The following is a 119,059-nucleotide window of genomic DNA, read 5'->3' on the forward strand; positions in this document are numbered from 1 at the left end:
TCCTCATTGAGTCTAGGGTTTTCTTTGAAGTAAATAATTTCATTTTATCCTGAGAGATTGGAGAACCTTTAGTTGAATGGCTCACCTTGCTGTCATTTCCCTTGTATTTACTATTTGGACTGCAATCTGGCAATTGTTCAAGTTGACAGAAAACATTATTTACATCAACTTCATCCTCCTCTTCTTCCTCCTCAATGAGTTCAGTCTCTGATGAGTTAGAATAATCTCCATGATCTTGCTTTCTGATAGGTTCTGCTGCTTCACAGTGATCTTCTGGTAACTCTCTGTGGTGCTGATGAAGGCGAGAAGACAGGAGAAACTCTTCATCATCCTCATTCATGGTTGGTGGGAGAGACTCTGGACCTTGTAGGTCAAGACCTGGACCATGTTCTTCAGGAGCATCTTCTTTAAGCAGCAACATCTGCTGAGCATCTGCAGGAACCAATGAAGCAAATTATGTACATTATAAACCACTGCAGCTTTATATTTACATCAACATTATTAGTGTTACAAACTAATGTACATAAATGTTTGACTTTAGGTTGAACTGCGATGTTGTTCGCTCTGAGGTTCACTATAAGAGCAATGCCTGTTAAAATCTGTATTTTAAGCCTGACTTTTTTATACAACTGTAGCATGTCTCAAATATCTTACATCACATAATAAATAGCAATATTTTCAGCTTTAAACATTTTTTTTCTAAAACTCGATGAGTTGGCGATCAACCATCCTGGGGCCAACTACCACCAAACTTAGTCTATTTTCTGGTGAAAACCCTGAATAAGATCAATTAACTTTTGATTACTCATTAACCGATAAATTGCATCTGTAGCAGAAAGCCGAAGAAATGATAGCTGAGTTATTTAAATGGGGCATTTTTGTTGCTAGTTTTTACTTTTTGTTTACAATCCTGTAGCCAAAACATGTTACTTTGTAGCTTGAATTGATGGATGTTATTGTGTTCATAAATTTAAATGTAAACTTGTCTCTTTTGAAAAATGTGTTTACTTCTGTTTTATGCACATTACACAGACTTAAATAACAAATTAAAACCCAGAACAAAGAAAACAAATCACTTTGGTGTGATGACATGAATATAATGAACTCATCAAGGTGACATTTTTTTGCGCTATCAATGCTCTGAATCAGATGTTTGATCCAACAGGGAATCAGGACAAAGTCACTCTGGCCTAAAGCTGTTTACAGTAATTTGCTTCATTTGGGAACTAGACAGTTTCTTAAGAGCAGAGCTCTTTAAGTTCATGAAGCTGTTGTGATTGAATGCAGACTTCCCAGACCAAAGTGCCTCTATACCCAGTTTCAGAGCTGATCAGAAAGAGAGTCTCACTATAACCATCATTTGAACAGTTTGTTCAAACTGGGTGAAGATCAGAAAGATAACCGACTTCAATCCTAAATGATGAGAGTTATGAAGAAAAAGAAAGCCAAAGACCTGAACATAATCTTCAATAGCTTTAGGAATCAGAGCTCCATTGAACCAAGAGCAGCAGAAAAGTTGAATATTTCAATGATGAATGAGGTTTGATACATTTATTTGCGTTGGGATTCAGTCATTCTTCCATCAGATAGAAAGCTAATCTGCTAACACAGACACAAACCGTTTCTCAACTTTCTGTTAAGAAGATAAACTTCAGGAAGCTGCTCCTAAACCATTACTGATAAGAAAACATACAGACCTAATCTATGCAGCAGGACTTTGGGGTTGAAATCAGCCTCCAGCGTTTTGCCTCGATGCTCCATTTCTTCTAACGGAGACCGCTCCTCTTCACAACCAGAGTGATGGGTGAACTGGTGGTGAGGTCAACTTGTAGACCCAGCTGAGAGACAGGAACCACAAAAAGAACAAAGTTAAAAAGCTACAAATCATTGTAAAATGCAATGTGATTCTATAACTCAACTATTAGGATCTTTAGTTGGTCCCAGTTATCCTCACAGGACAATAGCTGGGCTTCTTAATGTGCAGTATTGTACTTTCTACGTTTGCTCAAAACTAGAATACAGACTTCTGCTAAACTTTGGTAACCAAACTGAAATATTGAAAGTAGGGCTGAAACGATTCCTTGAATGATTCGAGTACCTCGATTACTAAAATTCCTCGAGGAAAATTTATCTGCCTCGAACCTTCATTAATTTATGTTTTATTATTTAGCGCACCATGTTCAGGCAGGGACATTACTTGCGTCACGCGGAGCTCTCACTTCCGCCTCTCAGTTGTTGACAAGGCTAAGTGTTAGCGGCATAACGTCCAATCTTCAAGTTTGGCCCGTGGGGATTCTATTGATTGATCATAGTGTCCAACTTTTTATCATTTTTGGGGAACCAATAAGCATCCTTAAAATGACTGGGGAGATACCTTGAGTACGGCAGCCTTAAATATCCCGTATAGCTCCCCCACCGCGGTAAAGCTAGCCGGCTCTGACTCCAGCCGGCCCAGCACACAATATACGAGTGCGCGGTCGCTCAAGACATTATAGTACACCCATTTACGTGCTGCTTTCACAATAAAAGCGCACATCCGGTCCTTGTTTGAGGTACTCAAATCCGGCCGCAGAATTTGCAAACAGAAAATAATATATGCTGAGAAACTAATACTATATATATATATATATATATATATATATATATATATATATAGTCATTTTTATCTTTTTCCCCTAAGTTGCCGTGCCCATTGCTGAGAAACTCTGTTTCCAAAGACTGCTACCACTTCTGGGTGACAGAGGGACAACCCTAGACCAGAATCAGAAAGTTGCAACTAGATCTGATGTATAATTTCAAAATAAAAGTCTATCAAGAGTCATTTTTTATCTTTTACACCTAAGTTGCCGTGCACATTGCTGAGAAACTCTCTGTTTCCAAAGACTTCTACCACTTCTGGGTGACAGAGGGACACCTCTAGAACAGAACCAGAAAGTTGCAACTAGATCTGATGTATAATTTCAAAATAAAAGCACTTCAAAAAAGTCATTTTTTATCTTTTACACCTAAGTTGCCGTGCACATTTCTGAGAAACTCTCTGTTTCCAAAGACTGCTTCCACTTCTGGATGACAGAGGGACACCTCTAGAACAGAACCAGAAAGTGGCAACCAGATCTGATGTGTAATTTCAAAATAAAAGCCTATCAAAAAAGTCATTTTTTATCTTTTACACCTAAGTTGCCGTGCACATTGCTGAGAAACTCTCTGTTTCCAAAGACTCCTACCACTTCTGGGTGACAGAGGGACACCTCTAGAAGAGATCCAGAAAGTGGCAACCAGATCTGATGTGTAATTTCAAAATAAAAGACCATTAAACTAGTAGTTTAGATTTATTCCACCTAAGTTGCCGTGCCCATTGCTGAGAAACTCTCTGTTCCCAAAGACTCCTACCACTTCTGGATGACAGAGGGACACCTCTAGAACAGAACCAGAAAGTGGCAACTAGATCTGATGTGTAATTTCAAAATAAAAGCATTTCAAAATAGTCATTTGTTATGTTTTTCCCACCAATTTGCCTTGCAGACGTCTCAGACGTCTGGGGACAGAGGAGACGTCACTGCACCTCAAACAGGAATGCCACTTTCAAGGAAACAACAGTATGGGCTCCGGGATTACTTCCAGAAAGCATCACCAGTGAATACAATCCACCGTGCCATCCGCCGCTGCCAGCTGAAACTCTACAGTGCAAAGTGTCTGAGTGTTTTAAGAAGAAGGGGAGATGCCACAGAGTGGTCAAAATGGCTGTGTCCCAACTTTTTGGGGATTTAGACATTGTGAAATTTTGACTCAACATATATCTCCTGTAAAATGTTACATTTACTCAGATTAAACTTTTTATCTGCCATCTATGTTCTATTACGAATAAAATATTATATGTCGCCACCTCCACATCATTGCATTCAGTTTTTATTCACAAATTGTTTAGTGTCACACCTGTTTTGAAATCTGGTTTGTATACAAGTAGTACATGTATAGGAGATTATAGAAAAATCTGTATATAAAAAAGATGATTGAGTGAGGCAGCTCTTTACATTTTCTACTTATTTGTGCATATAAAAATAAAAACGTATTATTTTAAAGGGATTTAATTTTGAAATTATAGATCATATGTGTTTGATATTTTCTGGTTGTCTTGTAGAGGTGTCCATCTGTCACCCAGAAGTGAGAGAAGTCACTGGAAACGCAAAGTTTTTCAGCAATGTGCAAGGCAAATTGGTGGGAAAAACATAACAAATGACTATTTTGAAATGCTTTTATTTTGAAATTACACATCAGATCTAGTTGCCACTTTCTGGTTCTGTTCTAGAGGTGTCCCTGTCACCCAGAAGTGGTAGGAGTCTTTGGAAACAGAGAGTTTCTCAGCAATGGACACGGCAACTTAGGTGTAATAGATCTAAACTACTATTTTAATGGACTTTTATTTTGAAATTACACATCAGATCTGGTTGCCACTTTCTGGTTCTGTTCTAGGGTTGTCCCTCTGTCATCCAGAAGTGGTAGCAGTCTTTGGAAACAGAGAGTTTCTCAGAAATGTGCACGGCAACTTAGGTGTAAAAGATTTTTAAAAAATGACTTTTTTGAAGTGCTTTTATTTTGAAATTACACATCAGATCTGGTTGCCACTTTCTGGTTCTGTTCTAGGGTTGTCCCTCTGTCACCCAGAAGTGGTAGCAGTCTTTGGAAACAGAGTTTCTCAGCAATGGGCACGGCAACTTAGGGGAAAAAGATAGAAATGACTTTTTTGATAGGCTTTTATTTTGAAATTATACATCAGATCTAGTTGCAACTTTCTGGTTTTGTTCTAGAGGTGTCCCTCTGTCACCCATAAGTGGTAGCAGTCTTTGGAAACAGAGTTTCTCAGCAATGGGCACGGCAACTTAGGGGAAAAAGATAGAAATGACTTTTTTGATAGGCTTTTATTTTGAAATTAAACATCAGATCTAGTTGCAACTTTCTGGTTTTGTTCTAGAGGTGTCCCTCTGTCACCCATAAGTGGTAGCAGTCTTTGGAAACAGAGAGTTTCTTAGCAATGGGCACGGCAACTTAGGGGAAAAAGATAGAAATGACTTTTTTGATAGGCTTTTATTTTGAAATTATACATCAGATCTAGTTACAACTTTCTGGGTCTGTTCTAGAGGTGCCCCTCTGTCACCCAGAAGTGGTAGCAGTCTTTGGAAACAGAGAGTTTCTCAGCAATGTGCACGGCAACTTAGATGGAAAAGATAAAAAATGACTTTTTTGATAGGCTTTTATTTTGAAATTACACATCAGATCTGGTTGCCACTTTCTGGTTCTGTTCTAGAGGTGTCCATCTGTCACCCAGAAGTGGTAGCAGTCTTTGGAAACAGAGAGTTTCTCAGCAATGGGCACGGCAACTTAGGTGGAATAGATCTAAACTACTACTTTAATGGTCTTTTATTTTGAAATTACACATCAGATCTAGTTGCAACTTTCTGGTTCTGTTCTAGAGTTGTCCCTTTGTCACCCAGAAGTGGTACCAGTCTTTGGAAACAGAGAGCTTCTCAGCAATGTGCACGGCAACTTAGGGAAAAAAAGATAAAAATGACATATATATATATATATATATATATATATATATATATATATATATATATATATATATATATATATATATACATACAGTGGTCCCCAACCTTTTTATTACCACGGACCGGTCAAGACTTGGAAAATTTTGCTGCGGCCCGGGGGGATGGGGAGGGGGGGGGGGTTAAGGATAAGGCTTCTGCATGTTGGTGTTTCCGCTAAATCCTGAATATACCCAACCTGAATATACAACCTGTTGAATGTGACAAGTAGCCAATCAGAAAGCGCGGTGACATCAGAACAGAAGGGGAATCCCAAACAGCTGACATAACGCGCAGCTGTGAATCCGTGGATATCGGAGATGATATGTGAAATATTTATTATTATATGTAAAGGTCGTTATTATATATGTTTATGTTTAATCAGTTAAAAATGTTAACTATGAAAAAACATAGTCGCCTCCAAAACATAGTGCAGCAAATAGAGCGGCTGCTCTCGCTGTCTTTTATCCACCGCCTTTTCTTTTTGTCTCTTTTATCTCTTAACTTAAAATGAGTCCGCAAACTATCACTCCGTGTTTGGTTATTCTAAATTCCCGCTATATTGGGGGTTTTGTGGCTTTTCTTCTGGAATCGCTATGTTCCTGACTGGAATCGGTTCGTGTTGCTCCTGCCTTGGACACACGAACCGATCGAACCTGTTGTACTTTTATCAGCTCTGTGGTCGCAGAGGTTTGGAGAATCGGCCAACAATTCATAAATCTTGCCGTCTAAACCAGACTTAAGACTCACAAGCTCTACTCATCTCCTCTCGACCACTGCCCAAACGCTCTCTGACTCTGGTCGCTATGGTAACGTTTACATATCCCTTCAAAATAAGATGCAGATACGCCACAAAACCGAGCATTTTACTTTCGTGAAAATTTTAACTCACGATAATGACTAACGGGAGCCCTGAGCTTGTTTCTCTGGAACGAGATGGTCCCATCTGGGAGTGATGGGAGACAATGACAACCAAAGTGTTGCTTATTTCCACAGCCTGCTTGGTCTCTATGTGGTGAAGCAGCTTGAAGCTTCATTCCCTCATTAGCAGCCGGTCGCCGCATGTTACACAGAGCGGCTTAATGTGGTACTCACCTACCGGTCCGGGATAAATCCATCCTCCTGTCTCTTCTCTGGGCCTTTTCCCCTTTGCAAAGAAACTTTCCAAAGACACCTTATCTGTTTCTTACTCATTTTGATGCTTGTGGGCTCATTGTTGGTGCGCAAGTAACTGAAAGAATCCGGTTAAAGAATTTTCAAAATAAAAGATCCTCCAGACTCAAATACATGAAACGGAAATATTTAATTATTTCTTGCGCGGCCCGGTACCAATTGGTCCACGGACCGGGGGTTGGGGACCACTGTATATATATATATACACATATATATATATATAGTATTAGTTTTGTATTAGTTTCTCAGCATATATTATTTTCTGTTTGCAAATGCTGCGGCTGGATTTGAGTAGCTCAAACATAGACCGGATGTGCGCTTTTATTGTGAAAGCAGCACGTAAATGGGTGTACCATAATGTCTTGAGCGACCGCGCACTTGTATATTGTGTGCTGGGCCGGCTGGAGTCAGAGCCGGCTAGCTTTACCGCGGTCCTCCACCTCGTTCTTACGTTCGTCCCCTAGTCTATTTCCTCCCCTTTACCCCCATCTTATATTCGTTCATTTGCCCTCTCCTCCCCCACTCCAGGCGACATTTCCCGTTTTCAAACCCAAAGCCTGACAGGTATGGGGCAAGGTCAGAATTCATCTATGAAACTCACTGAAGATGAATGAAACTAAAAGCTTGATTACAGACATGTTTTATAAGCATATTTGTGAGCCTGCCTCTTTATTATTAAATTCAATAGAATTTCAGATTTTTGTATAACATTTCTTCTGGTTAACTTAGAAAGTGAGCTATTATTGTTACAGATTAGTTTACTAAACTCCAAAGATGCAAATGTTAGGGATGCTCAAATATGAAAAATTGGACTGCAATTGATAGTAACACTAGTATTATGCCAAATGTACCAATATTTCATTTTATAATTTTTTTATCCGACTACTAAAATATTTGTTTACAACATCCCTAGTTGAAAGCTTACAGAATAAGAAAAAACAATAATTAAAACTGAAAAAGGACTAAATAAATTAGATAAAATGACAGAAACATAGCAGAGGCCTCTGACTGTACAAGCAACATCCAAAGAACTAAATTACACAAAAGCAGTTATTTAAAGCGTGTGGAGGAACTTAATGAATTATTTCATCAAAGTTTTAATTCCACAGCAATATTTCAGCTCACCAGGACGCTGGAGTTCACAGACGATCCCACAACTGATCCTCAGCAGGAAATGGCCGCTCTGCGTCGCACTCAGCTCTTCTTCACCATCCGTTTCTGAAACACACCATCCTGTTAAAATACTGCCTGCTCAACACTTTACTGCGAAGGTACAAACATGTTTCAACAAACTATGAGAATATTTACCGTTTTCTTACCAGAAATATCACCAAACCATGAAAAGAGGGACGCGTTGTCCCCGCATGACCTAAGATGGAGAAACAGGAAATCCTATGAAGTTTCTTCTTCCTCTTGCGGTTTTTGCGGGTTGGCAAAAAGAAAAAGAAAAAAAAAACTTTCCGGTGTGCATCGCCGCCACCTACTGGTGAGGAGTGTAGGTATATATGGCAATTTTATTCAATTTGCAGAGAGAAAATTATATACTTTTAATTAGGACTGTCAGTGTTAGATATTGAAACAAATACTGATAACACTCATTTCTCGAGTTGTTTTGTAGAAAGTTTTCTTAATATCAAATCTCACTTTCACCTTTTCAACTTTTTAAGATAAACAGCCAGTAACTTTCATTGTCAAACTGCGGGACTTTGCATAGTATTAGGTTTTCTCACACATACAAGTATTGCATATGTCTATATATTTTATAATATATTATGTCTTTTACATGTCTCACGTTTATGAGGAAAATATATTTTTCATAAATACCATTAAGCTAAAAATTATTCATACTCCTTCCATTCTTATGTTTACATTCTAAATCAGTTTCCACTCATTAGTGTCCTCTAGCTCAACACACACAGCTGAATATTTTTTATTTGTTTTGATTTGTGGTTCGTGATTCGTGAAAACGTGATTAAAGCTTGATTCGTGTGCCTGTCCTATCCCTAAAGTAACACAACTAAAATATTTATCTTTGTCGACTCTCGTGTATCTGTTTAAATTTGATTTCTGGCTACATCTATCCACAGAGATCACAACTGAAAGGTTTCTTCCCTGTGTGGACGTTCATATGTGTGTTTAAATCTCCTTTCTCCCTGAATCATTTCTCACAAACATCACAGCAAAATGTTTTCTGTTCTAGGGTGGTTCTCTTGTGTGAGATTATATTTGATATATAGATAATACGTTTGTTTTACAAAGATCGCAGCAGTACGTTGTGTGGCCTGTGTGGATTCTCATGTGTGTTTGAACTTGATTTCAAGATATATCAGTGTCCACAAAGATCACAACTGAAAGATTTTTCTCTTGTGTTTCATGTATCTGTTTAAACTTGAGTCCATATTTACAGTGGATATGGAAAGTATTCACACTCCTCTACATTTTTCACTCTTTGCTTTATTGCAGCAATTTGTTAAAAATCAAAAAAGTTATTTCTCATGAATGTACACTCAGCATCCCATCTTGACAGAGACAAGACAAACTTAGAAATCTTTGCAAATTTATTAAAAAATAAAAACTGAAATATCACATGGTCATAAGTATTCAGACCCTTTGCTCTGTATTGAGTAGAATCACCCTTTTGAAGAAGTACAGCCATGCGTCTTTTTGGGGTGTGATGCAACAAGCTTTTCGCACGTGGATTTGGGGATTATCTGCCGTTCTTCCTTAAAGATCCACTGCATTTCTGTTTGCAGCTTTGTTTACTGAGAGCTAATGATGCCGTCTTTCCAGAATTTAGGCAAAATAAAAATATGGTCTCATCTTGATGGGGCTCCACAGTGGAGCAGTTGGGAGAGCTGTTGCCTTGCAGCAAGAAGGCTTTGGGGTTCGATACCCAGCCTCAGTCCTTCTGCATGGAGTTTGCATGCTCTCCCTGTGCATGTTTGGGTTTTCTCTGGGTACTCTGGTTTCCTCCCACAGTCCAAAAACAAAAACTATCAGGTTAATTGGCCTCTCCAAATTGCCCCAGGTGTGAGTGTGTGTATGCATGGTTGTTTGTCTCTGTGTTGCCCTGCGACAGACTGGCGACCCGTCCAGGGTGCACCCTGCCTCTCGCCCGGAACATTAGCTGGAGATAGGCACCAGCAACCCTCCCAACCCCACCAAGGGACAAAGGTGCAAAGAAAATGGATGGATGGACGGGCTCTGTTATGGAGTTTGTGCGGCTGATTGCTGAATGTTCAGCTCCAGGGCCTGGACGAGGAAAAGGTGATGTAATGCCATAGCAGGGCTTTTCTGCCAGCCAAGGAGCTGAGGACAATAGAAATGTGTAATACAGCAAGTTTGACATAATGGTGTTTCCGTTAAAATGTTTTGTTAAAAGAAAGGGCAGAATATGGACAAAGTTTATAATTGGCAGTTTTCCTCAGTTGCTTTGGTGCATTTCTCAAATCATTCTAGGCAGGGGTGTCAAACGTACGGCCCGCGGGCCGGAACCGGCCCACCGAACGATTTAGTCCGGCCCGGGGGCTAAATGCATGATCATTATTCATGAAAAAACATATACTTCGTTTAATTGAAAATCTGCAGTTCCTACACTGTCCACGAGGGGCGCTGTGTTTTATTCAGAGCACACAACATGATGCAACACTGCAGCGGAACTAACAGCAGATGGCAGCACTGAGCTTCAGGTTCTGTAAACAAGTTCGATTCTATGCTCTACCAGCTTTTTATTTTGGCCCTGGCAACCTCATATTTCTCGTGCATGCTAACATACATACATGTTATGTATGCAAGTTTTTCTATATGTATGCATTTTATGCATCAACAAATGTACTTAATCAAATGTCTATTTAAAACAGCTGACACTTAAGATTTCAAATGTGTGAAGCCAGATAATTTGTTCAAATTGCTTCCCAGATGTTGAAAATTGATTTTAAATCTTTTCTTAATTTTTGTCTGTTGTATTTTGTGATGCAGGACAGTGTTTTTAAGTTCCAAAAACTGTGAATAAATGTTTTGCAACATTGTACAATCACTGAGATCAGTTCTTATGCATAATGCACTTAAATAAATGCTTAACTGAGTAAAAGTATTGTTGAAATTGCAGATACCTTTCTTAAAAACTGAGATTATTCCTAATATATTTTGTAAAAGTGAAATTCGTTTAATATAAAAATCAACAAGTCCACTTTTATTGGTTCTATTTAATCTTGCAGTGAGTTTACTTGTGTGGCCCCCTGCAGATCAGATTAAGCTGTATGCGGCCCCTAAACCAAAATGAGTTTGACACCCCTGTTCTACACAATCCCAGTAAGTGCTTTTCAGTTCATACAAACAGCATCAACCTGCAAAATCCACTTTCTAAAAATCCTTCGTCCATCTCTCAGTGTATCTGATAATAGATGGATTCATGTCCATGACTGAAACCAAGGAACGTGTGAAAATTGTCAGAGTGAGGACATTATGTTTGGAACGCTGGACATGGCTACCTGTGCATGATGAAATGTCCACCAAGCTCAAATTTAGTGACAACAGTTTCCAATTTGAGTTCATAAAAAAAAGATTTGTGCTAAAATGATCCAATGTGGAGAAGGAAATCAAAAGAAATGCTATCCAAGTGCAGCAAGTGCAACCTCCCATGGTAAACATGTTGTATCAAAGCTTTTAGTTAGTTTGACATCATGAAACTTGTACAAAACAGATGTAAACTTTATTTATATCATACCAACAGCAGAGGGCGCCGTTATCCATGATTTGGTCGCAAGCTTCCGATGTACATTCTTATAAAACATTAAACAAAAAGACATCATGAATTTATCCTCTTGGTAATTTGTTGATTTTGATAATAAAGTGTGACAACATGTTTTATTCTCTGCACCCAAACAACCCTGTTATGTTTATTTTAGTCTTTGCGCATTACAGTGAAAGAACAGCAGGACTGGCGTTGGAGGCATAAAGAAAAGAAAATGAGAAGCATAACCATAAAAAATACATATTACACAACTACTACTTCCACCTTCATATGTTATATATAGAAAAAATAGTTTTACTATCTATCTATCTATTCTAATGTTTTAGTTTCTACAGGGCCGCTCTGCTGCAGAAACACTAGCCGGTGGAGCCCTCCAAGAAGCTCCTGGAGAACATCTGTTCTCGTCACGATGAGTTGATGAAGGTTTTTTGTTGCACCGATCAGCAGTGCATCTGCATCTTGTGCACCATGGATGAACACAAATGATCCGAATATATTTATTGCAACAAAGACTTTTTTATTTCGAAAGTTTTTTTTATTAAGTGAATTATAATTTCTTTGTTTTTTGTATTTTTTTTATTTCATTCCAGTCCTGGGTTGCCTTTTTTAATCATGTTTACATCCGCTCTTGTCAGGAGAGAACATCCAACAGGTTCAAAGCAAGTCAAGTTTGGAAAATAAAGTGCAATTCAGTAACAGTAAATATTGTGCTAGTATCAGTATTGGACCAAATAAAGCAAGGCAAGTTGCAAGCCTTTATAATTGAAAATGACACTTTTTATCAGTCAAATAGACTCAAAAAATTGTTACACAGGGCTTAAAGTTAAAAAAAATCCTGAGCCTGAAACTTATAGAGGTGATAGAAATGAACTATATCGATGCTATTGCCACAGTTTAATAAAGTGTCTTTGAATAGTGCAAACAATTGCTTCTAACAATACAACTAACAAGCTAAACACTCAAACTTAAATAAGACTTCAGTGCATTTCAACTCGAAACAAAATGTAAAATGTCTGTGCCCTAAAGGTTTGCCTTACAGGCAAAAATCCCTCAACATTAAATAAGAGTCCTTTCAGTCAATGTTTTTGCAAGTAATTTAGAATATGCAACATTACCAACTAAATGAATAAGTGACACAAATCTGGCTTAATCAAATCCTAATGAGTTAAATTGAAAGTGTCATGGAGTTATCGGCCTCATGACATTAACGTTGACATGAAAAATAATATTGAAGAAATAAATATATAAAATCTAATTAAAAACATAAATAAGTGATAAGTTCTTTGATATTATGGTCTGTAAGATATATTTATTCTCAATATTAGATATGGTCTCAACAAACCCATGGCACTTCAACAATATTATTTTACCTTTAAGCTGGAAATAGTGTCTGTTTATTCTTGCCATACTGTCCTCTGTATTAATTATTGCTCTAAAGGTCTTGCCATACCAGTTTATTCCTCTGTATTTAATTTAGTTTATTAGTTTATTCTTGTATTATGTTCTTCATTCATTTCCATTTAGTTTCTTTTGACTAGCATTATCCTCTCTTGGTTTATTGTTATGTCCACTTTAGTTTCTTTCCTGTTGCTAGATTTATTTTATCGTTTATTGACCATCATTAATCTTCACTCATCACCTGCTGCGCTGCCTTATCGTCATGTTTCACATCATGTGGTGATTTTCTTCACTGTCCAGCGTCGGATTCTGTTTTTATGCCATAATTCACATCTAGTTCGTCGCTCCGTTTTATGTACCGCTTCTCCTGTTTCAGAGTTTTGCACAATGTGCGCGTCTTTTTTTTTTTTTTTAACCCCTAAGGTGCAGGGCATATCGATGGGGAAAAGGCAGACTGACATAAACCTTTTAAAATAACGGAAACAATTTCGGTATTCTGACTATTGTAATTCAAAAGTGCTGTGGTTCCGTTGTTCTATCACACCCGTTTCATACCGGACCACTTACAGTGCCGGTGTAAGTGGTCCGCTCTCCATCATCCATACCACGCTCTCTATCGTGGTATCACACATTGGAGGGATTTCTTTATTTAAATGGGTTCATTTTTCAGACGGATACAAAGTGAGGGTATCGTGATTTTAGTAATTACATGTTTATAAGAGCGATTTTCTGTTGTCCTTCCATGGAAGCGGGCAGCATCCAAACGGAAATAAAACACTTTTTAATATAAGTTGCTGCTTTAACATGATCACAGAACTGCCAAAACTTATGTACAAAAATCCTCAATAAAACATAAAATATTAGAAAATCAGACAGCAGACAAAGTGAATCACAGCAATGTCATCAGCCGGTGTAACACTGAACTGATGTGGCGAAGCTACTAGTAGCATGAGCGGAGCTACAAGCTACAAACACTGAATAGAAGGAGAGCTGCCATCGATACAGTTGCAGGCAGGCATGATTTAATGTTACACAACACAGTTTTAGGAAGTTGCTCAAAGTCTAAACTGGTATTGTTGTGCATTTAAGGTGTAAAGTTTACCTTCGACCAAACGCCCCCCAAAGGAATCCCAGCGCCCCCCTTTTGTAAAAATTTCCACCAGCTTCCCGTCTTGTCCCCTTTCCTTTGCCCAGCCCCACTTGTTTTTAATTCCTTTCTCAAGTAAACGTGTTTCTTTACCGGGTGAGACAAACTCCATCTTCATTCATATCGCATTTGATTTAACCGAACGCATCCACTTATTTCTACAGACCGTTTTACAATCATTGGTCAAGAACACGGTAGAATTCTGATTGGCAGACATCTTTGTCTATTATCTACAGTTTAGTTGAGGCGGGCCGTTTGGTCTAATGCTCGCTTTGCTTGGAAGTCTGGACCCCAGACGGAGCTCTTTACGCCTAAGTTTCAAACGTCTGACTAAATAAATCTTATTTATTTTAAGATAAGTAGTTCTTTAAATGTCCTGTGAGATGATATACTTACCAATGTATCCATAACAACCAGAACTTTCAATATCCAGCAAGTTATTTTCGCAATATACCGTCTATTAAACGAGTCCCCCCCCCCGCCCGCCGGATTAATTACACTCTGCAGCTGCAGCTGTGAAGTTCCCGTATTAACCCGATATTTGCTGGAAAGTGCAACGTCTCCCATTTCAGAAGCCATTGGAATTTTTCAGATACCGCTACGTGTGGCGGAATTACGGTACTGCAAATTTAGATGCGTCACCGCCGACACGTTCCGGTCTAACCCGGAGACTACAGTTTGGTTGAGGCGGACCGTTTGGTCAAAAGCTGGAAATCCGGCCCCCGGCCGGAGCTCTTTAAGCCCTGGCTGATGCATCATTGTGCCTGCTAAACACATAACGCTGAGTGGAGTGGTGGACCGCTCCAAGATGGCCGCCCCAAATCTCGTCAGCTACAATAGGCAAGAGCGGTTCATGAAGCGTCTATTCTTACGTCTGTGCTCGTTAAGCCCTGAGACTACCGTTTGGTTGAGGCGACCCATAAAGATTGGTTGAGGTGGACCATTTGGTCAAAAGCCGGAAATCCGATCCCCGGGCAGAGCTCTTTAAGCCCTGTGTAGTAAATAATATATATATATATATATATATTTTACTTAAAGAGTTACAACTAACAGCAGTTTAGTCTCAAACAAAAATCCCTAGTGTATTCAATTAAAATATTAAAATCAAACCATAAGTGGAAGAGGAGCATCTGAAAAAAAAAAAAGTCCTTAATAGCACCGACATTCTCCACAATAAACCCTGCAACAATGCCATTTCAAAATCAATTTCCACTCTTTTTATTGTTTCATAGACTTCAACACACAACAGAAGAATATTTTTCTTTAGAGTCTTCCATTTAAAATATGATCCTCATTTCCTGTGCCTAAAATATCACAACTAGAATGTTTATCTTTAGTGGATTCTCATGTGCTTGTTTAAATGTGATTTCTGACTACATTGATAACCACAAAGTTCACAACTGAAAGGTTTTTCTCCAGTGTGGGTTCTCATGTGTTTGTTTAAACTTGATTTTATCCTACATCTGTATTCACAAAGATCACAACTGAAAGGTTTATCCTCTGTGTGGATTCTCATGTGTTCATTTAAATGTGATTTCTGGCTACATCTGTATCCACAAAGGTCACAACTGAAAGGTTTATCCCCTGTGTGGATTCTCATGTGTACATTTAAACTTGATTTTATCCTACATCTGTATTCACAAAGATCACAACTGAAAGGTTTATCCTCTGTGTGGATTCTCATGTGTTCATTTAAATGTGATTTCTGGCTACATCTGTATCCACAAAGGTCACAACTGAAAGGTTTATCCCCTGTGTGGATTCTCATGTGTTTGTTTAAACTTGATTTTAAGCTACATCTGTATTCACAAAGATCACAACTGAAAGGTTTATCCTCTGTGTGGATTCTCATGTGTACATTTAAACTTGATTTCTGGCTACATCTGTATCCACAAAGGTCACAACTGAAAGGTTTATCCCCTGTGTGGATTCTCATGTGTCTATTTAAACTTGATTTTTGGGTACATCTGTGTCCACAAAGATCACAACTGAAAGGTTTCTCACCTGTGTGGGTTATCATGTGTCTATTTAAATTTGATTTTACACTACATCGGTATTTGCAAAGATCACAACTGAAAGGTTTCTCTCTTGTATGGATTTTCACGTGTGTGTCTAAGTAACTTCTTTGTTTAAATGTGTGGCCACACAATTTACAGAGATGTTCATGTCCTGCTAGGGTTCTCGCATGTCTTTTTGATGTTGGATTTTTTTTACATGATATACCATTGGCATCATAGCTAAATTTCATTTCAACATTAACTTTCCTCATTGAATCTAGGGTGTTCTTTGAAGTAAATAATTTCATTTTATCCTGAGAGATTGGAGAACCTTTAGTTGAATGGCTCACCTTGCTGTCATTTCCCTTGTATTTACTATTTGGACTGCAATCTGGCAATTGTTCAAGTTGACAGAAAACATTATTTACATCAACTTCATCCTCCTCTTCTTCCTCCTCAATGAGTTCAGTCTCTGATGAGTTAGAATAATCTCCATGATCTTGCTTTCTGATAGGTTCTGCTGCTTCACAGTGATCTTCTGGTAACTCTCTGTGGTGCTGATGAAGGTGAGAAGACAGGAGAAACTCTTCATCATCCTCATTCATGGTTGGTGGGAGAGACTCTGGACCTTGTAGGTCAAAACCTGGACCATGTTCTTCAGGAGCATCTTCTTTAAGCAGCAACATCTGCTGAGCATCTGCAGGAACCAATGAAGCAAATTACAAACATAATTAACCACTGCAGCTTTATATTCACATCAACATTACTAGTGTTACAAACCAACGTACATAAATGTTTGACTTTAGGTTGAACTGCGATGTTGTTCACTCTGAGGTTCACTATAAGAGCAATGCCTGTTAAAATCTGTATTTTAAGCCTGACTTTTTTATACAACTGTAGCATGTCTCAAATATCTTACATCACATAATAAATAGCAATATTTTCAGCTTTAAACATTTTTTTTTCTAAAACTCGATGAGTTGGCGGTCAGCCATCCTGGGGCCAACTACCACCAGACTTAGTCTATTTTCTGGTGAAAACCCTGAATAAGATCAATTAACCTTTGATTACTCATTAACCGATAAATTGCATCTGTAGCAGAAAGCCAAAGAAATGATAGCTGAGTTATTTAAATGGGGCATTTTTGTTGCTAGTTTTTACTTTTTGTTTATAATCCGGTTGCCAAAACATGTTACTTTGTAGCTTGAATTGATGGATGTTATTGTGTTCATAAATTTAAATATAAACTTGTCTCTTTTGAAAAATGTGTCAAGTTCTGTTTTATGCACATTACACAGACTTAAATAACAAATTAAAACCCAGAACAAAGACAACAAATCACTTTGGTGTGATGACATGAAGATAATGAACTCATCAAGGTGACATTTTTTGCGCTATCAATGCTCTGAATCAGATATTTGATCCAACAGGGAATCAGGACAAAGTCACTCTGGCCTAAAGCTGTTTACAGTAATTTGCTTCGTTTGGGAACTAGACAGTTTCTTAAGAGCAGGGCTCTTTAAGTTCATGAAGCTGTTGTGATTGAATGCAGACTTCCCAGACCAAAGTGCCTCTATACCCAGTTTCAGAGCTGATCAGGAAGAGAGTCTCACTATAACCATCATTTGAACAGTTTGTTCAAATGATGGTTATCAGAAAAGATAACCAACTTCAATCCTAAATGATGAGAGCTATCTAGAAAATGAAAGCCAAAGACCTGAACATCATCTTCAATAGCTTTAGGAATCAGAGCTCCATTGAACCAAGAGCAGCAGAAAAGTTGAATATTTCAATGATGAATCAGGTTTGATACATTTATTTGCGTTGGGATTCAGTCACTCTTCCATCAGATAGAAAGCTAATCTGCTAACACAGAACAGTTTCTCAACTTTCTGTTAAGAAGATAAACTTCAGAAAGTTGCTCCTAAACCATTACTGATAAGAAAACATACAGACCTAATCTATGCAGCAGGACTTTGGGGTTGAAATCAGCCTCCAGCGTTTTGCCTCGATGCTCCATTTCTTCTAATGGAGACCGCTCCTCTTCACAACCAGAGTGATGGGTGAACTGGTGGTGAGGTCAACTTGTAGACCCAGCTGAGAGACAGGAACCACAAAATGAACAAAGTTAAAAAGCTACAAATCATTGTAAAATACAATGTGATTCTATAACTCAACTTTTAGGATGTTTAGTTGGTCCCAGATATCCTCACAGGACAATAGCTGGGCTTCTTAATGTGCAGCATTGTACTTTCTACTTTTATTCAAAAACCAGAATACAGACTTCTGCTAAACATTGGTAACCAAAATTAAATGTTGAAAGCTTAAAGAATAAGAAAAAAACAATAATTAAAACTGAAAAAGCACTAAATAAATGACATAAAATGACAGAAACATAGCAGTGGCCTCTTGACTCTACAACAAAGAGCTAAATTACACAAAAGCAGTTATTTAAAGCGTGTGGAGGAACTTAATGAATTATTTCATCAAAGTTTTAATTCCACAGCAATATTTCAGCTCACCAGGACGCTGGAGTTCACAGACGATCCCACAACTTATCCTCAGCAGGAAATGGCCGCTCTGCGCCGCACTCAGCTCTTCTTCACCATCCGTGTCTGAAACACACCATCCTGTTAAAATACTGCCTGCTCAACACTTTACTGCGAAGGTACAAACATATTTCAACAAACTATGAGAATATTTACTGTTTTCTTACCAGAAATATCACCAAACCATGAAAAGCGGGACGCGTTGTCCCCGAATGACCTAAGATGGAGAAACAGGAAATCCTCTGAAGTTTCTTCTTCCTCTTGCGGTTTTTGCGGGTTGGCAAAAGGAAAAAGAAAAAAAAAACTTTCCGGTGTGCATCGCCGCCACCTACTGGTGAGGAGTGTAGGTATATATGGCAATTTTATTCAATTTGCAGAGAGAAAATTATATACTTTTAATTAGGACTGTCAGTGTTAGATATTGAAACAAATACTGATAACACTCATTTCTCGAGTTGTTTTGTAGAAAGTTTTCTTAGTCAAATCTCACTTTCACCTTTTCAACTTTTTAAGATAAACAACCAGTAACTTTCATTGTCAAACTGCGGGACTTTGCATAGTATTAGGTTTTCTCACACATACAAGTATTGCATATGTCTGTATATTTTATAATATATTATGTCTTTTACATGTCTCACATTTATGAGGAAAATATATTTTTCATAAATACCATTAAGCTAAAAAGTATTCATACTCCTTCCATTCTTATGTTTACATTCTAAATCAGTTTCCACTCATTAGTGTCCTCTAGCTCAACACACACAGCTGAATATTTTTTATTTTTTTTATTCGTGGTTCATGATTCGTAAAAACGTGATTAAAGCTTGATTCGTGTGCCTGTCCTATCCCTAAAGTAACACAACTAAAATATTTATCTTTGTCGACTCTCGTGTATCTGTTTAAATTTGATTTCTGGCTACATCTATCCACAGAGATCACAACTGAAAGGTTTCTTCCCTGTGTGGACCTTAATATGTGTGTTTAAATCTCCTTTCTCCCTGAATCATTTCTCACAAACATCGCAGCAAAATGTTTTCTGTTCTAGGGTGGTTCTCTTGTGTGAGATTATATTTGATATATAGATAAATCTTTTGTTTTACAAAGATCGCAGCAGTACGTTGTGTGGCCTGTGTGGATTCTCATGTGTGTTTGAACTTGATTTCAAGATATATCAGTGTCCACAAAGATCACAACTGAAAGATTTTTCTCTTGTGTTTCATGTATCTGTTTAAACTTGAGTCCATATTTACAGTGGATATGGAAAGTATTCACACTCCTCTACATTTTTCACTCTTTGCTTTATTCCAGCAATTTGTTAAAATATCAAAAAAGTTATTTCTCATGAACATACACTCAGCATCCCATCTTGACAGAGACAAGACAAACTTAGAAATCTTTGCAAATTTATTAAAAAAATAAAAACTGAAATATTACATGGTCATAAGTATTCAGACCCTTTGCTCTGTATTGAGTAGAATCACCCTTTTGAAGAAGTACAGCCATGCGTCTTTTTGGGGTGTGATGCAACAAGCTTTTCGCACGTGGATTTGGGGATTATCTGCCGTTCTTCCTTAAAGATCCACTGCATTTCTGTTTGCAGCTTTGTTTACTGAGAGCTAATGATGCCGTCTTTCCAGAATTTAGGCAAAATAAAAATATGTTCTCATCTTGATGGGGCTGCACAGTGGAGCAGTTGGGAGAGCTGCTGCTCTGCAGCAAGAAGGTTTTGGGTTCAATACCCAGCCTCAGTCCTTCTGCATGGAGTTTGCATGCTCTCCCTGTGCATGTTTGGGTTTTCTCTGGGTACTCTGGTTTCCTCCCACAGTCCAAAAACAAAAACTATCAGGTTAATTGGCCTCTCCAAATTGCCCCTAGGTGTGAGTGTGTGTATGCATGGTTGTTTGTCTCTGTGTTGCCCTGCCTCTCGCCTGGAACGATAGCTGGAGATAGGCATCAGCAACCCTCCCAACCCCACTAAGGGACAAGGGTGTAAAGAAAATGGATGGAAGGACGGGCTCTGTTATGGAGTGTGTGTGGCTGATTGCTGAGTGTTCAGCTCCAGGGCCTGGACAAGGAAAAGGTTATGTAATGCCATAGCAGGGCTTTTCTGCCAGCTGAGGACAAAAGAAATGTGTAAAACAGCAAGTTTGACATATTGGTGTTTCCGTTAAAATGTTTTGTTAAAACAAAGGACAAAATATGGACAAAGTTTATAAGTGGCAGTTTTCCTCAGTTGCTTTGGTGCATTTCTCAAATCATTCTAGACAATCCCAGTAAGTGCTTTTCAGTTCATACAAACAGCATCAAACCTGCAAAATCCACTTTCTAAAAATCCTTCGTCCATCTCTCAGTGTATCTGATAATAGTTGAATTCATGTCCATGACTGAAACCAAGGAACGTGTTAAAATTGTCAGAGTGAGGACATTGTCATGTCGGATTCTAATTTCTTAACCCACATGCAGAAACACAACAGAGAGCACCAGTTTTTATTGTGTGAGGTTTATTGTAAGCCAAAAACAGGATGATGGCAGGTGACATGGGGCATGGATCTCCTCTCACGGCTGACGCCAGAATTCTAAGCACAGGAGGACAGGGAGGGTTAGTTCTGGTTCAGTTTGGAATCTTCAAGAAAAACAAAACGGAGTCGGGGGACCTACTTGAGTTTGGAGCGGGTCCGAGCCGGGAGGGGAAGGAGCGTCTGGGGAGTCCGGGTTTGATGGTGGAAGGTGGATGGCAGAAGAGGCGGCGTCGGAGTGCGGACGGGCAGACAGGGTTTCCACAGCACAGCAGTCTCGGATCTCTGAGGGAGAGACACAAGGGTTCACTGAGAACTTGTCTAGGCTAAATCACAAAGCAGAGGTGAGAACTCTGGGGCCGGTAGTACCAAACATTGGTGACACTCTGGCAGTGAAGAAGCGATGACTCCCTCCTCTTATAGGAGCTGACGAGATTGGCACCAGGTGTGTTGGGACCAGAGCTGAAGGCCAACCCTCCAGGCAAAACCTCCGGACGCCCTCTGGTGGACAAAAGATGAGCAACCCCACCATCCCAAAAAAACCCTGGATCCCCACAGACATTATGTTTGGAACGCTGGACATGGCTACCTGTGCATGATGAAATGTCCACCAAGCCCAAATTTAGTGACAACAGTTTCCAATTTGAGTTCATAAAAAAAAGATTTGTGCTGAAATGATCCAATGTGGAGAAGGAAATCAAACGAAATGCTATCCAAGTGCAGCAAGTGCAACCTCACATGGTAAACATGTTGTATCAAAGCTTTTAGTTTGACATCATGAAACTTGTACAAAACAGATGTAAACTTTATTTATATCATACCAACAGCACAGGGCGCCGTTATCCACGATTTGGTCGCAAGCTTCCGATGTACATTCTTATAAAACATTAAACAAAAAGACATCATGAATTTATCCTCTTGGTAGTTCGTTGATTTTGACCATAAATGGTGACAACATGTTTTAATCTCGGCACCCAAACATTTCAGCCTTCATTAAACATCAAACATTATGCCTTCTGCTTTACGGTAAAAGAACAGCAGGACTTGCGTCCTCGTGACCGGAACTGCTCTGTAGACATACTGACGTCACGTGATTCGTGGAGCAGGGTAACTTCCTACACGGATCTAACGCACCGAAATGGCGCAGAAGGGCGTTCAGCTGGATGTTGAAACTTTTTCCTGTTCAATCTGTCTGAACCTACTGAACAATCCAGTGGCTATTCCGTGTGGCCACAGCTACTGCATGAGCTGCATTCAAAGCTTCTGGGATAAAAAGGGTAAGAAGAAACATCACAGCTGCCCTCAGTGCAGGCAGACTTTTGCACCAAGGCCTGCTCTGGTTAAAAACACAATGTTAGCAGCTTTGGTGGAGCAGCTGAAGCTGACTGGACTCCAGGCTGCTGCTGCTGATCATGCTGGACCTGAAGATGTGGCCTGTGACGTGTGCCCTGGGAGGAAGCAGAAGGCCGTCAGGTCGTGTCTCAACTGTTTGGCTTCCTACTGTGAGAAACACCTCCAGCCTCACTACAGCGCCGCTCCGCTGCAGAAACACAAGCTGGTGGAGCCCTCCAAGAAGCTCCTGGAGAACATCTGTTCTCATCACGATGAGGTGATGAAGGTTTTCTGTCTCACCGATCAGCAGTGCATCTGCATCTTGTGCACCATGGATGAACACAAAGGCCATGAAACGGCTCCAGCTGCAGCTGAGAGGGCAAAGAGGCAGAAGGAGCTGGAGGAGAATCGACAGCAAATCCAGAAGAAAATCGAGGACCAGGAGAAGGAACTGAAGAGGCTCCAGCAGGAGGTGAAGGATGCCTGCGTCTCTGCTGATGAAGCAGTGAAGAGTACAGAGAAGATCTTCACTGAGCTGATTACTCTCCTCCAGAAAAGACGCTCTGAGGTGAAGCAGCAGATCAGATCGCAGCAGGAAGCTCAGGTGCTTCGGGTTAAGGAGGTTCAGGAGAAGCTGGAGCAGGAGCTCAATGATCTGAAGAGGAGAGACGCTGAGCTGGAGAAGCTTTCACACATGGAAGATCACAACCAGTTCCTGCAAAGCTACGCCTCGCTGTTAACCCCCAGTGACCTCGCAGACTCATCCGACATCAACGCCGATCCTCTAAGGCACTTCGAGGACGTGACAGCAGCTGCGTCCGAGCTCCGAGACAAACTGCAAGACATCCTGAGAGACGCTGAGACACACGCCCTCCAGACAGTGTCCAGTTCCCGACCGGAGTCAAAGAGCAGAGCTGAATTCCTGAAATACGCCTGTGAAATCAGTCTGGATCCAAACACAGCTTTCAGAACGCTGAAACTGAGCAACGAGAACAGAGCAGCAATAGTGTGGTACGAGGACGAGTCCTTCACTCCTAGCCCGGAGAGATTCAGCTCTTGCAGACAGGTGCTGAGCAGGCAAAGCCTGACCGGACGATGCTACTTTGAATTTAAATGGGCTGGAATAGGAATTTTTGTAGCAGTTGCATACAAGAGCACCAAGAGAGGAGGGAGAGCAAATGAATCGCTGTTTGGGTTTAATGATCAGTCGTGGGCGCTACGCTGTGACATTGAGCGGATAAGTTGGAAAGGAGCTGGTTACACTTTCAGTCACAACAAAGCAGAGACTCCAGTGTCAGGTCCTCAGTCATACAAACTGGGAGTGTACCTGGATCACAGTGCAGGTGTTCTGGCTTTCTATGATGTCTCTGAAACCATGACTCTGCTCCACAGAGTCCAGACCACCTTCACTCAGCCGCTCTACGCTGGACTTGGCTTTTTTTTCTGTGATGGAGGCAATGCAGAGTTCTGCAACCTCAAAGAAACAGAATAAACTGATTGTGCATTATAAAATATATCACTATGTTGACACAGTATGGTAGAGACAGATTAAATATGAAAAAACTGAGCTTGTGTGCTTTGTCCCACTAGAAACAACCAGTCAGAGCCAGGAGGCGGGTCTTAGTGCTGTCAGTCACAATCTTGTGTAGTGCTGTTCATCCCTCTCACATTGGTCAAGTCTGTATTTCACTGTTCTTACCCAAATTTAGACAAATGATTGTGTTTTTTTATCATGTACCCTAATGTACTTATTACAACAAAGACTTTAAAGGTTTTTTTTTTTATTTAAAGTGAATTTCTGCTTTTATTAATTTCATCTCTGAGTTGCCTTTTTAATCATATTTTGATCATCCAACAGGTTCAAAACAAGTCAAGTTTGAAACATAAAGTGTAAAGTACCCACTGTGGCATTAATAAAGCCTCCATTAATTAAGTGAAATGGCTTTATAAGTAAGAGCAAAGAAAACTGTGTTCTGGTTGTTTACAGGAGTAAAATGTCTTACATACTTTCTGCACTACTTCAGTTTTAGTCAAATAAATAGTGGCAAGATTTGTTTTGCCACAGGATGTCTAACTCTAAATATTTTTTCAGCAACAATTTGTCTGTTTTCTGTCACTGTGCAAAATTTTACTCCTAAATTGAGAGCCAGAAATACCTAGAGTAGCGAGTGGATCTTCCACAATGGCTCTTAGTAACTTTATAACTTAGTATTACAATTGAAAAGAACCAATTGATGTCCTCAAATATAAAATGCAGTTTTTTCTATTTTCATATTCGCTCTGAATTTTTTTTTTCCTTATAACTAGATTTTAATCTATGTACTTATTTTTGCATCATTTTCCATCCCACAAAAAATGAATATCATCCTTTACATTTACTGTAATTTTAAATCCTAAAAACAGATATAAAGTTGTTTTTTTTTAAATGATGGCAACACATTCCCCAAAGTAGATATTTATATAAATGTATAAATTGTCTTTTGCAGCTCTAAACGAGTTTTGTTTTGGCTAGCTTGAGAGAAAAAATGGCTCTTTGGGTTGTAAAGGTTGCAGACTCCTAGAACAAAGTATTTTCATATTTTTGAATGGTCTAGTCAAAGTCCAGACCTAAATTAAATTAAGAATCTTTGGAAAGAATTAAACACTGCTGTTCACAGATCCATCCAATCTGCCTGAGCTTGAACTATTTAACGGAAGAATAGGCAAACGTTTTGTTTTGGAAAAATTTATAACTGTAAAAATGAATCTACAAAGTATTCATTCAGTTGGCAGAAATACAAATGGATGGCACACTTTCTGTTTTTTATTTGTAAAAATTTTGAAAACCGTTCTTGCATAATTTTCCCACTTGAGATTTATTCAATTTTTTAAAATTATTCTACACCATAAAACCCTGAAAATAACATGAAATATAGACTGCATGCCTGCAAACTGTGGGGGTGAAAAATTCAAAGGGGGTGAAAACTTTTGTTTAGAATTGTAGCTCTAGTAATAAATACAACTTCTTCAATATTTACTCAAATAGTCAGAGTACAGGCTGGGACTCCATACCTCAAATAGTAGCAATTAGTAGTTTGTCAAGTTTTTGTATCCAGGAATTACTATTCTTAAAATTACATTAAAGTCAGTGCAATGTAGAAAACACAAGCTTCATACAAGTCCCAAATAATCATGATCATCATAAGATGCACATGGAGAAAGGAGTCAGGAAGTCCAGGCTGATTGTGTTAATTCCCTTCATGGTCCATCGCTGCTCAGTATGGTTTATTCTGTTCAGAACACACAAAGATAAAACACACACACACTCATCAGGTTTTTCCTACATTTTACACTGAAATTGGTAACTGACTCAAAAATAATTCAGATTCAGTGCAACTTTACCTGCTTAGACTTTTTCCTTGCTGTGGAGAAAATAAAATACAAGTCTCATTTAGATAACAAAATGCACGAGTCTTATATTCTTATCATTTTAAAGTGATCAGTCACCTGTGTGCAGGGCAGACAGCATCACAGCCAGAACAACGAGCAGGAAGGCCAAGATGAAGAAAACCATGAGGTAAAAGGTCCAGCTGGTCGGCTCTGAACAGAGAGAACAAACCAGACATGACCCTCTGCTGCCATCTGGTGGTGGACCGTAGTTCTGTAGCACAGCTACTCAGGACTACTCTCACCTTCAACTTGCAGGATGAAGCTTTTCTTGACGGGCATTCTTAGCGACTTATGGGAGACGCTGCATGTGAACTGCCTCCCTGAATCCTTGAGCGAAGCCTTGAGGTAGAAGAAGCCCGACACGGAGTAGGTCTTGTCCTGGTTGTGCTTGTGGCTGGACAGCAGGATGTTCTGCAGCATCTTGGGAAGCGGGGCCCCGACCCGCTGACCCAACGCCGCCGGGTCCTGTTCGTACCAATTTATCTCCACGTCCAGAGGGTAGTAGTTGTCTGCCTCGCAGACAACCTTGCGTTCATCGCCGTCCAGCAAAGATAGAACAGGGCCCACGTTCAGGGAGACACGGGGAGGCTCTAAAAGGATGAAATTATCAACTTTGAATGGAAAAACTGATGCAATACTAGATAAATATACAATAATTCTTTAAAAAATAGATTTCTAGAGTTCAGGAACTGGCGCAAATAAATTCTCAATCAGTAATGAGAAACAATTAAAGGGTTCTTGAAGCAGCCTCTCAAATCCTTTCTTCCTTAAAATGTGTTCACAAACACGTATGACAGTAAAAAATTGCAGCATGTATGCAGTGTGACATGCATTCAAATCTCTAACTAATGTAAACCAAATGTCTAAAATTGATGCAATAAAGGACACCAAAACTGCCCACATTTTAAGTACATGGGCTGGTTTTAGAAACAGTTCGAGTTAGAACAGTTCGAATGGAAGCATAAAAACATGCAAAATATGAATTTTGCATAATTTTGCTCATTCATACCAGCCCTGTTTAGTTTCCTTTAATCAAACTGATTCATTTGCCTACAAACTCAAAGGAGCTTCAATACCTAAACAGTGATGGTAGAGTGGAGCGAGAGATGGAAAGACAGACTCCAGTTTGCCATGGTAGGAAAAAAAGCTGAGCAAAAATGCAAAGCTTTTAATTTTCCAGGCCGACTAGACTCCGACATTTGCCTTCAGTCATGAGATATGGCTGAAATAATGAGATTCTGGACGTGAGTGGATGAAATGACCCTCGTCATTCAGGGGGTAACTAGGGACAGAGCTGCTCCTCCTCTGCATCAGATGGAGACAGTTTAGGTGGTTCTGGCACCTGGTCAGGATTCCTCCAAAGTGATTCACTTTGCAGGCTTTCTGGGAACATCCCACAGCAAGGACAGCCTGGATTATGCAGGGAGGATTATTTATAACTCCTGAGTTGGAGCGTATCGCCCGGGGGAGAAATGTTTAGGTTTCCCTACTGGATGTAATGAATTGCCTGGTTAAACCCCTTAAACCTCACCCCCGGAAAATTCAATGGAAACACGGTACGTGGGCGTTCCGTCGCAGGTTAAGGGGTTTTAATAACTGTGAATAAAAATCATTATTTTTAATATTCAAACCCCTTTTTTTCTTGAAATTTATTATTAAGATATTTTTATTTTCATTCCCACCCAAACCAGGCGACATTATTTACTGACCCGACTGACAAACTCTCTCTCTCACCTTCGATATGCAGCACTACGTCCTGATTCCCAAACAGTGGATTTACAAACACAGAGCAAATGTATGTCCCTTCACTGCTCATCTTGGTGAAGGGCAGTGTGTAGGTGGCATCTCCTCCAGCGAGGGCCTTTTTCCCCACTCCAGAGCCCTGTATCTGCCCCGTCCGGCTGCTGTGGCTGAAGAGTTTGGTCCTCTCTCCACGCTGCTGCCAGTGCCACTCCACCGTGGTGTTTGCTCCCCGGTGGTCGATGCCGAACTGGCAGTGGAGCCTCTGCTGAGAACCAAGGGTGGCTTTCACAGAGGGAGTCTGGGTTTTGGTAACCATGGCAACTGCGGGAAAAGTTAACCATACATCAATATATGAAGGATGACTAGGGTGGAGAACACTTTCATTCAGATTTTGAAGTATGAGATGCTCATAACTTCAAAGGTTTTCACATCCCTTCGAATTTTTGACACATTTTAATGTAGTTTATTGGAATCGTGTGCAATATGCCGGCATATAGTGTAGTGTCATATTGCTGTGAAATGGGAGGAGAAGGCAACAGAAAAAAACTGATAATCTGGGTAAGATGACCGTTAATCTGAGCAGCACCCAGTGGGTAACTCTGGAGGAGCTGCAGAGATCTACAGCTCAGGTGAGAGAATCCACCTACAGAAAAATCACTATACTGTAAAAACACAAAATCTTACCAAGTATTTTTGTCTTGTTTTGAGTGCAGATATCTTCGTAGTACACATAAAAGTAACTAGCAAATTACTTTTCAGGAACTTGTAGGAGCTTATTTTATTTGTTCATTAAAAAGTGTCTTGCAATAAGTGAAATAATCTCCCAGTTAGTTTTCTGACAATTAATTGAATAATCAGGTAAAACAATTTGGCATATTCTGCTGATTTTTGTTTAACCACTTAAGCTTATTTTATTCAATGTTAGTAATACTTCATAACATACAAATAGGCCAATATTTCAAATCCTATTTTAAATAATAAAATATTTGACTGCCGAGAATGTAATAACGCAGCATTCCTTTAGTGTGCATTTGATCATTTGTCGTGAAGAATGTATCCGTAGCTAAAAAATACTTCTAACGTCAACATGTAAAAAACTCAGGCCTTTCTGTTTGACTTGATAACATCAACACAGCATAGGGATGATGTGTTGATTATTTTTTGGATTAAACAATTAATAGTTGCAATAATAATAGCAAAATGGGCCTAATAGAATATATGTATATATATATTTTTTTTACAGAAGTTGAACAATGACACTTTAAGAGTTCTGGGTTGAACATCGTTACAGAAAAATAAGCTTTTTTCATCGTAAATCCAAAACATATATATTTTTATGCTGTTTTGGCTTAATTAGTGCTCTGAGGTTGTTGTTCTTTCAGCAAATGCCCATTTTAACGTCTGTTTGTATACTCCAGTTAGTAATTAATCGATTACAAAATTTGTTCGTTTATCACGATTAATCCGATTAATTGTGTCAGCCCTAATTACACTTAAGGTTTGCGATTGTCATTTCAAAACATTCAAGAGGTGTGAATACTATATTGTTAAACACTGTATTTCTCATCTGTTGAGGTTTACCAGATGTAGTCAGGATCTCAGTGTCAGCGATAGCGGGCCAGCTGCGGTAGTCCTGCTGCCCCGGTGGAGGTTCGTTAGACGGATGTCTGAGGAAGCCGGTGACCGTGAACAGGCCCTTGTCTTGCTTCAGGGTGCAGGTGAACCACCGGTTGTAATCCTTTGCTTCCTGGCTTGGCCAGTGGATGTGCATGCCCTCTGTGCTGTACCTTCGCAGCTCACATTCCAGCTGCTCTGCTTCCACCCCGTCCAGATACCGCCGCAGGTCCAGCTTGGATCCTACACCAGAAAGGATAAAACCTGAAATGCAGCAGTTTCCAGCTCAATTTTCTTGACTTACAGGCCGCAGGGAGTGACTTACCAGTGATCAGGAAAGTGATGGCATCTGGATTAACAGGAGTGTCTCCTTTTTGACCAAACTGCAGCATGGCCTGTCTGTGGATGAGCTGAGTCTCAACATGACCCTCATTATTGAGGCTCACATGCTCATCTGTGAACTGACAGGGCAGCCATTGGATCTGATGAACACAGTGCACACCTGTGGAGGGTTATATGACGAATTAGTATAACACAATGTTATACTCCACACAAAATGACTCAATGTTTACCAAAATACACAAACACCTTTAAACGACATACCTGTTGCTATAAAATAGCATAGAAAAAACTCCAGCAGCAGACCCATGGTGATTATTCATTGGTGATTTCCACTTTGGTTCTCCGTGTAGAACTGTGTGAGTATCAACACGCTTTCGCTTTCATTTTCTAAGAAAAAAAACTTCACGCAGCTTACCTTGCATCACGTGACAATCATATGAAAACTGCATGACAAAAAAATTACAAAATACTTTAGAAAATGCTTAAGAGAATAAAAAATAATGTATTTTTATAGTAGAGAATTTAAAAAAAAAATTACTTTATATATCGATGTGACTGTGGGAGCCGCAATACCGGCGTTGTCCAGAGGCGTCGCTGTGGCTACTGCTGACCGCTGCCATACGTTAAAAAAGCGGAAGCGCTGGACTCTTGAAATGTTGACATGCTGTTAAAAAAATGAGGACAACTGCAGCACGCCGATACCAGTAAACTGGGTTGAACCGAGACATAGAACCGCTGGTCTGGTTTGTAAAGCTGCCTTTACTGACTGGGCTTCTTTTCTCCTCATTCAGCCGCAATGGCGCTCATTATGAACAAAGGTAATGCATATTTTCATTGTTTTCATACCCTATGAAGTCCGCTTATCGTCGTCTGCTGTATTGAAATATTACCTTTATACTTCATAAATAAAATATTATCTACCAGACGATTTTTTCTTTATGGTTAAACAGTATAAAATAAAACCAAAATAAACGAGTAAACGATAAACCAAAAACAACATAATTAATAGACGCAAAATGATTCCTAAGTAAATGAATACAAGTAGGTAAGTATCAAAGCTTAATATAGCATAATAAGTAAACAAAAGGTAATAATGCAATGAGTAAATGTATAATTCGAAAAAGGATAACTAACATTTTGGCAACACTGGTGAATCAAAGTAATAAATGTTATCAATAACATTCTAGAAACTGTGACAATCAACTTAGTTTTATTTTTATTTCAAAGCCAATTAGTTGTTCTTGAAACGTTTTTTATTCGTTACACCTTTGTTAATTTTGGCAAGCTGTGGGACTGCTTGTGGGATCCTAACCACCAGTGGCACATCTCAGGAAAATTAAAATGTCCTGTCTTTATCTGTAGTAATCACATATATTTAATAAATTTTTTGTTAAACTAATTGTAGGATGTAAACAGAATAAACTGTAAAGATGAGCTTTGGATGGTGTCTTGTTGTTGTTGTCATTATGAGCTCACATTTTTTGAACCGCACTCTCAGATGGAGTTATGTAGCGGGTCACCGGCAGTGATTGACAGCTTTCCATCATTCTCATTAGCATGAAAAGGAGGCCAGACAAATGCAATCAAAAAAAGATGAATGACTCCAGACATGTTTATTCAAATTTTAGCACAGTTTTTAGAAACACTGTTGTAATTACTGTTGGATAGAGGATTGTGGATTTCCTTGTATTATAGATTTTTATCAGTTTAACTCGTATCATGATTTATAATTTCAACCACTTGTAAAATGTAGTAGCAAACTACCTAAAGGGTTAAGAATCTCTTCTCCCAGAAAGCTAGAAATGGCCTTGGTTATAAACCTGACCGGTGCTTAATGAACTAAATCATGAAGTGTTGCTGTGACTTTCTGGTTCTTTCAGATTCAGCCATTCTTCAGGGGGCTTTCCTGCAGGCGGAGAAACTATGTCTCCCCTCGTCTCTGTCCTCGCTTCCCAAAGCCGACTGGAGCCGTGTCGGGCGCCCGATCTTACTAGCACTCCAAGAAATCTGTGGACCAAACAAACCTGACAGTCAACCCAACCTTCAAGCTTTAACTTGGAAGAAGAGGATTGTTTGTGTTGTGTGGTTGAAGCTGTTGAGCAGAGAAGCTAAGGAGGATGTAGAAAAGGCGTGGAGGGAGAATCCGTTCTTCTCCCTCCAGAACAGCTTCCCTGAGGTGAACCACGCCGTCCTACTGGAGTTGGTGAAGTCGACTGCCGCTGCACCTCTTTTTGCCCGTTTCCTCCTTCTCCTTCCTCCGGATCGGATCGCCATGGAGCTGGGAAGGCTAACGGAACATGTCAGGAGCGATCCCGCTGGGGAAGAAGATGTCAGATTTTTTCTGGAAGTTTGGTGGGAGCTGTGGAAAGTCAGAGAGGAACTTAAATCAGAGACAGAAGAAACCATAGAGGCGATGTTTGCCAACCAGTTTGCCTGTCTGTCCTCAGATTCTCCCCATGCTGCAAAGAGGTTGAAGCTGGACTCTGCAGAAATGACAGCATCGTCTGTAAACACTGACATCCTGCACGTTCTCTTTAATGCGCTGAAAGACATGATGGATATGGTGGCTTCTACAGATGTGTGTTTTCAGTCTTTATCTGTTTCTCTTGATGCTCTCTACACGTCCTTCCTGATAACACAGGAAGTCGTTCTTCCTATAACAGAAAAGTTGGACATTTTGTGTAAAACGATCGGCTGCAGAGGAGAGATTGAGACCCTCAGTGCTGAACTTATTCGAGACGCTCAGAAAGACTTGAGTGCCTCTCTGTCACCGTCTCGGTTTCAGCCCAGCACGATGAAGCTGTCTGAAGCCTTGAAGATCATCACAGGTCTCGCACAGTTTTGGAAAGATAAAGGCCTTCTGGTGGTCAGCGACCCTTCGACTCCATGTTTCTCTGCCGTCCGGCTACAACGGAGCATCCAGAGAGTCCTGACGGCTCTCGATGAAGCTCCTGAAGCTGCGGCGGAGACGGACGCGCTCAGAGATCTGCTCAAATCCCTGGACCTTCCTGCTGATGAGAACACTCCTGACATTCAGGCTCAGGTAACCACGGTGATCATCGCTCACCGCCTGCAGGACTACCACAGCTTTGCAGAGCTCTTTGCAGGCAAGGCATCCTGGACTCATTCTGAGCTCTGGGTTCACTGCCTGGACGAAAATCAAGCTGCTTTCCGGCAGCATCGTACCCTCCTCCGCCTCTCTTCTACCCTCATGAGTCTCCTACACGCTGAGAACTCCGATATTAGTCGCTGCAGGAAGTTGATGAAGATCGCCGCAGATATTTTTTCTGCACTTTCTTTAGAAGACAAGAACCAGACGCTTGCTGCCATGTTGGGTTTATCCAGCAAGGGCTTCTTCAAACAGCCCGTCCCCTCCGCTGTAACGGAGGGCTTCCAACAGGAGCTCAACATGGCCTTCAACTGCATCATCCAAGGAGGTGGCGGAGCCTCAGCAGCAGTGTCGCAAGGCAACCTGACCACCGCCGTCTCCTTGGTGGCCAGAGTGGCGTTTCAGAACCCAGAGGCAGCGATAAAGTCCTGCTGCCACTCAGCCGTTTTCAACAAGGGAGCCTTCTCCCTGATGGCCAAGATCCTGCAGCAGCTGCCTGGACTCAAAGCTCAGCTGGGAGAAAAAAATGAAGGGGAACCTAAAGATGATAAAGTAAATGCTGCGAGTGGTAGGAATCTGCTATGCAGGTGTTTGCAGGACACAATCAGGAGCAAATCCATGTCAGCCAATGAGAAGCAGCAACTCCTCAAGTTCCTGGGTCTTCTGATGACGTCAGACGTGATGAATGAGGAGAAGAAGGAAAGTTTCCTGTTGCCTCAGGAGGTCGTCAACACCTTTGTCCTGCCCAACCTCTCAGCTGTTGGTGAGGATGCCCTTGTTATCGTTTTAACCCACTAAGAGTTGATGGGTTTTTAAAAAAAATCTGGAAAACTTATTGAGCCTTGTGAAAGAATTCAGCCTTGTATTTATTCACAGTTTGTCCTGATGCAACCATAAACTTTAAAGGAAACCTATTATCCAAAATTGACTTTTCATGCGTCTTTTACTTCCATTTGGTTCTCAACTACTAAAATCAGTCAAACTGTTTAAAAGAAAAGAAACAACCAGGCGTTTTCTGGAAATGCGTTAATGTTTTTTCGTCTGGGAAGGCAAGTGGTTGAACTTTATGTTTGTAATCTGACAAAGTGACACACAATCTGCTATGAATCATTTTATTTCCCAGGCTTTATAAATATTTGACTTTTATTAACTTATAACTTCAATTCTTATGTCTTCTAGTATTTGTAGCCAGGCCTTTCATGTACTTGGGTGGATGATGTGTTGAAACATTTGCTGAAGGATTCGCTCTGTGATTTTCTCCATGTATCTACAGGTGATGATAAGATAGACACAGAGTTCAGTCTGCAGCTTCTCCATGCTGCTCTGTCAGTGGAACCAGCTCCCTCCCCTCACTGGGTGTTGAGCTGCTCTCCTTTCCCCCTCCTCTTTGTCTTGGCTCAACTCTACAACCAGGCTTACAGGTGTGTGTGTGTGTGTGTGTGTAGTTTCTAATGTTTTATATTTTCTACTTTTCATCTTTTAACTTCATTATGAATCATCTGATAGATGTTGGGAGGAGCCAGCAGAGCGTGCCGTCCACCTACGCTCCATGGACACCAAAGAGCTGCTGGTGTCAGTTTTGACCACTCTGGGGCAGCTGGTGGGGGCGGAGATCGAGGCAGCCCCCAGCAGCTGGTCCAGAGCTCTGTTCTGGCTCTACAACAAGACCGAGGAGTTGGATTGGACCGTTCGGTTCCATCTGAGGCCCGTGTGGGGAGAGCACTTTAAAAACGAGGTGCCCTCCTCTCTGCTGGAAGTCTGTGACCTTCCTGAACAGGTAGGAATATCATGTCCACACTGCAAAAACACTTATTAGTAATAAGTATTTTTGGTCTAGTTTCTAATGCAAAATAAGATGAATTTAACTTTTCAACAAGACATAGAAGCTTGTTTTAAGTCGATAACATCTGAAATCTGGGTGCAGTGTTTCTGAACCTTCAGAGCCACATAAAGACGGTTACAAAGTTGGCCTTCTATCACTTGAACAACATTTCCTGGATTGAAGGACTAATGTCCCAGCAAGTTCTAGAGAATCTCATCCATGTGTTTATCTTTAGTCGCAACGATTAATGCAACAGCGCCTTCACATGTCTGCCTGAGAAATCAATCGTCCAGCTGGAGCTGATCCAGAACGCTGCTGCTCGCATTCTCACTAAAACCAGGAAGTGAGAGCACATCACACCAGTTCTAAAGTCCTTCCACTGGCTCCCTGTAGCTCGGAGAATAGACTTTAAGATATTGTTGGTTTATAAATCACTGATCGGTTTTGCACCACAATACTTTAAAGATCTGCTGGTGTTGTATCAACCTTCTAAGCCTCTCTGTTCCTTCTGGTTCTGTTATGCATCCACAGAACCAAACATGGAGAAGCAGCATTCAGCCTCTATGCTAATCTATAAACTGAAACAAACTTCCAGAAAAACTGCAAAACAGCTGATCAACATTGATCAATGTAGTTGATGTGCTTTGATGATTTTGATGATTTGACAAAATGTAATATTTATTGATCGTTTCCCAGTTGGTGACTGTGTGATGTTTTTAAGGTGTAAAGCACTTTGAACTGCCATGTTGCTGTAATGTGCTATAAAAAAAACTAGACTTCATTAAGTATATGAAACAGGCTGAGATGATCAAAGGGTTTGGATGTTTGGACCAGGCTGCATCAACGTTCCTGTCCTTGTTCCCCCTGTAGGACTGGTCCGGCCTGGACCTCCCTGAGTACGGCCAGGGGACGGGTCTTTTAGCCTGGATGGAGTGCTGCTCCCTGTCTGACTCCCTGCGGTCCACCATGCTGTCTTGTCTTTCTCTGGACCGGCACCGGCCCGACCACGTCAGCATGTTCAGCAAGGGCCTGCTGGTGGCGCTGACGCAGAGCCTCCCCTGGTGCTCCGTCTCCCAGTGGGAGCGGCTGCTGGGCGTCCTCAGAGAGCTGATCACATCGGCTTGCCTCAGCGTCCCGTTCTCTCTGGAGTACGTGGACTTCTTGCCCCTCCTGGACCTGAGGCAGTTCTCATGTGAGCTGCGCCTGTCGGTTCTCCTGCTGCGAGTCCTGCAGCTGCTCTGCGGCTCCAGCTGCGCTGACTGGCTGTCCTCTGATGGCTGGGCCCACATCTGCAGGCTGTATGCCCATGCTGTGAGGGACATGATGAACTGTGTGAAAGCCAAGCTGCCTCTTCATTCTTCTTCTTTAGAGTGTCCTAAAGCTCCTGATTCCCCAGAGTTAAATCCATCTGTTAAACCTGCAAAAAGAGATCATAATCCTGTGGAACATGCAGAAGACTCTCCTCAGGAATCAGAAGATGCTCACATGAAGGACGAGCCAGCAGCAGCTCCGAGCCAGGAGGTCCTCTTCGTTCTCAGCCAGCTTTTCTGCCACATTCAGCACATCCAGGTAGGAATCAAATGATTATATCTGGATTTTACCAGCAACATAGCTGCAGCAAAGGTTTGGTGTGGAAAATCTGCTTTTAATGACTATGAAGTTACACACATGGCTGCAGATATCTGTACCCTGATAAAGCCTGGAAATGGGTTGATCACAAAGCAGATCTTACTGCTCAATTCCATTTTTTTCTTTACTGATTTACATTGTTTTTCTCTCTCGTGGTTGTCGTTCAGACTGCGAATTAAATGTGACCGCAGTGACACTTTTGTGTGAATGGTTTATGTTCCCAAAGCAACCCGCATGCACAGGAAAATAACGTTGATGTCACACAGCTGTGCAAGATTCACAGAAGTATAAATGATAATGGAAAGAGCAATTTATGGATGATCTTTAAAGTTTATTCAGCAATGGGAGTTGGTGGTATTGTTACTAGATCATAACAAGATGAAGATAATTAATGTGTGCGCCCTGAAATGTCTTATCCAAGTAGTTCCTTATGATCGTGCCATTGCGAGCACTGATATTGATATTTGATATGCATTTGTTTATTCCAGGTGATGATGCCAGGAGGCCAGTCTGAGCCTCTGTTCCTGTGCAGCCTGGAGATCCTCAGCCACTACGAGGCCGTCATGGCGGCTTTCCCAGACAGCTGCAGCCACGCGGAGAGCGACGACGCGCGCCACTTCTTCTCCACCATCACAGACAACCTGAGCAACCAGCACATGAAGGCAGTGCTCCACCAGAAGATCACTCAGCTTGTGTCGTCTGCAGCTTGAACAGACACTGTGCGCGTTTCCTACTAGAGACGACCTGCTGAAGATTCTTACTAAACAATGAGGCGCTTTGAATTTCAGAATCCACACTTTACTCAAGTGTAAAAACTGAACTCTAGTAAATAAATGTTATTTTCTAGTGCAAAGATGTGATCGGTTCATTATTTTTATTAGGAGATATGAAGTAAGGTTACTGTAGCTGAGAGATATCCTTGTTATATTCAGCATGGTTGGCTCTTTTGAAACGTAACGTTAAATAACATCCACCAGTGTTAAGTAGACCACTAAGGCTAAAAGCATCTAAAGTTAGTCTAGATTTTTTTGATGGATTTCTGGACCTTAGAAAACATTTTCATAAAGCTCCATTTGATGGCAAAAACGTGGAAAAAATTGTTGGTGGCCCTCTGTTAATGAATAAAAATCCCACAATGGCCCCTGAAATAACTTTGAAACAGATAAAAGTAATAGTTAAGAAGAATTTACTGAAAATTAACAAATGAAAATGTGACATTGCTTTTGGATTATGTTTCAACTGAATCATTTAAAAAAATAGAAACTTTTCACAGGCAAAAATGGTGGTAGTTGTAGAAAAGATTGAAAATAATTTGAACATGGGGACATGTTAAACTAAGGTGTGCCCTCTAGTTGGCATTAGCATGACTTCAAGTTTGTAATCAGTCTACCTGAAAAATAACTAAAATAAAATTACAAGAATAAAGTCATGTTTCCCCCCCAAAAAAGTCGGACTATAATGAGAACACTGACATGAAAAAGTAGTCTTTCAACTGTAGTAAAACAAATTATTGTGAATTATAATTTGGTACTGGGTGTACAGATAAAGAAATAATCTGTTTACACGTCAAAAGACTGATTAATAATCTGATGGTTGTGTGTTTACTACAACTTTATTCAGATGTCAAAATCTGACTTTATCCTCATTATTTGACTTTATTCTCATTTTTAGTTTAAACTGGCCTTAATACTCATAAAAGTTTCAGTCCAAATAAATCTTTAGTAAAACCAGGCACAGAAGCCATGTCTTCTGGTCTCAGTGTCGTAAATTAACAGACCAAAGAGCTCGTCAGTCTGCCTTCTTCACATCTTCGTCTACCTGCGGCCTCCTCTGCCTCAGGTAGAGTCGCTGAGCTTTCCTCAGCAGCAGGATGAACCAGTAGACCTGTGGAGCCAGCAGCACCAGGTTCCCCACGTTACAGTGCAGAGGCAGGTGGAAGGCCACTCGGTGCAGAGGAATGCCGAACTGCCGGCCGTACATCCAGTACATGAAAGGGAAGAGGAGGATGCGACACGCGAAGAAGGTCAGGAGCACGATGAGGCCGTTGATTGTATGCAGCTTGGTGCCATCGAGGCGCAGCTGTGTGTAAACAAACAGATGACCAGAAACGTGCGAGTTAAAAAACTGGAGCAATCCACCAAGATGGGATGCAAAGAATGAGAAAGAGATCATGTGACTTCATTGTTCACCTGAATGAGGATCTTCCCGATGGAGACGAAGGGAGTGCTAAGCTCCGTGATGAACATGCAGCCAATAAAGAAATCCCCCAAACCTCTCCTGAAAAACTAAAAACGGGCACAATGCGTCCAATAATCAACTTAATGTTTCGTTTCAGTCACAGATATCTGCTCCCTTCATCACTTTACATCAGGACTTAATCTAGCCTATAAAGACTTTGTTACAAAGAATATTTCACCTAAATGAACAACTATTTCATAATCTAGAAATATTTCCAAACTGTGAATATCTGCGTCAAAACATTAGAAGAATCTCACTCAAAGTTACTGATTTTAGATCTGTGACAAACTTTCCAAATGAATGAAAATCTGCGACGGCAGAGGTTCGACTGAATGAATATGACCGTTTCCTCACTGATCTCACCAGTGTGATGGGTGTGAAAATAAAAACCAGGGCCGTGTGATGGAGAACCAGCATCCAGTCCTTGCGAAGGAAAGCCCTGACCGTCTGCAGCGAGTGTCCACTGGGCGCTTCGGACCCAGCTCTGCTCCTCTCAGTGTGGAAGTGGCTCAGATACATGGCGTAGATGTCAAAGACCATGTAGGGAACTCCAAACAGGACAAAACTGTTCACCAGCCAGTGACTGTGCATCGTGAGACATGAATCATTTTAACTGGATTGTTTTTCCTATAGTACAATGAAAATGTACCAGTAGATTATAGAGAGTTCTTCACCTATCAGTCATCACATCCCTGCAAGATGAAACAACTGTGAGTCCAGCTGCAGTGGCCAGCGACCCATGGACAGCAGAAAGCAGTCTGCAGAAACACATCAGACCAGATGAAATTGGAAACTTTACTGTAAAACTGAATCCTAATGCTGATTTTTTTATTTTTTTTTTACCCTGGAAGCTAAAATATCCCTGGATCCTTTTGAAAAACTTAACTGGAACAGCCTCTGCACATTCAACTAAAGGTTGAAAAATGTATTCTTCTTTATAAATTTTGACTTTAAAATCCTTTGAGTCCTGTCGAACTTATGATTGTTTGATTACTGAATAATAATTTGGGGAATCAAAGAAAAGCTTAACAATTTTCCATTTATTTTAAGAGTAAGTCAAGGAAATTAACAGCATAGAGTAAGAACAAATTTGATGCATGTTTTTTTTTGTGGATTTTTTTCCAAATTAATTTAGGCCACTTTATTAGTTACCCTTTGCGAGTACCGAGCTGGACACACATTAGTCTTGGAAAACTGCCCTTCTTTTTGCCCCCTATTAGTAAATACTGACATCATAGTTACATTCATGATGTAAATTTCCTGTTTTACTATACCAACTACATTTCAGGTTTGTGATAAGGTGTGTTATTCTGCTGGAAGTGCCCATGAGAAGACAGGTACACCTGTATGGAGGACCAATCCTACCATAATTAAGAATGAATACAAAAATACCTTTATTAAAATAATTAATGGGCCAAAAAGCAGCTTTTTGGTCAAACGCTCTCTGCCCCCACACAAACGGTTATCAAACACTCTTGAGAAACATATATTTATAGATTTCTTGTGTATGTGACATACATACACAAGAAAATTATATTATTCAACTAAACTGTACTTTTATACAGTTTGTATTTCCACTTGATCTTTACCGCTTCTAGAAATAGACAAAGCAAGAGAAAGATTTTATGCAACAAATGTAATGTACACGTTTTGTATCCCAATCTCTTCAAGGAAGAATAATAGGTCACCTTTAAAGAAAAAATATGGATTTACTTTCCGATAGCTTTCCGATTATGTGACCAAAAGTCTCCAAATCAAACCAGCTATGCTACTATACTGGACAAATGAAACACAACAGCTTTAATCAAATTCATCATTTTAATCGGTGCTGAAACAACCCAGCTTGTACTAAGGGGGAACATCAGGATAAATCCATGCTTTCATGTTATTTACACCTAATTTCGACCCTTACCATCTTAATACTGCAGCTGCTCCAGACTCATCAGGCATTTTGTGCATTGTTGGAGAGCCTTTTTACAGTGAAATCCTCAATTCCAGTTCTTAGGAACAGAAGGGTCATCTGGTAAGGTCATCAGCTGCTGTAGCCTATCTGCTTCAAGGTTTAAAGTGCTGAGAGTTCAGTAGTTATACTCTACACACCGTAAGCTGCTGAAACAGTCTTCCCATTCGCTTTTGAAGTAGTGGGTAAAGATCCCAGTGGGTCAGCAGTTTCTGAAATACTAACACCAGCATGTCTGAAGGCCATTTTTAAAACAGTTATTTATATCCACTCTCCTCTCCTTTTTCATTCATGGTTTGAACTTAAAGAAGTTCTCTTTCGTCTTCATACCACAGTTGTTGGGCTGTAGACATTAGCTGATTTACAGGTGTACCTAATAAAGTGGCCAGACTGTTTCAGTATAACTAGGCTCTTCATTTGAAAAACAAGCTAAATGTCCCGACTTTAACAGCTCTTCTATCCTTGTAATATTAGCAGTTCAGTCCCCACGACCTTAGCAGCAGCTCGCTAACGTTAGCTTGTTACTCGGGAGGAAGCTGACCTCTCACTGACTACGGTGACGTCGGCTTCGCTCCACTGTGTCCTGGTGTGTTTTAAGATCTTCCTGATGCTGAAGAAAAGCCCTGGAAACACCGCAGCTCCACACACCAAGGCAGCCAGCATGTTATCAGCAGCCTCGGCAAATCCTTGTCCCTGCAAAACAAAACTCTGCGTGCTACATATTACCACAACATCTCGGTGCTACAGCGCTAACTATCCGGAGTTGTTGTTCTTGTTGTTATTATCATTCTGCTTTCCTTATTCTTCTGCTTCTTCTTCTAAAGAATAATAACTGTTTATATTAAATAAATAAATAAATCATTGATTTTTTTAAAGTTATTCTTTTCTTGAGTTATTGGCGGTTAGAAAACAACTAAATGACTCTCTACCGCCACCAACTGGTGAGAACTTCTTTTTCAATCCTTGATTTTTATTGGCGGTTGGCAAAAACCGTGAAGTAGCATTAACGCCACCTACTGGTATGGAGTGTGTTAAAGGTGACAAGTTGGTGGTGGTAATTTTCCTTTATTGGAAGATGTGTAAACAACAAGGCACGGCAGCAATACAAAAAGTATTCAAATACAAATCAGCGCTTGAAAGCATAACTGCAGAACGAACAATAAACTAAAAAGAAAAAGGAAATTAATAAATTTATTAATTATATTATTTTTTATTTGTTTAGTTATGTATTTATAAATATGTACACAAATAAATAAAATACTGACAACACAGGATGATTCCTGACTACAAAAACAGAAGATGTTTGAGACAATGCAAAACTTAGGCGACATTGTCTTACATTTGGATTTGTGTATGTAACCCTGTTCGTGCGAGATGAGTCCTCGCTGTTCCCTGGACTCTGCGTTGTGTGTTCTTAAGGGTTTTTGTCAGAAGGAAACGAGACGGGAATCTGACACACACGACGGTTAAAATCGTGGTTGGGACCGTTTATTCGGACCTCCCGACAGCGCAGCGGCTTCGCCTTTAGAATTCAGAGCAAATACTCTATGTCAACATGTTTCATTAACGCAGTTATTTTTTATTGATTGATTGATTTACAGATACAGCATGTATACAAAAAAGAAGAAAAAGACAAAATGATACAAAACTAACTACTTGAACATTAAAAGTAACATTTGGCTACGTTGAGGAGCTGGCGGTCAGTATTGCCTACCTTTAGAATTCAGAGCAAATACTGACCGTTATACTGCCAGCACACAGTTACGAACGCCAAGTACGGCGTCCTTCAAAGGACACACTTTACAAAGTTCCACAACCCAAAGAGCAGATCCAACACCTTGGTAACATGTGCCGACACATTCAAGCACTGTCCTACATGTACATGTGGGACTTTTTCAAGAATTAGATCAATGTTCATTAAAGGGGAGTTTGTTTGCATATTTACAATCCAAGATAAGAACACAAACAATGTCTTTCTGACAGAATATTTCCAGTTGAGAAATACTTGGCTATCCATTTTAAAACATCCTTCCAAAAATAATATGAGATCTTTCAATGACAGAATCTTGATATCTTAATTATGATTATTTCAATATCATTATTGCAGAAAGAACTCACGTTTCTTCTTATCCTCCTTGAGATGGTTCTACACAGTGTTGTGGTACTCGAGATCGGTCTTGGTCTCGAGTCCGGTCTTAAGACCGTTTTCTGATGGTCTCGGTCTCGTCTCGGACTCGACCGCATTTGGTCTCGGTCTTGTCTCGGTCTCGGGTGCTGGTGACTCGGCATTTTATTTCAAGACCAGTCGAGACCGCAACTGTGAAAATATCACTAAACGTGCAGCATACTATCCAGTTTATTTGTTAACATCTTTGTTTTCAGCTGATGCAAAACGCACTGATTAAAATCCAAGCAACTACGTGTTTCTCCCCCTCCCCCTCCCCTCCCCACCTTTCACTCGCACGCGGCGCTCCAGGACATGCGCAGTGGTTTTCTCTCAGCGGCAGAAAATGTTTGTCTAATGGTCAGTAATATAATAGCGCTGCATAAATAGTAAGAAATCCGATGGCCACAGCTAACTCAGCAGCGCTTCGCTTTCACAGACGGTGGGGACAACGTCTAACTATTTTCGTCACTTAGAAAAGTAGCTCAAAGAAGGTAAGCTCCGTTAACGTGATGTTAGCAAAGCTAGCTGCAGAGACACATAAGCATTGTAATGAAAAAAAGTCACTCACTGTCTGAGTTATTGTGCGGAGATGTTGACTGTCTTGTCGCATATATGGGACAACGCTATGTCCAAAAGTCTGCAATATAGTGATGTGACATTCAGAAACAGTCGATTCTTCTCCATGGCTCTTTACTTATAGATAGGACTGGAGTGTCACTCACTGAGAGCCGTTGTTCTATCAGATTACCATACACTGTCAGAATAGCATACATGCAGTGAGTACCATGCCTGCGCATGCGCATTAAGAAGTCCGACCGTCAGAGGAGTTGTCAGTTCACCACATGCAACAAGTTATGACGAAAATAAGTCATTAAATTGTTTTCAATGATAACTATATAGATATACATGTGTTGTCATGGTTTCAAAGTGTATTTAAAGCAGGTCTGGCTGCAGCTGAAGTAAGCTACAACACACGCCTGTGTAAAACTCACTTAACCGCTAAATCAGGACGCCATACAACTGTTAATAACAAAGTGTATGACGATATACGTCATGATTCTATGTTGCTAGCATACATGCAGTGAGTACCATGCCAATGCATGCGCCTTAAGAAGTTCGACCGTCAGTGGAGTTGTCAGTTGCTGACAACTGTCAGCACAAGTTATGACGAAAATAAGTCATTAAATTGTTTATAATATGACATAATATGATAACTAGATAGATATACATGCGTTGTCATGGTTTCAAAGTGTATTTAAAGCAGGTCTGGCTGCAGCTGGATGCCATACAACTGTTAATAACTGTTAATAATGATCTACATCATGATTCTATGTTGCTGATTAAATAAAATCATATGGTAATGACAGCGTATGCATGTCTGAGCTAAACGTACGACTATCTGACAACGTATGCTGATCTGACAGAACACCGTGAGTTTGTGCTAAGCATATGACGATCTGACCTGACAGAACACCCGTTCTTTGTTCTTGTAATGCTCTGTGTGCACTGCATCATTATTTTATTTAATTATGTACGTTGATATTTAAATTAACAAATAACTAAAACACAAGAAAGAAAGGGCATGCACTCTTTGATTGTTTTTGTTCAAAGTGGCAGCTGTAATGTCTGCCATGGTGTCAGACTACCTGGCTTCATGTACTGGGATAGAGAGTGAAAACAGTCACGATGAGCGCCTTCTGTTTGGTTACTTCTTGCTTGTTGCTCCTTGGTCAGTGTTGGTAGTTGAGCGTTATTTACCGTCAGGGCATTGCCTCAATTGCTATGTTTAATGGTGCAGACAGTGGTGGTTTCTTACATGAGCAATATGGGCAAATGCCCAGGGTGTTATGTTTTTAGGGATGGCACGAGACCATCACACATTTTAGCACAGAAATGGAATATTTAATATTGGTAAAATGTATTAAGTATTTAATATCTAGGTGTTTTTTATGGGAATATGGATCTTTCAGATTATTTTGAGAAGCAATTTCGATCATATTTTACATTTTATTGTATCATGTAGCGTGGACCGCTGGTCTTGGTCTTGACTCGGTCTCGACTTTCATCGGTCTTGGTCTTGACTTGGTCTCGGACCCTAAAAGTCTTGGTCTTGTCTCGGTCTCGATACACTCTGGTCTTGGTCTTGTCTTGGTCTCGGGTTAGGTGGTCTTGAACACAACACTGGTTCTACACCTTCATTGGAGTCCAGCTGTGTTCAACTGAACTGATGGGACTTGATTAGGAAAGGCACTCAACAGAAAAAAGACCTTACAGCTCACAGTTTATGTCAGAGAATGAGAATCATGAGGTTGAAGGAACTGCTCAAAGAGCACAGAGGCTGGATGACTGGTTGCAGAACAATGACCCTAAGCACACATCTAAAATAACAAAGGAGTGGCTTCGGAACAACTCTGAGACCATTCTTGACTGGCAAAGCCAGAGACCTGACCTAAACCCAATAGAGCATTTCTGGAGAGACCTGAGAATGGATCCACCAACTTTCACCATCCAATGGAACTGCAGAGGATCTCTAAGGAAGAATGGCAGACTATCCCCAAATCCACGTGTGCAAAGCTTGTTGCATCACTCCCAGGAAGACTCATGGCTGTACTTCTTCAAAATGGTGATTCAGAGCAAAGGGTCTGAATACTTATGACTATGTGATATTTCAGTTTTTATCTTTTAATAAATTTGCAAAGATTTCTACGTTTGTTTTGTCTCTGTCAAGATGGGATGCTGAGTGTACATTCATGAGAAATAACTTTTTAGATTTTTTTTACCAAATGGCTGCAGTGAAGCAAAGAGTGAAAAATGTAAAGGAGTGTGAATACTTTTCATATCCACTGTAAATGTGAATCAAGTTTAAACAGATACATGAAACACAAGAGAAAAACCTTTCAGTTGTGATCTTTGTGGGTATAGATGTAGCCAGAAATCAAATTTAAACAGATACACGAGAATCCACAAAGATAAATATTTTGTGTTACTTTAGGGATAGGACAGGCACACGAATCAAGCTTTAATCACGTTTTTACGAATCACGAACCACAAATCAAAACAAATAAAAAATATTCAGCTGTGTGTGTTGAGCTAGAGGACACTAATGAGTGGAAACTGATTTAGAATGTAAACATAAGAATGGAAGGAGTATGAATAATTTTTAGCTTAATGGTATTTATGAAAAATATATTTTCCTCATAAAACGTGAGACATGTAAAAGACATAATATATTATAAAATATATAGACATATGTAATACTTGTATGTGTGAGAAAACCTAATACTATGCAAAGTCCCGCAGTTTGACAATGAAAGTTACTGGTTGTTTATCTTAAAAAGTTGAAAAGGTGAAAGCGAGATTTGACTAAGAAAACTTTCTACAAAACAACTCGAGAAATGAGTGTTATCAGTATTTGTTTCAATATCTAACACTGACAGTCCTAATTAAAAGTATATAATTGTCTCTCTACAAATTGAATAACATTGCCATATATACCTACACTCCTCACCAGTAGGTGGCGGCGATGCACACCGGAAAGATTTTTTTTCTTTATCTTTTTGCCAACCCGCAAAAACCGCAAGAGGAAGAAGAAACTTCAGATGATTTCCTGTTTCTCCATCTTAGGTCATGCGGGGACAACACGTCCCGCTTTTCATGGTTTGGTGATATTTCTGGTAAGAAAACGGTAAATATTCTCATAGTTTGTTGAAATATGTTTGTACCTTCGCAGTAAAGTGTTGAGCAGGCAGTATTTTAACAGGATGGTGTGTTTCAGAAACGGATGGTGAAGAAGAGCTGAGTGCGGCGCAGAGCGGCCATTTCCTGCTGAGGATAAGTTGTGGGATCGTCTGTGAACTCCAGCGTCCTGGTGAGCTGAAATATTGCTGTGGAATTAAAACTTTGATGAAATAATTCATTAAGTTCCTCCACACGCTTTAAATAACTGCTTTTGTGTAATTTAGCTCTTTGTTGTAGAGTCAAGAGGCCAATGCTATGTTTCTGTCATTTTATGTCATTTATTTAGTGCTTTTCAGTTTTAATTATTGTTTTTTCTTATTCTGTAAGCTTTCAACATTTCATCTTTGGTTACTAAACTTTAGCCGATGTCTCTATTCTGTTTGTTGAATAAAAGTAGAAAGTACAATACTGCACATTAAGAAGCCCAGCTATTGTCCTGTGAGGATATCTGGGACCAACTAAAGATCCTAATAGTTGAGTTATAGAATCACATTGCATTTTACAATGATTTGTAGCTTTTTAACTTTGTTCATTTTGTGGTTCCTGTCTCTCAGCTGGATCTACAAGTTGACCTCACCAGTTCACCCATCACTCTGGTTGTGAAGAGGAGCGGTCTCCATTAGAAGAAATGGAGTATTGAGGCAAAACGCTGGAGGCTGATTTCAACCCCAAAGTCCTGCTGCATAGATTAGGTCTGTATGTTTTCTTATCAGTAATGGTTTAGGAGCAGAAAGTTGAGAAACGGTTTGTGTCTGTGTTAGCAGATTAGCTTTCTATCTGATGGAAGATTCATTGAATCCTAACGCAAATGGACGTGTCCAATTTGATTCATCATTGAAATATTCAACTTTTCTGCTGCTCTTGGTTCAATGGAGCTCTGATTCCTAAAGCTATTGAAGATTATGTTCAGGTCTTTGGCTTTCATTATCTGGTTGGCTCTCCTCATTTAGAGTTGAAGTCGGTTATCTTTCTGATCTTCACCCAGTTTAAAGAACGTGTTTAAATAATTGTTGGAGTGAGACTCTCTTCCTGATCAGCTCTGAAACTTGTCTTCTTATTGCACAGTGTAGTGCAATGTGTGTGGAGGGGAGGGGATACTGTCAATGTCTTATTTATATGTTTATAAGTTTAGTTCAACTGCACATTGGAGACTGGTGAAACGAAATTTCAAACTTCTGTGTTAACCCTGTTACATAGATCTTTGACAATAAAGTACACTTGACTTGAAACTGGGTATAGAGGCACTTTGGTCTGGGAAGTTGCATTCAATCACAACAACTTCATGAACTTAAACAGCGCTGCTCTTAAGAAACTCTCTAGGTCCTAAATGAAGCAAATTACTGTAAACAGCAGAAGGCTTTGTCCTGATCCTGAAATGCTATAAATTATTTAAAAAGGACAAACATTTTATAAAGGACCTTAATGTATTCATTATCTTCATGTCATCAGACCAAAGTGATTTTTTTCTGGGATTAAATTTGTTATGTCTGTGTAATGTCCGTAAAACAGAAGTAGATGCATTTTTCAAAAGAGACCAAGTTTATTTTTTCATTCATGAACACAATGATAACATCCATCAATTCAAGATACAAAGTAACATGTTTTGGCAACAGTATTGTAAACAAAAAGTGCAAACTAGCAACAAAAATACCCCATTTAAATAACTCAGCTATCATTTCTTTGGCTTTCTGCTACAGAACCCATCAAGTTTTAGTAAAAAAATATTTAAAGTTGAAAATATTGCTATTTATTATTTGATATAAAGATATTTGCGACATACTACAGTCGTATAAAAAAGGCAAGCTTAAGATACAGACATCGCTCTTATAGCGAATCTAAGAGCGATGTTAGGTTGTTGCCTAGCGAACAACAACGCAGTTCAACCTAAAGTCAAATATTCATGTATGTTAGCTTTTAATTCAAGTAATATTTATATGAATATAAAGCTGCATTAGTTTATAATGTGTAGGGATGTAACGATACAATAGTCTCATGATATGATATTCTGATCATGATACGATATGTATCATGATATTTGGCATACGATTCTATGCACTTTTACAATTTTTTTTTAATTTATTTATTTTTTTAGAAGGACAGAGTGATTTTAGTGACATTTTGTGTTCATAGACTTGGATTTAATTAGCCTAAAACTGATGAAAAGCACCAACTATACAATACCTGATTCTGATTGGACAGGGACTTGGAGTCTGTTAGAGAATTTTCGGTATTATCATTTTGTTATTACTTTAGTTCACATTCAGTCTATAGATCGTTCTGTTTAAAGTGTTCTCTTCTTTATGTGTGTATGAACTGACCTGGAGGTCAGGACTGTCTATCTTCATGTGAAACCGTTAATTCTATGTTTCTCAGACCCTAAATTCTTATCAACCAGAATACCTCCTAACTGCCTGTGTGTAGTCGTATTTTGTCTTGTTAACAGCTTGACCGAGATTTGAACCGGGCTCAGACCGTAGATCAGTTATCACACCTGGAACTGGGTTGCTGGTTGTTTAGGTTACATGTTTTACGACCTCTGTTGTTTTTACTGACTGCCCCCTTGGCTGTTTTTCTTTGACAATAAAACGGGCTCGCGTGGAAGGAGATCAGAACGCTCTGTGAACAGCTTGGAGGAGCTGTTGACGGAGACTTCTCCTTTTGCAAAAGCTTGGCCATAAAATTCATAAACGTTGTCTGTGGTTCTTTTATATAGGTTTGAGAAAAAGTACCTATCAGAGTCTACAGCCGGACAAAATGAATCAAAGATGTGGTGAGTTTCTGTCATTTAATTCATGTGGATTTGACATAAAACTCTCAACAGTGATCTGGGAGCTGAGTGGAGAGATTGTCAACCTCTGTAGAGTCTAACTATGCAAATGATTGCACTCATGTTTTTCTTTTGGACATACTGTGGCTGCATTTTGGAGTTAAAAAGTCTTTTGGACTTTTCTACCTTGGCTCCCGGAGTTAGCCGTGACTGAAGGCTGTTACTACTAACTGCTGGGGGAGTGGCTCTGCCTCAACCTGTAGTGATCAACTCCTGGCAGCTGCACAGCGCTGCCATTCCCCTGCTTGCATCTCTGAGTAGCTGCCTCTCAGACTGCCAGGATCTCATTGTACTCTCTGTCTTTAAAAACAAATTACGAAGTCAATGCCACAAGTCGAACTTTGCATTAATTTTGGAATCTCTCTGCTTTTGCAGCTACTCCGATCCGCTTCTCTTTCACAGTTACTTGTGCAACTTTACTTTGTTTCTTAGCAACAACATACAGCCCATCATTATTTATTGAAGAGTCGAGATTTCCAAAAACAAAGGAATCTAATGTTGTGTTTTGTTTTTACGTTCGGAAGCTCATTCCCTTTCACATAACCAGAAAAGTTGTTTTTTGACGTTTCCATGACATTCGGAAAAATATAGTTTTACTTGGCCTATTAACACAACTTAAAAACTGGTGTGTAGTTTATAATGTGCACTTTAAGCCTCTCCTGATCTCAGTCAAACAAGTTGACTGAGATCAGGAGAGGCAGAGTCTTGCTGCTTCGCTGTCAATAACCAGACATGTTAAAAGGATGGTATAAACCTTAAGACCCCTATGGTTTAACGTATCGATACTCGCGAATGAAAATGTATATCTTCGGAGGGTGGGGGAAAAAAAATAAATATTGTAGAATCGATATAATAATACAGCCATAATAATGCACATAATTTGCTTCATTGGTTCCTGCAGATGCTCAGCAGATGTTGCTGCTTAAAGAAGATGCTCCTGAAGAACATGGTCCAGGTCTTGACCTACAACGTCCAGAGTCTCTCCCACCAACCATGAATGAGGATGATGAAGAGCTTATCTGGTCCTCACACCTTCATCAGCACCACAGAGAGTTACCAGAAGATCACTGTGAAGCAGCAGAACCTATCAGAAAGCAAGATCATGGAGATTATTTCAACTCATCAGAGACTGAACTCATTGAGGAGGATGAAGTTGATGTAAATAATGTTTTCTGTCAACTTGAACAATTTCCAAATTACAGGCCAAACAGTAAATACAGTGGAAATGACAGCAAGGTGAGCCATTCAACTAAAGGTTCTCCAAACTTTGAGGATGAAATGAAATCCTTTACTTCAAAGAAAACCCTAGACTCAATGAGGAAAGTTCAGGTTGAAATGAAGTTTAGCTGTGATGACAATGGTGAAATATGTAAAAAAAATTCAACATCAAAAAGACATGCGAGAACCCTAGCAGGACGTAAACATCTCTGTAAATTGTGTGGCCACACATTTAAAAAAAGAAGTTACTTAGACATACACATGAGAATCCACACAGGAGAGAAACCTTTCAGTTGTGATCTTTGTGCATACAAGTGTAGCGTAAAATCAAGTTTAAAAGTACACATGAGAATCCACACAGGAGAGAAGCCTTTTAGATGTGATATTTGTGGATACAAGGGTCGCGTAAAATCAAGTTTAAACAAACACATGAGAATCCACACAGGAGAGAAACCTTTCAGTTGTGATCTTTGTGGATACAAGTGTAGCGTAAAATCAAATTTAAAAGTACACATGAGAATCCACACAGGAGAGAAGCCTTTCAGTTGTGATCTTTGTGGATACAGATGTAGCGTAAAAGAAAGTTTAAATGTACACATGAGAATCCACATGGAGGATAAACCTTTCAGTTGTAATGTTTGTGGATACAGATGCAGAGATCAATCAAGTTTAAACAAACACATGAGAATCCACACAGAAGAGAAACCTTTCAGTTGTGATCTTTGTGGATACAAGTGTAGCGTAAAATCAAATTTAAAAGTACACATGAGAATCCACACAGGAGAGAAGCCTTTCAGTTGTGATCTTTGTGAATACAGATGTAGCTTAAAATCAAGTTTAAACAAACACATGAGAATCCACACAGGAGAGAAGCCTTTCAGTTGTGATCTTTGTGAATACAGATGTAGCGTAAAATCAAGTTTAAAAGTACACATGAGAATCCATACAGAAGAGAAACCTTTCAGTTGTGATCTTTGTGGATACAAGTGTAGCGTAAAATCAAATTTAAAAGTACACATGAGAATCCACACAGGAGAGAAGCCTTTCAGTTGTGATCTTTGTGGATACAGATGTAGAGTAAAAGAAAGTTTAAATGTACACATGAGAATCCACACAGGAGAGAAGCCTTTCAGTTGTGATCTTTGTGGATACAGATGTAGCGTAAAAGAAAGTTTAAATGTACACATGAGAATCCACATGGAGGATAAACCTTTCAGTTGTAATGTTTGTGGATACAGATGCAGAGATCAATCAAGTTTAAACAAACACATGAGAATCCACACAGAAGAGAAACCTTTCAGTTGTGATCTTTGTGGATACAAGTGTAGCGTAAAATCAAATTTAAAAGTACACATGAGAATCCACACAGGAGAGAAGCCTTTCAGTTGTGATCTTTGTTAATACAGATGTAGCGTAAAAGCTAGTTTAAACAAACACAAAAATCCACACAGGGGACAAACCATTTAGTTGTGATCTTTGCTCACAAAGATTTAATCAGAAAGGTCACTTGAACCGGCACATGAAAATCCACACTGTATAAAAACCTTTCATTTAAGATCTTTGTGGATTATTGTTTACACGGAAATTACATTTAAACAGACACATGAGAATCCACATGAAATAAAAACCTGTTATGAACTTTCTGAATGCGGATATAGAAAGAAATCAAGCTTAAACACACCCCTCAGAATCCACGCTGGAAAATTTCTCCTGTAATGCTTGAGGAAAGTGGATGAACTGAAAATCTTATTTGAAATATATGAGGAAGGTAGAAATAATAATAAAAGACTCTTAGAGAAAGTGTTCAGCTGCACTATAACACAGTGGTATTAAAAGTGCTCCTGCAGATTTTTCTGTTGAATATGTTTGTGTTAATAAAAGACTGATTTATTTGTACAGTTTTCTTTAACTCATGGCGGCGGTGTCCAAAGTTAGTCTTCAAGAGCCGGTGTCCTACATGTTTTAATTCACTTCCTGGTGGTAGTTACTCCCTCCTCAGCAAGTCAGTATTCTGCAGAGACTTGCCATCATTTGGTTCACATATGTTGAACCAAGGAAAGAACTAAAGTATGCAGGAATACTGGACACTTGAGGACAGTTTAACTTTGGGTTTCCTTTTCATTTTTTACTTGCAAGTATTTCATAGAATACAATATAGCAAGTGTATTGAACTCAATTCCTCAAGTGCAACTTTTAGATGGTTTCTATGTCAAAGCAGAGAGTCAAATAAGTTTGCTTTCAGGACTTGGGAGAACTTGACTGCACCGAGGAGGCATTAGATCCATTGGATTTAAGTATGTTGGACACATCTAAAAGTTGCAGAACACTCCCTTGAAGATTTGAGTTGAAAATCATTGCACTATATGTATTTTTATTTGAATATCTAACATTTTAATGTTTTCTAGTTAAGTGAATGTTTAGAATTTAGGAGTGTGGATTAAAATGATGGATTTTCTGTGTTAGAAATGTCTTCTCAGGGCCTACATTTTCCAATTCTGAGTAATACTTTTACCAAGGAGTCTTGGCTTAAGTGGTTTAGTCGGCTGCTGAGAGAGAAACTCTGAGGATTCAACAGCGTATTTGATCCCTTTGTTTGTGTAATGCTGTTTTCTAGGGATTATTGGTGGTTCTTCTACTTCTTGTTTAGTGATGTAAACACTCCTTTCCTCCCTGACTGATAAGGAATGTGAACCATATGTTCGCAAATCTAAACTTATATTCCATCTGTCGAGTAAAGTCGAGCTCATCCCACTTCCCCATGCTGGAGATTTTAGTTTAATAGTAACGATGAATAAAGTTACCTTTAAAATTGAGTACACAGATGACATCAAGACCCAACAGTAGAGTCAGACTGTAGTAAAATTAATCTGGTTGTGTGTGTTATTGTGTCCTGCAAACTTTGAATACTTACACTTACACTTGTGGAAGTACTTAGGTGAAAGAAGTAACTGTAACTTTGGTAGCAAATAATTAGAATAATGGATTATTCTTGGTTTCTTTTCAGAAATGTCTGTAATAACGCGCATCATGATTATAATAAGAGTAACTAAGTAATGGTTACTATAAAATTATAAATGAATGCTAAATCAGAGAAACTAAAAGGTTATAAATGTGATTTTAACATTGAACTTGAAATGGTGTAAAATGTGTAACTGTAATTAAAGGTCACTGATGTTATGTTGGAGGTAGATGGTAGGTAAAAGGTCAGGGGAAAGGAGGAACTGATGGGAGAGCAGAGATGACCAAGACCTTATTGTTGAACTTTAACTTTCCTAAGAAAAGGTTGGGTAGGCAACAGATGTAAGAGGACTGTTGAGCAACTCGAGGTTATTAGAACAGAGATCAGGCCATAAGGTCTCAAGACGGTGACGGATATGAGATCATCGGTCCAAGCAGTCGGCCAATGAAACGGGCACAGCAACAAAGCTAGCCAATGCAAATGCACCAAAAAGGTGGATGAAAAAGAGGAATCTTTGGTTGGATCCTTCAGGCAGCTTCGAGCCAAGATCGAGATGGACAAAGAACTCCCCAGCTGAAGAGCCGGGGCCACAGAGCCAAAGACTGCTCTGCACATGGAGACCAACCCGTTAGCCCTGCAACATGTGGCTTCAAATTGCACTTCTGTCATCAGCTGGGTTCAGACCCCAAAGACCAAGGCAAAGATGAAGAACTGGTGTGTTCCTTCCATGAGACCAGCTGGTCTACTTCACGATGGACCAGAAAGATTGTGAGACGAGGAGACAGCTACATGCATGAGGAAGTCACCCTGAGGCCTGAGACCTGCCGCTCTAAGTCAGTACTCTTCCTGTACTGGGAGCCTCCTGCTGCTGCAACACCCTCTTCATCATCAGGCCAGTTCTGGGGTTCAAAATGCCAAACTCCATCCATCTCTCAAAGTTTCCCTTTTTTAGTTGACAGTGTCAGCATTAGGGAAAGATAGGCTAGATTATTGATGTTACTTATTTGATTTTTTTCTGCTACAGAATTAAGCTGTACTGACCTTGCAAAATTACCTTACTAATAAAATAATTAGCATTAAGAAAATCTAAAATATGTTGTGGACATTCAATTAATGAGTCACCTTAAAGTTCGTTGATGCTTGTAAAATAGCTATGAAGTTTGATTCTGGGAGGAAAAAGTGGAAAATGTTCTTGTGCATTGTTGGAGATCCTTTTTACAATGAATCCTCAAATTACTGTTCTTGAGAGCAAAAGGATCATCTGGTAAGGTCATCAGCTGCTTTACCCCGTCTGCTTCAAGGTTTAAAGTGCTGTGAGTTCAGAGATGGCACTCAACACACTTTAAACTGCTGAAACAGGATTCCTGTTCTCCTCTGATAGTTGTGGGTAAAAATCCCAGTGGGTCAGCAGTTTGTAAGTACTGACACCAACCAGTATGCGTGTTGGCCATTTTAAAGGTTATTTAGATTCACTTTCCTCTCCTTTTTCCTTCATGGTTTGAACTTAAAAAAGGGTGATCCACACAGGAGAAAGACATTTCTGTTGTGATCTTTGTAGGTGTCGATGTAGCCAGAAATCAAATTAAAAAAATTCACAAGAATCCACAAAAGATAAATATTCTAGTTGTGATATTTTAGGGACAGGACTGGCAGAAAAAAAAAATCATATTTTAAACAGAAGAATCAAAACAAAGTATTCAGCTGTGAGTGTTGAAGCCTATAAAACACCAATGAGAGTGAAAACATTTAAAACAGTATTGTTGCAAAGTTTGTGGAGAATTTCTCTGCCATCAAAGAAAATGCTTGTTTTCGGATGTGCCTCTTCCAGTTCTGGTTTGATTTTATTTTTATATGCATTTTATTGAATGCACTCGGCATTTTCTGTTATATTGCTGGTAAATTAGTGATTTCTCTTTGAGTTATTACTAATAAATCAGATTTATTTTCTGTGCTGGACTTTCTTTATTGCTGCAGATACAGCTGTTCTCTGATCATGTTAATTGTTTTATTAGATGACAAGTCTGAATGGTGTGTTCAATAAAGTAAAATGAGTAAATACAAGTTTACTTTTATGGGTTTATTATTCTTCAGAATATAATCTAGTCTGCAGATTTTGAAGGATCTAAACCTGGATTAGACCAAACAAGACCAGCACTAAACAAGTACAGGTCTCTATTTGCCTATTAAATTTATCTTAATGGAAAAATTCCCTACATATTAAATCCCTAGAGGCTAATTCAGCTGCATTTGTCTTTAAGATAAAATATATTTAGCTAGCTGTGCTATTGAGAAATTTGTTAGGATCCATTTCAAACTGCATTTAGTTACATCTCTTAAGAAGTATAAATTAAAATACAGAAAACGCTCGTTATTTACTTCATAAAGTACAAATGTACTGTTATTTTCAGCTTTCTAGAGGTATTGCAAAAATCATTTTTGGATACTTGTTGATGTTAACTTTGGTAATATTGAGTCTAAAAAATTATAATCTTTCTGTAAATATATAATAGTAAGTCAAGCCAAAACCTTTATTTTCCTACGAAAATGCTCATTTTAAGTATTCTGTTACTTAAAAATAAAATAAACACACTGGGGGGAAATCCTGATCTACATTTAAGGTGGAGGTGTTATTTATTTTTATTCAAGAATTCTATTATGAGCGGTCTTCTCAAAGTTTTCCCATATGTCAGAGATTTTACTTTTGCTGTCTCCATTTCAGTCAGTCAAGTTTATTTACACATTTCAGCAACAATGCAGCTCAATGTTCTTTACATCATAAAAACACAAAAATATGATCAGCAATGGAGAAAACTAGAAACAAACATTATATTTTGATGAGTACCATCATCAAAATATAATGTTGACCAACATTGACCAACACTTCAAATATGTTGGTCAATGTTACTTTTATTTCACACACTACTGACTATACAAAAACTCTCCTCCGATGCGCGACCAAATTACCTATAACAACCCATGATGCAGCGCGGCTCATCACGCTTTTATTTTGAAAACACACTCAAAGTAAAGCAGTCGCGTGTCCCTGTCAGTCACGTGGTTCTCAGCAAAATGACACAAACATCGGAGCGGGGCTTCAACTGACACGCCCCCGTCTGACACTGTACACGCCTCGAAGCTTGGCTCCAGATGACCCATCTCTATATTTCAGAAGCGGATGGTGAAGAAGAGCTGAGTGCGGCGCAGAGAGGCCATGTCCTGCTGGGGATCAGTTGTGGGATCATCTGTGAAGTCAGGCGTCCTGGTGAGCTGAAATATTGCTGTGGAATTAAAACATTGTAGTTCTTCCACACGCTTTAGATGACTGCTTTTGTGTAATTTAGCTTTTTGTATTTTGCTCGTACAGTCAGAGGCCACTGCCATGTTTCTGTTGTTTTATCTAATTTATTTAGTACTTTTTCACCGACATTAAAATACTGCACATTAAGAAGCCCAGCTATTGTCCTGTGAGGATAACTGGGACCAACTAAACATCCTAATAGATGAGTTATAGAATCACATTGTATTTTACAATGATTTGTAGCTTTTTAACATTGTTTATTTTGTGGTTCCTGCCTCTTTTAGCAGGGCCCACAAGTTGACCTCACCACCAGTTCACCCATCACTCTGGTTGTGAAGAGGAGCGGTCTCCATTAGAAGAAATGGAGCATCGAGGCAAAACGCTGGAGGCTGATTTCAACCCCAAAGTCCTGCTGCATAGATTAGGTTTGTATGTTTTCTTATCAGTAATGGTTTAGGAGCAGCTTTCTGAAGTTTATCTTCTTAACAGAAAGTTGAGAAACGGTTTGTGTCTGTGTTAGCAGATTAGCTTTCTATCTGATGGAAGAGTGACTGAATCCCAACGCAAATAAACGTATCAAACCTGATTCATCATTGAAATATTCAACTTTTCTGCTGCTCTTGGTTCTATGGAGCTCTGATTCCTAAAGCTATTGAAGATTATGTTCAGGTCTTTGGCTTTCTTTTTCTTCATAGCTCTCATCATAGGGTTAAGTCGGTTATCATTCTGATCTTCACCCAGTTTGAACAAACTGATCAAAGGATGGTTATAGTGAGACTCTCTTCCTGATCAGCTCTGAAACTGAGTATAGAGGCACTTTGGTCTGGGAAGTCTGCATTCAATCACAACAACGTAATGACAGAGCGATGCTCCTAGGAAACTCGCTCTAGTTCCTAAATGAAGAAAATTACTGTAAACAGCTTTAGGGCAGAGTGGCTTTGTCTTGATTCTCTGTTGGATCACACATCTAATTCAGAGCATTGAGGGTACAAAAAAGAAATACTAAAAACTAGGGATGCTCTGATCAGGTTTTTTGCTGCCGATTCCAATACCGATTATCTATGAGGCCGATCTTTGCCGATCACTGATCTCTGGCGATCACCTGGACTGGCTGTTAATTTTTCGCTTTAAGTATAAATACTACTATATGATCTGACACAATGGGAAAATGATCTGGCAATAAATTCACCCAATTTAGACATAAACATGGAAAATATTTGCAGGCACACTGCAGCAAATACTCAGTCAAAAAGACAACCGAAAACCCTGCAATCAGTAAAACAATATTTAACAGTAAGACTCTCAGTACCATAAATTATACATGAGTCAAATAAATCTCAACATTGCCTATCTTAAATAATGTAAAAAAAAAAAAAGAAAGAAAAAAGAGAAGAAATATTCATTCAAAGTGAAATGCATGTTGCATCAAAATAAACAATCCCAAGTTACTGAATCAAAACTTCCTGAGAGAACAGCTTGCTGGTTAAAGCTGGTTCTGATTGGTTCTGACTGAGCGAAGTAATTCTGCAGAATACCAGGAGGAGGAGGCAGATCGATTTTTTTCCCCCAGAGATTATCTATCTTATGTTATTACATAACGAAACTTTTAATAAATAGGTAAAATCTTACCTGCTGCAGCGTTAAGTAGAGGTTCGGTGTGAGAGTTCACTGTCTGGTGGAACAGAAACGGAGTTTCGTCTGTGAAATATAACTACCAGTAGCGCTTAGAAGCTGTTCAACAGCGAGAGCAGAACCAGCGTCTAACACTGCTAGCTCGTTGACTTAAAATTATTTTTCGGTTTATTTTGTTTAGCTTTCAGACCACGAAAGTCTTCCGGGGGAAGTGTTGGTAGTTGTGCGCTGCTTTACATGCTATTTGATCGCTCCGTAACGCTACAGTGAGCCTCGATGTAACCAAACTTGGTGAAGTGTTTGTTTTTTTAAAAACGTCATGCTAGATTCGTCGTGTTGATGCATTTTAACATGCTTCAACCCGATGTTTTTCTTCGGCAGAACAAGCACACTTTCCCATTCGCTCTCTGCGCGTTACAGTTCCACGAGACAGGATTTGTAGCTACGCACTTCCGCAGTGTGAAAGAAAGAGGAGATCAGCTGTACATGTAGGCTGCGAAGTGAGATCGGCGACAAGAGACAGTGATCGGCGATCACCAATCATAAATTTTTTCATGGAAATCGGCCGATTATGATCGGCACACCTCTACGTGAAAACTATTTAAAAAGGACAAACATGTTTTAAGAGGAATATCAACTTAATGAGTTCATTATCTTCATGTCATCACACCAAAGTGATTTGTTTTCTTTGTTCTGGGATTCAATTTGTTTTTTTATGTGTAAAGTGCATAAAACAGAAATAGACACATTTTTCAAAAGAGATAAGTTTATTTTTAAATTTATGAACACAATGAGATCATCCATCAATTCAAGATGAAAAGTGACATGTTTTGGCTACAGGGTTGCAAGGAAAACGTGCAAACTAGCAACAAAACACCCCATTTAAATAACTCAGCTATCATTTCTTGGGCTTTCTGCTACAGATACAAGTTATGGATTAGTGAGTAATCAAAAGTTAATTGATCTTATTAAGGGTTTCCCCCAGAAAAGAGACTAAGTCTGGTGGTAGATGGCCCCAGGGCAGCCAATCGCCAACCCATTGAATTTTAGTAAAAAATGTCTAAAGATGAAAATATTGCTATTTATTATGTGATATTGTGAGACATTTGCAACATACTACAGTTGTATAAAAAAGCCAGGTTTAAAATACAGATTTTAACAGGCATCGCTCTTATAGCAAACCTCAGAGCGAACAACATCGCAGTTCAAACTAAAGTCAAACATTTATGTACGTTAGTTTGTAACACTAGTAATGTTGATGTGAATATAAAGCTGCAGTGGTTTATAATGTACATAATTTGCTTCATTGGTTCCTGCAGATGCTCAGCAGATGTTGCTGCTTAAAGAAGATGCTCCTGAAGAACATGGTCCAGGTCTTGACCTACAAGGTCCACAGTCTCTCCCACCAACCATGAATGAGGATGATGAAGAGTTTCTCCTGTCTTCTCATCTTCATCAGCACCACAAAGAGTTACCAGAAGATCACTGTGAAGCAGCAGAACCTATCAGAAAGCAAGATCATGGACATTATTCTTACTCATCAGAGACTGAACTCATTGAGGAGGATGAAGAGGAGGATGAAACTGATGTAAATAATGTTTTCTGTCAACTTGAACAATTGCCAGATTGCAGTCCAAATAGTAAATACAAGGGAAATGACAGCAAGGTGAGCCATTCAACTAAAGGTTCTCCAATCTCTGAGGATAAAATGAAATCCTTTACTTCAAAGAAAACCCTAGACTCAATGAGGAAAGTTGATGTTGAAATGAAGTTTAGCTGTGATGACGATGGTAAAACGTAAAAAAAATCCAACATCAAAAAGACATGCGAGAACCCTAGCGGGACATGAACATCTCTGTAAATTGTGTGGCCACACATTTAAAAAGAGAAGTTACTTAGACACACACATGAGAATCCATACAGAAGAGAAACCTTTCAATTGTGATCTTTGTGGATACAGAAGTAGCCAAAAATCATATTTAAATGTACACATGAGAATCCACACAGAGGATAAACCTTTCAGTTGTGATCTTTGTGGATACAGATGTAGCATAAAATCAAGTTTAAACAAACACATGAGAATCCACACAGGGGAGAAACCTTTCAGTTGTGATCTTTGTGGATACAGATGTACCCAAATATCAAGTTTAAAAGTACACATGAGAACCCACACAGGAGAGAAACCTTTCAGTTGTGATCTTTGTGGATACAGATGTAGTGTAAAATCAAGTTTAAATGTACACATGAAAATCCACACAGGAGAGAAACCTTTCAGTTGTGATCTTTGTGGATACAGATGTAGTGTAAAAGCAAGTTTAAATGTACACATGAAAATTCACGCTGGAGAAAAACCTTTCAGTTGTGATCTTTGTGGATACAGATGTACCCAAATATCAAGTTTAAAAGTACACATGAGAACCCACACAGGAGAGAAACCTTTCAGTTGTGATCTTTGTGGATACAGATGTAGTGTAAAATCAAGTTTAAATGTACACATGAAAATCCACACAGGAGAGAAACCTTTCAGTTGTGATCTTTGTGGATACAGATGTAGTGTAAAATCAAGTTTAAATGTACACATGAAAATCCACGCTGGAGAGAAACCTTTCAGTTGTGATGTTTGTTTGCAAAGAATTTGTCGGAAAGCTAATTTAAATGAGCACATGAGAATCCACACAGGGGATAAACCTTTCAGTTGTGATCTTTGTGGATACAGATGTAGCAGAAAACAAAGTTTAATTCGACACATGAGAACCCACACACGATAAACATTTCACTTGTGATCTTTGTGGACATGGATGTATCCAGAAGCCAATTTTAAACACACACATGAGAATCCACTAAAGATGGACATTCTAGTTGTGATATTTTAGGGACAGGAAATGAGGACAAATCCTAGTATAAATGGAAGTGTGAGGATTTGAGTTTCTCTGTGTTTATTTTAGGTTCTGTTCCTAGCGAGTTTGCTGTCCTGACTTCCCTTTGATTGTTCCCAGGCGTATCTCGTTCCTGATTACCCTCCGTGTATTTAAAGTCACCTGTGTTCTTTCCTTGTCGGGTCCTGGTCGTATGTCTCATTGAGTGTAAAGTTATCGTGTAGTCTGGCTGTAGTTTTTGTCTATTGGTGTTTCCTGTTGCTACCAGTTGTCAAGTCTTAGCCTTCCACTTTCTCTCTCTGCTGCCAGGATTTTGCACTTTGCATTTTTTCTGGTGGATTATTACCATTAAAATCACCTTTTCTTCACTTCTACCTCGGTCGCAGCGTCTGCCTCACCACTTCCAAAACACATTTCATGACGGGAAGACTAAGGAAAAACAGTTATTCAGCTGTGAGTGTTGAAATCTATGAAACACTTATGACAATGGAAACTGATTTAAAATGGTATTGCTGTAAAGCTTATTGTGGAGAATTTCTGTGCTTTTAAAGATAACTTTTGTGTTTAGGTACGTTTCTCTTCCACAAATGGTTTCATTTGATGTTATAGAATACACTAGACATTTTCTCTTGTATTGCTTTAAATGTGATTTCTCACTTAGTTAATACTATTAAATCAGATTTCTTTACTGCATTTTTGTTATTACTGTAGATACAACTATGCCACAAATGTTCTCTGATCTTGTTAACTGATGTTTCTGCCTGGTGTATATGTTCAATAATGTAAAATTACTTCATGCGAGTTTATTTTCAAAGGTTTGTTGTGCTTCAGAATATAGTAATCTAGTCTGCAGATTAAGGATCTAAACTTGGATTAGACCAAACAAGTACTAAATAAGTACAAGCCATTATTTACCAATTGAATTTATCTTAATGGAAAAATTCCTCTGTATATTAAATCCCTGGAGGCTAATTCAGCTGCATTTTATCTTTAAGATAAAATATGTGTAGCTAGCTGTCTATGAGATATTGAGAGATTTGGTTTGATCCTTTTCAAGCTGCAGTTAGTTACGACTCTTAAGTAAATAGAAAATCCTCCTATTTTCAGCTTTTTAGATGTATTGCAAAAATCTATTGGGATTCTTTTAATGTAAACTTTTCTAATATTTAATGTAATAAAAAAATCCTAATCTCCCTGTAAATATATAATTAAGTCAAAAAGAGAGATTTTCCTATGAAAACATTCATTTCAAGTATTCTGGGACTTATACATATCCTTCATCTACGACGCTCCATTGCGTACTTAGGATGCAGTCGTCTGTCCCTGAATAGGCGTTCCAGTTCAGCAACAGCTTCATGCAGGAGGTGGGAGACATTGTCTATCAGTCATGTCAGAGTCCTGCTCTGGGTCGACGGGGCATCGTTTCACAGAGCTGGGTTTCCTGATTAGCTTAGCCAGCCGCTTCCTCTCAACTGCAGATAAGCTGATGCCACAACAGAGTCAAAGGTCTTCAGGAGAGTCTCCTGCTTCCCAAAATACCTCGGCCTCCTCAGCGGGTAGAGTCTGCTCTGATCCTTCCTGAGAAGATCATAACTTTGTCACAAATATCTCAAAATTTCACCTTATCCATTGTGGCTGGTCCTGTCATTGAGTCATACATTTAGAAGAGCTGAAAGGTTTCTTAAAACCTTGTTTCTGCTCCAAATTTAGTCTTTGTTGGTAATGTAGTCCAACAGTGCATCGAAAGTAATTCTGGTGTTTGAAAATTCATTGAAATAAACAATCCAAACAAAGGATAAATTGTGTTTTTATTACACCATCCTATGGCTAAAGAAACATTTCTAAAATAATTACGGCTCAAAATTATTCACACTTCTGATTAATACTAGATTTAAATTGGTCTTTTATTGTTACCACATATTTTTCTGATAGGAATATAAAATGTTGCTTTTACAACATTTGAAATGTATTATTGAAATGCTGTTGAAAACAGAAAATATTGATTGGATTTTTATTAAGGAATTCCTTTTGTCATTTGAAACAAACTGCTTTTTGAATGAAAATAAGTATGCAAGGGGTATGAATACTTTTACTTAAAATTATTTATGAAAAAAATATTTTTCTCAAAAACTTAAGATATTCAACATATAGACATTTGTAATACTTATGTGTCAGAGAAAGCCTAGTAATATATGAAGTCCAGTGGTCTGAGGGAAAATAAAGTTATTGTTTGATAATATGAAAAAGTGAAAGCTAAATTTGACTGATTAGACATTTTACAAAACATGAATGAATGTTATCAGTATTTGTTTCAATATCTAACACTGACAGTCCTAACTAAAATTATGTAGTTTTGTCTCTGACAATTGAATAAAATTGCCAATTTTACCTACACTCCTCACCAGCAGGTGGCGGCGATGCACACCAGAAGCTTTTTTTTTTCTTCTTTTCGCCAACCCGCAAAAACCGCAAGAGGAAGAAGAAACTGAATAGTAGGATTTCCTGTTTCTCCATCTTAGGTCATGCGGGGACAACGCGTCCCGCTTTTCATGGTTTGGTGATATTTCTGGTAAAAAAACGGTAAATATTCTCATAGTTTGTTGAAACATGTTTGTACCTTCGCAATAAAGTGTTGAGCAGGCAGTATTTTAACAGGATGGTGTGTTTCAGAAACGGATGGTGAAGAGCTGAGTGCGGCGCAGAGCGGCCATTTCCTGCTGAGGATCAGTTGTGGGATCGTCTGTGAACTCCAGCGTCCTGGTGAGCTGAAATATTGCTGTGGAATTAAAACTTTGATGAAATAATGCATAAAGTTCTTCCACACGCTTTAAATAACTGCTTTTGTCTTAATCAGCTCTTTGGATGTTGCTTGTACAGGTCAGAGGCCACTGCTATGTTTCTGTTATTTTATGTAATTTATTTAGTGCTTTTTCAGTTTTAATTATTAGTTTTTCTTATTCTGTAAGCTTTCAACATTTTGTCTCTGGTTACCAAACTTTAGCCGATGTCTCTATTCTGTTTGTTGAACAAAAGTAGAAAGTACAATACTGCACAGTAAGAAGCCCAGCTATTGTCCTGAGAGGATATCTGGGACCAACTAAACATCCTAATAGATGAGTTATAGAATCACATTGTATTTTACAATGATTTGTAACTGTTTAACTTTGTTCATTTTGTGGTTGCTGTCTCTTTTAGCAGGGCCCACAAGTTGACCTCACCACCAGTTCACCCATCACTCTGGTTGTGAAGAGGAGCGGTCTCCATTAGAAGAAATGGAGCATCGAGGCAAAATGCTGGAGGCTGATTTCAACCCCAAAGTCCTGCTGCATAGATTAGGTCTGTATGTTTTCTTATCAGTAATGGTTTAGGAGCAGCTTTCTGAGGTTTATCTTCTTAACAGAAAGTTGAGAAACGGTTTGTCTCTGTGTTAGCAGATTCGCTTTCTATCTGATGGAAGAGTGACTGAATCCCAATGCAAATAAACGTATCAAACCTGATTCATCATTGAAATATTCAACTTTTCTGTTGCTCTTGGTTCTATGGAGCTCTGATTCCTCAAGGAATTCCTTGAGGAATCATGAAGATTATGTTCAGGTCTTTGGCTTTCATTTTCTGGTTGGCTCTCCTCATTTAGGGTTGAAGTCGGTTAACTTTCTGATCGTCACCCAGTTTAAACAACGTGTTTAAATAATCGTTGGAGTGAGACTCTCTACCCCATCAGCTCTGAAACTGGGTATAGAGACACTTTGGTCTGGGAAGTCTGCATTCAATCACAACAACGTAATGACAGAGCGATGCTCCTAAGAAACTCGCTCTAGTTCCTAAATGAAGCAAATTACTGTAAACAGCTTTAGGGCAGAGTGGCTTTGTCTTGATTCTCTGTTGGATCACACATCTGATTCAGAGCATTGAGGGTACAAAAAAGAAATACTAAAAACTAGGGATGCTCTGATCAGGTTTTTTGCTGCCGATTCCAGTACCGATCATCTATGAGGCCGATCTTTGCCGATCACTGATCTCTGCCGATGACCTGGACTGGCTGTTAATTTTTCGCTTTAAGTATAAATACTACTATATGATCTGACACAATGGGAAAATGATCTGGCAATAAATTCACCTAATTTAGACATAAACATGGAAAATATTTGCAGGCACACTGCAGCAGATACTCAGTCAAAAAGACAAGCGAAAAACTTCCTGAGAGAACAGCTTGCTGGTTAATGCTGGTTCTGATTGGTTCTTCCGCAGTGTGAAAGAAAGAGGAGATCAGCTGTACATGTAGGCTGCGAAGTGAGATCGGCGACAAGAGACAGTGATCGGCGATCACCGATCATACATTTTTTCATGGAAGTCGGCCGATTATGATCGGCACACCTCTACATGAAAACTATTTAAAAAGGACAAACATGTTTTAAGTGGAATATCAACTTAATGAGTTCATCATCTTCATGTCATCACACCAAAGTGATTTGTTTTCTTTGTTCTGGGATTCAATTTGTTATTTATGTGTAAAGTGCATAAAACAGAAGTAGACACATTTTTCAAAAGAGACAAGTTTATTTTTAAATTTATGAACACAATGAGATCATCCATCAATTCAAGATGAAAAGTGACATGTTTTGGCTACAGGGTTGTAAGGAAAAAGTGCAAACTACCAACAAAACACCCCATTTAAGTAACTCAGCTATCATTTCTTTGGCTTTCTGCTACAGATGCAAGTTATGGATTAATGAGTAATCAAAAGTTAATTGATCTTATTAAGGGTTTCCCCCAGAAAAGAGACTAAGTCTGGTGGTAGATGGCCCCAGGGCGGTTGATTGCCAACCCATTGAGTTTTAGTAAAAAATGTCTAAAGATGAAAATATTGCTATGTGATGTTGTTCGCTCTGAGGGTGTTGCCTAAGAGCGAACATCGAAGTTCAACCTAAAGTCAAACATTTATGTAGGTTAGTTTGTAACACTAATAATGTTGATGTGAATATAAAGCTGGAGTGGTTTATAATGTACATAATTTGCTTCATTGGTTCCTGCAGATGCTCAGCAGATGTTGCTGCTTAAAGAAGATGCTCCTGAAGAACATGGTCCAGGTTTTGACCTACAAGGTCCAGAGTCTCTCCCACCAACCATGAATGAGGATGATGAAGAGCTTATCTGGTCCTCACACCTTCATCAGCACCACAGAGAGTTACCAAAACATCACTGTGAAGCAGTAGAACCTATCAGAAAGCAAGATCATGGAGATTATTCTTACTCATCAGAGACTGAACTCATTGAGGAGGAGGAAGAGGAGGATGAAGTTGATGTAAATAAAGTTTTCTGTCAACTTGAACAATTGCCAGATTACAAGCCAAAATGTAAATACAGGGGAAATGACAGCAAGTTGAGCCATTCAACTAAAGGTTCTCCAATCTCTGGGGGTAAAATGAAACCCTTTACTTCAAAGAAAACCCTAGATTCAATGAGGAAAGTTCAGGTTGAAATGAAGTTTAGCTGTGATGACAATGGTGAAATATGTAAAAAAAATCCAACATCGAAAAGACATGCGAGAACCCTAGCAGAACATGAACATCTCTGTAAATTGTGTGGACACACATTTAGCAACAGAAAAAAATTAGACACACATGAGAATCCACACAGGAGAGAAACCTTTCAGTTGTGATCTTTGTGAATACAGATGTAGTGAAAAATCAAGTTTAAATGTACACATGAGGATCCACACAGGAGAGAAACCTTTCAGTTGTGATCTTTGTGGACACAGATGTACGCAAAAATCAAATTTAAATGAGCACATGAGAATCCACACAGGGGATAAACCTTTCAGTTGTGATCTTTGTGGATACAGATGTAGTAGAAAATCACATTTAAATGTACACATGAAAATCCACACAGGAGAGAAATCTTTCAGTTGTGATCTTTGTGGATACAGATGTAGCCGGAAATCACATTTAAATGTACACATGAGAATCCACACAGAGGATAAACCTTTCAGTTGTGGTCTTTGTGGATTCAAATGTAGTCAGAAATCACATTTAAATGTACACATGAGAATCCACACAGGAGAGAAACCTTTCAGTTGTGGTCTTTGTGGATACAAATGTAGTCAGACATCAAGTTTAAACAAACACATGAGAATCCACACAGGAGAGAAATCATTCAGTTGTGATCTTTGTGGATACAGATGTAGCGAAAAATCAAGTTTAAACAAACACATGAGAATCCACACTGGAGAGAAACCTTTCAGTTGTGATCTTTGTGGATACAAATGTAGCAGAAAACAATGTTTAATTCGACACATGAGAACCCACACACGATAAACATTTCAGTTGTGATCTTTGTGGACATGGATGTATCCAGAAGCCAATTTTAAACACACACATGAGAATCCACTAAATATGGACATTCTAGTTGTGATATTTTAGGGACAGGAAATGAGGACAAATCCTAGTGTAAATGGAAGTGTGAGGATTTGAGTTTCTCTGTGTGTTTATTTTAGGTTCTGTTCCTAGCGAGTCTGCTGTCCTGACTTCCCTTTTATTGTTCCCAGGCGTATATCGTTCCTGATTACCCTCCGTGTATTTAAAGTCACCTGTGTTCTTTCCTTGTCGGGTTCTGGTCATATGTCTCATTGAGTGTAAAGTTATTGTGTAGTCTGGCTGTAGTTTTTGTCTATTGGTGTTTCCTGTTGCTACCAGTTGTCAAGTCTTAGCCTTCCACTTTCTCTCTCTGCTGCCAGGATTTTGCACTTTGCATTTTTTCTGGTGGATTATTACCATTAAAATCACCTTTTCTTCACTTCTACCTGAGTCTCAACGTCTGCCTCACCACTTCCAAAACACATTTCATGACAGGAAGACTAAGGAAAAACAGTTATTCAGCTGTGAGGGTTGAAATCTATGAAACACTTATGACAATGGAAACTGATTTAAAATGGTATTGCTGTAAAGCTTATTGTGGGGAATTTCTGTGCTTTTAAAGATAACTTTTGTGTTTAGGTATGTTTCTCTTCCACTAATGGTTTGATTTGATTTTATAGAATACACTAGACATTTTCTCTTGTATTGCTGGAAATGTGATTTCTCACTGAGTTAATACTAATAAATCAGATTTCTATAAGCACTTTCCTGCATTTTTGTCATTGCTATAGATACAGCTGTGCCACAAATGTTCTCTGATCTTGTTAACTGATGTATATGTTCAATAATGTAAAATGACTTCATGCACATTTACTTTCAAAGGTTTGTTGTGCTTCAGAATATAGTAATCTAGTGTGCAGATTAAGGATCTAAACTTGGATTAGACCAAACAAGACCAGTACTAAACAAATACAGGTCACTATTTGCCAATTAAATTTATCTTGATGGAAAAATTTCTCTGCATATTAAATCCCCGGAGGCTACTTAAGCTGCATTTTATCTTTAAGATAAAATATGTGTAGCTAGCTGTCTATGAGATATTGAGAGATTTGGTTTGATCCTTTTCAAGCTGACTCTTACGTAACTAGAAAATCCTCCTGTTTTCAGCTTTTTAGATGTATTGCAAAAATCTATTTGGATTCTTTTTAATGTCAACTTTTGTAATATTTAATGTAAAAAATTCCTAATCTTTCTGTAAATATATAATTAAGTCAAAAACAGTGATTTTCCTATGAAAACATTCATTTTAAGTATTCTGGGACTTAAAAATGTTCATATACGACACTCCATTAGGATGCAGCCATCTGTCGCTGAACAGGCGTTCCAGTTCAGCAACAGCTTCATGCAGGAGGTGGGAGACATTGTCTGTCAGTCATGTTCTTTTAGTCAGAGTCCTGCTCTGGGTCGACGGGGCATCGTCTCACAGAACTGGGTTTCCTGATTAGCTTAGCCAGCCGCATCCTCTCAACTGCAGATAAGCTGATGCCACAACAGAGTCAAAGGTCGTCAGGAGAGTCTCCTGCTCCCCAAAATACCTCAGCCTCCTCAGCGAGTAGAGTCTGCTCTGATCCTTCCTGAAAAGATCATAACTTTGTCACAAATATCTCAAAATTTCACCTTATCCATTGTGGCTGGTCCTGTCATTGAGTCATACATTTAGAAGAGCTGAAAGGTTTCTTAAAACCTTGTTTCTGCTCCAAATTTAGTCTTTGTTGGTAATGTAGTCCAACAGTGCATCGAAAAGAATTCTGGTGTTTGAAAATTCATTGAAATAAACAATCCAAACAAAGGATAAATTGTGTTTTTATTACACCATTTTATGGCTAAAGAAACATTTCTAAAATAATTACGGCTCAAAATTATTCACACTTCTGATTAATACTAGATTTAAATTGGTCTTTTATTGTTACCACATATTTTTCTGATAGGAATATAAAATGTTGCTTTTACAACATTTGAAATGTATTATTGAAATGCTGTTGAAAACAGAAAATGTAGATTAGATTTTTATTAAGGAATTCCTTTTGTCATTTGAAACAAACTGCTTTTTGAATGAAAATAAGTATGCAAGGGTTATGAATACTTTTACGTCAAATTATTTATGAAAAAAATATTTTTCTCAAAAACTTCAGATATACAACATATAGACATTTGTAATACTTATGTGTCAGAGAAAGCCTAGTAATATATGAAGTCCAGTGGTCTGAGGGAAAATAAAGTTATTGTTTGATAATATGAAAAAGTGAAAGCTAAATTTGACTGATTAGACTTTTTACTAAACATGAATGAATGTTATCAGTATTTGTTTCAATATCTAACACTGACAGTCCTAACTAAAATTATATAGTTTTGTCTCTGACAATTGAATAAAATTGTCAATTTTACTTACACTCCTCACCAGTAGGTGGCGGCGATGCACACCAGAAGCTTTTTTTTTTCTTCTTTTCGCCAACCCGCAAAAACCGCGCGAGCAAGAAGAAACTGAATAGTAGGATTTCCTGTTTCTCCCTCTTAGGTCATTCGGGGACAACGCGTCCCGCTTTTCATGGTTTGGTGATATTTCTGGTAAGAAAACGGTAAATATTCTCATAGTTTGTTGAAATATGTTTGTACCTTCGCAGTAAAGTGTTGAGCAGGCAGTATTTTAACAGGATTGTGTGTTTCAGAAACGGATGGTGAAGAAGAGCTGAGTGCGGCGCAGAGCGGCCATTTCCTGCTGAGGATCAGTTGTGGGATCATCTGTGAACTCCAGCGTCCTGGTGAGCTGAAATATTGCTGTGGAATTAAAACTTTGATTAAATGATGCATAAAGTTCTTCCACACGCTTTAAATAACTGCTTTTGTCTAAATCAGCTCTTTGGATGTTACTTGTACAGGTCAGAGGCCTCTGCTATGTTTCTGTTATTTTATGTCATTTATTTAGTGCTTTTTCAGTTTTAATTATTAGTTTTTCTTATTCTGTAAGCTTTCAACATTTCATCTTTGGTTACTAAAGTTTAGCCGACCTCAATACAATACAATACTGCACATTAAGAAGCCCAGCTATTGTCCTGAGAGGATATCTGGGACCAACTAAAGATGCTAATAGATGAGTTCTAGAATCACATTGTATTTTACAATGATTTGTAGCTTTTTAACTTTGTTCATTTTGTGGTTGCTTAACTTTGTTCATTTTGTGGTTGCTGTCTCTTTTAGCAGGGCCCACAAGTTGACCTCACCACCAGTTCACCCATCACTCTGGTTGTGAAGAGGAGCGGTCTCCATTAGAAGAAATGGAGCATCGAGGCAAAACGCTGGAGGCTGATTTCAACTCCAAAGTCCTGCTGCATAGATTAGGTCTGTATGTTTTCTTATCAGAATTGGTTTAGGAGCAGCTTTATGAGGTTTATCTTCTTAACAGAAAGTTGAGAAACGGTTTGTCTGTGTTAGCAGATTAGCTTTCTATGTGATGGAAGAGTGACTGAATCCCAACTCAAATAAACGTATCAAACCTGATTCATCATTGAAATATTCAACTTTTCTGCTGCTCTTGGTTCGATGGAGCTCTGATTCCTAAAGCTCTTGAAGATTATGTTCAGGTCTTTGGCTTTCATTTTCTGGTTGGCTCTCCTCATTTAGGGTTGAAGTCGGTTATCTTGCTGATCTTCACCCAGTTTGAACAAAGTGTTTACATGATGGTTGGAGTGAGACTCTCTACCCCATCAGCTCTGAAACTGGGTATAGAGGCACTTTGGTCTGGGAAGTCTGCATTCAATCACAACAACGTAATGACAGAGCGATGCTCCTAAGAAACTCGCTCTAGTTCCTAAATGAAGCAAATTACTGTAAACAGCTTTAGGGCAGAGTGGCTTTGTCTTGATTCTCTGTTGGATCACACATCTAATTCAGAGCATTGAGGGTACAAAAAAGAAATACTAAAAACTAGGGATGCTCTGATCAGGTTTTTTCCTGCCGATTCCAGTACCGATCATCTATGAGGCCGATCTTTGCCGATCACTGATCTCTGCCGATCACCTGGACTGGCTGTTAGTTTTTCGCTTTAAGTATAAATACTGCTATATGATCTGACACAATGGGAAAATGATCTGGCAATAAATTCACCTAATCTAGAAATAAACATGGAAAATATTTGCAGGCACACTGCAGCAGATACTCAGTCAAAAAGACAACTGAAAACCCTGCAGTCAGTAAAACAATATTTAACAGTAAGACTCTCAGTACCATAAATTATAGATGAGTCAAATAAATCTCTTAACACTGCCTATCTCAAATAATGTAAAAAAAAAAAAAAGAAGAAGAAATATTCATTCAAAGTCAAATGCAGGTTGCATCAAAATAAACAATCCCAAGTTACTGAATCAAAACTTCCTGAGAGAACAGCTTGCTGGTTAATGCTGGTTCTGATTGGTTCTTCTGCAGTGTGAAAGAAAGAGGAGATCAGCTGTACATGTAGGCTGCGAAGTGAGATCGGCGACAAGAGACAGTGATCGGCGATCACCGATCATACATTTTTTCATGGAAATCGGCCGATTATGATCAGCACACCTCTACGTGAAAACTATTTAAAAAGGACAAACATGTTTTAAGGGGAATATCAACTTAATGAGTTCATTATCTTCATGTCATCACACCAAAGTGATTTGTTTTCTTTGTTCTGGGATTCAATTTGTTATTTATGTGTAAAGAGCATAAAACAGAAGTAGACACATTTTTCAAAAGAGACAAGTTTATTTTTAAATTTATGAACACAATGAGATCATCCATCAATTCAAGATGTAAAGTGACATGTTTTGGCTACAGGGTTGTAAGGAAAACGTGCAAACTAGCAACAAAACACCCCATTTAAATAACTCAGCTATCATTTCTTTGGCTTTCTGCTACAGATACAAGTTATGGATTAATGAGTAATCAAAAGTTAATTGATCTTATTAAGGGTTTCCCCCAGAAAAGAGACTAAGTCTGGTGGTAGATGGGCCCCAGGGCGGTTGATTGCCAACCCATTTAGTTTTAGTAAAAAACGTCTAAAGATTAAAATATTGCTGTGTGATGTTGTTTGGTCTGAGGGTGTTGCCTAAGAGCGAACATCGAAGTTCAACCTAAAGTCAAACATTTATGTAGGTTTGTTTGTAACACTAATGATGTTGATGTGAATATAAAGCTGCAGTGGTTTATAATGTACATAATTTGCTTCATTGGTTCCTGCAGATGCTCAGCAGATGTTGCTGCTTAAAGAAGATGCTCCTGAAGAACATGGTCCAGGTCTTGACCTACAAGGTCCAGAGTCTCTCCCACCAACCATGAATGAGGATGATGAAGAGCTTATCTGTTCCTCACACCTTCATCAGCACCACAGAGAGTTACCAGAAGATCACTGTGAAGCAGTAGAACCTATCAGAAAGCAAGATCATGGAGATTATTCTTACTCATCAGAGACTGAACTCATTGAGGAGGAGGAAGAGAAGGATGAAGCTGATGTAAATAATGTTTTCTGTCAACTTGAACAATTGCCAGATTACGAACCAAAATGTAAATACAGGGGAAATTACAGCAAGTTGAGCCATTCAACTAGAGGTTCTCCAATCTCTGGGGATAAAATGAAACCCTTTACTTCAAAGAAAACCCTAGATTCAATGAGGAAAGTTCAGGTTGAAATGAAGTTTAGCTGTGATGACAATGGTGAAATATGTAAAAAAAATCCAACATCGAAAAGACATGCGAGAACCCTAGCAGAACATGAACATCTCTGTAAATTGTGTGGACACACATTTAGCAACAGAAAAAACTTAGACACACACATGAGAATCCACACAGGAGAGAAGCCTTTCAGTTGTGATGTTTGTGAATACAGATGTACCCAAAAATCAAATTTAAATGTACACATGAGAATCCACACAGGAGAGAAACCTTTCAGTTGTGATCTTTGTGGATACAGATGTAGTAGAAAATCACATTTAAATGTACACATGAAAATCCACACAGGAGAGAAATCTTTCAGTTGTGATCTTTGTGGATGCAGATGTAGTCAGAAATCAAGTTTAAATGTACACATGAGAATCCACACTGGAGAGAAGCCTTTCAGTTGTGGTCTTTGTGGATACAAATGTAGTCAGAAATCAAGTTTAAATGTACACATGAGAATCCACACAGGGGAGAAACCTTTCTTTTGTGATCTTTGTGGATACAGATGTAGCGAAAAATCAAGTTTAAACAAACACATGAGAATCCACACTGGACAGAAACCTTTCAGTTGTGGTCTTTGTGGATACAAATGTAGTGTAAAACCAAGTTTAAATATACACATGAGAATCCACACTGGAGAAAAACCTTTCAGTTGTGATGTTTGTGAATACAGATGTACCCAAAAATCAAATTTAAATGTACACATGAGAATCCACACAGGAGAGAAACCTTTCAGTTGTGATCTTTGTGGATACAGATGTAGTAGAAAATCACATTTAAATGTACACATGAAAATCCACACAGGAGAGAAACCTTTCAGTTGTGATCTTTGTGGATACAGATGTAGTGTAAAACCAAGTTTAAATATACACATGAGAATCCACACTGGAGAAAAACCTTTCAGTTGTGGTCTTTGTGGATACAAATGTAGCGAAAAATCAAGTTTAAACAAACACATGAGAATCCACACTGGAGAGAAGCCTTTCAGTTGTGGTCTTTGTAGATACAAATGTAGTCAGAAATCAAGTTTAAATGTACACATGAGAATCCACACAGGAGAGAAACCTTTCAGTTGTGATCTTTGTGGATACAGATGTAGTGTAAAACCAAGTTTAAATGAACACATGAGAATCCACACAGGAGAGAAATCTTTCAGTTGTGGTCTTTGTGGATACAAATGTAGTGTAAAACCAAGTTTAAATATACACATGAGAATCCACACTGGAGAAAAACCTTTCAGTTGTGATGTTTGTGAATACAGATGTACCCAAAAATCAAATTTAAATGTACACATGAGAATCCACACAGGAGAGAAACCTTTCAGTTGTGATCTTTGTGGATACAGATGTAGTAGAAAATCACATTTAAATGAACACATGAGAATCCACACAGGAGAGAAACCTTTCAGTTGTGATCTTTGTGGATACAGATGTAGTGTAAAACCAAGTTTAAATATACACATGAGAATCCACACTGGAGAAAAACCTTTCAGTTGTGATGTTTGTGAATACAGATGTACCCAGAAATCACATTTAAACAAACACCAGAGAATCCACACACGATAAACATTTCAGTTGTGAACATTGTGGACATGGATGTATCCAGAAGCCAATTTTAAACACATGAGAATCCACTAAAGATGGACATTCTAGTTGTGATGTTTTAGGGACAGGAAATGAGGACAAATCCTATTACAAATGGAAGTGTGAGGATTTGAGTTTCTCTGTGTTTATTTTAGGTTCTGTTCCTAGCGAGTCTGCTGTCCTGACTTCCCTTTGATTGTTCCCAGGCGTATCCTCCGTGTATTTAAAGTCACCTGTGTTCTTTCCTTGTCGGGTCCTGGTCATATGTCTCATTGAGTGTAAAGTTATTGTGTAGTCTGGCTGTAGTTTTTGTCTATTGGTTTTTCCTGTTGCTACCAGTTGTCAAGTCTTAGCCTTCCACTTTCTCTCTCTGCTGCCAGTATTTTGGACTTTGGAGTTTTTCTTGTGGATTATTACCATTAAAATCACCTTTTCTTCACTTCTACCACGGTTTCAACGTCTGCCTCACCACTTCCAAAACACATTTAATGACAGGAAGACTCTAAGGAAAAACAGTTATTCAGCTGTGAGCGTTGAAATCTATGAAACACTTATGACAATGGAAACTGCTTTAAAATGGTATTGCTGTAAAGCTTATTGTGGAGAATTTCTGTGCTTTTAAGGATAACTTTTGTGTTTAGGTATGTTTCTCTTCCACTAATGTTTTGATTTGATTTTATAGAATATACTAGACATTTTCTCTTGTATTGCTGGAAATGTGATTTCTCACTGAGTTAATACTAATAAATCAGATTTCTATAAGCACTTTACTGCATTTTTGTCATTACTGTAGATACAACTGTGCCACAAATGTTCTCTGATCTTGTTAACTGATGTTTCTGCCTGGTGTATATGTTCAATAATGTAAAATGACTTCTTGCGAGTTTACTTTCATAGGTTTGTTGTGCTTCAGAATATAGTAATCTAGTCTGCAGATTAAGGATCTAAACTTGGATTAGACCAAACAAGTACTAAATAAGTACAAGCCATTATTTACCAATTAAATTATGTTAATGGAAAAATTCCTCTGTATATTAAATCCCTGGAGGCTACTTAAGCTGCATTTTATCTTTAAGATAAAATATGTGTAGCTAGCTGTCTGAGATATTGAGAGATTTGGTTTGATCCTTTTCAAGCTGCAGTTAGTTACGACTCTTAAGTAAATAGAAAATCCTCCTGTTTTCAGCTTTTTAGATGTATTGCAAAAATCTATTTGGATTCTTTTCAATGTCAACTTTTCTAATATTTAATATAATAAAAAATCCTAATCTCCCTGTAAATATATAATTAAGTCAAAAAGAGTGATTTCCCTATGAAAACATTCATTTCAGGTATTCTGGGACTTATACATATCCTTCATCTACGATGCTCCATTGCGTAGTTAGGATGCAGGCGTCTGTCCCTGAATAGGCGTTCCAGTTCAGCAACAGCTTCATGCAGGAGGTGGGAGACATTGTCTATCAGTCATGTCAGAGTCCTGCTCTGGGTCGACGGGGCATCGTCTCACAGAGCTGGGTTTCCTGATTAGTTTAGCCAGCCGCTTCCTCTCAACTGCAGATAAGCTGATGCCACAACAGAGTCAAAGGTCTTCAGGAGAGTCTCCTGCTTCCCAAAATACCTCAGCCTCCTCTGCGGGTAGAGTCTGCTCTGATCCTTCCTGAAAAGATCATAACTTTGTCACAAATATCTCAAAATTTCACCATATCCATTGTGGCTGTTCCTGTCATTGAGTCATACATTTAGAAGAGCTGAAAGGTTTCTTAAAACCTTGTTTCTGCTCCAAATTTAGTCTTTGTTGGTAATGTAGTCCAACAGTGCATCGAAAGGAATTCTGGTGTTTGAAAATTCATTGAAATAAACAATCCAAACAAAGGTTAAATTGTGTTTTTATTACACCATTTTATGGCTAAAGAAACATTTCTAAAATAATTACGGCTCAAAATTATTCACACTTCTGATTAATACTAGATTTAAATTGGTCTTTTATTGTTACCACATATTTTTGTGATAGGAATATAAAATGTTGCTTTTACAACATTTGAAATGTATTATTGAAATGCTGTTGAAAACAGAAAATGTTATTAAGGAATTCCTTTTGTCATTTGAAACAAACTGCTTTTTGAATGAAAATAAGTATGCAAGGGGTATGAATACTTTTACGTCAAATTTATGAAAAAAATATTTTTCTCAAAAACGTAAGATATACAACATATAGACATTTGTAATACTTATGTGTCAGAGAAAGCCTAGTAATATATGAAGTCCAGTGGTCTGAGGGAAAATAAAGTTATTGTTTGATAATATGAAAAAGTGAAAGCTAAATTTGACTGATTAGACTTTTTACTAAACATGAATGAATGCTATCAGTATTTGTTTCAATATCTAACACTGACAGTCCTAACTAAAATTATATAGTTTTGTCTCTGACAATTGAATAAAATTGCCAATTTTACCTACACTCCTCACCAGTAGGTGGCGGCGATGCACACCAGAAGCATTTTTTTTCTTTCTTTCTTTTCGCAAACCCGCAAAAACCGCAAGAGCAAGAAGAAACTGAATAGTAGGATTTCCTGTTTCTCCATCTTAGGTCATGCGGGGACAACGCGTCCCGCTTTTCATGGTTTGGTGATATTTCTGGTAAGAAAACAGTAAATATTCTCATAGTTTGTTGAAATATGTTTGTATCTTCGCTATAAAGTGTTGAGCAGGCAGTATTTTAACAGGATGGTGTGTTTCAGAAACGGATGGTGAAGAAGAGCTGAGTGCGGCGCAGAGCGGCCATTTCCTGCTGAGGATCAGTTGTGGGATCGTCTGTGAACTCCAGCGTCCTGGTGAGCTGAAATATTGCTGTGGAATTAAAACTTTGATGAAATAATGCATAAAGTTCTTCCACACGCTTTAAATAACTGCTTTTGTCTAAATCAGCTCTTTGGATGTTGCTTGTACAGGTCAGAGGCCACTGCTATGTTTCTGTTATTTTATGTCATTTATTTAGTGCTTTTTCAGTTTTAATTATTAGTTTTTCTTATTCTGTAAGCTTTCAACATTTTGTCTCTGGTTACCAAACTTTAGCCGATGTCTCTATTCTGTTTGTTGAATAAAAGTAGAAAGTACAATACTGCACAGTAAGAAGCCCAGCTATTGTCCTGTGAGGATATCTGGGACCAACAAAGATCCTAATAGATGAGTTATAGAATCACATTGTATTTTACAATGATTTGTAGCTTTTTAACTTTGTTCATTTTGTGGTTCCTGTCTCTCAGCTGGATCTACAAGTTGGCCTCACCACCAGTTCACCCATCAGTCTGGTTGTGAAGAGGAGCGGTCTCCATTAGAAGAAATGGAACATCGAGGCAAAACGCTGGAGGCTGATTTCAACCCCAAAGTCCTGCTGCATAGATTAGGTCTGTATGTTTTCTTATCAGTAATGGTTTAGGAGCAGCTTTCTGAGGTTTATCTTAACAGAAAGTTGAAAAACGGTTTGTGTCTGTGTTAGCAGATTCGCTTTCTATCTGATGGAAGAGTGACTGAATCCTAACGCAAATAAACGTATCAAACCTGATTCATCATTGAAATATTCAACTTTTCTGCTGCTCTTGGTTCAATGGAGCTCTGATTCCTAAAGCTATTGAAGATTATGTTCAGGTCTTTGGCCTTCATTTTCTGGTTGGCTCTCCTCATTTAGGGTTGAAGTCGGTTAACTTTCTGATCTTCTCCCAGTTTAAATAACGTGTTTATATAATCGTTGGAGTGAGACTCTCTACCCCATCAGCTCTGAAACTGGGTATAGAGGCACTTTGGTCTGGGAAGTCTGCATTCAATCACAACAACGTAATGACAGAGCGATGCTCCTAAGAAACTCGCTCTAGTTCCTAAATGAAGCAAATTACTGTAAACATCTATAGGGCAGAGTGGCTTTGTCTTGATTCTCTGTTGGATCACACATCTGATTCAGAGCATTGAGGGTACAAAAAAGAAATACTAAAAACTAGGGATGCTCTGATCAGGTTTTTTGCTGCCGATTCCAGTACCGATTATCTATGAGGCCGATCTTTGCCGATCACTGATCTCTGCCGATCACCTGGACTGGCTGTTCATTTTTCGCTTTAAGTATAAATACTGCTATATGATCTGACACAATGGGAAAATGATCTGGCAATAAATTCACCTAATCTATACATAAACATGGAAAATATTTGCAGGCACACTGCAGCAGATACTCAGTCAAAAAGACAACCGAAAACCTGCAATCAGTAAAACAATATTTAACAGTAAGACTCTCAGTACCATAAATTATAGATGAGTCGAATAAATCTCTTAACACTGCCTATCTCAAATAATGTAAAAATAAAAAAGAGAAGAAATATTCATTCAAAGTGAAATGCATTTTGCATCAAAATAAACAATCCCAAGTTACTGAATCAAAACTTCCTGAGAGAACAGCTTGCTGGTTAATGCTGGTTCTGATTGGTTCTTCTGCAGTGTGAAAGAAAGAGGAGATCAGCTGTACATGTAGGCTGCGAAGTGAGATCGGCGACAAGAGACAGTGATCGGCGATCACCGATCATACATTTTTTCATGGAAATCGGCCGATTATGATCGGCACACCTCTACGTGAAAACTATTTAAAAAGGACAAACATGTTTTAAGGGGAATATCAACTTAATGAGTTCATTATCTTCATGTAATCACACCAAAGTGATTTGTTTTCTTTGTTCTGGGATTTAATTTGTTATTTATGTGTAAAGTGCATAAAACAGAAGTAGACACATTTTTCAAAAGAGACAAGTTTATTTTTAAATTTATGAACACAATGAGATCATCCATCAATTCAAGATGTAAAGTGACATGTTTTGGCTACAGGGTTGTAAGGAAAACGTGCAAACTAGCAACAAAACACCCCATTTAAATAACTCAGCTATCATTTCTTTGGCTTTCTGCTACAGATGCAAGTTATGGATTAATGAGTAATCAAAAGTTAATTGATCTTATTAAGGGTTTCCCCCAGAAAAGAGACTAAGTCTGGTGGTATATGGGCCCCAGGGCGGCTGATTGCCAACCCATTTAGTTTTAGTAAAAAATGTCTAAAGATGAAAATATTGCTGTGTGATGTTGTTCGCTCTGAGGGTGTTGCCTAAGAGCGAACATCGAAGTTCAACCTAAAGTCAAACATTTATGTAGGTTAGTTTGTAACACTAGTAATGTTGATGTGAATATAAAGCTGCAGTGGTTTATAATGTACATAATTTGCTTCACTGGTTCCTGCAGATGCTCAGCAGATGTTGCTGCTTAAAGAAGATGCTCCTGAAGAACATGGTCCAGGTCTTGACCTACAAGGTCCAGAGTCTCTCCCACCAACCATGAATGAGGATGATGAAGAGCTTATCTGGTCCTCACACCTTCATCAGCACCACAGAGAGTTACCAGAAGATCACTGTGAAGCAGCAGAACCTATCAGAAAGCAAGATCATGGAGATTATTCTTACTCATCAGAGACTGAACTCATTGAGGAGGAGGAAGAGGAGGATGAAGCTGATGTAAATAATGTTTTCTGTCAACTTGAACAATTGCCAGATTACAAGCCAAAATCTAAATACAGGGGAAATGACAGCAAGTTGAGCCATTCAACTAAAGGTTCTCCAATCTCTGGGGGTAAAAGGAAACCCTTTACTTCAAAGAAAACCCTAGATTCAATGAGGAAAGTTCAGGTTGAAATGAAGTTTAGCTGTGATGACAATGGTGAAATATGTAAAAAAAATCCAACATCGAAAAGACATGCGAGAACCCTAGCAGGACATGAACATCTCTGTAAATTGTGTGGACACACATTTAGCAACAGAAAAATCTTAGACACACACATGAGAATCCACACAGGAGAGAAACCTTTCAGTTGTGATCTTTGTGGATACAGATGTAGCAGAAAATCAAGTTTAAATGTACACATGAGAATCCACACAGGAGAGAAACCTTTCAGTTGTGATCTTTGTGGACACAGATGTACCCAAAAATCAAGTTTAAATGTACACATGAGAATCCACACAAGAGAGAAATCTTTCAGTTGTGGTCTTTGTGGATTCAAATGTAGTCTTAAATCAAATTTAAATGTACACATGAGAATCCACACAGGAGAGAAACCTTTCAGTTGTGGTCTTTGTGGATACAGATGTAGTAGAAAATCAAGTTTAAATGTACACATGAGAATCCACACAGGAGAGAAACCTTTCAGTTGTGGTCTTTGTGTATACAAATGTAGTGTAAAACCAAGTTTAAATGTACACATGAGAATCCACACTGGAGAGAAACCTTTCAGTTGTGATCTTTGTGGATACAGATGTAGTAGAAAATCACATTTAAATGTACACATGAAAATCCACACTGGAGAAAAACCTTTCAGTTGTGATGTTTGTGGATACATATGTAGCAGAAAACAATGTTTAATTCGACACATGAGAACCCACACACGATAAACATTTCACTTGTGATCTTTGTGGACATGGATGTATCCAGAAGCCAATTTTAAACACACACATGAGAATCCACTAAAGATGGACATTCTAGTTGTGATATTTTAGGGACAGGAAATGAGGACAAATACTAGTATAAATGGAAGTGTGAAGATTTGAGTTTCTCTGTGTGTTTATTTTAGGTTCTGTTCGTAGAGAGTCTGCTGTCCTGACTTCCCTTTTATTGTTCCCAGGTGTATATCGTTCCTGATTACCCTCCGTGTATTTAAAGTCACCTGTGTTCTTTCCTTGTCGGGTCCTGGTCATATTTCTCATTGAGTGTAAAGTTATCGTGTAGTCTGGCTGTAGTTTTTGTCTATTGGTGTTTCCTGTTGTTACCAGTTGTCAAGTCTTAGCCTTCCACTTTCTCTCTCTGCTGCCAGGATTTTGCACTTTGCATTTTTTCTGGTGGATTATTACCATTAAAATCACCTTTTCTTCACTTCTACCATGGTCTCAACGTCTGCCTCACCACTTCCAAAACACAATTCATGACAGGAAGACTCTAAGGAAAAACAGTTATTCAGCTGTGAGTGTTGAAATCTATGAAACACTTATGACAATGGAAACTGATTTAAAATGGTATTGCTGTAAAGCTTATTGTGGAGAATTTCTGTGCTTTTAAAGATAACTTTTGTGTTTAGGTATGTTATGTTTCTCTTCCACTAATGGTTTGATTTGATTTTATAGAATACACTAGACATTTTTTCTTGTATTGCTGGAAATGTGATTTCTCACTGAGTTAATACTAATAAATCAGATTTCTATAAGCACTTTACTGCATTTTTGTCATTGCTATAGATACAGCTGTGCCACAAATGTTCTCTGATCTTGTTAACTGATGTACATGTTCAATAATGTAAAATGACTTCATGCTAATTTACTTTCAAAGGTTTGTTGTACTTCAGAATATAGTAATCTAGTGTGCAGATTAAGGATCTAAACTTGGATTAGACCAAACAAGACCAGTACTAAACAAATACAGGTCACTATTTGCCAATTAAATTTATCTTGATGGAAAAATTTCTCTGCATATTAAATCCCCGTAGGCTACTTGAGCTGCATTTTATCTTTAAGATAAAATATGTGTAGCTAGCTGTCTATGAAATATTGAGAGATTTGGTTTGATCCATTTCAAGCTGCAGTTACGACTCTTACGTAAATAGAAAATCCTCCTGTTTTCAGCTTTTTAGATGTATTGCCAAAATCTATTGGGATTCTTTTTAATGTCAACTTTTCTAATATTTAATGTAATAAAAAAAATCCTAATCTCCCTGTAAATATATAATTAAGTCAAAAAGAGTGATTTTCCTATGAAAACGTTCATTTCAAGTATTCTGGGACTTAGACATATCCTTCATATACGACACTCCATTGGGATGCAGCCGTCTGTCGCTGAACAGGCGTTCCAGTTCAGCAACAGCTTCATGCAGGAGGTGGGAGACATTGTCTATCAGTCATGTTCTTTTAGTCAGAGTCCTGCTCTGGGTCGACGGGGCATCGTCTCACAGAGCTGGGCTTCCTGATTAGCTTAGCCAGCCGCTTCCTCTCAACTGCAGATAAGCTGATGCCACAACAGAGTCAAAGGTTTTCAGGAGAGTCTCCTGCTTCCCAAAATACCTCAGTCTCCTCTGCGGGTAGAGTCTGCTCTGATCCTTCCTGAAAAGATCATAACTTTGTCACAAATATCTCAAAATTTCACCTTATCCATTGTGGCTGGTCCTGTCATTGAGTCATACATTTAGAAGAGCTGAATGGTTTCATAAAACCTTGTTTCTGCTCCAAATTTAGTCTTTGTTGGTAATGTAGTCCAACAGTGCATCGAAAGGAATTCTGGTGTTTGAATATTCATTAAAATCAACAATCCAAACAAAGGTTAAATTGTGTTTTTATTACACCATTTTATGGCTAAAGAAACATTTCTAAAATAATTACGGCTCAAAATTATTCACACTTCTGATTAATACTAGATTTAAATTGGTTTTTTATTGTTACCACATATTTTTCTGATAGGAATATAAAATGTTGCTTTTACAACATTTGAAATGTATTATTGAAATGCTGTAAAAAACAGAAACTGTAGATTGGATTTTTATTCTTAAGGAATTCCTTTTGTCATTTGAATTAACTGCTTTTTGAATGAAAATAAGTATGCAAGGGTTATGAATACTTTTACGTCAAATTATTTATGAAAAAAATATTTTTCTCAAAAACTTAATATATACAACATATAGACATTTGTAATACTTAAGTGTCAGAGGAAGCCTAGTAATATATGAAGTCCAGTGGTCTGAGGGAAAATAAAGTTATTGTTTGATAATATGAAAAAGTGAAAGCTAAATTTGACTGATTAGACTTTTTACTAAACATGAATGAATGCTATCAGTATTTGTTTCAATATCTAACACTGACAGTCCTAACTAAAATTATATAGTTTTGTCTCTGACAATTGAATAAAATTGCCAATTTTACTTACACTCCTCACCAGTAGGTGGCGGCGATGCACACCAGAAGCTTTTTTTTTCTTCTTTTCGCCAACCCGCAAAAACCGCGCGAGCAAGAAGAAACTTCAGAGGATTTCCTGTTTCTCCATCTTAGGTCATGCGGGGACAACGCGTCCCGCTTTTCATGGTTTGGTGATATTTCTGGTAAGAAAACGGTAAATATTCTCATAGTTTGTTGAAATATGTTTGTACCTTCGCAGTAAAGTGTTGAGCAGGCAGTATTTTAACAGGATGGTGTGTTTCAGAAACGGATGGTGAAGAAGAGCTGAGTGCGGCGCAGAGCGGCCATTTCCTGCTGAGGATCAGTTGTGGGATCGTCTGTGAACTCCAGCGTCCTGGTGAGCTGAAATATTGCTGTGGAATTAAAACTTTGATGAAATAATTCATTAAGTTCCTCCACATGCTTTAAATGACTGCTTTTGTCTAAATCAGCTATTTGGATGTTGGTTGTACAGGTCAGAGGCCACTGCTATGTTTCTGTTATTTTATGTCATTTATTTAGTGCTTTTTCAGTTTTAATTATTAGTTTTTCTTATTCTGTAAGCTTTCAACATTTCATCTTTGGTTACTAAAGTTTACTAAGTTTACTATTCTGTTTGTTGAATAAAAGTAGAAAGTACAATACTGCACATTAAGAAGCCCAGCTATTGTCCTGAGAGGATATCTGGGACCAACTAAACATCCTAAAAGATGAGTTATAGAATCACATTGTATTTTACAATAGGTACTGGCAGCCAATTTTTTTTCTTTAGATTTTTGGTACTCTAAATGCATTTTTCTACTAAGTGTATTACCAGAAAAGAGCAGAAAAAATTTCAGCCCATTATCTCTAACGGTTTTTGAGATTTTGGGGGTTAGGTGTACCTTCCCACAAACGCACCTTGGAGTAGAAAAAGATGTGGTTTTTGAAAGTCGATTACTCAAAAAATAAATCAATTTAACACTTATTTGTAATTACATTCTTTAAATAGATATAAATTATATTGTAAAACATGAAAATGTGCAGTATAATTAGCTTACTTTAAAAATGAAGGTTCTTTAAAAAATTGAATTTTTAAAATAACAGAAATTTCAATATTTACCCTGACAGCAGAGATGGCATGTTTGGGATATGATATTAAAAAATATATATTGAAACTAAGGCCCAAAAGCCATTTTTCCCAGGCTGCTATGTGATTTTAACAAGCCCAATTTTTTGTAGGGGTCTGGGACAGTCAAACAAAAAATTATTTGGCTGCAAAAATGCTTCCTAAGCTAATTTGACCGACGGAACAAAATTTCAAAAATAGACAAAATTGAGTATTTTTTGACCACTCCTCAAATTTGTATCTTTCATTGGATTTCAATGAAACTTCTTTAGTACAAGTAAATTAGGTTGCTGAACATTATAAAGACATCCACTTTTGGCTACCTTCAATAGTTTCCTTAATATTGCAGGTAGGAAAGATGGATTTTGAGGCGTTTTTTTGAAAAATTCGTATTTTAGACAATTTTTGACTTGCTCCAAAATGTTTGTTGTTTTATGCGTTTCATAGAAACTTCCTTCCTAGATGTCAATTAGGCTGCTGCATCAGATAAAGACATTTACTTAGGGCTATCTTCAGTAGTTTTCTTAATAAAGCTGGCACAGAAAATATAGATTTTTCCTTTTTTTTAATGGAAAATTCACTATTAGCGACCATCTGAAAAAGTGCCAAAGAAGGTGCCATTTTTCATAAAAATTGTCTAGAGTTTATTCTTTTTGGACACATCCAGTCACTTCACCAGACAAAGCACTCATTTTTACATATATGAGTTGAACCACTGGCAACTCCAATGGTATCAAGCCTCTCACTGACAGATGTAAAGTTCAGAACAATCTTTGACAAAAATGCTTCATCATAATCATGTTCTTTAGTTATTGTCTTCCATGCATCTGCCAAACATTTTTTACGCAAAGCACAAAACTTGTTTTTGTTTCCTGGAAAAACACTGTTGAAGAGGTTAGACCAGACATGGGCAAACTACGGCCCCCGGGCCACATACGGCCCGTTATGCTTTTTAATCCGGCCCGCCGAACTTTTCCAAATTATCATAAAAATTCATGATTGTGTAAAAACCGCATTCATTTCCCTTTCCCCTGCAATACCCCAGTTTCCCCGATAGATGGCACACTAGTCTAGACACATTTATCTTTGTTGGAGTAACTTTCCAACTGCCATCCCCCCCACCCCCTCGATAAAAATGAGCAGACCAAAGAAAAGAAAAGTGGACACTGAGTGCCGAGTGTTTAAAAAAGAGTGGACAGTAAAATATTTTTTTGCTGAAGTCCGATCAACGGCGGTATGTCTTATATGCCAAGAAACGGTTGCAGTTTTCAAGGAGTACAATATCAGCCGTCACTTTGCCACAAAGCATGCTAACTACGCTAGCAAGCAATCAACACAAGAACGGGCGGCTACTGCTCAGAGGTTGGTAGCTAATTTAAAGACTCAGCAGAACTTTTTCTACCGACAAACTGCGATTCAAGAGTCAAGTACCAAGGCAAGTTTTTTGCTGGCATTCAAGTTAGCAAAGGCTAGCAAGCCTTTCTCCGAAGGTGAGTTTTTGAAAGAATGCATGTTAGAGACAGCAGATCTATTGTGTCCGGAAAGCAAAGGAAAGTTTGAAAAAATCAGCCTATCACGCAGGACAGTGACTCGCCGTGTGGAGCTGATTGATGAAGATTTAGTCAGCGAGTTAAACAAAAAGTCGGAGTCCTTTAATTCATATTCACTAGCACTGGATGAAAGCAACGACATAAAAGACACTGCTCAGCTCCTAATTTTTATCCGAGGCATAAATGACAGTTTTGAGATTACGGAAGAACTTTTGAGCATGGAATCGCTGAAGGGGAAAACGCGTGGAGAGGACTTATATGAACAGGTGTCTGCTGTTATCGAGAGAATGAAGTTGACTTGGAGTAAACTTGTCGGTGTCACCACGGATGGATCACCAAATTTAACTGGAAAAAACGTCGGGCTGCTGAAAAGAATTCAAGATAAAGTGAAAGAAGAAAACCCTCACCAGGATGTTATTTTTCTTCACTGCATCATCCATCAAGAATCTCTGTGTAAGTCTGTATTACAGCTTAATCATGTCGTCGATCCAATTGTAAAACTTGTTAACTTCATACGAGCAAGGGGGCTTAATCACCGTCAGTTCATAACGTTTCTAGAGGAAACCGATGCGGATCACCAGGACTTACTTTACCACTCTCGTGTCCGGTGGTTAAGTTTGGGAAAAGTGTGTAAACGAGTTTGGGAGCTCAAAGAGGAGATTCTTTCATTTTTGGAGCTCATGGGGAAATCCGACCAATTCCCTGAGCTGAGAGATGAGGACTGGCTTTGTGACTTTGCATTTACTGTGGACATATTGTCACACATGAATGAGCTGAATGTTAAGCTGCAGGGAAAAGATCAGTTTGTGCACGACATGTACACAAATGTGAGAGCCTTCAAATCCAAGCTGGCTTTATTCTCCAGGCAAATGTCAAACAAATCTTTCACTCATTTTCCCACACTTGCCATGCAGAAGCCCACCCAAAACGTGAAGAAATATTGCAAATCACTGGAAGACTTGCACAGAGAATTCTGCCGTCGGTTCACTGATTTTGAAAAAATTGACAACTCACTTCAACTGGTGTCCTGTCCCCTGTTACAAGACCCTGAAACAGCAGCTCATGAGCTCCAATTGGAGCTAATCGATCTTCAGTCTGACTCCATCTCAAAAGAAAATTTCAAGTCTCTTAAACTGAATGACTTTTATGCTTCAATTAATGAAGCCACGTTTCCAAACCTCCGGAGGATTGCCCAGAAGATGCTGGCATTGTTTGGTTCAACCTATGTCTGTGAGCAGACTTTCAGTGTCATGAACATCAACAAAGCCCGTCACAGATCCCAGTTAACTGACCAACACCTCAGATCTATTTTGAGAATTGCCACAACAAAAATAACCCCAGACTTTGATGCGCTGGCAAAAAAAGGAGAACAACAACATTGTTCCCACTGAAATGTGTGTTTCTCTACCGTGTTATGAAAAAATATCAATTCGCGCATTTATGTACAGCAGCAGTACAGTAGCTTAATTAACATACTGCACATCGCTCTCAATTCATAGACCCTTTTCTTGCTGGGCAAGTGATTCCATTGATCTTTTTTCCACTAAATGTTGATTTCATTAAATTTGCATCTTTATTTGTGTCTGTTTTTGTAAATTTTAACACCCAGGTTTGATAAATTACATTGCGTGTCCAAATGGTCCTGGTCTGGCCCCTCTGTCAAATTTTAGAACCTATTCTGGCCCTCAAGTCAAAAAGTTTGCCCACCCCTGGGTTAGACACAGCTTCCCAAGATGCCTCAGATTAATTTTTGAGGAGAACAAACTGCATAATTGTTTGGAATGTGCAGGCCAAGGACGGTGGTCTTGGTCGACGCCCTTTTCCAGTGAACAGCAGGATGTATTTTAACGAGTAGTAGTCATCATTCACTGAAAAACAAGAAAGCAGCAATCAATATTCTCAATATCAAATTTTTTTAAGCTTTACATGTATTTGAGCTTCTACTGAAATTAGATACCCTGATTTTCTTTATTGCTCACATTGATTTTGATTATAAAAATGAACACATCTTATTGTTAAAAAAAAAACACAAAATAAAACTATTAAACATGAAAAAACACCATGTTCATTTGTTTATTTTTTTCATCCATGAACTGTCATGTCGGATGTTTTTCTGTACACAGACATTGGGAAATCGATCGATTTCACAGACTCTCGTCTGTGAAACCTCGCACGTTTGTGCTGCGATGTCACCAGACAAGTAAAATTAAATAGAGTCTATAAAAAGAGTCCGATATGAGAAATGAAGTAACAACGTATCTTTAATAACTAGCATGTATAATGAGCATTGATATTTTTGTTTCTTAACCGCTGGTTGTAGCGTAAGCGGCACACTAATGAAAAAAAAATATAAAAAATCCGCTCCAAGACCGAACCCATTTCTCTGAGAATATACAATCAATATTATTTATTTTATTGACCAGGTATCTAAATTCACACATATACGCTCCATCTTCTACCACTCCGTTTTGTATTTTAAGCGTAAGCTATATAGAAACCCAGCTAAAAACAAGCAGCTTGCTAACAGGACGGCGAAGTTAGAAAAAGCCCGACCAGATCGGCAGAAACCACCTTCCGACACCGGATTAAATAGCTACAATCACATATCAAAATAACGCTATTATCTTTACATTACTTTAAAGATATCTGATGTAAGAAGGTGTGTCTAACTTACCCAAGTATGGAATTAGTACGTCCGGAATAGAGCAGTGATCCGAACAGTCAGCAGCCATTCTTTTATGCTAGAGGGGCGACGTGCCTTTCGTTGATGATATGCTCGGCGCGTCACGCACATTGATTCTACAAGTGTGATTCCTGTATTATATTAAAGCTAACAAATTAATCTTTATTTTGATACCCAGTTTGTCTGGTTTATTTTTTATAATTCGTTCGCTATTTGACGAAGTTTTGATACTTTTATGATTTACAAAAAAACTAAAAAAATAATCCTTGACAAACCGGGTATGTAGAGAAAGCCTATAGTTTAAGGTTTAATATGATATCACTGTTGACTCATTTGGTCATATGTTCAGGACGCGCCAACTGATTTTCTTGAACTATGTGTCAGGAGGGGCGTTCGAATTAGCATAAATAATGCGGCTTTTCGAAAAAATTATGAAAATTACTGGGAAATTTAAAGTGTTTAATTTGCTTCAACATACATAAAACTGGTATCATTGGAAAGGAAAATCAATGAACTTTAACACAGTAGTGTTGCTTTTGGGAAAAAAAAATATTCTAAAAAGGACTTTTGATGGTGGGAAGTTAGGGCATTTTCTATGATCAGCGCGCGTTCTCTCCCATTCCTGAGTGCAAAGAGCGTCGCTGCCGGTACCTATTTACAATGATTTGTAACTTTTTAACTTTGTTCATTTTGTGGTTCCTGTCTCTCAGCTGGATCTACAAGTTGACCTCACCACCAGTTCACCCATCACTCTGGTTGTGAAGAGGAGCGGTCTCCATTAGAAGAAATGGAGCATCGAGGCAAAACGCTGGAGGCTGATTTCAACCCCAAAGTCCTGCTGCATAGATTAGGTCTGTATGTTTTCTTATCAGTAATGGTTTAGGAGCAGCTTTCTGAGGTTTATCTTCTTAACAGAAAGTTGAGAAACTGTTTGTGTCTGTGTTAGCAGATTCGCTTTCTATCTGATGGAAGAGTGACTGAATCCCAATGCAAATAAACGTATCAAACCTGATTCATCATTGAAATATTCAACTTTTCTGCTGCTCTTGGTTCAATGGAGCTCTGATTCCTAAAGCTATTGAAGATTATGTTCAGGTCTTTGGCTTTCATTTTCTGGTTGGCTCTCCTCATTTAGGGTTGAAGTCGGTTAATTTCTGATCTTCACCCAGTTTAAATAACGTGTTTAAATAATCGTTGGAATGAGACTCTCTACCCCATCAGCTCTGAAACTGGGTATAGAGGCACTTTGGTCTGGGAAGTCTGCATTCAATCACAACAACGTAATGACAGAGTGATGCTCCTAAGAAACTCGCTCTAGTTCCTAAATGAAGCAAATTACTGTAAACAGCTTTAGGGCAGAGTGGCTTTGTCTTGATTCTCTGTTGGATCACACATCTGATTCAGAGCATTGAGGGTACAAAAAAGAAATACTAAAAACTAGGGATGCTCTGATCAGGTTTTTTGCTGCCGATTCCAATACCGATCATCTATGAGGCCGATCTTTGCCGATCACTGATCTCTGCCGATCACCTGGACTGGCTGTTCATTTTTCGCTTTAAGTATAAATACTGCTATATGATCTGACACAATGGGAAAATGATCTGGTAATAAATTCACCTAATCTAGACATAAACATGGAAAATATTTGCAGGCACACTGCAGCAGATACTCGGTCAAAAAGACAACCGAAAACCCTGTAATCAGTAAAACAATATTTAATAGTAAGACTCTCAGTACCATAAATTATAGATGAGTCGAATAAATCTCTTAATACTGCCTATCTCAAATAATGTAAAAAAAAAAAAAAAGAAGAAATATTCATTCAATGTCAAATGCAGGTTGCATCAAAATAAACAATCCCAAGTTACTGAATCAAAACTTCCTGAGAGAACAGCTTGCTGGTTAATGCTGGTTCTGATTGGTTCTTCTGCAGTGTGAAAGAAAGAGGAGATCAGCTGTACATGTAGGCTGCGAAGTGAGATCGGCGACAAGAGACAGTGATCAGCGATCACCGATCATACATTTTTTCATGGAAATTGGCCGATTATAATCGGCACACCTCTACGTGAACACTATTTAAAAAGGACAAACATGTTTTAAGGGGAATATCAACTTAATGAGTTCATTATCTTCATGTCATCACACCAAAGTGATTTGGGATTCAATTTATTTATCTGTAAAGTGCATAAAACGGAAGTAGACACATTTTTCAAAAGAGACAAGTTTATTTTTAAATTTATGAACACAATGAGATCATCCATCAATTCAAGATGTAAAGTGACATGTTTTGGCTACAGAGTTGTAAGGAAAACGTGCAAACTAGCAACAAAACACCCCATTTAAATAACTCAGCTATCATTTCTTTGGCTTTCTGCTACAGATGCAAGTTATGGATTAATGAGTAATCAAAAGTTAATTGATCTTATTAAGGGTTTCCCCCAGAAAAGAGACTAAGTCTGATGGTAGATGGCCCCAGGGCAGCCAATCGCCAACCCATTTAGTTTTAGTAAAAAATGTCTAAAGATGAAAATATTGCTGTGTGATGTTGTTCGCTCTGAGGGTGTTGCCTAAGAGCGAACATCGAAGTATAAAGTCAAACATTTATGTAGGTTAGTTTGTAACACTAGTAATGTTGATGTGAATATAAAGCTGCAGTGGTTTATAATGTACATAATTTGCTTCATTGGTTCCTGCAGATGCTCAGCAGATGTTGCTGCTTAAAGAAGATGCTCCTGAAGAACATGGTCCAGGTCTTGACCTACAAGGTCCAGAGTCTCTCCCACCAACCATGAATGAGGATGATGAAGAGCTTATCTGGTCCTCACACCTTCATCAGCACCACAGAGAGTTACCAGAAGATCGCTGTGAAGCAGCAGAACCTATCAGAAAGCAAGATCATGGAGATTATTCTTACTCATCAGAGACTGAACTCATTGAGGAGGAGGAAGAGGAGGATGAAGCTGATGTAAATAATGTTTTCTGTCAACTTGAGCAATTGCCAGATTACAAGCCAAAATGTAAATACAGGGGAAATGACAGCAAATTGAGCCATTCAACTAAAGGTTCTCCAATCTCTGGGGGTAAAATGAAACCCTTTACTTCAAAGAAAACCCTAGATTCAATGAGGAAAGTTCAGGTTGAAATGAAGTTTAGCTGTGATGACAATGGTGAAATATGTAAAAAAAATCCAACATCGAAAAGACAAGCGAGAACCCTAGCAGGACATGAACATCTCTGTAAATTGTGTGGACACACATTTAGCAACAGAAAAAACTTAGACAGACACATGAGAATCCACACAGGAGAGAAACCTTTCAGTTGTGATCTTTGTGGATACAGATGTAGCAGAAAATCTCATTTAAATGTACACATGAGGATCCACACAGGAGAGAAACCTTTCAGTTGTGATCTTTGTGGACACAGATGTAGCGAAAAATCAAATTTGAATGTACACATGAGGATCCACACAGGAGAGAAACCTTTCAGTTGTGATCTTTGTGATTACAGATGTAGTAGAAAATCACATTTAAATGTACACATGAGAATCCACACAGGAGAGAAATCTTTCAGTTGTGATCTTTGTGGATACAGATGTAGCAAAAAATCAAGTCTAACTGTACACATGAGAATCCACACAGGAGAGAAACCTTTCAGTTGTGATCCTTGTGGATACAGTTGTAGTAGAAAATCACATTTAAATGTACACATGAGAATCCACACAGGAGAGAAACCTTTCAGTTGTGGTCTTTGTGGATACCAATGTAGTCAGAAATCAAGTTTAAATGTACACATGAGAATCCACACAGGAGAGAAACCTTTCAGTTGTGAACTTTGCAGATACAGATGTAACCAAAAATCACGTTTAAATGTACACATGAGAATCCACACAGGAGAGAAACCTTTCAGTTGTGGTCTTTGTGGATTCAAATGTAGTCAGAAATCAAGTTTAAATGTACACACGAGAATCCACACAGGAGAGAAACCTTTCAGTTGTGATCTTTGTGGACACAGATGTAGCGATAAATCAAGTTTAAATGTACACATGAGAATCCACACAGGGCAGAAACCTTTCAGTTGTGATCTTTGTGGACACAGATGTAGCGAAAAATCAAGTTTAAATGTACACATGAGAATCCACACAGGAGACAAACCTTTCAGTTGTGATCTTTGTGGATACAGATGTAGTAGAAAATCACATTTAAATGAACACATGAGAATCCACACAGGAGAGAAACCTTTCAGTTGTGGTCTTTGTGGATACAAATGTAGTCAGAAATCAAGTTTAAATGTACACATGAGAATCCACACAGGAGAGAAACCTTTCAGTTGTGGTCTTTGTGGATTCAAATGTAGGGTAAAACCAAGTTTAAATGTACACATGAGAATCCACACAGGAGAGAAACCTTTCAGTTGTGATCTTTGTGGATACAGATGTAATAGAAAATCACATTTAAATGTACACATGAGAATCCACACAGGAGAGAAATCATTCAGTTGTGATCTTTGTGGATATAGATGTAGTGAAAAATCAAGTTTAAACAAACACATGAGAATCCACACACGATAAACATTTCAGTTGTGATCTTTGTGGACATGGATGTATCCAGAAGCCAATTTTAAACACACACGTGAGAATCCACTAAAGATGGACATTCTAGTTGTGATATTTTAGGGACAGGAAATGAGGACAAATCCTAGTATAAATGGAAGTGTGAGGATTTGAGTTTCTCTGTGTGTTTATTTTAGGTTCTGTTCCTAGCGAGTCTGCTGTCCTGACTTCCCTTTTATTGTTCCCAGACGTATATCGTTCCTGATTACCCTCCGTGTATTTAAAGTCACCTGTGTTCTTTCCTTGTCGGGTCCTGGTCATATGTCTCATTGAGTGTAAAGTTATCGTGTAGTCTGGCTGTAGTTTTTGTCTATTGGTGTTTCCTGTTGTTACTAGTTGTCAAGTCTTAGCCTTCCACTAAGGCTAAGGGGTTAGGGTAAATGCAAAGTGCCAGGATTTTGCACTTTGCATTTTTTCTGGTGGATTATTACCATTAAAATCACCTTTTCTTCACTTCTACCTGAGTCTCAACGTCTGCCTCACCACTTCCAAAACACATTTCATGACAGGAAGACTAAGGAAAAACAGTTATTCAGCTGTGAGTGTTGAAATCTATGAAACACTTATGACAATGGAAACTGATTTAAAATGGTATTGCTGCAAAGCTTATTGTGGAGAATTTCTGTGCTTTTAAAGATAACTTTTGTGTTTAGGTATGTTATGTTTCTCTTCCACTAATGGTTTGATTTGATTTTATAGAATACACTAGACATTTTCTCTTGTATTGCTGGAAATGTGATTTCTCACTGAGTTAATACTAATAAATCAGATTTCTATAAGCACTTTACTGCATTTTTGTCATTGCTATAGATACAGCTGTGCCACAAATGTTCTCTGATCTTGTTAACTGATGTATATGTTCAATAATGTAAAATGACTTCATGCGAATTTACTTTCAAAGTTTTGTTGTGCTTCAGAATATAGTAATCTAGTCTGCAGATTAAGGATCTAAACTTGGATTAGACCAAACAAGACCAGTACTAAACAAATACAGGTCACTATTTGCCAATTAAATTTATCTTGATGGAAAAATTTCTCTGCATATTAAATCCCCGGAGGCTACTTAAGCTGCATTTTATCTTTAAGATAAAATATGTGTAGCTGTCTATGAGATATTGAGAGATTTGGTTTGATCCTTTTCAAGCTGACTCTTACGTAACTAGAAAATCCTCCTGTTTTCAGCTTTTTAGATGTATTGCAAAAATCTATTTGGATTCTTTTTAATGTCAACTTTTGTAATATTTAATGTAAAAAATTCCTAATCTTTCTGTAAATATATAATTAAGTCAAAAAGAGTGATTTTCCTATGAAAACGTTCATTTCAAGTATTCTGGGACTTAGACATATCCTTCATATACGACACTCCATTGGGATGCAGCCGTCTGTCGCTGAACAGGCGTTCCAGTTCAGCAACAGCTTCATGCAGGAGGTGGGAGACATTGTCTTTCAGTCATGTTCTTTTAGTCAGAGTCCTGCTCTGGGTCGACGGGGCATCGTCTCAAGGAGCTGGGCTTCCTGATTAGCTTAGCCAGCCGCTTCCTCTCAACTGCAGATAAGCTGATGCCACAACAGTCAAAGGTTTTCAGGAGAGTCTCCTGCTTCCCAAAATACCTCAGCCTCCTCAGCGGGTAGAGTCTGCTCTGATCCTTCCTGAAAAGATCATAACTTTGTCACAAATATCTCAAAATTTCACCTTATCCATTGTGGCTGGTCCTGTCATTGAGTCATACATTTAGAAGAGCTGAAAGGTTTCTTAAAACCTTGTTTCTGCTCCAAATTTAGTCTTTGTTGGTAATGTAGTCCAACAGTGCATCGAAAGGAATTCTGGTGTTTGAAAATTCATTGAAATAAACAATCCAAAGAAAGGAGAAATTGTGTTTTTATTACACCATCCTATGGCTAAAGAAACATTTCTAAAATAATTACGGCTCAAAATTATTCACACTTCTGATTAATACTAGATTTAAATTGGTCTTCTATTGTTACCACATATTTTTCTGATAGGAATATAAAATGTTGCTTTTACAACATTTGAAATGTATTATTGAAATGCTGTAAAAAACAGAAACTGTAGATTGGATTTTTATTCTTAAGGAATTCCTTTTGTCATTTGAATTAACTGCTTTTTGAATGAAAATAAGTATGCAAGGGGTATGAATACTTTTACGTCAAATTATTTATGAAAAAAATATTTTTCTCAAAAACTTAATATATACAACATATAGACATTTGTAATACTTATGTGTCAGAGGAAGCCTAGTAATATATGAAGTCCAGTGGTCTGAGGGAAAATAAAGTTATTGTTTGATAATATGAAAAAGTGAAAGCTAAATTTGACTGATTAGACTTTTTACTAAACATGAATGAATGCTATCAGTATTTGTTTCAATATCTAACACTGACAGTCCTAACTAAAATTATATAGTTTTGTCTCTGACAATTGAATAAAATTGCCAATTTTACTTACACTCCTCACCAGTAGGTGGCGGCGATGCACACCAGAAGCTTTTTTTTTTTTCTTCTTTTTGCCAACCCGCAAAAACCGCGCGAGCAAGAAGAAACTGAATAGTAGATGTGTCAGGTAGTGATTTTGTGGAAATGGAAGAGGGTGCTGATGATGTGGAAAATGAAGGACCTTGGCATATTCAAAAAGCTAAGCATAAACGGAAAAAATCAAGACTACAAATAGAATCATCTGTTTCTGAGGCTGAAGGAGAAACTGTTAAGATGTCAGAATTTAAAATAGTTCTGAAGTTTGTCAAAGAGGGTGTGTCCTTTGGTAAGTGGAATCCAATAAAGCTGACAAAAGAAATCAATTCACTGGTTGGAAAGGTGAAATTTGTTAAAATATTAAGAGATGGATCGTTATTGATTATCTGTAATGATATTAAACAAAAAGAAAGGGCGATGAATATAAAAAGAATCCTTGGTGAGAATGTGAGAGGAAGACTTTTGGACGACAAGAAGTATGTATGCGGAGTCATTTCGGGGATTCCACCTGATGTGCCAGTTGATGAGATCAAGTCTAATGTTTCAGGAGGGAAAGTGGTGGAAGCCAAACGATTGAAAAGAAATAAAAATGGAGAGAGGAGTGATAGTTTTTCTATCATGTTAAAATTTGAAGAGAACAGTCTGCCAGATAAAGTGTTTGTGGGATATATGAGCTATGATGTCCGACCATTTATTCCTCCGCCGCTGCGGTGCTTTAAATGCCAGAAATTTGGACATGTCGCGGCAGTGTGTAAGGGGAAACAGAAATGTGGGAGATGCGCTGGGGATCATGAGTATGGGAAATGTGAGGAAGGGGCTCCGCTGAAATGTTGTAATTGTGGAGGTGGGCACAGTTCAGGATTTAGGGGATGCATAGTTAGTAAAAGAGCAGAGGAAGTTCAGAAAATCAAAGTCACTACTGGCATTACTTATGCGGAAGCAATGAAAAAAGTTCCTGTTCAACCAATATTATACCCAAAGAAAGTGTCTGGAGGAGGAAAAGAAGGATCTAACTGTTCAGAATGCTCTAAGATTAAAGGTGACACTTTACTCATGACAAAGGAGGATTTTGTATTGTTCATGGTAGAAGTTGTTAACTGCACTGCTCAAACACAAAGGAAAACGGAAAAAATTCAAATAATAGTGAAGGCAGCTCAAAAGTATCTTGATTGTAAAAATGTTAATTGGGAATCAATAAAGGAAAAATTAAATGAGACGCAATCTTCTCAACCTCAATCATGCAGTGGTGGCCCCTCTTCGTTATGTTAATTATTTTCCAGTGGAATGCAAGAAGTCTTATTAGAAATGGTCTAGAGTTTAAGAAATATATTTCAGATTTGACAGTTAAACCTCACCTGATTTGCATTCAAGAAACCTGGCTTAAGCCTCATCTGGATTTCAAAATCTCTGGGTATACATCAATTAGGAATGATAGAAAAGAAAGACAAGGAGGGGGAGTAGCAACTTTTGTACTAGACAGTATAAGATATAAAGTGGAATCAATAGGGAAAAATTATGAATCAATAGTTAAGATTTGGATAGAAAATGACCAAATGTCGGTGATAAATTTTTATAATGCTAACAAGAAGTTGTCCATTCAGAATCTCAATGAAGTAAATGATCAAAATGTAGGTAAGACTGTATGGTGTGGTGATTTCAATTCTCATAATATTTTATGGGGGAGTCTTAATACAGATGCAAATGGATTGACTGTTGAAGAATTTCTTGAGTTACATTCTCTGGTTTGCCTTAATGATGGCAGCACTACTAGATATGATTGTTGTAGGAATTTAAAGAGTGTTTTAGATCTAACATTGGTTTCAAATACATTAGCTGGAATTACTTCTTGGGAGGTGATGAGTGAATCTCCAATGGGCAGTGATCATTTTCCTATTCTAGTTTCAGTTGGTTCTGAAGTGATAAAAGAAGAGGAAGGACAGATTCCAAGATGGAAGTTAAGTAACGCTAATTGGGAGTTATTTAAAAATTTAGTTGATAGTCAATTTAATAAACTGGATGAGAATTTGTTTTGTGATGTGGAGATGTGTTATTCAAAGATTAAGTCTGTTATTATTAATGCAGCTGAAAGTTCAATTCCTAAATCAAAGGGAAGAGGAAATAAAAAGTCTACTCCATGGTGGAATGAGCAATGTAGTATTGCTATAAGGGGAAGAAATAAAGCTTTTAAATTGGTAAGAAGATGTCATACCTTTGAGGCATTAATTCAATATAAGAAAGCACAAGCTATAGTTAGGAAGACTATTAGAGAAGCTAAGAAGGCTTGTTGGAGGCAATACTGTAATTCCATTGGAAGAGAGACCAAACTGTCAGAGGTATGGAGAGTTATTAAGAAAATGAATGGTGTTAAAAAGAGGTTTTCCTTACCTGTTTTAGAATTAAATGGGAAAATAGCGGTTAGTAATAAAGAAAAAGCTGACTTATTAGCAGTAACGTTAATTAAGGTGAATAGTTCAGAAAATTTATCTGAAGAAATGAAAAGTAATAAATTAGATTTATTGGATGGAAATCCAGGAGTTACTACTAGGAGAGAAGTCTCAAACCAGGATTTAGATATGCCTTTTTCTATGTACGAGTTAGAAAAAGCTATTAATAATGCTAAGCAATCAACACCGGGGAAGGATGGAGTGTGTTATGTAATGCTCAAACATTTTAAATATTCATCTCTTACTGTTATATTAAAATTGTTTAATCTGATTTGGATGACTGGGAGTATTCCTGCAGAATGGAAACAGTCAGTCAAATTATAGACCTATAGCTCTTACATCTCAATTAGGGAAAATAATGGAGAGGATTGTTACAGATAGGCTTTATTATTTTATTGAGAGTAAAAATAAATTTTGTCCATTCCAGAGTGGTTTTCGTAAAGGGAGAAATACGATGGATGCAGTTCTGTGTCTAGAGTCAGAAGTAAGAAAAGCTCAAGCGAATAGAGAGTTAGTGATAGCTGTGCTCTTTGACATTGAGAAGGCATATGATATGTTATGGAAAGAAGGATTATTGATTAAATTAGGGAAAATTGGTATAGGAGGTAAGATTTATAATTGGATTTTGGATTTTTTGTTTGGTAGAGAAATAGAAGTTCGGGTAGGGGCGAATTTCTCTTCTAGATATGCTGTTGAGAATGGTACCCCCCAAGGTAGTGTGTGTAGCCCAATTCTCTTTAATATTATGATTAATGACATTTTTGATGAGATAGATAGTAGTATAGGTAAATCTTTATTTGCAGATGATGGTGCTCTATGGATTCGGGGACATAATCTGGTTTATTTACAGAAAAAGATGCAGGCTGCCATTTTGAAAGTGGAAGGTTGGGCTAATAAATGGGGTTTTAGGATGTCAATCGCAAAGACTCAAGTAATTTGCTTTTATAGAAGACATAAGGAAGTTACGTTGAATCTTTATAAACATAAACTTGAACAAGTGAAAACAGTGAAGTTTTTAGGTGTCATCTTTGATGAAAGCTTAACTTGGAAACATCAAATAGAATCAGTTCAAAATAAATGTAAAAAAGTGAATAATTTGTTAAGATGTCTCTCAGGACAGGAATGGGGAGCTTCAAGAAGTGCACTGTTGGGAGTTTATCAGGCGCTCATGAGATCTATTATGGATTATGGGTGTATAGCATATATGGCAGCTGCTGACAGTCATTTGAGAAAACTTGATAGTGAGCAAACACAAGCATTGAGGATTTGTTGTGGAGCTTTCAGAACATCATCTTTAGCTGCTTTACAAGTAGAAACTGGTGAGCTTCCTTTAAGATTAAGAAGGTTGAAATTAATGTACATGTACTGGGTGAACCTACAAGGACATAAGGGTGATCATCCAACTAAGATGGTGCTGAAGGAATGTTGGGAACATCATAAATTAAATTGTAATAGTTTTGGATGGATTGGGGAAATAAAAGCAAAACAGCTTGGTTTAACTATGCTCCAGTATAGTGCTACAGTTCCTCAATCTGAAATTCCTCCATGGTTATTTTTAACTCCAGAAGTTGATCTTCAATTAAATGAAATTCTTAAAAAGGGAAAGACTCCAGAATGGGTTGTAGTTAATAGATATTTTCAAAGATATAAAGACAACATAATTATATATACAGATGGATCTAAAGATCCAAATAGTGGTAGAACTGGAGCAGCAGTGAATATCCCACACCATAAAGTCTTGATTAAGAGGAGAACAGCTGACCATTTAGCTGTTTTTACAGTTGAATTATCAGCCATCATATTGGCCTTAGAATGGTTGCTTGATAATGATACTAGGGAAGTAAGTACATTTATCATAGCATCAGACAGTCAAGCAGCATTATTAAGTATTAAATCTGGTAAATCTAGCAGATTAGATTTGATATTAAGAATATATCAATTATTAGTTTATCTTCATAACAATAAATGCTTGGTTCAATTTGTCTGGATTCCTGCTCATGTAGGTATAGAAGGAAATGAGGAAGTAGATATTTTAGCTAAGCAGGCCTTGAAATCAGATATTGTTCATCTGAATATCCCTTTGAGTAAAAATGAGGGTAAATCTATTATTCAAAAAGAAATTATTAAGATTTGGCAGGAGATATGGGATAACCATGATAATGGGAGACAACTATATACAATTCAAAAGAGTGTGGGAGATAGTAATTATCTGAGTGGAAGGCGGAAAGAGGAAGTAGTTATGTCTCGACTTAGAATTGGACATTCTGGACTTAATAGTTCGCTCTTTAAAATAGGAAAGCATGAAAATGGGGCTTGTAATTATTGCAATCAGGTGGAAACAGTGGAGCATGTCTTGTTAGAATGTGATAAATACTCAGAGGAACGTCAGATTTTAAAGTCGTTACTAAGCAGAAAGAATATAGGACTGTCTATGATTAGTCTATTAGATAATAAATCAAGTTATGTTAGAAATCTCTTATTTAGGTTCTTAAATAACACTGGGTTAATGAGTCGTATTTAGGATATGAACAAGTATTTGTGTGTATGCCAGTGCATGTTCATGCATTAATTCAGGTATTAATGAGTGTGTTAGGATGTGAATTTGCACATCCTACACATCATTGAGGTGGATGTAATTCCCTCTGAGATCTCTGATGACCACACTCCAGTCTGGTAGGTGGCGGTAAATGCACCTTAAGTTGGATGCCAGCCGCCAATAAAAAACAAAAGAAGAAGAAGAAGAACTGAATAGTAGGATTTCCTGTTTCTCCATCTTAGGTCATGCGGGGACAACGCGTCCCGCTTTTCATGGTTTGGTGATATTTCTGGTAAGAAAACGGTAAATATTCTCATAGTTTGTTGAAATATGTTTGTACCTTCGCAGTAAAGTGTTGAGCAGGCAGTATTTTAACAGGATGGTGTGTTTCAGAAACGGATGGTGAAGAAGAGCTGAGTGCGGCGCAGAGCGGCCATTTCCTGCTGAGGATCAGTTGTGGGATCGTCTTGAACTCCAGCGTCCTGGTGAGCTGAAATATTGCTGTGGAATTAAAACTTTGATTAAATGATGCATAAAGTTCTTCCACACGCTTTAAATAACTGCTTTTGTCTAAATCAGCTATTTGGATGTTGCTTGTACAGGTCAGAGGCCACTGCTATGTTTCTGTAATTTTATGTCATTTATTTAGTGCTTTTTCAGTTTTAATCATTAGATTTTCTTATTCTGTAAGCTTTCAACATTTTGTCTCTGGTTACCAAACTTTAGCCGATGTCTCTATTCTGTTTGTTGAACAAAAGTAGAAAGTACAATACTGCACAGTAAGAAGCCCAGCTATTGTCCTGTGAGGATATCTGGGACCAACTAAACATCCTAATAGATGAGTTATAGAATCACATTGTATTTTACAATGATTTGTAGCTTTTTAACTTTGTTCATTCTGTGGTTCCTGTTGCTTTTAGCTGGGCCCACAAGTTGACCTCACCAGTTCACCCATCACTCTGGTTGTGAAGAGGAGCGGTCTCCATTAGAAGAAATGGAGCATCGAGGCAAAACGCTGGAGGCTGATTTCAACCCCAAAGTCCTGCAGCATAGATTAGGTCTGTATGTTTTCTTATCAGTAATGGTTTAGGAGCAGCTTTATGAGGTTTATCTTCTTAACAGAAAGTTGAGAAACGGTTTGTGTCTGTGTTAGCAGATTAGCTTTCTATCTGATGGAAGAGTGACTGAATCCCAACGCAAATAAACGTATCAAACCTGATTCATCATTGAAATATTCAACTTTTCTGCTGCTCTTGGTTCAATGGAGCTCTGATTCCTAAAGCTATTGAAGATGATGTTCAGGTCTTTGGCTTTCATTATCTGGTTGGCTCTCCTCATTTAGGGTTAAGTCGGTTATCTTTCTGATCTTCACCCAGTTTGAACAAACTGATCAAAGGATGGTTATAGTGAGACTCTCTTCCTGATCAGCTCTGAAACTGAGTATAGAGGCACTTTGGTCTGGGAAGTCTGCATTTAATCACAACAACGTAATGACAGAGTGATGCTCCTAAGAAACTCGCTCTAGTTCCTAAATGAAGCAAATTACTGTAAACAGCTTTAGGGCAGAGTGGCTTTGTCTTGATTCTCTGTTGGATCACACATCTGATTCAGAGCATTGAGGGTACAAAAAAGAAATACTAAAAACTAGGGATGCTCTGATCAGGTTTTTTGCTGCCGATTCCAATACCGATCATCTATGAGGCCGATCTTTGCCGATCACTGATCTCTGCCGATCACCTGGACTGGCTGTTAATTTTTCGCTTTAAGTATAAATACTGCTATATGATCTGACACAATGGGAAAATAATCTGGCAATAAATTCACCTAATTTAGACATAAACATGGAAAATATTTGCAGGCACACTGCAACAGATACTCAGTCAAAAAGACAACTGAAAACCCTGCAATCAGTAAAACAATATTTAACAGTAAGACTCTCAGTACCATAAATTATAGATGAGTCAAATAAATCTCTTAACACTGCCTATCTCAAATAATGTAAAAAAAAAAAAAAAGAAATATTCATTCAATGTCAAATGCATGTTGCATCAAAATAAACAATCCCAAGTTACTGAATCAAAACTTCCTGAGAGAACAGCTTGCTGGTTAATGCTGGTTCTGATTGGTTCTTCCGCAGTGTGAAAGAAAGAGGAGATCAGCTGTACATGTAGGCTGCGAAGTGAGATCGGCGACAAGAGACAGTGATCGGCGATCACCGATCATACATTTTTTCATGGAAATTGGCCGATTATAATCGGCACACCTCTATGAAAACTATTTAAAAAGGGCAAACATGTTTTAAGGGGAATATCAACTTAATGAGTTCATTATCTTCTTGTCATCAAACCAAAGTGATTTGTTTTCTTTGTTCTGGGATTCAATTTATTTATCTGTAAAGTGCATAAAACAGAAGTAGACACATTTTTCAAAAGAGAAGTTTATTTTTAAATTCATGAACACAATGAGATCATCCATCAATTCAAGATGTAAAGTGACATGTTTTGGCTACAGGGTTGTAAGGAAAACTTGCAAACTAGCAACAAAACACCCCATTTAAATAACTCAGCTATCATTTCTTTGGCTTTCTGCTACAGATGCAAGTTATGGATTAATGAGTAATCAAAAGTTAATTGATCTTATTAAGGGTTTCCCCCAGAAAAGAGACTAAGTCTGATGGTAGATGGCCCCAGGGCAGCCAATCGCCAACCCATTTAGTTTTAGTAAAAAATGTCTAAAGATGAAAATATTGCTGTGTGATGTTGTTCGCTCTGAGGGTGTTGCCTAAGAACGAACATCGAAGTATAAAGTCAAACATTTATGTAGGTTAGTTTGTAACACTAGTAATGTTGATGTGAATATAAAGCTGCAGTGGTTTATAATGTACATAATTTGCTTCATTGGTTCCTGCAGATGCTCAGCAGATGTTGCTGCTTAAAGAAGATGCTCCTGAAGAACATGGTCCAGGTTTTGACCTACAAGGTCCAACGTCTCTCCCACCAACCATGAATGAGGATGATGAAGAGCTTATCTGGTCCTCACACCTTCATCAGCACCACAGAGAGTTACCAGAAGATCACTGTGAAGCAGCAGAACCTATCAGAAAGCAAGATCATGGAGATTATTCTTACTCATCAGAGACTGAACTCATTGAGGAGGAGGAAGAGGAGGATGAAGTTGATGTAAATAATGTTTTCTGTCAACTTGAGCAATTGCCAGATTACAAGCCAAAATGTAAATACAGGGGAAATGACAGCAAGTTGAGCCATTCAACTAAAGGTTCTCCAATCTCTGGGGGTAAAATGAAACCCTTTACTTCAAAGAAAACCCTAGATTCAATGAGGAAAGTTCAGGTTGAAATAAAGTTTAGCTGTGATGACAATGGTGAAATATGTAAAAAAACATCGAAAAGACAAGCGAGAACCCTAGCAGGACATGAACATCTCTGTAAATTGTGTGGACACACATTTAAAAACAGAAGAAACTTAGACACACACATGAGAATCCACACAGGAGAGAAACCTTTCAGTTGTGATCTTTGTGGATACAGATGTAGCAGAAAATCAAGTTTAAATGAACACATGAGAATCCATTCAGAAGAGAAGCCTTTCAGTTGTGATCTTTTTGGATACAGATGTAGCAGAAAATCAAGTTTAAATGAACACATGAGAACCCACAGGAGAGAAACCTTTCAGTTGTGATCTTTGTGGATACAAATGTAGCGAAAAATCAAGTTTAAACAAACACATGAGAATCCACACTGGAGAGAAACCTTTCAGTTGTGGTCTTTGTGGATTCAAATGTAGTCGGAAATCACATTTAAATCTACACATGAGAATCCACACGGGAGAGAAACCTTTCAGTTGTGGTCTTTGTGGATTCAAATGTAGTCATAAATCACGTTTAAATGTACACATGAGAATCCACACAGGAGAGAAACCTTTCAGTTGTGGTCTTTGTGGATACAGATGTAGTGAGAAATCAAGTTTAAATGTACACATGAGAATCCACACAGGGGAGAAACCTTTCAGTTGTGGTCTTTGTGGATACAAATGTTGTCAGAAATCACATTTAAATGTACACATGAGAATCCACACAGGAGAGAAACCTTTCAGTTGTGGTCTTTGTGGATACAGATGTAGTGAGAAATCAAGTTTAAATGTACACATGAGAATCCACACAGGAGAGAAACCTTTCAGTTGTGATCTTTGTGGAAACAGATGTAGCAGAAAACAATGTTTAATTCGACACATGGGAACCCACACACGATAAACATTTCGTTGTGATCTTTGTGGACATGGATGTATCCAGAAGCCAATTTTAAACACACACATGAGAATCCATTATAGATGGACATTCTAGTTGTGATATTTTAGGGACAGGAAATGAGGACAAATCCTAGTATAAATGGAAGTGTGAGGATTTGAGTTTCTCTGTTTATTTTAGGTTCTGTTCCTAGCGAGTTTGCTGTCCTTACTTCCCTTTTATTGTTCCCAGGCATATATCGTTCCTGATTACCCTCCGTGTATTTAAAATCACCTGTGTTCTTTCCTTGTCGGGTCCTGGTCGTATGTCTCATTGAGTGTAAAGTTATCGTGTAGTCTGGCTGTAGTTTTTGTCTATTGGTGTTTCCTGTTGCTACCAGTTGTCAAGCCTTAGCCTTCCACTTTCTCTCTCTGCTGCCAGGATTTTGCACTTTGCATTTTTTCTGGTGGATTATTACCATTAAAATCACCTTTTCTTCACTTCTACCTGAGTCTCAACGTCTGCCTCACCACTTCCAAAACACATTTCATGACAGGAAGACTCTAAGGAAAAACAGTTATTCAGCTGTGAGTGTTGAAATCTATGAAACACTTATGACAATGGAAACTGATTTAAAATGGTATTGCTGTAAAGCTTATTGTGTTTAGGTATGTTTCTCTTCCACTAATGGTTTGATTGGATTTTATAGAATACACTAGACATTTTCTCTTGTATTGCTGGAAATGTGATTTCTCACTTAGTTAATACTAATAAATCAGATTTCTTTACTGCATTTTTGTTATTACTGTAGATACAACCGTGCCACAAATGTTCTCTGATCTTGTTAACTGATGTTTCTGCCTGGTGTATATGTTCAATAATGTAAAATGACTTCATGTGAGTTTACTTTCATAGGTTTGTTGTGCTTCAGAATATAGTAATCTAGTCTGCAGATTAAGGATCTAAACTTGGATTAGACCAAACAAGTACTAAATAAGTACAAGCCATTATTTACCAATTAAATTTATGTTAATGGAAAAATTCCTCTGTATATTAAATCCCTGGAGGCTAATTCAGCTGCACTTTATCTTTAAGATAAAATATGTGTAGCTAGCTGTCTATGAGATATTAAGAGATTTGGTTTGATCCTTTTCATGCTGCAGTTAGTTACGACTCTTAAGTAAATAGAAAATCCTCCTGTTTTCAGCTTTTTAGATGTATTGCAAAAATCTATTTGGATTCTTTTCAATGTCAACTTTTCTAATATTTAATATAATAAAAAATCCTAATCTCCCTGTAAATATATAATTAAGTCAAAAAGAGTGATTTTCCTATGAAAACGTTCATTTCAAGTATTCTGGGACTTAGACATATCCTTCATCTACGACACTCCATTAGGATGCAGCCGTCTGTCGCTGAACAGGCGTTCCAGTTCAGCAACAGCTTCATGCAGGAGGTGGGAGACATTGTCTATCAGTCATGTTCTTTTAGTCAGAGTCCTGCTCTGGGTCGACGGGGCATCGTCTCAAGGAGCTGGGCTTCCTGATTAGCTTAGCCAGCCGCTTCCTCTCAACTGCAGATAAGCTGATGCCACAACAGTCAAAGGTCTTCAGGAGAATCTCCTGCTTCCCAAAATACCTCAGCCTCCTCAGCGGGTAGAGTCTGCTCTGATCCTTCCTGAAAAGATCATAACTTTGTCACAAATATCTCAAAATTTCACCTTATCCATTGTGGCTGGTCCTGTCATTGAGTCATACATTTAGAAGAGCTGAAAGGTTTCTTAAAACCTTGTTTCTGCTCCAAATTTAGTCTTTGTTGGTAATGTAGTCCAACAGTGCCTCGAAAGGAATTCTGGTGTTTGAAAATTCATTGAAATAAACAATCCAAAGAAAGGAGAAATTGTGTTTTTATTACACCATCCTATGGCTAAAGAAACATTTCTAAAATAATTACGGCTCAAAATTATTCACACTTCTGATTAATACTAGATTTAAATTGGTCTTCTATTGTTACCACATATTTTTCTGATAGGAATATAAAATGTTGCTTTTACAACATTTGAAATGTATTATTGAAATGCTGTAAAAAACAGAAAATGTTGATTGGATTTTTATTCTTAAGGAATTCCTTTTGTCATTTGAAATGAACTGCTTTTTGAATGAAAATAAGTATGCAAGGGGTATGAATACTTTTACTTCAAATTATTTATGAAAAAAATATTTTTCTCAAAAACTTAAGATATACAACATATAGACATTTGTAATACTTATGTGTCAGAGAAAGCATAGTAATATATGAAGTCCAGTGGTCTGAGGGAAAATAGTTATTGTTTGATAATATGAAAAAGTTGAAAAAGTGAAAGCTAAATTTGACTGATTAGACTTTTTACAAAACATGAATGAATGCTATCAGTATTCATTTCAATATCTAACACTGACAGTCCTAACTAAAATTATATACTGCTCAAAAAAATAAAGGGAACACTTAAATAACACATCCTAGATCTGAATGAATGAAATATTCTCATTGAATACTTTGTTCTGTACAAAGTTGAATGTGCTGACAACAAAATCACACAAAAATCATCAATGGAAATCAAATTTATTAACCAATGGAGGCCTGGATTTGGAGCCACACACAAAATTAAAGTGAAATGTTTCCTTTATTTTTTTGAGCAGTATAGTTTTGTCTCTGACAATTGAATAAAATTGCCAATTTTACCTACACTCCTCACCAGTAGGTGGCGGCGATGCACACCAGAAGCTTTTTTTTTTCTTTTCCGCCAACCCGCAAAAACCGCAAGAGCAAGAAGAAACTGAATAGTTGCATTTCCTGTTTCTCCATCTTAGGTCATGCGGGGACAACGCGTCCCGCTTTTCATGTTTTGGTGATATTTCTGGTAAGAAAACGGTAAATATTCTCATAGTTTGTTGAAACATGTTTGTAACTTTGCAGTAAAGTGTTGAGCAGACAGTATTTTAACAGGATGGTGTGTTTCAGAAACGGATGGTGAAGAAGAGCTGAGTGCGGCGCAGAGCGGCCATTTCCTGCTGAGGATAAGTTGTGGGATCATCTGTGAACTCCAGCGTCCTGGTGAGCTGAAATATTGCTGTGGAATTAAAACTTTGATGAAATAATTCATTGAGTTCCTCCACACGCTTTAAATGACTGCTTTTGTCTAAATCAGCTCTTTGGATGTTGCTTGTACAGGTCAGAGGCCTCTGCTATGTTTCTGTTATTTTATGTCATTTATTTAGTGCTTTTTCAGTTTTAATTATTAGTTTTTCTTATTCTGTAAGCTTTCAACATTTTGTCTCTGGTTACCAAACTTTAGCCGATGTCTCTATTCTGTTTGTTGAACAAAAGTAGAAAGTACAATACTGCACAGTAAGAAGCCCAGCTATTGTCCTGTGAGGATAACTGGGACCAACTAAAGATGCTAATAGATGAGTTATGGAATCACATTGTATTTTACAATGATTTGTAGCTTTTTAACTTTGTTCATTTTGTGGTTCCTGTTGCTTTTAGCTGGGCCCACAAGTTGACCTCACCAGTTCACCCATCACTCTGGTTGTGAAGAGGAGCGGTCTCCATTAGAAGAAATGGAGCATCGAGGCAAAACGCTGGAGGCTGATTTCAACCCCAAAGTCCTGCTGCATAGATTAGGTCTGTATGTTTTCTTATCAGTAATGGTTTAGGAGCAGCTTTCTGAGGTTTATCTTCTTAACAGAAAGTTGAGAAACGGTTTGTGTCTGTGTTAGCAGATTTGCTTTCTATCTGATGGAAGAGTGACTGAATCCCAATGCAAATAAACGTATCAAACCTGATTCATCATTGAAATATTCAACTTTGCTGCTCTTGGTTCAATGGAGCTCTGATTCCTAAAGCTATTGGAAGATTATGTTCAGGTCTTTGGCTTTCATTTTCTGGTTGGCTCTCCTCATTTAGGGTTGAAGTCGGTTATCTTGCTGATCTACACCCAGTTTGAACAAAGTGTTTAAATGATGGTTATAGTGAGACTTTCTTCCCCATCAGTTCTGAAACTGGGTATAGAGGCACTTTGGTCAGGAAAGTCTGCATTCAATCACAACAACGTAAAGAACTGAGCTCTGCTCTTAAAACATTACAAAGAATTCCCATAAGATGAATCTGGGAAATTCTTTTGACAAGCAGTTTCAAGTGTTTTTGAAAGTTATCATCTCCATTGCTTGTGGGTTGAGAATGTTGAATCTAGCAAGGATGTTCATCTCTGGGAATCTCCTCTGAAGGTGGTAATGGTCCAAGTTTGGATCCATTACCTTGTGAAAATAATGTATTTTTTTAAAGTTGGATAAAACACAGGCTATTTGTTTAATTTTATAGTATTTTCCAAGTTTGTGACTGGAAACACAGATTCCTCTGAAAAGTTGAGATGGCCATCTTGTATCATTCACCTCCTTAAATGCAAAGGACAGAGATTCAGAGAGTGACAATTTAGAAAATTATACTGCAAATAACTTTTGATATGATCTTAAAACATGGATAAATGCAAGGCAGGTAATCTGTGTAGCCCATTTTGCAATAGTTTGTCTTGAACAGCAGAACAATGCTTTCAGTACGGCTGTGTGATTTCTACCGTTTCTAAAATAAATGTGCATGTCTTGAATGTTCCTTTGAAAGGGCTTCATGAATGGCACACTGTCTGCATCATCTTTGCATGCAAGAGCAAGGCGGTGTGCTGCACAGAAAGTAGCTGTGGTCAGGAGTCTGTCAGCTGTTTGACAACATCCTGGTGCCCTTAATAGATTTTACAGTTACTTAGATATAAATGGCGACTATACCTCCAATTATACTTGGCTTTAGTTTTTGCCTGTCATCACAGCAGCACCATCTGTCCCCAAATCAAAAATCCAAATTGTTGGTATGACTTCGACTGTGATCACCTCGCGGTTGACTTCTTCTGCAATTTTATCTGCTTTCCCATCATTTAGTGGCACCATGTCACGAAACTGACAGATTATTATTTTTTTTTTATCAAGCATAAAGTTTCATTTATATTCCCAGCAATATAAATACGTGTCTAATAATATTTATATTCTGCCTGATCAAGAACACATCTGTAATTCGTCCCCCTGCAGACCAATGGCAGTAGAGAGTTGGATGACCTCTAGAATCGGTTTTTCCACATCTCTAGCTGGTGTCTCCAGCATCTCATCCTCAGTTTTGTGGGATCTATAATTGGCCCTCATGTCAATCTAATTCATATTAATTACTGGCTCAAAGGCTTCCTTGCAAGCCTAGAACATGAAAAACATTAGATATGTTACATTGAATTATTCTGTGATTATTCATTTTAGTCAGTATAATATATTTGTATTATTTAGTCTTTACTTTTGCTTTTGTGTGCTGCCATCTCAATGCTTGATCGATGATGGAGAGAGCTAATATGTGCATTCAGCACATCTTGCCTGTATGTCGTAAAAGGAGCTTCAATGAAGGCCCCAAATGAAGCTACTTGTATTTGTCGCTGACAGTGATTGTGACACGCACTATAAAACATGCCTGATATTAAGCTGCATAAAAATGAAATGCAACCAATAGCTTAAATAGCCTATATCAATATCATTTCCAAATTGATGGGATTGGTAAAAATGGAATATAATGGAATTTTTTTTAAGGCATCAGTCAAAATGATGGAAAGCCAAACAGACTTGAGTGACCCCTGACCTCTGGCAATATTGCCTGTTTTCCCTGTGATGAATATATTTTGAAAGACAGGTTTGTTTGCAGAAATTTCACAATCCATTTTATTTTTATGTTTTGTTTTATGAATTTTTTTTTTTTTTTAAATCCAGTGTCAGTGTTAATTTTTATGCAATTCAAAAAACTTTATGCTTTTCAAAAAAAAGGTTATCATTTATTGTACATGTCAAATAAAAGGCCCGTGGGCCACATCTGGCCCGCCATAAAGTTTTATGTTGGCCAGAAGGACACATACATAGAACCTTGAATAAAAACCGTTGTATGCTTTAATAATATTTTATCAATCAATAGAAAGCAGTTTTCAACAGAAAAGGATTAGGGCCACAGTAAAGAAATTCTCAAAAAAAATATTTTTTCAGAATTTGTAAGAATTATTCTGACTTTAATATTCTAATATCAAAAGTCAAAAATTGTGACTATTTTTCTCAAAATTTTGACTTTTGATCTCAGAAGATTAAAGCCAGAATACTTTTTTGTTTTTCCACTGGCCACAAAACTGCTAAACTACATCAATGTGAAATGATGTTCAGGTTTATTTAACTGTTAAACAGGTATCCATCCAATAGAGGCAACTATTTATTCAAATTTTAGAGGTTTATTAATGGATTTTATCAACATGTTTTACCACATCCAGCTCTTTGAGGACATTCATAAATTTGATATGGCCCAAAATAGAAATGATTTTGATGCCCCTAGTTTATTTTAATAATTTCTGGGACAATTAGTTACCCAGCAAAATGTATTATAGTGACAGATCCGTTTGGGTTTTACATTAAGCTTGCATAAGCCAAACAAGTGGTGTGACTTTTATACCTAACAAATACCGTGGTGCAGTTTTGTCCAAAAATGAGCCACATAGATAGTTTATATAAATACTGCTAGAGGTGAAGCTGCTGCAAGGACTGTGTGATTGTTCGGCGCTCCCAGCCCAGTTCATTGCTTCAAATTTAAACTGGTCTTTGTTATCACTGTTGCTGGTGAAGAGATGCTATGAAAAACAGGCTTAAAATGCGGATTTGGGGTGGGGGTGTTGCCTAACAGCGAACAAAATCGCAGTTCAATCTGAAATTAAAAATTTATGTAGGATGGTTTTTAACTCAAAAAATAATGTGAATATAAAGCTGCAGTGGTTAATTATGTTTGTAATTTGCTTCATTGGTTCCTGCAGATGCTCAGCAGATTTTGCTGCTTAAAGAAGATGCTCCTGAAGAACATGGTCCAGGTTTCTCTCCCAGGTTTCAAGGTCCAGAGTCTCTCCCACCAACCATGAATGAGGATGAAGAGTTTCTCCTGTCTTCTCACCTTCATCAGCACCACAGAGAGTTACCAGAAGTTCACTGTGAAGCAGCAGAACCTATCAGAAAGCAAGATCATGGAGATTATTCTTACTCATCAGAGACTGAACTCGTTGAGGAGGAGGAAGAGGAGGATGAAGCTGATGTAAATAATGTTTTCTGTCAACTTGAACAATTGCCAGATTACAAGCCAAAATGTAAATACAGGGGAAATGACAGCAAGGTGAGCCATTCAACTAAAGGTTCTCCAATCACTGGGGGTAAAATGAAACCCTTTACTTCAAAGAAAACCCTAGATTCAATGAGGAAAGTTCAGGTTGAAATGAAGTTTAGCTGTGATGACAATGGTGAAATATGTAAAAAAAATCCAACATCGAAAAGACATGCGAGAACCCTAGCAGGACATGAACATCTCTGTAAATTGTGTGGACACACATTTAAAAACAGAAGAAACTTAGACACACACATGAGAATCCACACAGGAGAGAAGCCTTTCAGTTGTGATCTTTGTGAATACAGATGTACCCAAAAATCAAATTTAAATGTGCACATGAGAATCCACACAGGAGAGAAACCTTTCAGTTGTGATCTTTGTGGACACAGATGTAGCGAAAAATCAAGTTTGAATGTACACATGAGAATCCACACAGCAGAGAAACCTTTCAGTTGTGATCTTTGTGGATACAGATGTAGTAGAAAATCAAATTTAAATGTACACATGAAAATCCACACTGGAGAAAAACCTTTCAGTTGTGGTCTTTGTGAATACAGATGTAGCATAAAATCAAATTTAAATGTACACATGAGAATCCACACAGGAGAGAAACCTTTTAGTTGCGATCTTTGTGGATATAGATTTAGCAGAAAATCTCATTTAAATGTACACATGAGAATCCATTCAGAAGAGAAGCCTTTCAGTTGTGATCGTTGTGGATACAGATGTAACATAAAATCAAATTTAAATGTACACATGAGAATCCACACAGGAGAGAAACCTTTCAGTTGCGATCTTTGTGGATATAGATTTAGCAGAAAATCTCATTTAAATGTACACATGAGAATCCATTCAGAAGAGAAGCCTTTCAGTTGTGATCGTTGTGGATACAGATGTAACATAAAATCAAATTTAAATGTACACATGAGAATCCACACAGGAGAGAAACCTTTCAGTTGTGATCTTTGTGGATATAGATTTAGCAGAAAATCTCATTTAAATGTACACATGAGAATCCACACAGGAGAGAAACCTTTCAGTTGTGATCTTTGTGGACACAGATGTAGCGAAAAATCAAGTTTGAATGTACACATGAGAATCCACACAGGAGAGAAACCTTTCAGTTGTGATCTTTGTGGATATAGATTTAGCAGAAAATCTAATTTAAATGTACACATGAGAATCCATTCAGAAGAGAAGCCTTTCAGTTGTGATCGTTGTGGATACAGATGTAGCATAAAATCAAGTTTAAATGTACACATGAGAATCCACACAAAGGATCAGCCTTTCAGTTGTGATATTTGTTTGCAAAGATTTAGTCAGTTAGGTCACTTAAACAAGCACATGAAAATCCACACAGGAGAAAACCCCTTCAGTTGTGAACTTTGTGCATACAGATGTAGCAGAAAATCTAGTTTAAATGCACACATGACCATCCACACAGGGAACAAACCTTTCAGTCGTGATGTTTTCTCTTAAAGGTTTAGTCAGAAATTTTAGTTAAATTGTTGAACCAGCACACGAAAATGCACACAAGAGAAAAACCTTTCAATTGTGATCTTTCTGCATACAAAGATCACAATACAAAGACAAGTATCTTTGTGGATACTTGTTAAATGTCTGAACATTTAAACGGACGCATAAGAATCCACATGGGATATTAAGCTTTGTGTTGTGATCTTATTGAATGCAGATATAAAAAGAAATCGAGTTTAACCCACTTACGACCAACCTGTTGATGCCAACAGGATTCGGCTTGTGTACTTCCCATTACCGTAATTTCTGAACAGTTCAACATATCAAAAAATTTCCACAAGTGCAGAAAAGCTGAGACATTGCGCTTTCAGGGCATATGTGATACATTACGGTAGCCACCAATCACAAGAAAGATTCTCCGTTGTGTCATATTTGTCACCTAACCTTCTCTGTATCAAAACTCCTGAACGGTTAGCCGCATTTTAAAAATGCCATACTGTCCAGTATGTCCCCTGCCTCTTGCTCTTGACCACTTGAGACAGGTACCAGCATCCTCTCAACCTGAAGAGGCTAAATAATGCAGAGTCAAAATAAAATCTCTCAACATTTCCAACAAATTCAAGTATAAAACTTAACATTCTAAGGCAAATACAGGATGCATACACTTTTTCACGGAAAGCGGCTGATTATGTTTTCTAGCTAAGTGAATGTTTAGAATTTAGGAGTGTGAATTAAAATGATGGATTTTCTGTGTTAGAAATGTCTTTTCAGGGTCTTCATTTTCCAATTCTGAGCAGCTGAAGCGCTGTTTAAACGTTCAGCAGATGTTAATTTTTACCTTCACCAATTAACATAACTTGAATGAATGACAGATTATAAAGGCAACAATTATACAATATTAGTTGTTATTGAAACATTGATCAACATATTTTATTTTTGTTTGCAAAATGGCTTTAATGACATTTGAGAAAATGTTTAATTGATGGCTGTGATGTAAACCAGTCTGAACTGCCTTGTCGCTGCCAAAGGATGCATAAACGGTCCGAAGTCTACACTAAGTTCACCACAAGGTGGCGCATAAGCGCCTCCTATCTGATGGATCCTGAGGATGTTTTTTTGGAAGAACATTTCCTGAGTAAATGTCTACATTTTTCAAAAATTGCTGTATATTCAAAAAAGAAAAAATGCTGTAACTAATACTATTCATTGTTCCAAATACAAGGAACAGAAAAACCTTAAATTAGAAATCTACGCACAGCCTGCCAGCCACTAATATCAGCAATGAAATAAGCACACAATATTGATGCAAATTTTCCCACAGTGTTAGTGATGACCATCAATAATCCTCTGTGTTTCATCTTAAGAACACTGTGCTTGCCATAGGCCTTGTTGACTCATTTAAAATGTGCCTTTGATAGTTGTAGGACGAAGTTTTGAAAATGGTGTGTGTGCTGTTAAGTGAATGGAATAGGAGAAATAAGAGTTTTGCCTGGTTTAACTTCATACAGTGAGACAACAAGATGTATGACTTTAAATTCAATCTAATAGTATTTCATGGGAGAAGACAGAGAAGATAACTATAACGTGTTTTCAGAAGCAGTGAGCTGGTGAACGGTCTGCAGATGCAGGTGCTGTGGCCCTGGCGGAGGCCATTGTTCTCTCACAGTCGATGGCGGTTGAGAAGCACCCAAGGATGGCCGGATATCCCCCGGGGATTTGTTTCAGCACCATATGCTGTTCTGCTGCTAAACCCCTCCCCGCCACCACGCCAACTGTTGCACTGGGCTGACCTTCAACCTCACACTTCAGATGCTCGCTCACAAGCTCGCAGCTGATGGCCTGGATTCAGAAGTCCTCCCCACATCTCTGATTTTCATCCGTCCCTTGCAGTCAGCAGATTGTAGTGATGTGCAATGGTTGTCTGATGGAGCAAAGTTTCCTGCAAAGTTTCCAGGGTGACTTGTGCAATTTTTAGATTATTTTTATGGACAGTAATAAAATAGAACTTTTTGGTTTTATAAATTTATAAATTTCCTGATTATAAGAAGTTGTGTTACACTTTTGGTGTAATTAAGAGACTGTAAGTTCAATTTTAGCTGAAGCAGACATTTGTCAACATTCCTGCACTTTTGAGATTCTGTTGGACTAATTTCATACTCAGGCATAACACTGGGTTACAAAAAATATTTTTTGGAAGTTGTCCATGTTTTTTCAACCGAATTAGGAATATTTTGCAACACTGAATAAAAACAATGACATCCATTTTTTAAAATCAAGTCAGGTTTTTATTCTAATTTGATTTAGTGAAATCTGATCTTCTGACTATATTGTTGTGACATTATCAGTTCATTTCCGTTTGTATTTCTCATCCAAAAAATGCCTTACGAGACAAATTGTTTTCTAACAGTCTAACTGTTAAAAACTTAAATTTTTATAAATTAATAAACACTGATAAGGGTAAATACATGTGAATTGAACATTACGTCTTCATTGTGTAAAATTCTCCATGTCTGATGAAATCTCTCCTCCTGCTCATCACTCATTGATCCCAGATTCTCAGGAAACTGATCCATATGTGAGAACAAGTCATGCATTCTGATGCTCATGTTGCATCCAGAGTTCAGAAAGTTGATCTGATTGAGCAAAACCAATGTGGTTTTTGAATTCACCACATCAAAATGATCCTAAAACAATTGAAATTTTGTTGGCTGTTGCCAGTGCAATAGGCTGAGCAAAGAAATTAAACAGTTTGTCTATTTATAATGGGTCTGCAGGTGAACTGAATCAGCAGTTTGGACAAAGGTGAGACAGGAATATTAATATATACATATATATAATATTTATTTAGTGGATTTTACATTTATGTCTTGATTGAGGAAGATTTATGCCACTCTATGACCTGAACACGATTCTGGTGCGTGCATGTGTGAGGTGATAGGGGAGATTAGGGTCTGTGGGGTGGCCAACATTTTTCAAGACATTTTAACCCCCTTTTGAGGATGCCACTGTTTGACCAAAAAGCATATTTTGACCTGGCCCGTCGGCCTAAAAGCCCAGAACTTGTGTTTTCAAGACAATTGCAACTTTTTTGTGAAAATGAACTGTAGTAGAAACTTACCTCTACCTCCCCAGTCTTTCTTGATATATGCTTTTATGTTTTTGCCAGAGCTGCACAGTGGTGCAGTTGGTAGCACTGTTGCTTTGTCTGGGTCCTGGGTTTGATTCCTGGTCTTTGCATGTTCTCTCTGAGTTCTCTGCCCTCCTCCCACAGTCCAAAAACATGACTGTCAGATAAATTGGTTTCTCTAGAGTGTGTGTGTACGTGGTTGGTTGTTCTGTCTGTCTCTGTGTTGCCCTGCAACAGACTGGCGACCTGTCCAGGGTGAACCCCGCCTCTCACCCAAAACGTTCGCTGGAGATAGGCACCAGCACCACTAGGGACAAGGGTGTTAGAAAATGGAGTTTTTTGCTAGCCTATTATTTCTGGGATAAAGGTCAAAAGGAAGGTGTGTGTGTGTGAAGGCATGAGAAAGAAAGGAAGAGAACTTGATCCCTTTAAATAGGAACTGTAACGTTTTACTGTCCTTCTCTGACTTTGAAGCTATTCTGTCACACATAACCCACTGACTTTGATCCCAATCATGAGCGTTTCCTTCCACTTTCACACCCAGACCCTCCACCCTCCACCCATTTCACTGTTAGCTAATTATCCTGTTCCCTTCACAAGGCCAGCAGATATTAAACAAAATGCTTTATATGCAATGCTAACTGAATAATGCTCACGAGTACGTTGTGAAAAAGATGGCTCGTAAAGGTTTTTAAGAGGTGAAATCCGGCTGGTTATTTAGTAAATTACTGATCTGGAGTCAGAGTAAGGGGCCGCAGTGCTGTGAGGACCACCACTGGTCCAGACAGGATGTGACAGGAATTTGTTAACGTTCATTGTAGCAGGGGTGAGACTAAAAACACTTATGAGGAGGTGCGACTGTTTCAGCGTGCATCATGCTGGGGAGCACACTTTGATTTAACAACTTAAAGCGTATTGATGTGTTAAAAAGCCAAAACACAGAAGTTTAAATCCTGAACTGTTTTTCAGATTAAACTTGGGGTTAGCAACTAAAATCCTTGAGAAATGCTACTTTCGGATGCATCCCTGTTCCAACAAATTGCCTCCTTAGAGTGTCAGCAGGTTTTGCAGATGGCGGGTTATTAAACCATTCATTTGATTGAGCTGTGGTGGAGGAGGGATGCGTCCAAACGCTGCGGGAACTCGAGGACTGAACCTGCTGACCCCTGGTCGAAACACTTGAGTCTACTCTACCTTGCAAAATGAACCTCACCAAACCCGCTGAACTTTATCCCATTTTATTGCGTTACAACCACAAATTTTAATGTGCTGTAATGGGATTTTCTGCGACCAACACAAAGTGATGCAACACTGTAAAAAGAAAGGGAAGGGATTCGTGATTTTTGAGTAATAATAATCTAATAAGTATGATGTGCATATACATTTAACCATATTTACTGTAGTGCTGGTAAATGATACCCCGTCCAACCAGCTGCCTTTAGTAGTCATTTAAGAGTCCAGGTCTGTAAAATGTAATCTGATTGTAAATCCATTTGTTCCGTGAAGGCCTTAGCGGTTTGTTAGAGAACATTACTAAAAAAAAAAAAAAAGCATCATAAAGACCGAGGAACACAGCAGGTAGGTCACTAAAAACATTGTGATTTAAAATTCAAAGCAGAGTTCGGTTAAACAACAATATCAGTTTTGTTCAATTCATCATCTGAAAATTGGAAGACAAAACTAGAAGTCATTGTAAGTCATCTAAGCTGACAGATCTGGGAGAGCAATGTTAAGAGAAGCAGCCAAGAGGCCAATGTTATCCCTGGAGGAGCTGCAGATAACTGCAGCTCAGGTGGCACAAGATTGACCAGGTTGTCATTTTTGGTGGAA

General features: G+C 38.2%; 11 protein-coding genes, 1 long non-coding RNA gene and 1 pseudogene across 16 annotated transcripts in view; 8 read left to right on the forward strand and 5 right to left on the reverse strand.

The window, feature by feature from the left end:
* Positions 1–8,400, reverse strand: part of LOC148155783 (uncharacterized) — a 9,972-nt gene extending 1,572 nt beyond the window's left edge. Inside the window, exons 1-4 of one of the 2 annotated variants that reach the window (XM_088011728.1) lie at positions 8,078–8,400; positions 7,884–7,976; positions 1,698–1,838; positions 1–432 (exon numbers count right to left, since the gene is read on the reverse strand). The exon at positions 1–432 is cut by the window's left edge and continues 1,572 nt beyond it. In XM_088011728.1, coding sequence (XP_087867854.1) covers positions 1–432; positions 1,698–1,761 — 496 coding nt within the window. In that variant the 5' untranslated portion in view covers positions 1,762–1,838; positions 7,884–7,976; positions 8,078–8,400. Of the gene's footprint in view, positions 433–1,697; positions 1,839–7,883 lie in introns of both variants that reach the window. The other variant, XM_088011729.1, reaches the window with a different exon arrangement.
* Positions 8,401–15,250: 6,850 nt separating this feature from the next.
* On the reverse strand, positions 15,251–18,864 carry LOC148155784 (uncharacterized). The gene is made up of 4 exons (XM_088011737.1): positions 18,770–18,864; positions 18,576–18,668; positions 18,010–18,150; positions 15,251–16,750 (listed from the first exon to the last, which is right to left on the reverse strand). The coding sequence occupies exons 3-4, from the start codon at positions 18,071–18,073 to the stop codon at positions 15,390–15,392; spliced, it is 1,425 nt and encodes a 474-aa protein (XP_087867863.1). The 5' UTR covers positions 18,074–18,150; positions 18,576–18,668; positions 18,770–18,864; the 3' UTR covers positions 15,251–15,389.
* Positions 18,865–21,081: 2,217 nt separating this feature from the next.
* LOC148155785 (uncharacterized) lies at positions 21,082–22,151 on the reverse strand. The gene is made up of 3 exons (XM_088011748.1): positions 21,488–22,151; positions 21,261–21,403; positions 21,082–21,178 (listed from the first exon to the last, which is right to left on the reverse strand). The coding sequence occupies exons 1-3, from the start codon at positions 21,699–21,701 to the stop codon at positions 21,104–21,106; spliced, it is 432 nt and encodes a 143-aa protein (XP_087867874.1). The 5' UTR covers positions 21,702–22,151; the 3' UTR covers positions 21,082–21,103.
* An 81-nt stretch (positions 22,152–22,232) lies between these two features.
* On the forward strand, positions 22,233–24,389 carry LOC106911094 (tripartite motif-containing protein 16-like). Its single transcript, XM_014977833.2, has one exon. The coding sequence runs from the start codon at positions 22,257–22,259 to the stop codon at positions 23,940–23,942; it is 1,686 nt and encodes a 561-aa protein (XP_014833319.2). The 5' UTR covers positions 22,233–22,256; the 3' UTR covers positions 23,943–24,389.
* A 770-nt stretch (positions 24,390–25,159) lies between these two features.
* On the reverse strand, positions 25,160–29,978 carry dhrs13b.2 (dehydrogenase/reductase (SDR family) member 13b.2). Its single transcript, XM_014977834.2, has 8 exons — positions 29,840–29,978; positions 29,562–29,738; positions 29,204–29,479; positions 27,614–27,943; positions 26,122–26,469; positions 25,937–26,029; positions 25,832–25,851; positions 25,160–25,719 (listed from the first exon to the last, which is right to left on the reverse strand). Exons 1-8 carry the CDS (start codon positions 29,883–29,885, stop codon positions 25,705–25,707), a joined length of 1,305 nt encoding a protein of 434 aa, XP_014833320.2. The 5' UTR covers positions 29,886–29,978; the 3' UTR covers positions 25,160–25,704.
* A 100-nt stretch (positions 29,979–30,078) lies between these two features.
* Positions 30,079–36,991, forward strand: gemin4 (gem (nuclear organelle) associated protein 4). Its single transcript, XM_014977832.2, has 6 exons — positions 30,079–30,396; positions 31,459–33,450; positions 33,961–34,108; positions 34,194–34,464; positions 35,380–36,078; positions 36,627–36,991. The coding sequence occupies exons 1-6, from the start codon at positions 30,375–30,377 to the stop codon at positions 36,846–36,848; spliced, it is 3,354 nt and encodes a 1,117-aa protein (XP_014833318.2). The 5' UTR covers positions 30,079–30,374; the 3' UTR covers positions 36,849–36,991.
* A 316-nt stretch (positions 36,992–37,307) lies between these two features.
* LOC106911096 (TLC domain-containing protein 3A-like) lies at positions 37,308–41,279 on the reverse strand. Its single transcript, XM_088011742.1, has 5 exons — positions 40,878–41,279; positions 39,051–39,134; positions 38,740–38,959; positions 38,328–38,423; positions 37,308–38,217 (listed from the first exon to the last, which is right to left on the reverse strand). Exons 1-5 carry the CDS (start codon positions 40,997–40,999, stop codon positions 37,927–37,929), a joined length of 813 nt encoding a protein of 270 aa, XP_087867868.1. The 5' UTR covers positions 41,000–41,279; the 3' UTR covers positions 37,308–37,926.
* A 4,810-nt stretch (positions 41,280–46,089) lies between these two features.
* On the forward strand, positions 46,090–52,182 carry LOC148155786 (uncharacterized). The gene is made up of 5 exons (XM_088011733.1): positions 46,090–46,177; positions 46,279–46,371; positions 46,796–46,933; positions 48,955–49,011; positions 49,970–52,182. The coding sequence occupies exons 4-5, from the start codon at positions 48,996–48,998 to the stop codon at positions 51,685–51,687; spliced, it is 1,734 nt and encodes a 577-aa protein (XP_087867859.1). The 5' UTR covers positions 46,090–46,177; positions 46,279–46,371; positions 46,796–46,933; positions 48,955–48,995; the 3' UTR covers positions 51,688–52,182.
* Positions 52,183–63,732: 11,550 nt separating this feature from the next.
* On the forward strand, positions 63,733–66,553 carry LOC148155787 (uncharacterized). Its single transcript, XR_015765061.1, has 3 exons — positions 63,733–63,811; positions 64,247–64,387; positions 66,085–66,553. It is a non-coding gene; the product is annotated as an uncharacterized LOC148155787 (long non-coding RNA).
* Positions 66,554–69,878: 3,325 nt separating this feature from the next.
* LOC148155788 (uncharacterized) lies at positions 69,879–74,855 on the forward strand. Of its 2 annotated transcripts, none has more exons than XM_088011725.1 (4): positions 69,879–70,040; positions 70,131–70,223; positions 70,660–70,800; positions 72,670–74,855. In XM_088011725.1, exons 3-4 carry the CDS (start codon positions 70,737–70,739, stop codon positions 74,706–74,708), a joined length of 2,103 nt encoding a protein of 700 aa, XP_087867851.1. In that variant the 5' UTR covers positions 69,879–70,040; positions 70,131–70,223; positions 70,660–70,736; the 3' UTR covers positions 74,709–74,855. The 2 variants fall into 2 exon arrangements, with proteins under 2 accessions (XP_087867851.1, XP_087867849.1); XM_088011723.1 differs by having other exon boundaries at positions 69,879–70,029.
* Positions 74,856–77,224: 2,369 nt separating this feature from the next.
* On the forward strand, positions 77,225–81,677 carry LOC106914149 (uncharacterized). Of its 2 annotated transcripts, XM_088011738.1 has the most exons (4): positions 77,225–77,363; positions 77,465–77,557; positions 77,990–78,130; positions 79,995–81,677. In XM_088011738.1, the coding sequence occupies exons 3-4, from the start codon at positions 78,067–78,069 to the stop codon at positions 81,191–81,193; spliced, it is 1,263 nt and encodes a 420-aa protein (XP_087867864.1). In that variant the 5' UTR covers positions 77,225–77,363; positions 77,465–77,557; positions 77,990–78,066; the 3' UTR covers positions 81,194–81,677. The 2 variants fall into 2 exon arrangements, with proteins under 2 accessions (XP_087867864.1, XP_087867865.1); XM_088011739.1 differs by lacking the exons at positions 77,225–77,363; positions 77,465–77,557; positions 77,990–78,130 and having other exon boundaries at positions 80,520–81,677.
* Positions 81,678–83,800: 2,123 nt separating this feature from the next.
* On the forward strand, positions 83,801–104,920 carry LOC106914211 (uncharacterized). Of its 2 annotated transcripts, none has more exons than XM_088011727.1 (4): positions 83,801–83,877; positions 83,979–84,071; positions 102,054–102,191; positions 104,044–104,920. In XM_088011727.1, exons 3-4 carry the CDS (start codon positions 102,128–102,130, stop codon positions 104,829–104,831), a joined length of 852 nt encoding a protein of 283 aa, XP_087867853.1. In that variant the 5' UTR covers positions 83,801–83,877; positions 83,979–84,071; positions 102,054–102,127; the 3' UTR covers positions 104,832–104,920. The 2 variants fall into 2 exon arrangements, with proteins under 2 accessions (XP_087867853.1, XP_087867852.1); XM_088011726.1 differs by lacking the exons at positions 102,054–102,191; positions 104,044–104,920 and adding exons at positions 89,765–89,905; positions 91,751–94,445.
* On the forward strand, positions 86,276–87,762 carry LOC148155789 (general transcription factor II-I repeat domain-containing protein 2 pseudogene; annotated as a pseudogene).
* Positions 104,921–119,059: the final 14,139 nt, after the last annotated feature.

The sequence above is a fragment of the Poecilia mexicana genome, unplaced genomic scaffold, assembly GCF_051168715.1.
Source record: "Poecilia mexicana isolate PSO_F unplaced genomic scaffold, ASM5116871v1 scaffold_13, whole genome shotgun sequence".
NCBI lineage: Eukaryota > Metazoa > Chordata > Actinopteri > Cyprinodontiformes > Poeciliidae > Poecilia > Poecilia mexicana.

Excerpts from the sequence above, each read along its gene's own strand:
- gemin4 (XM_014977832.2), top strand. The coding sequence starts at position 30,375 with ATGGCGCTCATTATGAACAAAG. Across the intron at positions 30,397-31,458 it reads GGCGCTCATTATGAACAAAG|ATTCAGCCATTCTTCAGGGG; the intron begins GTAATGCATATT and ends TGGTTCTTTCAG. Across the intron at positions 33,451-33,960 it reads GCCCAACCTCTCAGCTGTTG|GTGATGATAAGATAGACACA; the intron begins GTGAGGATGCCC and ends ATGTATCTACAG.
- LOC106914149 (XM_088011738.1), top strand. The coding sequence starts at position 78,067 with ATGGAACATCGAGGCAAAACGCTGGAGGCTGATTTCAACCCCAAAGTC. Across the intron at positions 78,131-79,994 it reads AGTCCTGCTGCATAGATTAG|ATGCTCAGCAGATGTTGCTG; the intron begins GTCTGTATGTTT and ends TGGTTCCTGCAG.
- LOC106911094 (XM_014977833.2), top strand. The coding sequence starts at position 22,257 with ATGGCGCAGAAGGGCGTTCAGCTGGATGTTGAAACTTTTTCCTGTTCA.
- LOC148155785 (XM_088011748.1), bottom strand. The coding sequence starts at position 21,701 with ATGTCCAGCGTTCCAAACATAATGTCTGTGGGGATCCAGGGTTTTTTT. Across the intron at positions 21,404-21,487 it reads CAGAGTGTCACCAATGTTTG|AGATCCGAGACTGCTGTGCT; the intron begins GTACTACCGGCC and ends TCTCTCCCTCAG. Across the intron at positions 21,179-21,260 it reads CGGACCCGCTCCAAACTCAA|AATTCTGGCGTCAGCCGTGA; the intron begins GTAGGTCCCCCG and ends TCCTGTGCTTAG.
- LOC106911096 (XM_088011742.1), bottom strand. The coding sequence starts at position 40,999 with ATGCTGGCTGCCTTGGTGTGTGGAGCTGCGGTGTTTCCAGGGCTTTTC. Across the intron at positions 39,135-40,877 it reads GTCACCGTAGTCAGTGAGAG|ACTGCTTTCTGCTGTCCATG; the intron begins GTCAGCTTCCTC and ends GTGTTTCTGCAG. Across the intron at positions 38,218-38,327 it reads TCGGGAAGATCCTCATTCAG|CTGCGCCTCGATGGCACCAA; the intron begins GTGAACAATGAA and ends GTTTACACACAG.
- dhrs13b.2 (XM_014977834.2), bottom strand. The coding sequence starts at position 29,885 with ATGGGTCTGCTGCTGGAGTTTTTTCTATGCTATTTTATAGCAACAG. Across the intron at positions 26,470-27,613 it reads CGTAGTGCTGCATATCGAAG|AGCCTCCCCGTGTCTCCCTG; the intron begins GTGAGAGAGAGA and ends TCATCCTTTTAG. Across the intron at positions 25,852-25,936 it reads GCTGTCTGCCCTGCACACAG|CAAGGAAAAAGTCTAAGCAG; the intron begins GTGACTGATCAC and ends TTTTCTCCACAG.
- LOC148155788 (XM_088011725.1), top strand. The coding sequence starts at position 70,737 with ATGGAGCATCGAGGCAAAACGCTGGAGGCTGATTTCAACTCCAAAGTC. Across the intron at positions 70,801-72,669 it reads AGTCCTGCTGCATAGATTAG|ATGCTCAGCAGATGTTGCTG; the intron begins GTCTGTATGTTT and ends TGGTTCCTGCAG.
- LOC148155784 (XM_088011737.1), bottom strand. The coding sequence starts at position 18,073 with ATGGAGCATCGAGGCAAAACGCTGGAGGCTGATTTCAACCCCAAAGTC. Across the intron at positions 16,751-18,009 it reads AGTCCTGCTGCATAGATTAG|ATGCTCAGCAGATGTTGCTG; the intron begins GTCTGTATGTTT and ends TGGTTCCTGCAG.
- LOC106914211 (XM_088011726.1), top strand. The coding sequence starts at position 89,842 with ATGGAGCATCGAGGCAAAACGCTGGAGGCTGATTTCAACCCCAAAGTC. Across the intron at positions 89,906-91,750 it reads AGTCCTGCTGCATAGATTAG|ATGCTCAGCAGATGTTGCTG; the intron begins GTCTGTATGTTT and ends TGGTTCCTGCAG.